The 121,896-nt window shown below is 38.1% G+C and overlaps 2 protein-coding genes across 5 annotated transcripts in view; both read left to right on the forward strand.

The window, feature by feature from the left end:
- ZNF285 (zinc finger protein 285) overlaps positions 1–6,122 on the forward strand; it is a 10,948-nt gene extending 4,826 nt beyond the window's left edge. For all 4 annotated transcript variants that reach the window (XM_037819783.1, XM_037819781.1, XM_037819784.1 and 1 more), the window contains 2 exons: positions 3,094–3,218; positions 5,272–6,122. In XM_037819783.1, the coding sequence (XP_037675711.1) occupies positions 3,185–3,218; positions 5,272–6,023 (786 nt within the window). In that variant the 5' untranslated portion in view covers positions 3,094–3,184 and the 3' untranslated portion in view covers positions 6,024–6,122. The remainder of the gene's footprint in view (positions 1–3,093; positions 3,219–5,271) is intronic.
- Positions 6,123–56,261: 50,139 nt separating this feature from the next.
- On the forward strand, positions 56,262–121,083 carry ZNF112 (zinc finger protein 112). The gene is made up of 5 exons (XM_037819372.1): positions 56,262–56,309; positions 80,953–81,000; positions 84,192–84,318; positions 94,748–94,843; positions 118,123–121,083. The coding sequence occupies exons 2-5, from the start codon at positions 80,986–80,988 to the stop codon at positions 120,603–120,605; spliced, it is 2,721 nt and encodes a 906-aa protein (XP_037675300.1). The 5' UTR covers positions 56,262–56,309; positions 80,953–80,985; the 3' UTR covers positions 120,606–121,083.
- Positions 121,084–121,896: the final 813 nt, after the last annotated feature.

Genomic DNA, 121,896 nt, shown 5'->3' on the forward strand with positions numbered 1-121,896 from the left:
TATCCCTGAAGATTGAGAGAATGATCAAATGAGAGGGAGAACGTGTAACTGAGAAATTAGGATTTAACAAATGACCATGACTACTGATTCATTATATATATATATATATATATATATATATATATATATATATATATTTCTTTTTAGTGTCTAGTATATTAGAATAGCCAGAAGAAAATACAGGAAATTGTTGAACTGTAATCCAATAGCCCTGATCTTTGATAATGAGTGTATATATATATAAAAAAAAAGTCAATTGCCCATGTTTGTATGGATCTACTTCTGAATGTTTTGTTCTGTTCCACTGATCTCTGACAATACTACACTGTCTGTGCTGGTTTGAATCTATTATGTCCCCCCACAAAAGACATGTTCTTTTAATCCAGTTTTGTGGGTGCAGACTTATTAGGGGTGGGAATCTTTTGATTAGGTTGTTTCCATGAAGATGTGACCCACCCAACTGTGAGTCTAGATTAGTTTACTGATGTCCTTAAGGGATCTCAGGAACCAACACAGATCCAGACACAGACAGAAAGACTTTTGGAGATGCCAAGCTAAGAAATGTAAGCAATATAAGAAATGAAGCCCAGAGTTTGCCCTGGAGAAGCTAAGAGAGGCCCCCAGATGCTTATAGAGAAACACCCTGGGAGAACAAGCAAGGGTACATAGGAGCTGAGAGAGAGAAACTAAGAGAGGCAGAAGCCCAGAGATATTTGGGAGAAAGCCATTTTGAAACCAGAACCTGGGAGCAAAGGACCAGCAGAAGCCAACCATGAGCCTTCCCAGCTGACAGAGGTGTTCCGGATGCCACTGGCCTTTCTTTAGTGAAGGTATCCTCTTGTTGATGCTTTAGCTGGGCACTGTTATGGCCTTAGAACTGTAAACTTGTAACCTAATAAATCACCTTTATAAAACTCAATCCATTTCTGGTATTTTGCTAACAGAAGTTTAAAAAAAACCCAGAACACTGTCTTAGTTAACCGACTTCCATTGTAAGTCTTAAAATTGGGTAGAGTGCAATACTAGTGGTCAATGGTGGGGCTGGGGGGTAAAGGGTATGAATGTTTTGCGTTTTCTTTTTTCTGAAAAACTTAACTTACTAAGAAAAACTTTTATAGAATCTTAGATAGAGCCAAGGGCACTCCCTAGGGTTTTCAGTAATATTGTTGGTTTGGACTTGGCATACTGTGGCAATTTGCAATATCTGGCTGAAGCTCGCATAAGAGTAAGTTCCAGAATGACCTCTCGACTCTATTTGAAATCTCTTAGCCACTGAAACTTTTTTGTGTTCCATCTCATAGTCTCTTTTAATCGAGAACAGTTCTTGTTCTACTTTATTCTTCCCTACCATTGACTTGTTGCAGAAACCAGGTTAGTTGTCCTGCTTACCTTCTTACATTTGGAATGTGTCTGTTTGCTTCTCTTTTGGTGTTATTTAATGTGTTCCTCTGTCCATAATATTTCCTGTTAAGGAAGCTCTAAATGCTCAAGGTTTTACAGGAACACTTCATAGATGGTGCTGTGTGCCAAGGAAAAGATTTTAAGATTTTTGCATATGTGTATCTAAGTGATAATGGTTTATATGTTTTTTTGACTGTCCTTATCCCAGTGCCCCATGGCAATCTGTGCATCATTTCCCTGCTTCAGGGATGGCCAGGAAATGGGTATTTTGTTTTCCCAGATTCTATGGTACAGGCGGAGAAGGGGAAAGGGGATTGAGTGGGCCTCCATTCCCAACCCCCTTTCCCTACAGTGTCTGCCCCGAATGGGCTGTGGGGTATCTGTATTTCCTCACTCGCCAGCTCCATCCCCACCTTGTTGCCTCTCACTGTGGAACGCATACAGCCATGCTAGTGAGAGTGGCATTGTTATGAAAACAGTGCTGCCTCCCCTAGTTTTGTTTTTAATAATTGTCAGGCTTTGGTAATTGGACAGTTGTTAGTAAAAAAAAAAAATACCCTTTGTGAAATACCTTGTAGTAGCTCACAAGTTTGGTTTAGAAGCACTGCTTTAGAGTTGCTGAGTCTACAAGGAGGACATATCTGTAAATACAAAGCTCTGAGCAATGTGAAAAGTGCAAGAATATAAGTATTTTATTTAAAAATTTTTTTCTTGGTTAGGGGATGGCTCTTAAAACTGGATTATTTTTCCTTCAGCTTTTTATTTAGAAAAATTTCAACTTTCAAGCTTCTTAGTTTGCTGGAGCTGCTATGAGAAGTACCACAGATGGTTGGCTTAAACAGCAGTAACTTATTGGATTACAGTTTGGAGGCTAGATGTCCAAAATCAAGTTCTTGGCTGGCCATGTCCTCTCCAAAGCCTGTAGTGTTCTGATAGTGGCTTGCCAGCAGTCAGTCTCTGCCTCTGTCACATGGTGATCTGTCTGTTTCTGTCTCCTCCTGTGGCTTCTATTTCCATGATCATGTTGGATTAAAGGCCCACCCTGATTCAATTTGGCCTCATCTAAATAGGATCTTCAAAAATCCTACTTACAAATTGGTTCACACCCGTGGGTCCGGAAGTTAAGACTTGAACATGTCTTTGTAAGGGACATGATTCAGTCTACCATACCTAGATTCATCAGTTGTTAACAGTCACACAAAAACGTATACAAAATAGGCATACCCACACACACACGTACATATCTTTATGTCACATTGCTGAGCCAGCTGGTAGTAAATTGTAGGCATCATTATAATTTATCCCTAAGTACTTCAGCAAGTCTCTCCTAAGAATAAGGCCATTTTCCTAATTTCCGCATTACCATTACCACACCCGGGAAATTTCACATTAATGCTATACTATTTTTTATGCTTAGTTCATATGCAAATGTTCCTAATTGTCCCAATCATTTCCCTTTCCCCCTCTTTTTATTTTTTTAAATCCAGGAACGAATGCTTTTAGTTGCCTTGTTTGCTTAGTTTCTTTTAATCTAATAGAAGTAGATAGTAAATTAATCTGCCACTAAAGAGAAGTGAAATTACCAAGTCTTGGTATGTGTTGGGAAGTGGAACGCCCAAACACTGCTGGGCCTGGCTGTCAGCCCAACCTTACTTATGTGGGTGATTGATGTGGCGTGTGCTTGATGTTTAGGAAACTGACATGCAAAGATGTGGCTGTGGTCTTTACTGAAGAAGAGCTGGCACTACTGGACAAGGCCCAGATAAATCTGTACCAAGACTTTATGCTGGAGAACTTTAGGAACCTTGTCTCAGTGGGTACGTACAGTGACTCTCTGCAACTAAACATCGAGCCACTGAACTTGTTTTCTCAAATCATCCGTTTCAAACCAGGCATGAGAATCCCAGTTGGAGCACAAAGAGGAACTTCGATCGAGGAGAGAAAACTCCTAAGAGATGCATATGCATGAGTAGTTATGAGTTTCTGCAGATAAATGTGGGCAGATGGTCCCTTGTAAAGTATTGGTGAGGGAGCCTCTCCTCAGACACTGCACTCCCTGACCTATGGGCTTGGCTGATGTGGTTAGTGAGCCCTTCCTTGCTTCCTCTCACCTTTAGGCTCCCATTCTTCCCTCATTTCTCAAAGTAAGGTATGAAAGGTCACACACCATCAAGGACCTTAGACTCTCGGTTGCTTCCGGAAAAGAAACCAATGTTTTGGACAAACTAGAATTAAAGGAACAAAACCAGAACTATGGTTTGATTGAAACTTACAAGAGCACTTGGTACATAATAAGTGCAACATAAGTGTTAATTTATTTATATATATATTTTGATAAATATCTAGCCTAATTTCAACCTCTCAGAGGCCCATCTACAGAAATGTAACACCTCAGTTTGTAAGATAGTTACTATTACTATCCGTCTTATGCAGATGAAACTTCTGAGGCACAGAGTAGATAAGTTCACTTGGCTGTAGTCACATAACTTGTAAGGAAAAGCGCTAGGATTTGAACGTTCCCAGTGTGGCTCTAGACCCTGTGTTTTCATTTGCAAGATCACCTATTGACGTTCATTGCTATAGACTGTAGGCATAGGACTCCTTTGCCTAAATCTGCACATCCCTGTAGTTGTTTCTTAAACTTCATGATGCAAGCCCAACAGTGGGCCTGGAATCAAATTAATGTGTTGTGACCAGCAGTTTTTAAAAGCAAAATATATTAGTAGAATGGAACACAAAAACAATTATCAGAGTGCATTACATATAGTAAGGTATGATGAAACTTGTGTTTCATTTAATGGTCTGTGTGTACTGGGTCACATTGTAAAGTTGTTTCCAACTATAGGTTACAGTCAAAACAATTGGAAAGCCACTGCTTTGAGCCTGTTCTGAGTAACTCAAAAGTCCCCTTTTCCCTGACACCACATTATGAACTAAAAGTCACTTTCAGTAACATGACCTAGAAACTACCTTGACCCAGAAGCAGTGTGGTCTTGACCATTCATGCCATTTTGAAGCCCTAGTCTGCCTCAGCCCCCTATTTGCTATGGCCCTGTTTCTTGCTTCTCTGTATGCCATACTATTGACACAGTTCCCATTCTCATGATCACAGCTGTTTGAGATTCCACAGTAATCTAAAAGGGGAGAAATTAAGAAATGGATTGCAGGACATTGGTAGACTTTATCTCTTTACAAAGCCAGAGAACTTCAAGGAAAATAAAGAGAGTGTCTCCTTAAGTCTGACTCAAAGGTGTACATGTGCCTCCCCTCCCTAACCCCAGGACCATTTTTCACAATATTATCCCCATTTTGGTACCCACTGCTCCTTTTGGTCCACCATGTACAGTTGTACAGATTGTACACAAACATATATAATAGCCCTATACCATACAAAATTGATGTGAAGGAAGTGACATTATCAGGAGATAGGTTGTGTTGCTTGTTTCTGTGACCTTTATTCCGTGTTTTGGGAGTTCTTGTGATCCTTTGTGTCTCTCACCATGTCTAGCATATAGCACCCCATTATAATGTTATATATTTTACATATATGTATATATATATATTCTATATAAATCCTATGGAAATCTTCATACCTTCTATAGCAAAATGGTTAAAAGCTTTTTATTGCCTACTTTTGTAGCTGGTGGGTGAATTCATTCCTTTAGAATTCTCTCCAAGAGGTGTTTTGATTTCCCTGCAACACTTGCTTTCTACTTGGAAACTCAAAGGTTAGAATTACTATGATTCTAATTGTGTCATATGTGATTAGAAGCTAGTGATAACTTCCCATACCATCCTACTTCATTTTCTCAAAACCTTTGGACAAATGATTTCCTTGTTCTCTTAGCTGAATTATCTTTCTCCTCATAGGAGATGGGATTAAAAACATTTCGAATCTTCAGGAAAAAGGATTGAGTTACCTCTCCCAAGAAGTGTTCTACTGCTGGCAGATTTGGAAACAAAGGATCAGTGAATTAACAGAGAGTCGGGATTGTGTCATGAATCATCAAGGAGATTGTCCCCCTTATTTGGAAAAAGATGTTTCCCTCTGTGAAGAGTGGGCAGGAGTGTCTCTTCAGGTTTCTGGAAATGAAAACTATATAATAAATGCCATTAATTTAGAAAATCAAGATGTCACAGCTTGGAAAGGCCTGACACAGGTCCTTACCTCAGAATCTTGGAGAAAAGCCAACAAAATGACTGAGCCCTGGAAATCTCAAGGAAAAGCTAAGAGAATTCATGATGATTCCAAGGAAAATAAAGGAGAGGAACCTTGTAGATGTAATGTTTATGGGGAAAACTTGGTTATGAAATCAACAGTCGAACAACATAATGTGGTCCAGGCAGTAACAAAATCTTTCAAATATAAAAACTGTGTACTGGTCTTCTTAGATGTTTCAGATGCTCACATTCACTACAGTGCTCACATTGGAGAAAAATCTTGTAAATGTCACCGTTGTGGAAAGGATTTTAGTCAGAGCTCAGATCTTGTTGTTCATTATAAAACGCATTTGGGTGAGAAACCTTATGAATGTCACGAGTGGGGTAAGGGCTGCAAACAGAACTCATACCTTTCCAGATATCAGAAAAGCCCCTCAGTCTCAGGCAAGATGGCGGCATAGAGAGGAGTGGAAGCCAAGCAGTCCCCCTGGAACAACTACAAAAAACCAGAAACAACTAGTCAATAATCCAGAATAACTGCGGGGGGACAAACGAGACCATCCATTCATCATACACCAACCTGAATTGCGAGGAATGCCTGAGAACACAGCATAAAATCTGTAAGTAAAACCTGCGGAACCAGGTCGGGAGACCCTTCCCCCATAGCCTGAGCTGCAGAGCCGTGTGGTGCCAGAGAGAAGCTCTCTCCCAGCAAGTGAATACAGCTCAGCTGAGCTCCAACTGGGGTTTTAAGTAGCGAGCGTGAACTGCTCACTACAGGTATGCAGCCCCCAAAAACAGACAGAGGCTTTGGGTAACGACTGACCTGGGAGAGCCGGAGGGTCGCCTTGGACTGGGTCTGAAGGGGACTATCTGTTTCTTTTTTGGCTCAGTGGAGAAAGCCCCAGTCATATTCAGTTTCCAGGGCTGTGACTCTGGGAAGGGTGGAGACAGCACAAGCAGAGAGCGAGACCATTGAAATGCTAATGACCTCCACCTGAGGGGTCTGTCTTCTCTAGGAGGAAAGGGGTGGGGCCCTTTCCATTCAGAACCAGACCCCAGAGCCTGGGGGAAAACGGCCATACCTCCTCACACCAGTCAAGAATTATAGGCTAACAGGCGTCACCTGCTGGGCACAAAAGCACAGTGACCCGAGGCTTCAAAGGGTGGAGCAATTTTCTAAGACACACCCATAGGGAAACCAGATACTGAATATTTCTTCCCTCTGGGACCTGAGCCTGTTCTGGTCTGGGAAAACCTGATTTGGATAACCAAGGAAACCATGCCTAGACAACAGAAAATTACAACCTACACTAAGAAAAACAAAGTTATGGCCCAGTCAAAGGAACAAACGTACACTTCAACTGAGATACAGGAATTTAAACAACTAATGCTAAATCAATTCAAAAAGTTTAGAGAAGATATTGCAAAAGAGATAGAGGCTGTAAAGGAAGCATTGGACATGTATGCGGCAGAAATCAAAAGTTCAAAAAACCTACTAGCAGAATCTATGGAAATGAAAGGCACAACACAAGAGATGAAAGACACAATGGAAACATACAACGGCAGATCTCAAGAGGCAGAAGAAAACACTCAGGAACTGGAGAACAAAACACCTGAAAGCCTGCACGCAAAGGAGCAGATGGAGAAAAGAATGAAAAAATATGAGCAACGTCTCCGGGAACTCAAGGATGAAACAAAGTACAATAATGTACGTATCATTGGTGTCCCAGAAGGAGAAGAGAAGGGAAAGGGGGCAGAAGCAATAATAGAGGAAATAATTAATGAAAATTTCCCATCTCTTATGAAAGACATAAAATTACAGATCCAAGAAGGGCAGCATACTCCAAACAGAAGAGATATGAATAGGCCTACGCCAAGACACTTAATAATCAGATTATCAAATGTCAAAGACAAAGAGAGAATCCTGAAAGCAGCAAGAGAAAAGCGATCCATTACATACAAAGGAAGCTTAATAAGACTATGTGCGGATCTCTCGGCAGAAACCATGGAGGCAAGAAGGAAGTGGTGTGATATATTTAAGATACTGAAAGAGAAAAACCATCAACCAAGAATCCTGTATCCAGCAAAGCTGTCCTTCAAATATGAGGGAGAGCTCAAAATATTTTCTGACAGACAGACAAGGAGAGACTTTGTGAACAAGACACCTGCCCTACAGGAAATACTAAAGGGAGCACTACAGGGTGATAGAAGACAGGAGTGTGTGGTTTGGAACACAATTTTGGGAGATGGTAGCACAGCAATGTAAGTACACTGAACAAAGGTAACTATGAATATGGTTGAGAGAGGAAGATGGGGAGCATGTGAGACACCACAAGAAAGGAGGAAAGATAACGACTGGGACTGTGTAACTTGGTGTAATCTCGAGTATTCAACAATTGTGATAAAATGTACAAATATGTTCTTTTACGAGGGAGAGCAAGCAAATGTCAACCTTGCAAGGTGCTAAAAATGGGGAGGCATTGGGGGAGGGATGCAATCAGCATAAACTAGAGACTGTAACTAATAGAATCATTGTATTATGCTTCCTTTAATGTAACAAAGGTGATATACCAAGGTGAATGCAGATAAGAGGGGGGGGATAGGGGAGGCATGTTAGACACTTGACATTGGTGGTATTGTCTGATTCTTTATTCTACTTTGATATAAGGTTATTTTTCCTTTTGCTGCTTCTTAGCTGTCATTTTTTTGTTTCCTCTTTCTTTTGCCTCTCTACCTGCTTTGACTCTCCCTCCTGCCTTGTGGAAGAAATGTAGATGCTCTTATATAGATAGTGGTGAAGGTGGTGAACACATAAGTGTATGACCATGCAGAAAACCATCAATTATTTACTTGGGATGGAATGTATGGTGAGTGAACAAAACCATATTAAAAAAAAATGGGTTGATGACAAAACCTCGAGGGCAATGTACTGAGTGAAATAAGCCAGACACATTAGGACAATTATTACAGGGTCTCACTGATAGGAACTAATTATATTATGTAAACTCATAGACATGAAATATAAGGTACCAAGATATAGGACAAGGCTTAAGAATGGGGAGTGGTTGCTTAGTATGAGCAGAATGTTCAATTAGGATGAACTTAAATGTTTGGAAATGAACAGGGGTGTTGGTAGCAAGATGTGAGAATAACTAACAGCGCCGAATGGTGTGTGAATGGGGTGGAAAGGGGAAGCTCAGAGTCATATATGTCACCAGAAGGAAAGTTGGAGGTCAAAAGATGGGAATGTATAAAACTGAATCCTATGGTGGGCAATGTCCAGGATCAACTGTATAAATACTAGAAATCACTTCCATGAACCAGAACAAATGTATGACAATACAATTAGAAGTTAATAATAGAGGGGCATATAGGGAAGAACTATATACTTATTACAAACTATATACTACAGTTAGTAGCATTTCAACATTTTTTCATAAACAGTAAGAAATGTACTATATCAATACTACGAGTCAACAATTGAGGGGGTTTGGTTAGGGATGGGGAGGATTAGAGTTTCCTTTTCTTTTTTTCTTTTTTCATCTTTCGCTTTATTTCTTGTCTGGAGTAATGAAAAGTTTCTAAAAATTGAACAAAAATTAAGTGTGATGGATGCACAGCTGTATGAGGGTACCCAGGGGCAAGTGATTATACACTTTGGATCTTTGGATAATTGTATGGTATCTGAACAATCTCATAAAAAAAAAAAAAGTCAGTTCAAATTGGATATGATATTCCACTGCATATATGCTTTCTTCACCCATCCAAAACATTGATATCAGATTTGTCTTACACACCTTTTACCTGGATCTTCCCTTAAGTTCTGCATCCAATTCATTATCTTGGACACTGTAATGGTTAGGTTCAATGTGTCAACTTATCCAGGCAATGGTACCCAGTTGTGTGGTCAAGTAAGCACTGGCCTAACTGTTACTGCAAGGATATTTTGTGGACTTAAATCATCAGTAAATTGATTGCATTTATGGCTGATTACATCTACAGTCAACTAAGGAGAGTTTCTTCAGCAATGAGAGATGTTTCATCCAATCAGTTGAAGGTTTTAAAAGGAGAAGGTTTTAAAAGGAGGATATACAATGAGGCTAAAAAATGGGGAGCAGTTGCTTAATATGTGCAGAATTTTTAACTAGATTGAACTTAAATGTTTGAAAATGGATAGAGGTGACAGTAGCACGTTATTGTGAGAATAATTAACAGTACTGAATGCTATGTGAATGTGGTAGAAAGGTGAAGTTCAGAGTCATGTATATCTCGGAAGGAAAGTTGGACGTTAAAATATGGGAATGTATAACACATTGAATCTTGGGCTAGACAATGTCTGATTTACTGTGCAAATATACAAAAGTTCTTTCATGAACTAGGACAAATGAATGACACTGTTACAAGGAGTTAATTATAGAGGGGTATATGGGAAAATAGTACCTATTGCAAACTATTTACCATAGTTAACATTAATATTTTAATATTCTTTCATCAACAGTAACAAATATACCACACCAATACTATTGGTCAATAATGGAGTGGGGGGAATGTATGCATTACTATGTGATGAAACTGTGAGCTAGTCAGTCACTGTATACTTTGGATGTTTTGTATGGTGTATGAATACATCTCAATAAAACTGTATTAAAAAAAAAAGTCAGTTCAAGACTTTTTAATCCTTAAGATTCTATGTGGCAGTGAAACCATCTAAAATGATGCGAATAGGACTTCAGTGAGAATCATTTCATTCATCGGTGTATGCATGACAGGAAACTTCAGATGGTAAGCATGTAGTAAGACTTTATCAGAAGTGTAATTTATAGATGTAAGAAACCTCATGTGGTAGAGAAATTCTTTAATTTGTGATGGCAGGAAAGTTTGTCAGTTTACACCTCAAATGCAATTAAAAAATAACTCAAATAGATGTCCTATAAATAGTCTTAATAAAATTGAATAAAAGTAACATTTGCTGAAGTGAGTAACAACTTGTAGAAAACCAACAGTGTTCATTATCAAAAGCAGATCCTTCTCAGAAGTCTTGTATAATAGTGGTTTCTTAAAGAGCACTTATTTTTATCAAGTTCCTTCCAAAATTGTGGTTTTGTTTGGGATTGCATTATCTTCATATTGTTGGTTGATTTAGGAAGAGGAGATATCTTCAAATTATCTTTCTTCCTCTTTGATAACAGTTTTGGTTTTGTATCTTAGTTTATTTATAAGTTTCTTCTTCATTTGGCTTATCTTTCATTTCTTGCTTTTGTTGCATTACATTTCCCCACTAGTTCTGGTCTGTATCTGGAATAAGCAATACAAATACACACACCTTGAAGTGGCATTTTCTTACTGATCAGAGGGGCAATAATGAAAGATTAATAAAATTCAGTGTCAGTAAGGGAGTGGAAAAGTGAGCATTCTTACATAATTTGGTGGTAAAGAAAACGGGTACAGTATTTTTGTAGAGGATTTTATCTGTTTGTATTAAAATGTATAATGGGATCCTACTTTGAGCTAGTGATCCTACTTTTAGAATTTATCTGTAGGAGATAATTGCACAAATGGGAAAAGATAGTTTCAGAAGGAAGCATATTCAGATATTTGCAATAATAAAAATTGTAAATAACCTAAAAGTCCATGAATAAGCAAAGGAATAAATTTTGGTAACATCATATAATGCAATAACATGGCATCATAAAAAATGATCTAGTACTATAAAAATTGCCACCATATTGTTTAGAGAAAAAACCAAGCTGTATAAGGTCATTATGCTATGATCTCTAATACACAAGATTTTTAGAGTTTGGAGCAGTACTGAAACCAATCCCCACAACACTACCCTTTCAGGGTTTGTTTGCTTGGAGGATTTAACCCAGGTGGTATATGCCTAAAGTAAGAAAAAATTTCCCTAAATTATTTTCTCTGAGTTTTACCCTTCTTTGTCTTCTAGATGCTCTGGATACTTGGGGTAACAATTCTGTCATTAAACATTCAGCAACTCTTACACAACATTTGTTCATTATACATTGCCGGTGTAGCTCATGATGGATGGGTGGGTTGTTTGGAGAGAGTAAGTAATGATAGAAGGTTGTGAGGTTCTGCTTTGGAAAGAGGCTGCTGAAGATGGAAGGTCACAGGTTTGCCCTATTTCCAGATGACTACCGTTTTCTAGCTCCTTGCATGGATAACTAGTGCAAATGGACCAGTTGAAGCTTCAGCTATCCTCTCATTGGATAGCTTTCTCTGTATCTCTGTGCTGATGGTATTTCTTGGGTCAGCCCTTGGCCTACTAATCTTTATCCTCTATGTCTTCCAAGGTGACCTAAAGTTTACTGAGGTAGTGACCAGCAGCTGAGATTTCAACAGAGGCAGTGATTGCACTTAAATCTAGGGGTGATGTGCCATTTGCCAATTTATTGTCTGTCAGGTCCAAATTCACCCTTCAACACATTCCCTATGATAATTAATGGAATTCCTTTGACTGTTTCCCCTTGACAGTGAGCACAATGTAAAGCCTTCTCTGTAGTGGGTGCTAGGGGAGCATTGCAAGTGGAAGGGGCTCTCCTGCTGTTACTGGTGGCTATGGGTCAGTCAGCAGTGTGAATGTGAGGACATCTGGTAGCACTCTACACAAGCCACATGCCCAGAATACTCAGTTCTGCAGTGAGCTGACAGTACCAGCCTGGTGATCTCTTTCTCGTTGCCCTCGCAACATGGACACTGCACACTCAAGGCCTCCTAACCACACGGGCACACCCATTCTCTCTGCACAACCATCTACCTAGCCACTGGCTATGACTCATCTGTGCCTGCAAAGGGTGCCACCAGCAACTGTACTCTTGCACGCCCATGCATTCAGCATGTTGCCTCCCTTTTTCCACAACTGGATATCAGCTCTGACTCACACAAAACAGAGAACTTTTCTGCTATCTAGTGGACCACAACTATACCTTCTCCAGTGAGGTCAGAACCCCAGCCTTGGGGAGAAGGTTCTCCTTTCAAGTTTGTCTTTCCTAGGTCAGTCCTAGGGTAATAGATAGAGATTTTAAAAAAATACCTTATAGTTACTTTTATAAGTATATTCTTTATTTTAAACTTCCCCTGTTTATATCCCTGTATGGCTTTTTTCTCCTAATTGATTGGACCCAGACTGATCAAATGACTACCGTAATTGTTGCTTAAATGGGAGTTGGTGGGTCAAAGAGTATAGTAGTTGCAAGTAAATTGAAAAGTGGTGAAGTAGAAAATATAGGAAACACATTCTTTGTCTGTCTTTTGCATGATATTTGGGAGATATCAGGGGCTTGGAAGAGTGACCTCAGCACCTATCAGCAAACTAGGAGATACGGTCAGAATTCTGGTGTAGGAGATCTTGACAAACGGGTTTCTTACAGCTGATGTGAACCAAGAGCTGTTCTGGGTTTTGCCATCTTCATGGGATTATCTACCATCAAAAAGACAATATGAATGTGGTAAAAGGTAGGTCAGAAATGAAATCCAAAGTAAACATTATCCCAGGAGCCTTTTTGGGTTCAGAATGGGTGCAGCATTCCCCTGTGACAGAGATCAGCCTTGCCTTATTGGAGGTGCCACAAGCAATATGATATTATTCACATTTGGCTGGAAGAAGCCCTTGCCTATCACATTTAGCTTTTTTTAAATGATTAAATAAAAATTTAAAAATTGATTAAATGTGTAATGTTAGTAAGAACTTTCCACCCCATAAAATATCTTGCCTTCCTCATGTAGCAGTATAACGTGGAAAAAGCAGAAATAGTCTCACTCACAGACAGTTGAAACTGTTGACAAGCCAAACTCATATATAAACATGGATGCAAAGATCCTAAATAAATATCAAAGTATCAAATCCAATGGTTTTAATAACAGTTGACCCTGCCCATGTATAATTCATCCTAAGTTTGTATATTAGCTTTTGCCTTATAACAAACACCCTAAAACCTAGTGCCTCTAAGCACAAATTTATTTAGCTCATGAACTGCAGGTTGGCAATTTTGGATGGGCTTAGCTAGGCAGTTCTGGTGTTGGGCGTGCTATCTGATCTCACCTGGGCTCGCGTGTTCATCTGCAATCAGCTGATGGGTCAGCTGGGCCTAGCTGGGTTGTGATGGTCACAGGTGGAGCAACTGAGTTCTTTCTCTCTTCATTGTCTCTTATCCTCCAGCAGATCAGTCCAGGCTTGTTCACACAGTGCCTGGATTTCAAAGGCAAAAAGCAGAAGTTGAGATACCTCTTAAGGCCTAGACTTGGAATAGTGCCAATGTCACTTCCACCACCTTCTTTTAAAGCAAGTCACAAGATCGGCCCGAATTCGAGGGGTGCAATTAAGACAAGGTAACAATTTTTGAGATGATAATATTGGAAAGAAAGGGAAAAAATTATGTTAGACAATAATATTGTCTAACTTATTAAATTCAATCTACCTATGAAATAAAATAAACTGAAAAATGGTTAGAAAAAAATAATGGATCTACAAACAAAATCCACACTGAAAAGTTAATAGCATCACTATTTAACAGCAAGAGTCAGTTATAAAATGTAACAATTTTTTTTCATTCACAATAACAATTTTGTGCAATGACCAAAATCATCCAAAAAGTTATTCTGGGAACTCATTCTGGGAGTGTAGTGTGGTGGTTTGGAACTATATGTGCCCCAGAAAAACATGTCATTAAATTTAATCGATTCCTGTGGGTGTGAAACCATTGTAAGTAGGACATTTTGGTGAAGTTGCTTCAGTTAAGGTGTGGCCCACCTCAGTTAGGATGGGCCCTAATCCTACTGCTGGAGTCCTTTATAAGCAGAATGAAATTCAGACACATTCAGAGAAGAAGCCCTGGGAAGCAAGAAGCTGAAGGTCAGTGGAACCTGGAAGAGAAGGGAGAGGCCTCCGTGTGCCTTGCCATGTGACAGAGGCACCCAGGACCAATGATCACCAGCAGCCAGCCCCAGAAAGCCGGTCTTCAGAAAGAAAGCATCACCTTGATGACATCTCGATTTGGATTTTTTCCTAGCCTCAAATCCATGAGTTAATAAATTCTCATTGTTTAAGCTATTCCTGTGCATGGTCTTTGCTTGAGCAGCCTAGGAAACTAAAATAGGGCACTAGCTTGTGCCTTGGACTTCCACATTCTTCTGTGGCAGGGGCTACACATGGGTTCATCTTCCCAGTGGCTTCCTCCTTCCCCGGTGGAAGGAGTTTTCCCATGGAACTCCTGTGAAGATCTGACAATTAAAGCCAGACTGCTTTTGGCCCATGTGGTAATTTGTCCCCTAATAACATGGATGCCCTCAGACTTAACCCTTTAAGAAGGGGGAAAAACTTGGGAGTGGGGTGTGTCCCCTCCCTGAAACAAGCTTCACCCAGGCCCTTGTGCTTCTCCAAGGACTACAGAAAAATTGGGATCCAGTGCCTTTTCTTGCTGTCCATTGGCTTATATATTTTCCTGGTAAACCTTATTACCTAATCCATTATGTGTGATGATGACCAAAGTTGTGATGAAGAACATTGGTGGACTTACATCACCAGATATCAACATTTATTGTAAATTTTCAATAATTAATACAGTGTAGTGTTGGCTCAGGATGGAAAAACAGACCAATGGAAGAGAATATAAAGTCCAAAAACAGATCCACACATATACAGTTAATTTATGAGCCTTGAAATGTGCTGGAGGAATAATTGTCTTTTTAATAAATGTCGCTGCGTCCATTTTTACTCAACTCTAGTTCTTTATACAACTGAAGGCAAATGATACAAATTGCACATAAACAGTAGACTGGAGCCAGTGGTCATGCCTCCAAGAAAGCATGGTGACAGCTACCAAACACTTTTACTATGTTATTTTTTCTTTTTTCCAACTCATTTTATTGAGGCATAATTTATACCCAATAAGATGCACAGATTTTAAGTGTACAGTTAAGTTTTGACAAGAATATATACCTTTTTAACAAATGTCCATTCAAGATGTTGAACATTCTCTTTTCCCCGAAATTTCCCTCATGTGCCTTTCTACTGATTTTCTTTCCCAAAAGGTTAACAGCTGTTGTTTTGATTATTATCATCACAGATTAATTTTGCCTATTTTTGAACTTCGTATAAATGAAATCATATTGTGTATACTCTTTTGTGTCTGGCTTTCTTTCACACAATGTTTTTAAGTTCACTTGTGTTATATATTTATCAGTAGTTCTTTTTTATTTAAAAGTAATTATGAAATCACCAAAATTTGTTTATCCATTCTCTTGGAGAACATTTGGGTTGTTTCCAGGTTTTGGCCATGTTGAATAAAGCTGCTAAGAACATTCTTGTATAAGTCTTTTAACAAACATATGCTTTGATTTCTCTTGGGTAATATCTAGGAGTGGAATTGGTGTCATAGCATAGGTGTGTGTTAAACTTTATAAATATTTGCCTGTCCCTTGTATTTTAACAAACTCTGGAGTATTTTATCATATACCTAGAAGTTTGTTTGTGGTTAAAATTTCAATATTTTCTGGAAATTTTTGTGTTTTGGGCTTTTTAAAAGAAAACTTTTTAATACTTCTACTCATAAAATATTTTTCTATGTTTTCTTCTAATACTGCTATAGATTTTAAATCATTATTTTAAAACCACATGGAATGTAATTTAAATGGTGTCAGGTAATGGATCTAATTTTATTTTTTTCCAAATGGATAGCCAGGTCTTCCAACAAAATTTATTGACCAGTCCATCTTTTCTCCACATACCTCAAATATCATATTTATAATATATTATGTATATCTGTTCCTCTACTCTCTGATTGGTATTTATTTATTTATTTATTTATTTATTTATTTATTTAAGGAAATTCAATTTTATTGAGATTGTTCACATACCATACAATCATCCAAAGTGTACAATCAGTTGTTCACAATACCATTATGTAGTTGGGCATTCATCACCACATTATTTTTTTTTCAATTTTTAGAAAATTTTCATTACTCCAGGAAAGAAATAAAAGTAGAAAAGAAAACTCAAATCCTCCCATACTCGTAACCCCCCCACCTCAATTATTGACTCATAGTATTGGTTTAGTACATTTGTTACTGCTGATAAAAGTGTTAAAATACTATTAACTGTGGTACAAAGTTTAAAATAACTATATTTTACCTATATACCCCTCTATTATTAATCTCTAGTTATAGTGTCATACATTTGTTTTAGTTCATGAGAGAAATTTCTGATATTTGTACAATTAATCACGGACATTGTCCACCACAAGATTCACTGTTTTATACATTCCCATATTTTAACCTCCAACTTTCTTTCTGGTGACATACGTGTCTCTAAACTTCTCCTTTCCACCACATTCACATACCATTCAGCACTGTTAGTTATTCTCACAATAATGTGCTACCATCACCTCTATCCATTTCCAAACACTTAAGTTCAACCTGATTAAACATTCTGCCCACAATAAGCAACCACTCCCCATTCTTTAGCCTCATTCTATATCCTGGTAACCTATATTGCTTGTCTATGAGTTTACATATTATAGTTAGTTCATATCAGTGAGACCATACAATATTTGTCCTTTTGTGTCTGACTTATTTCACTCAATATAATGTCCTCAAGGTTTCTTTATCAACCCATTTTTTAAGATGGTTTTGTTCACACACCATACATACCATCCTAAGTAAACAGTTGATGGTTCCCTGTATAATCATGTATTTATACATTCACCACCATCACCCCTATCTATATCTGTTCCATTTCTTCCACAAAGAAAGAGGAAGACTCAAAGAAGGTAGAGAGACAAAAGAAAAAGAAAAAAATAACAGCTAAAAAGCAACAAAAGAAAAGATAGAATTAAACTAAAGTACAATAAAACAGTCAGACAATATCACCAATGCCAAGAGTCCCATACCCCTCCCTTATATCCCCCTCTTGTAGGCATTTAGCTTTAGTATATTGCCTTTGTTACATTAAAGGAAGAATTATACAATGTTTCTGTTAACTATAGTTTCTAGTTTGCATTGATTGTATTTTTTCCCCAGTACTACCCCATTTTTAACACTATGCAAGGCTGACATTCATTTGTTCTCCCTCATGTAAAAACATATTTGTACATTTTATCACGATTGTTGAACACTCTAGGTTTCACTAAGTTATACAGTCCCAGTCTTTATTTTACCTCTTTCCTTCTGGTGTCCCACATGCCCCTAACCTTCCTCTTTCAATCATACTCAGTCATCTTTGTTCAGTGTACTTACATTGTTGTGCTACCATCACCCAAAATTGTGTTCCAAACCTCTCATTCCTGTTTTTCCCTATCTGTCTTTAGTGCTCTCTTCAGCATTTCCTGTAGAGCAGGTATCTTTTCACAAACTCTGTCATTGTCTGTTTGTCAGAGAATATTTTAAACTCTGCCTCATATTTGAAGGGCAGTTTTGCCGGATGTAGGATTCTTGGTTGGTGGTTTTTCTCTTTCAGTGTCTTCAATATATCACACCACTTCTTGCTTCCCTGGATTCTACTGAGAAATCCACACTTAATCTTATTAGGCTTCTCTTGTTAATATCATGGATTGCTTTTCTCTTGCTGCTTTTCTCTTTATCTTTGACATGTGATAATCTGATTATTAAGTGTCTTGGCATAGGTCTATTCAGATCTGTTCTGCGTAGGGTATGCTGTGTTTCTCAGATCTATAATTTTATGTCTTTCAAAAGAGATGGGAAATTTTCATTGATTATTTCCTCTATTATTGCTTCTGCTCCCTTTCCCTTCTCTTCTCCTTCTGGGACACCCATGACACATACATTCACATTCATGTGTTTCATGTTGTCATTCAATTCCCTGAGACATTGCTCTTATTTTTCCATTCTTTTCCCTATCTGTTCTTTTGTGTGTAGGATTTCAGTTGTCTTGTTCTCCAGTTTCTGCATGTTTTCTTTTGCTTCTTGAAATCTGCTGTTGTATGTCTCCATTGTGTTTTTCATCTCTTGTGTTTTGCCTTTCATTTCCATAGATTCTGCCAGTTGTTTTTTCAAATTTTCAATTTCTACTTTATGTTCACCCAGTGTTTTCTTTATATCCTTCCTCTCTTTTTCCATATCTTTCCTAAACTCATTGACTAGGTTTTTGAATTGATTTAGCATATTTATTTGAAAATCTTGAATTGATTATTTCATTAAAGTGAAACAATATCTCAGCTATATCTCAGTTGAGGTGTAAGTTTTTTCCTTTGACTGGGCCATATCTTCATTTTTCCTAGTGTGATTTGTAGTTTTCTGTTATCTAGGCATCTGGTTTCCTTGTTTACCCCAATCAGATTTTCCCAAACCAGAACTGGCTGGGGTCTCAGAATGGGGCTATATTCAGTGTCAGGTTTCCTTGAGGGTGTGTCTTAGAAGATTGCCAGACTTTCCTGTGAGGCCTCTAGCCACTGTGCTTTTCCTAACCTGCCCAGCAGGTGGCACCTGTCAGCCTGTCACTCCCCACTGATGTAAAGAGGTGTGGCCCCTTTAATTCATAGTTTAAGTTGTTTCTGTTTTGACTGTTTTCCCCCAGGCCCTGGGGTCTGAGTTCTGAAGAGAGGGCCGGCACTTGAGCTGGGCCCCACCTCCCTCCTCTTAGGGAAGATACACCTCCTAGGGAGCTATCTTCTGCACTTGAACTACTTTGTCTCTCTGACTCTGTTAATGCCACCCCTGTCTGGGTCAGAGTGCTGTGAACTGAAAATGGCTGAGGCTTTCTCCATTGAGCCACTTAGGTTGAGAGATAGACAGAAAAAGGGAAAAAAAGCCATTTCAGAGCCAGTCCATGGCCCCCCAGTTTCACCCATTGGTCAGAGACAGCACCCAGTCTTCTGGGCTCCCTTTCCCAGGAACTAGGCTCCTTCTGGCTATCTCAGTTCAGCCATGTCTAAAAGCCTCTGTATTTTTTTCTCTGTTTTTTTTTTCCACCTGGCCCCCCCCACCTCTCCACTAGGAGTGACCTCAGGATACTTTGCCACTTGCCAGAGGTTTGTCTATGTTTGTAGATTGCATTCAGCCATCCACATTTGTTAAATAAAACCCCAGTTGGAGCTGGGCTGAACTATATTCACTTGCTTCAAGAATGCTGTTTTCTCCCACAGCAAGGTCTTGCAGCTCAGCCTGCCATAGGGGTAGGGGACTTCTGGCATGGTTCTGCAGTTTTTTACTTACAGATTTTATGCTGTGCTCTCAGCCATTCAACCCCTTCCAGGTTGGCATACAATGTGTGGACAGTCACGGTTGTCCCCCAGCAGTTGTTCCAGATTATTTACTTGTCGTTCCTGGTTGTTTATTAGTTGCTCTAGGGGACTGACTAAATTTCACACCTCTCTATGCTGCCATCTTGCCCCTCCTCCTCTCTGATTGTTTTTTTTTTTTTGTCTGTTTCTGAAACTGAAAATTTTTGTCTATTCCTAAACCAATAACTCGGAGTTTTAAGTGTTATAACCTTTCGGTGCAAGGCAGGTAAGAGTGAGTATATTAAGCATATGTTTACCTTGATGAAGACACTACATGGCTATTTTTTAAAATGGCTATGTCATTTTATACTTCCATCAGGAATGTATGAGGGATCCAGTTGTACCACATCCTTATCAACACTTAGAATTGTTAGTCATTGGGACTGTTGGCTTGTGGTGTTATTTTATTGTGGTTTAATTTGCATTTCCCTGATAACAACTGATGTAGAGCATCCTTTCATGTGCTAATTGGTCATTTTATATGTTCTTTGGGGAGAGATCTGCTCAAATCTGTTGATTTTTTCTCTTTATTGTTTGTTTCCTTATTATTGAATTGTAAGAGTTATGGTCTAGATACCAGTACTTTCTGAGAATAAATGTATTGTGAATATTTTCTCCTAGTCTTGGCTTGCCCTTTTATTTGTTAATAATGACTTGAAAAGTTCAAGTTTTTAATCTTGATGAAGTCTGATTCATCATCTTTTGTTATATTTTATGCTCTTTTTAACTCATCTATGAAATTTTTTCCCACCCCAAAGGTTGCAAAATTTTTCTCCTTTGTTTTCTTCCACAACTTCTGCAGTTTAAACTTTTATCTGTTGGTCTATGATCTATTTTGTTACTTTCTGGGTATAATGTGAGTTAAGGGTTGAGGTTCATAATTTTCAAATAGATATCCAGTTATTCTAGTGCCATTTTTCAAAAGACTAGCCTTTTCCCCATTGAATTATGTTGGTGCCTAAATTGAAAATAAACTGATCATATATGTGTGGGTCTCTTTCTGGAATATCTTCTGTTTCATTGATTTAGATTTATGTAAATATCTTTAAGCCAGTACTAAGCTGTCTTGACTACTGTAGCTTTAGAGTAATTTTTGAAATCTGACAGTGTAAATATTCTGGCTTTGTTCTTCTTTTTAAAAATAATTTTGGCTATTTTAGGATTTTTGCATTGTCATGTAAATTTTAATATCAGCTTATCAGTTTCTACAAAAATCCTGTAAATTTTATTGACACTATGTTGAACTTATAGATCAGTTTGGAGTTCTGGTTCTGGGTAAGAGTGGGTAAGCCTCTGGTCGGCAAAGCATAGAACCAGCCCACTGTCTGTTTTGGTATGGCCCATGAACTAAAAAATTTTTTTTTTACATTTTTAAAATGATTGAAAAAATCAAAAGAAGAGAACACTTCATGACATATGATAATTATATGAAATTCAAATTTGTGTCCATAAATGCAAGTTTTGTTGGAACACAGCCATGATTATTTGTTTTTTCTATGATTGTTTTTATGCTGTAACAACAGAGTTGAGTGGTTCTGACAGAGACCGTATGTGATGCTCTTATCACTTCCCACTGATGCTCAGTGCACTACAAATTGCAATGACTCAGTTATAATTCAACAGATTTTGAGTCCCATGTGTATTGCTGTATCTATCAATCAATCATTTTATTACCAGTGCATATCCATCATTTCAAAACAAGAAATAAGAGAAAAAACAGATTTTAAAAGTCATGCTTTTAAGATGTAGCGGGAGCTACAGTTATTCCTTCCACATTCTGGGGGTTAGGGGCTTGGAGTTCCTGCTGTCTGGAAAATCCACATAAATTTTTTTTCAGGGTTTCAGGAAATTCCCTAGCTGACTCTTGATTATTAGACACTGTCTGTCCTGTTACTTTTTTTTTCTTTTTATTAGAAATGGGAAACAGATTTATTAGGGAAAATATGAAGAAAAAACTAAAAATCACCATAACTCACTTTTCTCAACATTTTGGTTAGCCCTTTCCAATCTTTTTTTTCTATGTACATATATTTTTAATACCCATACATCAGTTAGTTACTGCTGTGTAACAAAATTTGACCCAAAACTTAGTGACTTGAAACAACAGCCATTGGTTATTTCTCCCAGTCAAGGGGTCAACTGGACAATTCTGCTGATCTGGGCCAGGTTTGGCTTCTCCTGACTGGGCTTACTCATGTGTTAGTGGTCAGCTGACAGGTCAGCCAAGGGCTGGCTTGTCTAGGATGGCCTCAGCTGGGACAATGTAGCTCTCCTCCATGTTTTGATCACATATCTCCAGCAGTTTAACCTGAGCATGTCTGGGGCATGCTCTTGTGGTGATCACAGAGAAACAAGACAAGAAGCAGATATATGTTATATTTCACAATAAGGAAATAACTGAAACTGTGGAACTGTAACCCATAACATTCTTTGAAATTTGCTCTAACCACTTGTTAAATCACACTTTGAAAGTTGTCACTTTTATGTATATATATTATATTCCACAATAAAAATAATGGAAAAAAAACTAAAAAAAAAAAAGTTATGTAAAGGAGGAAAAAAAAAAGAAAAACAAGATAAGAAACAGAAACTCATAGGTACTTTTTCAAACCTCCACTTGTGTCAAGTTTGGAAGCATCTTAAAGACCAAAGCAAGTCACATGGCCAAGCCTGGACTCAAAAGGGTGGGGAAGCACACTCTGTTATGAAATAAATTGCAAATTCACAAGGCAAAGAGTGTGGATACAGGGAGGGATGAAAATTGGAGTCATCAATGCAACCAGTCTTCCAGAGTCCTTCCTCTGGTAGCAATTCTTTATGTTTTCCCCACATGCTCTCCCTTATTCCAGGACCCCCAAAACTAACCCAATCATGACCGTAGGCTCAAAGTCCAGGATTTTGTGATTTACATCAGCTCTGGATGTGGCTCTTGATTGGAACACTATGAACTAAAAAGACAAATTATCTAACTCCCACACACCCAAAATACGATGTGAGTCAGGGAGAGGATAATCACAACAGACTTTAAGGAGTATACAGAAGAATGGTAAGCACTTGGCAGTCACTGGTCCAGAACAATTCTGAAATCAGCTGGGCAAATCCAGCCAACAACTTCTACTCTGGGATGGGCTGTATTTCTTTGCATTCTTTTTTTTTTTTTTTCATTTTTATTGAGATTGTTCAGATACCATACAATTATCCAAAGATCCAAAGTGTACAATCACTTGCCCCTGGGTACCCTCATACAGCTGTGCATCCATCACACTTAATTTTTGTTCAATTTTTAGAAACTTTTCATTACTCCAGACAAGAAATAAGGTTAAATATGAAAAAAAAAAAAAAAAAAAAAAACAAAGAAAAGGAAACTCTAATCCTCCCCTATCCCTAACCAAACCCCCTCAATTGTTGACTCATAGTATTGATACAGTACATTTGTTACTGTTTATGAAAAAATGTTGAAATACTACTAACTGTAGTATATAGTTTGTAATAGGTATATAGTTCTACCCTATATGTCCCTCTATTATTAACTTCTAATTGTATTGTCATACATTTGTTCTGGTTCATGGAAGTGATTTCTAGTATTTGTACAGTTGATCATGGACATTGCCCACCATAGGATTCAGTTTTATACATTCCCATCTTTTGACCTCCAACTTTCCTTCTGGTGACATATATGACTCTGAGCTTCCCCTTTCCACCTCATTCACACACCATTCGGCGCTGTTAGTTATTCTCACATCTTGCTACCAACACCCCTGTTCATTTCCAAACATTTAAGTTCATCCTAATTGAACATTCTGCTCATACTAAGCAACCACTCCCCATTCTTAAGCCTCATCCTATATCTCGGTACCTTATATTTCATGTCTATGAGTTTACATATTATAATTAGTTCCTATCAGTGAGACCCTGCAATAATTGTCCTAATGTGTCTGGTTTATTTCACTCAGTATATTGCCCTTGAGGTTTTGTCATCAATCCATTTTTTTTTAATATGGTTTTGTTCACTCACCATACATTCCATCCCAAGTAAATATCGATGGTTTTCTGCATGGTCATACATTTATGTATTCACCATCTTCACCCGTATCTATATAAGAGCATCTACATTTCTTCCACAAGGCAGGAGGGAGAGTCAAAGAAGGTAGAGAGGAAAAAGAAAGAGGAAAAAAAAAAGACAGCTAGGAAGCAGCAAAAGGAAAAATAACCTTAAATCAAAGTAAAATAAAGAATCAGACAATACCACCAATGTCAAGTGTCTAACATGCCTCCCCTATCCCCCCCTCTTATCTGCATTCACCTTGGTATATCACCTTTGTTACATTAAAGGAAGCATAATACAATGATTCTATTAGTTACAGTCTCTAGTTTATGCTGATTGCATCCCTCCCCCAATGCCTCCCCATTTTTAACACCTTGCAAGGTTGACATTTGCTTGCTCTCCCTCGTAAAAGAACATATTTGTACATTTTATCATAATTGTTGAATACTTGAGACTTCACCAAGTTACACAGTCCCAGTCTTTATCTTTCCTCCTTTCTTGTGGTGTCTCACATGCTCCCCACCTTCCTCTCTCAACCATATTCATAGTTACCTTTGTTCAGTGTACTTACATTGTTGTGCTACCATCTCCCCAAACTGTGTTCCAAACCACGCACTCCTGTCTACTATCACCCTGTAGTGCTCCCTTTAGTATTTCCTGTAGGACAGGTGTCTTGTTCACAAAGTCTCTCCTTGTCTGTTTGTTAGAAAATATTTTGAGCTCTCCCTCATATTTGAAGGACAGCTTTGCTGGATACAGGATTCTTGGTTGGCGGTTTTTCTCTTTCAGTATCTTAAATATATCACACCACTTCCTTCTTGCCTCCATGGTTTCTGCTGACAGATCCGCACATAGTCTTATTAAGCTTCCTTTGTATGTAATGGATCGCTTTTCTCTTGCTGCTTTCAGGATTCTCTCTTTGTTTTTGACATTTGATAATCTGATTATTAAGTGTCTTGGCGTAGGCCTATTCATATCTCTTCTGTTTGGAGTACGCTGTGCTTCTTGGATCTGTAATTTTATGTCTTTCATAAGAGATGGGAAATTTTCATTAATTATTTCCTCTATTATTGCTTCTGCCCCCTTTCCCTTCTCTTCTCCTTCTGGGACACCAATGATACGCACATTATTGTACTTTGTTTCATCCTTGAGTTTCCGGAGACGTTGCTCATATTTTTTCATTCTTTTCTCCATCTGCTCCTTTGCGTGTAGGCTTTCAGGTGTTTTGTTCTCCAGTTCCTGAGTGTTTTCTTCTGCCTCTTGAGATCTGCTGTTGTATGTTTCCATTGTGTCTTTCATCTCTTGTGTTGTGCCTTTCATTTCCATAGATTCTACTAGTTGTTTTTTTGAACTTTTGATTTCTGTCGTATACATGTCCAGTGCTTCCTTTACAGCCTCTATCTCTTTTGCAATATCTTCTCTAAACTTTTTCAATTGATTTAGCATTAGTTGTTTAAATTCCTGTATCTCAGTTGAGGTGTACGTTTGTTCCTTTGACTGGGCCATAACTGTTTTTCTTAGTGTAGGTTGTAATTTTCTGTTGTGTAGGCATGGTTTCCTTGGTTATCCAAATCAGGTTTTCCCAGACCAGAACAGGCTCAGGCCCCAGAGGGAAGAAATATTCAGTAGCTGGTTTCCTGTGGGTGTGTTAGAAAATTGCTCCACCCTTTGATGCCTCGGGTCACTGTGCTTTTCTGCCCAGCAGGTGACGCCTGTTAGCCTATAATTCTTGACTGGTGTGAGGAGGTATGGCTGTGTTCCCCCAGGCTCTGGGGTCTGGTTCTGAATGGAAAGGGCCCCACCCCTTTCCTCCTAGAGAAGACAGAGCCCCCAGGTGGAGGTCATTAGCATTTCAATGGTCTCGCTCTCTGCTTGTGCTGTCTCCACCCTTCTCCGCTTCACAGCCCTGGAAACTGAAAATGACTGGGGCTTTCTCCACTGAGCCGAAAAAGAAACAGATAGTCCCCTTCAGACCCAGTCCAAGGCGACCCTCCGGCTCTCCCAGGTCAGTCGTCACCCAAAGCCTCTGTCTGTTTTTTGGGGATGCGTACCTGTAGTGAGCAGTTCACACTCGCTACTTAAAACCCCAGCTGGAGCTCAGCTGAGCTATATTTGCTTGCTGGGAGAGAGCTTCTCTCTGGCACCATGAGGCTTTGCAGCTCGGACTATGGGGGAGGGGGTCTCCTGACTTGGATCCGCAGATTTTACTTACAGATTTTATGCTGTGTTCTCAGGCATTCCTCCCAATTCAGGTTGGTGTATGATGAGTGGATGGTCTCGTTTGTCCCCCCGCAGTTATTCTGGATTATTTACTAGTTGTTTCTGGTTTTTTGTAGTTGTTCCAGGGGGACTACTTAGCTTCCACTCCTCTCTATGCCGCCATCTTGCCCCTCCTCCTCTGTCCTGTTACTTTTACATTGCTTAGGCTAAACATTTTTAAAATTTTTCAAGCCAGACTTTGCTTGCCTAAAAATCCACAGGAGTAGACCCTTTACATTCATTTTTCTTTAGGGAATCATATAAGGACTTAGCTTTTTCTCATATGATGTCAGAGTCTACAGGAATGTTTCTTATAACAACCCCACAGCCAAAAGAATGTTGTACTTTCTAGAGGGATGCTGATCTCATGGTTTATGCAGATGCTTTGCAACTGTTGGTGTAGCTGCAGCAATGACTTTGTGGATCTCCTTCTCTTTTTTTCTTTTTCTTTTTTTTATAAATGCAGTTTTTTTCTTTGAACATGCTATTTTTTTAATTGAGATTGTTCACATACCATACAATTATCCAAAGATCCAAAGTGTACAGTCAGTTGCCCCTGGTATCATCATACAGCTGTGCATCCATCACCACAATTTTTTTTTCAATTTTTAGAATATTATCATTATTCCAGAAAAGAAATAAAGACAAAAAAGGAATCTCAAGTCCTCCCATACCCCTAACCACTCCCCCTCCATTATTGATTCATAGTTTTGGTACAGTACATTAGTTACTGTTGATGAAAGAACATTAAAATACTACTAACTGTAGCACATAGTTTGCAATAGGTATATATATTTTTCCCTATATGCCCCTCTATTACTACCTTCTAGTTATGGTGTCATACATTTGTTCCAGTTCATGAAAGAGATTTCTAATATTTGTACAGTTAATCATGGACATTGCCCACCACAAGGTTCACTGTGTTATACATTCCCATCTTTTAACCTCCAACTTTCCTTCTGGTGACATACTTGACTCTGAACTTCCCCTTTCCACCACATTCATGCACCATTCAGCATTGTTAGTTATTCTCACAGTGTGCTGCCATCATCTCTGTCCATTTCCAAACATTAAAGTTCAACCTAGTTGAACATTCTGCTCATAACAAGCAACTGCTCCCCATTCTTTAGCGTCATTCTATATCCTGGTAACTTATATTTCATGTCTATGAGTTTACATATTATAATTAGTTCCTATCAGTGAGACCCTGCAATATTTGTCCTTATGTGTCTGACTTATTTCACTCAATATAGTGCCCTCGAGTTTTCTTCCTCAACCCATTTTTTTAAGATGGTTTTGTTCACACACAGTACATTCCATCCTAAGTAAACAATCGATGGTTCCCTGTATGGTCACGTATTTATGGATTCACCACCATCACCACTATCTATATGAGGACATCTCCATTTGTCCCACAAAGCAGGAAGAAGGGTCAAAGAAGGTAGAGAGACAAAAGAAAAAGAAAAAGAAAAACAGCAACCAACTAAATATGACAGCTAGGAAGCAACATAAGGAAAGATAGTGTTAAACTAAAGTAGAATAGAATCAGACAACATTACCAATGCCAAGAGTCCCATACCCCTCCCTTATGTCCCCTTCTGATATGCATTTAGCTTTGGTATATTGCCTTTGTTACATTCAACTCAATCTATTCTCACCCCTGAATAATTATGACCTCACCTGGTTTAAACTGAATTGTACAAAAAAAAATTCACATTAAATAAATGATGTTAAAGAGTAAGACAGGAATTGGTGATGTAAAGCCTGAGTTTGAACTGAAAATCTCTCAAGTAAGGAGCCCTTTTCCCTACTGCAGTATTTTCTTCAATTCCCTGCTAGTACAGCTTCTTTTATTTACCAAAAACAACATACATTTCAATACTGTTTCTGTTTTATGGTCTGATCAGCGCTTGGAACTTTTTTTTTTGGTGGATTCTTAGCATCTTCAAGTTAATAGTTTGCAGACGAAGAAAGCAAGAACATATAAAGAGGCAGTCGAGTCAAACCAAGTCTGAGAATCCTATTCCTTAACGTCGATGGCCTGTGCAGCAAAACCTAAGTCCATTTTAGAATTTTGTTTCTTACCACATACATGGCTTTTCCGCTTAAATATATAAATTTGTTTTTCATAATAAAAGCTTCACTTTCCCAATAGTCACATTTGCACACGTATTAGTTTTATCTTCAGAGGGGGAAAAAAAAGACAAAAAGAGAAAAAGGCCAAGAGCTAATCGCGTTAAAAAGGTTTTTCAGATTGAACCTATTTAGCTAAAAGAACTAGCGGCGGAGACCCGGTAGAGGATTCTGGGAAGCTAGTTGGGAAGGTCCGTGTAATCAGAAGCACTTCCGCCCCCAGGCCGACCCGGGTGGAGCCCGCCGCTTTTGCATTCTGGGAAATGTAGTCAAGAAATTTTGAGGCGTCCGCAATTGCTCTTCAGAAGTGCGGGGTGTGGCTTTTGCATCGCTCGGGTTTCTGGGAAGTGAGTCAGCGGAACTTCCGCTCCAGGTGTGGTTGTGGCCGTCATTTCCGGTTTGGAGGTGAGACTTGCGTTCCTCCAATTCCTCCGCGTCTCCTCAGCTTAGGGGAGGGACCAGCGATGGGATGTCTCTTGTGCTTGAGGAGAGAAAGTGGCGTATGCTGGAGAAGTAGGGGTGGAGGCAGTTTGTCTTTCTGTCGGCTCGGCAGTCTCCTCGCTTTTGGGGCGGTTTATGCGTGCCCAGATTGGGGGCAGGCACGGGATGTGCATCCTCTACTTGAAGAGCTTTTCCTGCTGGCGAATCTGGGCAAGCGAAGTATGTATTTGTCACAAGTGGGCGATAATATCTATTCAGGTTTGTTAGATGAGAACTATACATTTAATTATGAGGGGGTTCATTCCAGTAATGTTCAAATTCAAGAATTTCTAACTTTGGGAACCCAAGATTATTGGAGGAAAATCATTTCTGACCGAGTCACAGAATTATCAGCGTTGATGTCAATAAATCCCCATGTAGAATAACGTATGAAGGGTAATCAATATTTTGGTAGCCTTAAGTTGGCTCTCACATCACCATAATGATCATGGAGTATACATATAGTCCTAAGATGGTGGAAAAAGCATCTTGAAACTATCACCACTTGATAGCGTAGACTAATGTAGACTAATTCAGACAAGACAGAAAACCTGCAAGTAATATAAATGAAAAAATGCTTCAGTGATGTCTTCAACTATGAACTTCATGAGCAGTTAAACTTAGGAGAGCAGCCTCAAATGTGTAGTGGGTGTGGAAAGGTCTTTAATTTTATAGCTCAGTTCTTCATATTTGTCGGGATGTTTACAAAGGAGAGAACTGCTGTTGGTTTGACGAGTGTGTTAAGAACTTAAGTCGAGTTCATGTATGCAGACTTATTAGAAATAAAGTCATCGCAGAAGAGAAAACTTAAATATGGTAAGAACTTCTTTCTTCATGTTAATGAGCTTAATAACATCAGAGAGAAGCCCTGTAAGTTAGAAAGGTGTAAAAAGAACTTCAGTCATATCTCACACTTAAACATTCATTGTAGAGGCTACACTGGAGAGAAATTTTATAAATGTGATCTATGTGGTAATGGCATACCTTATAGTTACCATCATCAAGCCTACCAGCTTTGCCAAACTGGGGAGAAACCCTATACATGTAAGGTGTGTTGGAAGGGCTTCATTTAGAGTTCACATCTTCAAACTCATTATTGTGCTCACATTAGAGAGAAACTATATGTATGATGAGGAGTGTGGGAAGGATTTCATTTTTATCTCAAATTTTAACATTCACTGTAGAAGCCATACTGAAAAGAACCCTTTAAATGTGGAGAGTGTAGTAAGGACTTCGGTTAGGGCTTAGAACTTCAGGCCCATCAGAGAAACATTGGAGAGAAACCACAGAAATGTGAGGAGTCTAGGAAGGGCATCAGTCACAGTTCAGCTGTTTATACTCATTGTTGAGTCCAGAAGGGAGAGATGTCTCATAAATGGGATTTATGTGGAAAGGGCTTCATTCAGAGTTCATACCCTCAAGACCATCAGAGATTTCACACTAGAAAGAAAACAAACCTGTAAAGAGTATGGGAAGGGCTTCAATTGTAGCTCTGATTTTTACATTCATTGTAGATTTCAAGCAGGAGAGAAGTCCTACAGTATGTACAGTAAGGCCACACTGGAGAGAGAAGCCATACAGCTGTGCTACGTGTAATAAGGGTTTCAGTCAGAGGTCACACCTTCAAGACCATCAGATCATTCACACTGGAGAAAAATACAATGTGTATGTTCAGAGCTTCAGGTGTGAGTTCACACCTTTAAGGTCATCATAGTGTCTATACAGGAGAGAAACCCCTTAAATGTAAGAATTGTGATAAGGAATACAGTTATTCTTCACGTCTTCCAGCCCATTACAAAGTTTGCGTGGGATAGAAACCGTGCAAATGTGATGTGTGTAGTGAGGATTTCAGTCATAATTCACTTCTTCAATATCAGTCTGCACTAGGGAGAAACTTTATAAATGTGAGACATTTCATAAAGTCTTCATCAGAGTTCCTAATCAGACTCCCCACTGGAGAGAAGCCCTATCAAATGTGAGGCATGTAGTAAGGACTAGTTGGAGCTCAGGTCTAATTCATCAGAGAATCCATATGGGTGATAAATACAATAAAGTGATGAGGGTGATGATAATGACTTCTTTAGAATTCAGAATGCCCATTTTCATCAAAGAATCCATAAAAATAAGCTTTCCGAAATGGGCTGTTCTAAGGACTAGAGTGAGAGATGCATTTTCACAATTATCAAAGTCTACAAAGGACAGAGAATCTATTTGTTAAAATGGTCGGCATTTCAGCCAGAATTCAAAATGTCATAATGCTCAAGTGTAACAGCATGCATTATGGCAGTCCCAGGAAGAGAAGAGAGAAAGGATAAGAAAAATATTTGAAGAAATAATGGCCAAAACTTCCCCAAATCTGATGAAAGACGTGAATCTACACATCCAGGAAGTTCAATGAATCCAAGCAGATAAACTTGAAGAGATCCTCACTGAGATATATTATAGTCAATTTGTTGAAATCCAAAGACAGAGAATTTTGAAAGCTGTGAGAGAGAAATGACATCATAAGCAAGGTATCTTCAATAAGATTAACACATGATTTCTCCTCAGTTCAGTGGGATGACATATTTAAAGTCCTGAAAGAAGAAAAAAAACAATCTGTCAATCAAAAATTACATATCTGGCAAAACTATCCTTGAAGAAAGAAAGAAAAATCAAGACATTCTCAAGTAAACAAAAACTAAGGGAATTCATTACCAGTAGAACTGCTACATAAGAAATGCTAAAGAGAGTTTTCAGGACACTAGGCAGTAACTCAAGCCAGAAGAGGAAATAAAGAATGCTAGTAAAGATAACCACATAGGTAAATATAAAAGTGAGTATTATTATGTTTTGGGTTTGGCTTATAATTTTTCTATTTTCCTGTGTGATTTAAAGGGCAATTACAGAAAACAATAATTATAAGTCTGTGTTAATTGGCATAAAATGCATAAAGATGTAGTCTGGACAACAATAAAAAGGGGGAGGGACAGAGAAGTATAGGAGCAGAGGGCTTGTATACTTTGGAATCTAAGATGGTATTATTCAGACTAGATTGCTCTAAATTCAAGATGTTATTTGCAATCCCCTAGGTAACCACTAAGAAAGTAACTAAGAAATATATATGAAAGAAAATCTGCAAGAGAATCACTTTAGATATAAGGACACAAAGGGGTTGAAAGTAAAAGAGTGGAAAAAGATTCCATGAAAATTGTAACCAAAATAGACTGAGGGTGTCTATATTATTATCAGACAAGATAGACTTTAAATAAAAAAGGTTAGAAGAAACAAAGAAGAGCATTATATATATATGTGTGTGTATATATATGTAAATCATTAGAGAAGTTGTGGGTTTACAGAACAATAGAATAATCATGCATAAAATACAGGATTCCCATACACCAAAACAACTTGCATTGGTATGGAACATTTTAATAATTGTTATATTGGTTAAACTCCATTGTTTAACTTAGGGCTCACTGTGTAGTGTGGTCCCATGGATTTAAAAAAAATTTTTTTATTCTGTTAACATATACACAATCTAACATTTCCCCTTTTATCATATTCAGATATATATTTCAGTGCTATTATTGTATTCACAATGTTGTACTACCATCACCATACCAAAACATTTCCATCATTCCAAATTGGAGCCCTGTATATTTTAAGCCTCAACTTCCCATTCGCTATCCCTACCCCATTCCCTGGTAACGTATATTCTAGATTCTTACTCTGTGAGTTTGCTTATTCTAATTGTTCCAAAACAGTGAGATCATAAAATATTTGTCCTTTTGTGTTAGGCTTATTGCATGCCACATGATACTTTCAGTGATGGTTCATCCATGTTGTCGCATGTATTGGGACTTCATTGCTTTTTATGCTGAATAATATTCCAGTGTTGATATATGCCACATTTTGTCTATCCATTCATTGGTTGATGGATTCATTGGTGATTCCATCTTTTGGCAATTGTGAAAAATGTTGCTATGAACATTGGTGTGCAAATATCTGCTCAAATTCCTGTTTTCAATTATGTTGGATATATACCTAGTAGCAGGATTGCCAGGTCATATGCTAGTTGTATATTTAGCTTTCTGAGGAACTGCCAAACTGCCTTCCACAGCAGTTGCACCATTTTAAATTGCCACCAGCAATACATTTTCTATTTCTCTGTATCCTGTCCAACATTTGTTATTTTCCATTTTTAAAAAAATAACTGCCACTCTAATGGATGAGAAATGGTAGCTCATTGTGGTTTTGATTTGCATTTCCCTATTGGCTGATGATATTGAGCATCTTTTCTTGTGCTTTCTGGCCATTTGTTTATCTTCTTTGGAGAGAAATATACAAGTTTTTTGCTCATTTATTTTAAGCAGGAAGAAAAATTTTTAAGTATGCATGCAGAGAAAGAGCCTGAGGGCAGTCTCACAAAGAAGAAGTGAGAGGCAAGAGGCCCTGAAAATATGGGACAACCTGCTTTTATAGATTTTGTTCCTTTTGTAATTTCTATTAACTATTTTTACTACCCTCCACTTCTTTCTTTGTGGATGTTTGATCATAGGTGACTCACGCAACTGGAGTCAGTTGGCCCCACCCTTCTCCCATCTTTGTTGATGCTGGATTCTGAGGTGGGGTCATTTGTCCCTAGGTGCTGTTTACTGCTGTTCTTCTCAGAGATATCTTTTTTTTTTATTAAATTCAGTTTTATTGAAATACATTCACATACCATACAATCATCCATGGTATACAATCCACTGTCCACAGTATGATAACATAGTTATGCATTCATCACCACAGTCTATCTCAGAGATATCTTTTTGCTTGCAGCCTGACCACTTCTTGGAATTTTCCTTTTGCTCATCAGCCAACCACCACTCTAATTCTAACCCTACCTCAATTTCCCCTTTAGAGATTTCTAGCTCCTTTAATCTTAAGAGAATTTGGGCTGGCGGTTCATCTTCTGTAGCTGCTTCAAGCTGTCAGTGGGTTGCAGGCCCTACTTGTGGGAGCATAGAAGTCTTTGGTTATGCTGTTGAGTGTGGCTGGTTGAGTGTGGGGCCTTTGGCGAGGAGAAGTTCATTGTGAAAGGCTTCTAATCTGTAAGAAACCAGCTGGGTGAGAAGTTGTGTACAGGGTCTGAACAGAAGCAGGTACAAGGTGGAGCTCAGATATTCTTTAGAGTTTTTAGGAGCACTGTTGGTTTGGGCTTGGCATATTGTGGCAATTTGCAATATTTGGCTGAAATTTGCATACGAATAACTTCTATAATGACTTCTCCACTCTATTTGAGCCACTGGAATATTATTTCCTTTTTTTTGGTCAACTAATCCTATGATGCAAAGGCCAGGCTTTGGGAGTTATGTCTTACTTAACCACTGGAAGTCATGTCCTACATGGGGTGGGGGGCGAGGAGGTAGTGAGTTTATTTGTATAGTTTGGTGGCAAAAGTGGTTCTCTGGGGATGACTGTTAGGCATTAATTATCAGTAGACTTAGCTTTGCCATTTCAGAGATAAGTTTCATAATGCCAAGCCTCAAGATCAAGAGCTTAGCTTCTTAAATTGGGAGCCCCTATTGCTTAAGAGAATAGCAAGGATTCCCCAGGTGGGAAAGTTTAATAGTTTTACATTTTTATTTAGTCTCTTAAAAGACTTTGCAAATATTTTTGTTTTCTGATAAAGATTTTATTTTATTTTTCTAGGTTCCATGTCAAATAAAGCTGAATTAGATAAACTTTCATTAAGAGCAGACTAACAATCTATATTATTTTAACAGAGAGAGAACATTCACTCAAGTCTTGTGTAGCAATTTTATTTTCAGACAAAACTATATTCTCTTAGACAAGCTTATTGAATGTTAGCATTTATTACAATAAACAAAAGTAACTTTTATAAACCTTCTATAGCTTTCTATATCCATCTAGGGCTTGTAGTCAGCAATGACAACAAACAAAATTCACTTTCTTAAACCCTTCACAACTTTTTGTATCCATTCAGAGCTTGTAGTCAGCAATGACTACAAACAAAATTCACTTCCATACTAGGAATGTGTTAGTTTACAAAATTAACATATTGTAAGACTGTGCTCTGAGGCAGTTGGAGATCAGTAAGATCTGCTGCTAAGGCATTCCCAAAGATATGGGGACTAATTTGAAACCTTTAGGGTAGCACTGTCTAAGTGGGGTGGACAGGAATCTTATTGTTAAGTCCCTGCCATTTGAAAGCAAATAGGTATTCAGAGTCAGGGTGAAGAGGAATACAAGAAAATGTGTTTTTAAGATCTAGAACTGAGAATTTGAATGCAGACAGGGGCTACTTGGTGGCCTCTTCCTGGGATGCCTTCATCCCACAGGGATGGGTTTATTTGCTCAAGGATCTCCTTCAGGATGCTGAGAGGCCTTGACCTAGTAAGGATCTTGGGGCAAACAAAGGGGTAAACACGAGCTGGGTTTACTAGTTCTTCAGATGGCCTTCAGGGAATGAATAAGATCCCCCCCTAGAAGTGGGGTGGGGCATTCAGGGGCAATGAGAAACTTATGGGACACTACAATATTTCCAAGCTTATGAAGGAGAAGGGTAGTGAAGGTTTTGTTTTGACTTTACTGTCAAATCCCATAACTAGGCAAGTCCAAGTGGAGGTAGGTCCAGAGTGACAGTTCAGAATAGAGTGGGTGGCTCTGGTGTTAATTAAGAAATTAATAGTCTTACTTGTCACATGGAGTGTCACCCGAGGCTCCCCTAGGTTGATGGTCAGATGTGAAGTTAGCAGAGCCATAAGCAGCCCCAGGGCCCCTCAGTCTTCTTTACTTGCCACGAGCAGGGCCGAAGGGGCTGTCCTGCACCCCCTTCAGGAGACAGTGCAGTTCCTAGCCCAGTGCCCATGTTGGAGGCACTTGGGGCAAGGCCCTGGTGGGTTCTGAGGTCAAGGGTGGTCTCAAGTTTTCTGGCATTCTCTCTGCCAGTGGTCCTCTGACGCACAATTGAAGCAAGGCCCTTGAGGCTCGGAACCATGATTCAGGTGACATTGAGGGGACAAGGCACTTCTAAAAGTGACTGCAGTAAGCTCAGCCTGTTTTCTGGTGTTCTGCTTACCTCTCATTGCCTTGTCCTCCTCCTCAGCCTTGTCCTGATTGTTAAAGACAGAAAGGGCAGTTTTGAATAGGTCATTATGGGAGTTTGCAGGCTCATGGAGAGCCTTTGCAGCTTCCTATGAATATCAGGGGCAGACTGGCTGATGAAATGGGTGCCTAGCAAAATTTGACCTTCCCAGGAATCCAGACTTACATTAGTATACTTTTTAAGAGCCTCCGCCAGCCTCCCCTGCAACAGGCTTCTCTTTCTCTTGAGTGATCTCCTTTGGCTTATAATAATGAACTGGCTTGGTGGTACATTCTTCATGCGTTTTGGCAAGCAGGTGACTATATATGGTCCTTATTGGCTTAAAAGGGCATCATCAAGAGGATTTTCTCCTCTAATGGAAATTGTGACATGGGCATAACACAAGTGACAAGTCCCTCTCAGGTCCTTGTCTTTATAGAGAGCTATAAACATCTGGGCATAGGAAATTTCTGACTACTTTCCCTGTCTTTTACAGAATGGAAGATGGTATTGTAATCAAAAGTCTCATTAGAGGGCTATGCTTCCCCATATTTTAGCTAATGTTGACTGACGACATTTCCCATTTTCTCTGGAAAAGGAAATAGAGGAGCTTACAGACACAGGCCAGGGACCTGAATCCCGTACAGCCTCTCTGCTGGCCCAGTGCCTTGGGATCATGGGGAGTAAAGTCACAGGGTGTCCCTGGGATATGTCTAGACCTATGCCCCTGAGGTGGGAGCCCTCAGAGGAGAAGTCTAGGAGAGTTCTCCCAGGAATACCTTTGTCCTCTGATTTCCTGTTTCCTGAGGGTTAAAACACAAGCATGATTTAGAAGGGAAGTTTATATTTGGCCACAGTGGTTCTCAATAGAGTCTAAATAATGAAGCCCTGAAAGGGAGACATGCCTGTTGGAAAGTACCCAGTTCCCATGGGCATAAACCAGAGGTGAATCTTTAGAGTATCAAAGACAACACTTTGTTTGGTAAAAGAATCCTTAGCCCAGAAGCCTGTGTTACAAAAGATGGAATATCTCAGAAGGCATTGTAAGTCAGACAGAGGAGTAAGAAGGAGACTCTCATGGAGTCAGGGGAGAGGACCTCTACTGAAGAGGTGAAAAGAGGAACAGATTCAGCAGGAGGAAGGGTCTGAGGGGCAAGGAAATGCTATTAGGCAAGTGAGGATCAAGAGGTGGTCCCCGGTGGGGAGGAAAGGAAAAGTCTTGGAGAACTAAGGAGAGGGAGAGGGAGAGGGAGAAGCAGGGGAGTTGATTTGGCTTCCATTGGACTCCTGCATGACACAAGGAAAGTCCCCTGTCATGTCTCAAGGGCAGCATCACCTGCCACTCTGAGTCTCCTCTGTCTCCTTGGATTTGTATAGTGTGGAGACAAGCTCCTGCCACCTCTGAGGAGGGAGCAAGAGAACTCAGAGTAGATTGAGATTATGTCCTGGAGGAGCCAGATCAGAGTCACTAGATTCCTTGAGTCCCAGAAGCCAAGGGAGTGGGGAAGTCTTGGAGAGCTGAGGAGAGAGAGAGATTGGGTGGGGGGACTTGATATGACTCCCACTGGACTCCTGCTTGAGGTGGGAAAAGTCCCCATTCAGGTCTCAAGGGCAACATCACCCACTGCTCTAAGTCTCTTTGGATCTGTGTGGCATGGAGACAGGATCCTGCCACCTCCAAGGAGGGAGCCAGAGAACTAAGAGTAGACCTAGATTATGTTCTGAGTGAGCCAGATCAGAGTCCTAAAGACACAGAGTTACATGAGGACATAGGAAAGGAGCCAAGTGAGAAGAAAAAGTGAATGCATACAGCCAAGCCTCCTGGTCAGTTGCCATGACTTAACCAGTATAGATAGTTGGAAAGGAGAAGTGTCTCCTGGCTGGCTCACCAAAGTATGTTGCCAGATTCAGGTTTCTAGGTTCTTGGCCATGCTGTGAGAAAGAATTCAAGGGCACAGAATAGAGTAAGCAGGTAGAAAATGTATTAAATATGCATGCAGAGAAGAAACATGCAGGCACTCTCATAAAGAAAGGGAAGTGAGAGGTGAGAGGCCTTTTGCCCATTTTTAAATTGGGTTGTTTGTCTTTTTGTTGTTAAATTGAAAGATTTCTTTATATATTCTGGATATTAATCCTTTATAGGATATTTGGTTTCCAAATGTTTTCTCCCATTGTGTAGATTGTCGTTTTAGTTTGATGATAAAGTCCTTTGAGGAACAAAAGTTGTTAATTTTTATGCGGTCCCATTTTTCTATTTTTTCTTTTGTTGCCTGTGCTTTGGGTTCCAAGTCTAAGAAACCACACCTAAAACAAGGTCCTGAAGATGCTTCCCTACATTTTCCTCTAGGAGGTTGATAGTTTGAGCTCTTATATTGAGATCCTTGATCCATTTTGAGTTTATTTTTGTATATATTGTGAAGTAGGTATCCTCTTTGTTTTCCTTGCAAACAGAAATCCAGTTTTCCCTGCACCATTTGTTGAAGAGTCTATTCTTTCCCAATTGAGTGGTCTTTGCCAGCTTGTAAAAAGTCAGTTGGCCATAAATATGAGGGTTACTTTCTGAGTTCTCAATTCTATTCCATTCATCTATATCTCTATCTTTGTGCCCATACCATGCTGTTTTGAATACTGTGGCTTTGTAATAAGTTTTAAGATCAGGAAGTATGAGTCCTCCAACTTCATTCTTCTTTTTCAAGGTGAATTTAACTATTTGGATCCCCTTATCCTTCCATCTAAATTTGATGATTGGCTACTCCATTTCTGCAAAGAAGGTTGCTGGAATTTTGATTGGGATTACATTGAATCTATAAATTGCTTTGGGCAGTATTGACATATTAATGATATTTAGTCTTCCAATCCATGAACATGGAAAATCCTTCCATTTTCTTAGGTCTACTTTGATTTCTATTAACAATGTTTTGTAGTTCTATATGTACAAGCCCTTTACATCCTTGGTTAGATTTATTCCTAGGTATTTGATACTTTTAGTTGCTATTGTGAATGGAAATTTTTTTTCATTTGTTCTTCTAATTGTTCATTGCTTATGTATAGAAATAGTACTAATTTTTGGGTGTTGATGTTGCACCACATCACTTTGCTGAATTAATTTATTAGCTCTAGGAGCTTTGATTTGGATTTTTCAGGGTTTTCTGAATATGGGATTTTATCATCTGCAAATAGGGAAAGTTTCACTTCTTCCTTTCCAATCTGGATGCCTTTCATTTCTTTCTCTTGCCTAATTGCTCTGGGAAGAACTTCCAGTACAATGTTGAATAACAGTGGTGACAGTGGGCATCCTTGTCTTGTTTCTGATCTGAGAGAGAAAGCTTTTAGTGTCTCACCATTAAGCAGGATTTTGAGCTGTGGGCTTTTCTTATATGCCCTTAATCATATTGCAGAAGTTTCCTTCTATTTCTAGTGTTCTAAGTGTTTTTATCAAGAAAAGGTGCTGTATTTTGTCAAATGTCTTTTCTGCATCATGTTTTTTCCTTAGTTCTGTTAATGTGGTATATTACATTAATTGATTTGCTTATGTTGAACCTTGCATACTGGAGATAAATCCTGCTTTATCATGGTATATAATTATTTTAATATGCTGTTGGATTTGGTTTGCTTGTATTTTGTTGAGGATTTTTGCATCTGTATTCATAAGAGCTATTGGTCTACAGTTCTCCTGCAGGTGTCTTTATTCGGCTCTGGTGTGATGGTGATGTTGGCCTTATAGAATGAGTTAGGGAGTGTTCCCTCCTCTCCAATTTTTTGGTAAAGTTTGAGGAGACTTGGAGTAAAGTCTTCTAGGAATATCTGGTAGAATTCCTCTGTGAAGCCAACTGGTCATGTCCTCTTCTTTGGTGGGAGGTTTTTGATGATGGATTCAATCTCTGTACTAATAATTGGTTTATTGAAATCTTCTGTTTCCTCTTGAGTCAATGTAGGTAGTTTGTGTTTTTTTTTTTTTTTAAGAATTTTTCCATTTCATCTAGGTTATCTAATTTATTGGCATTCAGTTTTTCATAGTATCCTCATAGTCCTTTTTATTTTAGCAGGGTCAGTAGTAGTGTCCCCCTTTTCATTTCCGATGTTCATTATTTGTATCCTCTCTTTTTCCTTTGTCAGTCTAGCAAAAGGTTTGTTATTTTTTTTTTTATCTTTTCAAAGAACCAACTTTTGGTTTTGTTGATGTTCTTTATTGTCTTTTTTTAATCCATTTATCTCCAATCTAATGTTTGTTATTTCCTTCCTTCTGCTCACTTGGTGTGTAGTTTGCTCTTCTTTTTCTAGTTCTTCCAGTTTTGAGGTTAAGTCTCTGATTTGAAATCTTTCTTCTTTTTTTAATGTAAGCATTTAGAGCTCTAAATTTCTTTCTCAGCACTGCCTTCACTGCATTTCATAAGTTTTGTTATGTTGTGTTTTCATTTTCATTCACCTCAAGATATTTCCTAATTTTGCTACTGATTTACTCTTTAACTCATTGGTGTTTAAGAGTATGTTGTTTAATTTCCACATACTTGTGAATTTTACCTTTATCCCTCTATTATTGATTTTTTTGATGTCTTTAAGGATAAAAACTTTAAATAGATTAATTTCTACAAAAAATAATTTCGGAAGTGATTTCCACTGAACCTTGAAGATGACATGGTTCCAATTTCTTTGCTTCACAATGTGTTCCAAAGCATTGAAAAAGATGTAATTTTTCCTAATTTCTTTAAAAATCAAGTATAACACTGATACATACAACTGACGAAAGAGATTATGGAAAGAGGAAAATGACAGACCAATATGGCCAGCTTGATGGTAAGTGTGTAATAAATTATTAACAAATAGAATCTAACAGCTCATTGAGAAATTGATACAACATGACTGAAGTGGGATTTATTCCAGAATGCAAGGTTGTTTCATTATTGGGACACCCTTTAATATAATACACCATATTAATATGTCAAAATAAAAAAATAATATTTGCCCCATCAATTTCTAACTAATCCACTTAATAAAATACAAGTGGGTAGAAACTTTTAACTTTTATGGGATACACACTCATATGCACATATACTTATTCCTAAAACTAACATCTTATATAATGTGGATGATTTTCACTAAGATCAGGAAAAGGCAAAGAAGTCCACTCTGTCCGATATTTTTCACACTGTCCTGCAAAAATGAGACAATGCAATTAAATGGGAGAAATCAATGTTTATTGCTAAGCCTGGAAGAGAACAGAGAAGACCTTCTTAAAGACACAAATGCATGGAATGGACTCAGCTCCTCATGTGCTGGTGGCAGAGACAGAGCAGGAATCTCCCCCTGAGCTGGTGCTTGTCTCAGGTGGTGACAGGAGAGGAAGGGGCTGGGTAAGAGGAGCAGGAGTTGAGTGATCATTATGGCTTGAAGAGCAGCCCACCACCTTCCTATACTAGGGTGTGTCTAGACTTTCCCCCGTTGACATGACATTGGGCTGTTTTCCTCATTTGACTGTTATAAATAAAGCTGCTATGCATAATTTTGTGCATGTATTTGTACCTGTATTTACATGAAGTTGGAATTTCTGGATCAAAAAGAAAGTGCATGGTTTGTTTCAGAAGAAGCTGAGAAGATGTTGTTCGAAGTGGTTGTAACATTTTGTAGTTCACCCAGCAAACTTGAGAGTTCTCCTTGGATCATATCCTACCAACATTTGATGTTAGACTTTATATTTTAGCAATTTTGAGGGCTGTAAATTGGCATTTCATTATACTTTTTATATATATATATATATATGGAGAGAGAGAGATTGTTCACATGCCATACAACTATCCAAAGATCCAAAGTGTACACTCCATTGCCCATGTTCCATCATACAGCTGTGCATCCATCAATACAGTTAATTTTTTTTCAATTTTTAGAACATTTTCATTACTCCAGAAAAGAAATAAAGACACAAAAATGGAAACTCAAATCCTCCCATACCCCTAACCACACCCCCCTCCATTATTGATTCATAGTTTTGGTATAGTACATTTGTTACTGCTGATGAAAGAATGTTAAAATACTACTAACTGTAGTATATAGTTCACAATAGGTTTTTATTGTTTCCTATATCCCTCTCTATTCTTAACTTCTAGTTATAGTGTCATACATTTGTTCTAGTTCATGAGAGAGATTTCTAATATTTGTATAATCATGAACATTGTCCACCACAAGAGTCACTGTTTTATACATTCCCATCTTTTAACCTCCAGCTTTCTTTCTGGTGACATATGTAACTCTGAGCTTACCCTTTCCACTACCTTCACACACCTTTCAGCACTGTTAGTTATTCTCACAACATGCTACCATCACCTCTGTCCATTTTCAAATGTTGAAGTTCACCCTAGTTGAACATTCTGCTCATAATAAGCAACGACTCCCCATTCTTCAGCCTCATTCTATATTCTGGTAACTTATATTTCACATCTGTGAGTTTACATATTATAACTAGTTCATATCAGTGAGACCCTGCAATATTTGCCTTTCTGTGTCTATCTTATTTCACTCAATATAGTGCCCTCAAGGTTTCTTTATCAACTATTTTTTTAAAGACAATTTTGCTCACACACCGTACATTCCATCCTAAGTAAACAGTCGTTGGTTCCCTGTATAGTTAGGTATTTATGTATTTAGCACCATTGCCACAATCTATATGAGGACATCTCCATTTCTTCCACAAAGAAGGAGGAAGAGTCAAAGAAGGCAGAGAGACAAAAGAAAAAGAAAAGAGAGAGAGAGAGAAAAAAAAAAACAAACACAAAACTTGACAGCTAGAAAGCAACAAAAGGAAGGATAGCATTAACCTCAAGTAGAATACAGAGTCAGACAGCATTACCAATGCCAGGAGTCCTATACCCTCCCCCTATTCCCCACCCCCCATGTGCATTTAGCTTTGGTATATTGCCTTTGTTACATTAAAGGAAGCGTAATACAATGTTTCTGTTAATTATAGTGTCTAGTTTGCATTAATTATATTTTCCCCCAATCCCACCCTATTTTTAACACCTTGCAATGTTGACATTCATTTGTTCTATCTTATGTAAAACATATTTGTACCTTTTATTACAATTGTTGAGCACCCTAGGTTTCCCTGAGTTACACAGTTCCTGTCTTTATCCTTCATCTTTTGTTCTGGTGTCCCATATGGTCCCAACCTTCCTCTTTCAACCATACTCACAGTCATCTTTGTTCAGTGTACTTACATTGCTGTGCTGCTATCTCCCAAAATTGTTTTCCAAACCTCTCACTCCTATCTTTTCCTTTCTGTCTACAATGCTTCCTTTAGTGTTTCCTGTAGAGCAGGTATCTTGTTCACAAACGCTGTCATTGTCTGTTTGTCAGAGAGTATTTTAAGCTCTCCCTCATATTTGAAGGATAGTTTTGCCAGATATAGGATTCTTGGTTGGTGGTTTTTTTCTTTCAGTATCTTAAATATATCACCCCACTTCCTTCTTGCCTCCATGGTTTCTATTGATAAATCGACACATAGTCTTATCAAGCTTCCTTTGTATATGATGGATTGCTTCTCTCTTGCTGCTTCAGGATTCTCTCTTTATCTTTGATGTTTGATAATCTGATTATTAAGTGTCTTGCTGTAGGCCTATTCAGATCTATTCTGTTTGGGGTACACTGCACTTCTTGGATCCATAGTTTTATGTCTTTCATAAGACATGGGAAATTTTCATTGATTATTTCCTCTATTATTACTTCTGCCCCTTTTCCCTTCTCTTCTGCTTCTGGGACACAAAAGACATGTACATTCTTGCTTTTCATTTTGTCCTCAAGTTCCCAGAGACATTGCTCTTATTTTTCCATTCTTTTCTCTATCTGTTCATTTGTGTGTAGGCTTTTGGGTGTCTTGTTCTCCAGTTCTTGAGTGTTTTCTTCTGCCTCTTGAGATCTGTTGTTGTATGTTTCCATTGTGTCTTTCATCTCTTGTGTTGTGCCTTTCATTTCCATAGATTCTGCCAGTTGGTGTTTCAAACTTTTATTTTCTACCTTATGTACACCCAGTGTTTTCATTATATGGTTCATCTCTTTTGCCATATCTTCCCTAAACTTTTTGAATTGACTTATTATTAGTTGTTTCAATTCCTGTATCTCAGTTGAAGTGTAAGTTTATTCCTTTGACTGGGCCATAACTTCGTTTTTCTTAGTGTAGATTGTAGTTTCCTGTTGTCTAGGCATGGTTTCCTTGGTTGCCTCAATCAGGTTTTCCGAGACCAGAATGGGCTCAGGCCCCAGAAGGAAGAAATATTAGTATCCAGTTTCCCTAAGGGTGTGTCTTAGAAAATTGGTACACCCTCTGATGCCTCAGGTCACTGTGCTTTTCTGCCCAGCAAGTGGTGCCTGTCAGCCTGTAGTTCCAGACTGGTTTAAGGAAGTGTGTTCCATGGCTGTTTTCCCCCATGCTCTGGGGTCTGATTCTGAATGGAAGGCAAGTAGTAGAGCTGGGCCCCACCCCTTTCCTCTTAGGGAAGATAACCCCCCTAGGGAGAAGTCGTTAGCATTTGAATAGAGTCTGCCTGTGCTATCCCCACCCTTGTCTGGGTCAGAGTTCTAGGAACTGAAAATGGCTGAGGCTTTCTCCACTGAGCTGAAACAAGGTCAGTCATCACCCAAAGCCTCTGTCTGCTTGTTGGGGATTCGTAGCTCATAGTGAGCAGTCATGGCTTGTTAATTAAAACCCCAGTTGGAGCTCAGCTGAGCTATATTTGCTTGCTGGGAGAGAGCTTCTCTCTAGCACCATGAGGTTTTGCAGCTCGGGCCATGGGGGGAGGGGGCTCCCAGCTTGGATCTGCAGTTTTTACTTACAGATTTTATGCTGCAATCTTGGGCATTCCTCCCAATTCAGGCTGGTGTATGATGAGTAGATGGTTACGGTTGTCTCCCCACAGTATTCTGGATTATTTACTAGTTGTTCCTGGTTGTTTATTAATTGTTCCAGGGGGACTAACTAGCTTCCACTCCTCTCTATGCCACCATCTTAGATCCTGTTATTGATTTCTAACTTCATTCCATTGTGGTTGGAGAATATACATTGAATGGTTTCAATAATTTTGAATTTATTGAGACTTGTTTTGCGACCCAACATATGGTCTATCCTGGAGAATGATCCATGTGCATTCAAGAAGAATGTGTATTCTGTTTTTGTTAGGTGCAGTGTTCTATATATGTCTGTTAGGTCTAGTTGGTTTAGAGTATCATTTAAGTCTTGTACTTCCTTATTGATCTTCTGACTGGATGTTCTATCCATTAGAGAGTGGAGTGTTAAAGTCTCCTAGTATTGATAAAGGACTGTCAATTTCTCCCTTCAAATCTGTCAATATTTGCTTCATATATTTTGAATGTCTTCTATTAATAGAATATATATTTATAACTGCACATCTTCCTGTTGAATTGCCCCCTTTATCAGTATAGAGTGACAATTTTTGTCCTTCACGACTGTTTTTGACTTAAAGTCTATTTTGTCAGACATTAGTATAGACACTCCAGATCTCTTTTGGTTATTACTTGCATGGTATATATTTTTTCCATCCTTTCACTCTCAACCTACTTGTATCTTTGAAATGAAAATGAATCTTTTGCAGGACTTTATTTTGCCATTTTGCTATTGAGCCTTTGTGAGTCTTATACCATTTTGTATCTCATCTCCTTTGATGCCTACTTTTATATTTATTTGTTTTTTGTGTGTGTTGTACCATATTAAGTGCCTTCTCATTTATATCTGGAAATATATTTTCATCTATTTTTTTGTGGTTACCACTGGGTTAAAATTTAACATCTTACATATATAGCAATTATGTATTGTTTGATATGGTATCAGCTTAACTTCAATAGCATGCACAGATACTCTTCCTATACTCCTCTGTCTGTCCACCATTTCTTGTACATGCTAACTGTTCTAGTTTGCTAATGCTCCTGGAACGCAAAACACCAGAAATGGATTGGCTCTTATGAAAGCGGGTTTATTTGGTTACACGGTTACAGTCTTAAGGCCATAAAGTGTCCGAGGTAACACATCAGCAATCGGGTACCTTCACTGGAGGATGGCCAATGGTGTCCGGAAAACCTCTGTTAGCAGGGAATGCATGTGGCTGGCATCTGCTCCAAAGTTCTGATTTCAAAATGGCTTTCTTCCAGGACGTTCCTCTCTAGGCTGCAGTTCCTCAAAAATGTCACTCTTAGTTGTTCTTGGGGTATTTGTCCTCTCTTAGCTTCTCCAGAGCAAGAGTCTTCTTTCAACGGCTGTCTTCAAACTGTCCCTCATCTGCAACTCTTGTGCTTTCTTCAAAGTGTCCCTCTTGGCTGTAGCAAGCTCACTCCTTCTGTCTGATCTTATATAGTGCTCCAGTAATTCAATTCAGACCCACCCAATGGGCGGGCCAGCACCTCTGTGGAAATTATCCAGTCAGAGTCGTCACCCACAGTTGGGTGTGGCACATCTCCATGGAAACACTCAAAGAATTACAATCTAATTAACACTGATAGGTCTGCCCACACAAGATTACATCAAAGATAATGGCATTTGGGGGTCATAATACATTCAAACTGGCACACTAACATATATGTTTGTGCGTTGTATATCCAAAAACATAGATTTATCATTACTTTCTATGCATGTGCATTTTAATACCTGTAAGATGTAAGATGTAAGAAGTGGAGTTCCATAAGAAAACAATACAATATCATACTTTTGGCATTTATAATTACCCAAATGGTTACCTGTTTTCTTTTTTTCTCTTTTTTTCTTTTCTTTAATTAAATTCTGTTTTATTGAAATATATTCACATACCATACAGTCATCCATGGTGTACAATCAACTGTTCACAGTATGATCATAGTTATGCATTCATCACCACAATCTATTTCTGCACATTTTCCTTACATCAGAAAGAATCAGAGTAAGAATAAAAAATAAAAGTAAAAAAGAACACCCAAACCATCCCCCCATCCCACCCTAGTTTTCATTGAGCTTTTGTCCCCATTTTTCTACTCATCCATCCATACACTAGATAAAGGGACAGTAATCCACAAGGTTTTCACAATTACACTATCACTCCTTGTAATCTACATTGTTATACAATCATCTTCAGGAGTCCAGACTACTGGGTTGGAGTTTGGTAGTTTCAGGTATTTACTTCTAGCTATTCCAATACATTAAAACCTAAGAGGTGTTATCTATATAGTGCATAAGAATGTCCACCAGAGTGACCTCTCAACTCCATTTGACATCTCTCAGCCACTGAAACTATTTCATCTCATTTTGCATCCCTTTTGGTCAAGAAGATACTCTCAATCCCATGATGCCGGGTCCAGATTCATCCCTGGGAATCATATCCTGCGTTGCCAGGGAGATTTACACCCCTGGGAGTAGGGTCCCACATAGGGGGGAGGGCAGTGAGTTCACCTGCCAGGGTGGCTCAGTTAGAGAAAGAGAGGGCCACATCTGAGCAACAAAGAGGTACTCAGGGGGAGACTCTTAGGCACAATTATACACAAATTTAGCCTCTCCTTTGCAGTAACAAGCTTCATAAGGGCAAGTCCCATGATAGAGGGCTCCATACATAAAACTGCCAGTCCTATGGTTTGTGACAGTATCAACATCAGTCCAGGTGAGGAAGTCCAATACTTCCACACTTCTCCCAGCTCCTCTGCGGGGGGTGGGGGGGACTGTAAATATATTTTTTATTCTCTGCCCAAATTACTTTGGGATGTGTCACTATTTCACTCTAACCTATACTAACCTACCATATCTCACTTCCTATTCAAAGTTCCATGTAATTGTGGTGTTTGAACAAACCGACTATAGAGTTATACTGTTTAGAAAATATAGATCCTGCACCAAATAGACATCTCTTCCCTTGGTCTCACATGGAAGTTGAAGTTTTAAAACAGAGTCAGTTTCGACCTTTACCCTTTGGCCCAGTTTGCCCTAGTCTTAACCAGATCTGCTTCATTCATATCACTAATTAAAGTCTGGGCTCTTTTTCAGCTTTTTTTTTTTTTTTAACAGTTGCTGTATGCACAAATACTGATATTCATATCTGCTGAGCTCTAGCTCTGAGTGTGAAGTGTAACACAGATACCCATTGTTCCAGAGACCAATCAGGTTATACAGTAAGGGATCAGCATCTCAAAGTTTGGAGATAGGTATTACAATTCAGGAATAGAGTTGACTGCTGTAAGAGCTTACAATCTAGGGACCATTGCAATACTCATTTCCACGTTAGGCTGTGTTCTAAGATTCAATTCTGAGTTTACACATTGTAGTTAGTCCATATTGGTGAGGCATTATAGTGTTTCCCTTTATTTCTGGTATACTTCTTTCAAATACTGTGTACAGGATCCATTCACCCTGTTGCATGTCTCACAGCTTCACTCCTCATAGTTGCTCAATATGCCATTGTATGCATACGCCACAGTTCACCATTCTGTTCCTCAGTCTAGGTACCCTTAGGTCACCTCCACCCATGGCAAATTGCCGAGGGCCAGCCTCAGCAACGGTCAGGGTCCTGATGGGGGGCTGGAGTCGGCGAAGGAAGGAGACACCTTGTTGTGTCCGGGTACGAAGATGGAATCTTTGACCAAGCAGAGCATCAGAGCTTTATGTTTATAATTTTCTGTAACATACGCATTAGCATTCAGGCATGCAATACTAAAATAGTTTGGCTAAATTTCAGACAATATTTATTCTTACACAGTGATCAATGGGCTAGCAGGGACAGACTCCCTGGAGCACAGCAAGGCACAGTGTTCCGGCACAGGCATAAGAGTTCCTATTATTCAGTACCAAGCAATTTATAACTCTTTTTTGTGTTCATGTTTTTGAATCTGTTAATCATTACCTTTTTGTTTCTTCTAGCTAACTCTTTCAAAGCTTGGGAAGGGGGATTTTTGCCTAGTTGACAGGTGGCCAGTGGGAGTGAGCAGAAAGGGTGACCTAATGTTTTCTAAGAAAGGAGCAGGCATTGTCACTTATGCTGAAGCTAATGCAGGGTAAGCCGTTGGCTCATTAATGTAGCTAGGTGTGGGAGCATTCCACCACCACAGAGCCCAAATGAGAAAAAGAGGCAGTATGAATATAAGAAACAACATAAGAAACATATAAGAAACAGCAGCAAGAAACAAATTCCTTTTAGGCAGGAGTCATAGGCGCTACTCGATGCTCCGCCTTGCGGAACAGTCACTGCGACATGTACTGAAGGCCCAGGGACTGTGCCACTAGGCCGACTGCCGGGTGCTGAATTGGCTGCCCACAGCAAATCATGAATACTGCCTCTGTGAACACAAGTGTGCAAATGTCCATTCATGTCTCTGCTCTCAGATCTTCCAATGACACACCCTATAATGAGGTTGCAGGACTTCATGGCCCCCACATACTTAGCTTTTTGTGGAACCACCACACTGACCTTCAGAAAGGCTACACCATTCTACCTGCTCATCAACAGTGGATAGGTACATCCCTCTCACCCCAAATGGTTACCTTTTCCACAGGTCTTTATTTCTTTATGCTGCTTTGAACTACTATGTAGTGTTCTTTCCTTTCAGTTTGAAGAACTCCTTTTAGCATTTATTGTAGGGCAGGTCCAGTGGTGATGAACTCCCTCAACTTGTGTTTATCTGAGAATGTCTTACTCCCCCCCCCCCCCCATTTTTGAAAAAGAATCTCACTGGATATAAAATTCTTGGTTGGCAGTTATTTTGTTTCAGCATTTGAAGTATTTCAGATGCCTTCTTGCCTTCTTGCCTCTGTAGTTTCTGATGAGAAATCAGCACTCAATTTATTTGGGGCTCCCTTGTATGTAACATGTTGCTTTTACTCTTGCAGCTTTCAGAACCCTCTCCTTGTCTTTTACATTTGATAGTGAAATCAGTATACAACAGGGTATATTTTTCTTCATGTTTATCCTGTTTGGTATTTTCTGAGCTCCTTGAATATGCATATTCTTGTATTTTGCTAAGTTTGGGAAGTTCTCTGTCATTATTTGTTTGAATATTTCTTCTTCCCTTTTATCTCTTTCTTCTCCTTCCAGGACTCCCATAATGCATATATTGGTGTGCTTGATGGTGTCTCAGAGGTGTCTTGGGCTATTTTCATTTTTAATATTTCTTTTTTCCTTCTGCTACTCAGCCTGACTCATTTCAAGTGTCTTGTTTTCAAGTTCACTAATTCTTTCTTCTGCCAGCTCCAGTTGTCTCTTGAAACCCTTCTGGACAGTGTTCATTTTAGCTGTTGTGTTCTTCAACTCCACTAGTTTTGTTTGGTTCCTTTTTAAAATTTCTACCTCTTTACTTGGAGTCTCATATGGCTCATTCTTTCCCCCCTGATATCCTTTACTTCTTTTTCTGTACACTCCTTTATCTCCTTGAGCATTTTTAAGATCATTTTTAAAAGGCTGTTTTCAGTATGTTCATGTTCTCATGTTCTTTGTTGGTGTTTTCTGTATTTTTATCCTTTTCCTTTCGATGGGCCATCATTTCCTGTTTCTTTGTCTTGTACTCTTTTGTTACACACTGTAGATTTTAATATTTTAAAATGTTAACTCTGGGATTTATTCCCTGAGATGTCTGTTTCTTGGTTTTGTAACCAGTTGGGGATGAGACAGAGATATTCCTGGGCTTCAGCCCTCCAATCTGGAAGGTCTGCGCAATGCAAATGCAGCTTTTCTGTCTTTCAGGGGCTCTGTCTTGTCCTGGTCTTTTGCTTGTTAGTTTTTTTGGAGTTCCCGTTTACAGGAGTTTGGGTTTCCCCTCTTTATTTCTGAGGAGACAAACCTTGCTCTCCGGAGTGTTTGAAGCTGGCTGGCTTTTGTTGCACTCTGTCCACCTCTATAGTTTTTACACTTCTTTCATTGGCTTGAGCTGCTTTTGCCTGGAAGGACAATTCTTGGAAATGCCTCACTCTGGAGAGAACTTTCCCAGTCAGTTGTTTGCAGTCAAAACAGGGCCAGAGACCCAAAAGCAGGCACAGACTGGCTCCAGAGTGCCCCAGAGAGGGGATCAGGAAGGGCTCCGAAAGCTTCTCCAATGGCTCCCCAAAGCTGAGCTTTCCTAGCCTGTACAGCAAATGCAGCCCTTCAATTAACTGTCCCCAAAGCCCTGGGGAAGCGCTGCATCTTTAAATGTCCACAGCCTCCACTCCTGCCCAGGGAGGGTTGATAGAATAGTTGCCCTCAGAGCCAGGCCCCCAGTGATCCCAATCAAAAGCCATGATCAGTGATTGGCCATGCCCTGTTCTTGGTGAAGAGTATTTTCACGTCCCTTTCTGTCACCTATAAGCTAGCCACGAACTGTACCTCATGGCTGCTTGCTGCCATTACAAGAGAATGCTATGAACAATGGTAAGTAAATCTTTATAACCTCGGATTTGGCAGTGGATTCCTAATCCTGGATATGACACCAAAACATGAGCAAGAAAAGAAAAAGTATATTAATTAACTTCATCAAAATTAAAACCTTTTGTTCATCAAAGGACATTAAAAGAAAATTAAAAGACAATCTACAGAATAGGAGAAAGTAGTTGCAAATAATGTAAGTGTTTAATAGCTATAATATATAAAGAACCCCTACAACTCAACAACAAAAAGACAAACAACCCAATTTAAAAATGGGGAAAAGAGCAAACATTTCTCCAAAGAATATATGCAAATGGCTAATAAGCACATGAAAAGGGACACAATGTCGTGAGTCATTGGGGAAATGCAAACCAACACCACAATGATACCACACTAATGCAAGATATTAATAATATGGTGGTATATTGGAGCACTATATTTTATGAATGATTTTTCTGTAAACTTTATGTCTTCTCTAATAAAAAAATGATCTTACCAATGATGAGCATTCTCTGAATCCCTTAAATGGCATTTGGTTTCTCAGAGCTTTACATTTGCAACTCAAATCAATGTCCAGTCACTGCAAAGCAGCAGGGTAAGAAGTGTTTTTCTTCCTTCACTTTTTGATTACAGAGTATATCAAACATATACAGAAGTAGACAAAGTATTATAATGAACCCCCATATAATCATCACCCAGCCTAACAACTACAAACTCATTGCTAATCTTATTTCATCTATTTCTTCATCCACTGCCCTGCTCCTTTATTATTGTGAAGCAAATGACATAGTTTTGTCCATAAGTATTTCAAATGTCTTCCTAAAAGATAAATACTTTTTAAACGGTTTGAATTTCTTAGGATTTTTATTAGGAAAATATTTTTAAAGCTGAATTTGTTTATGGTGGCATCACATATTCATCTGTAACTTTGTCATGTAATTTGGTGGAAATCATTTCATTAATAAATTTTAAATTGAAAAATAACCACACTGAGATAATCACTTCACATCCACTAGGTTGGCTAAAATTACGAAACAAAATGGAAGATAAGTGTTGACAAGGATATGGAGAAAGTGAAACTCTCATTCATTGTTGGCGGGAATGTAAAATAGTGTAGCTACTGTAGCCAAACCATTGGTGGTTCCTCAGACATAGAACTTAAACATATTACCCACCAATCCCACTTCTAGGTATATACTCAAAAGAATTGAAATCAAGGACTCCAACAGATACTTGTAAACCAGTGTTCATGATGGCATTATTCACAATAGCCAAAAGGTAAAAACCACCCAAGTGTCCATGAAAAGATGAATGGATAAACAAAATGTGGTATGTATGTATATACATATATACACACACATATATATATTCTATTATATATATATACAACAGAATATTATTTAGCTATAAAAAGAAATGAAGTTCTGATACATGCTACAACATAAATGAACCTTAAAAACATTTTGCTAAGAGAAATAAGCCAGACACAGAATGTTAAATTTTGTATGATTTCATTTACATAAAAGATATAGAATAGACAAATTCATAGAGACAGTAGAATAGTGGTTACCAGGGAGTAAAGGGAGAGGGAATACATTTGCAACTAAAATCAGTGTCCAGTCTGGTTACAGTTCCTGTTTGGGATAATGAAAATTTCCTGGAAGTCAATAGTGGTGATGATTGCACAACATTATGAATGTACTTAATGCCACTGAATTGTGCACTTAAAATGGTAAATTTTATGTTAGGTATATTTTACAATGAAAATGCCAAAAAATAGTAACGCATTCCGGAATGGTAAAAGCCCTGCTGTCACCCAAAGCATCATGATGTTACCCCTCCCCATCAAATGTCAGAGTCCTTGCTTTTATTTAAATTTTTACTACTTAAGTGTGTACCCTAAATACTAAAGTTTAATTTTGCCAGTCCTATATACTTTGTATAAATGTAATCATACTGTATTTGCTGGGTTTTTTGTCAAGCTGTTTTGCGCAGCATCATGTTTGTGAGATTTAACAATGGTGTTCCGTATAGCTGGTTTGTTCAATGTCCTTAATGTGTATTGTTCTGTTGTATGAATATGCCCCCAAACTTTATTCATTCTATCATTGATAGACACTTGGAGTATTTCCAGCATATTGTTACTATGAATGATACTGCTCAGATCATTCTTAAACATGTTTCTTGGTACATGTGTGCACACATTGCTTCTGTTTGTATATGTTGAAAATATTTCAAGTGTCATAAGAAATGCTTTTCAAATTTGGCTTTACAATCCACCAACACTGGATTTTTAACTTATATCATGAGGTAGAGATCAATTTCAGGTTTTTTCTTCAGTACCTAATTTAACTCAGCACCAGATATGGAATATCTGTCATATTTCCACGAATCTGCAGTGACACATTTGTTGCAAATATAAAGTCAAGATAAAAGCGTACATAGAAAATTAGAAGGATCTACATGTAAATTATTTAAATTAATCAGTCAAATTAGGAAGATTAAAGTATAAAAGGGGAAGTGCAATGTTTCGTAGTAGTAATGGTTAGATTGTGCATTATTGTCATGTTCCCAATCTCAGAGGAAGTGTTTTTCAATAATTCACTATGGCTTTAGATGTTGGTTGTAATTTTGTAGACCTTTTCTATTGCTAGCTTCCTAAATTTTCTTATCATGTGATGGATGAGGAATTTGCCAAACTTTTTTTTTTTTTTTTTGCATTCCTGATAAAACTCAATTGTCATAATGTATTATCCTTTTATATGTTGTTGGACATACTATGGCAACACTTTTTTTTAGGATTTTCCCATGCATATTTATGAGGAGATGAGCCTATCATTTTCCTTTCTAATAAAGCCTCTGTCAGATTTTGGTAAAAACATTATGGTGACCTTGAAATATTAGTTTGAAATGTTTCCTATTTTGTTACCTGCAGAAAAAATTTTTTCAGACAGGGCATGGTTTCTTTAAATATTTGGTAGAAGTCACTGGTGACACACTCTGAGATTAGAAAATTTCTTTAGTGAAGTTTTAAATAACAAATTCAACTTTTCAGTACTTCTAGATCTATTCTGATTTTCTATTACTTCTTGTGTGAATTTTTGGTAAATGTTATGTTTGCTAAATTCTCTAAAAATTTATTCATTTCATAAAAATTTTTAATTTCATTGGCATTAAGTTCCACATACTATCCCCTTAGTCCAGAAAATGTATAGTGATGTTTCCATTTTCATCTTTCCTTGATTTCTAACCATTTAAATAAATCGATCTTAACCTGGCTTTCTCAATTTTATTGTTCTCATTTCAAAAATAACCTCTTAAATCCTCTTGTATTATGTTTCTTTCCTATTTAGTTTATCTCTTCTCATCTTTATTTACATTTGGAGGAGAGGGAATTTTCTGTAATTTTTCTAACTTTTTGAGATGGATGCTTCGCTTCTTAATTTCCAGCCTTTATTTTTTATTCTCATGTATGTGTTTAAGGTTTTTAATTTCCCTTGAAACATTGGTGCATCCTATGACTTGGTAGGAGATATCTTAATTATCGTTTAGCTAAAAATATATTCCGGATTCTAATGCAGTATTTCTTTGAACCATGGGTTGAGAGTGGTTTGATTAATTTCCAAACAATGTATAACGTGGGGTCCAGTTAGGAGATAAAAACTACATCAGTTATTTGAAATGAGAGAATTAATATATCTACAGAGTTGGTAACTTGATCACTCAAAGGACCAAAAGGGAACTCTATGGTATCATGGGGGTAGTAACTACCCAGAGAGCAACTACCCAGAGAAGCAGCAACTACCCAGAGAGCTGGAGAAACATAGGGAATAAGTGGGATCATTAAATCTTAGAAGCTTGGAAAAAGGTCCTTCTGTCCTGAAACGCAGACCTCTGAGGAGGGACATTGTTCAGCTAGTTCCAGTATCTCTGAGCTCAGGCAGGATCCTGCAGTTCTATGACAGACATCTGAGGAGTAGCCTCTGGGATGTTGTTTGATGATATCTCTGAGGAGCCATGATGAAATGGATTCTTTGAGTGTTGAAAAAAACTGCAAACTAGATTCAGTGGCTGCTCCAAGAAGTAAATGTTACCACCTGGAAGTGCATAGGAAGTAGAGCAAGTCTTTTCTTCCTCCTCCAGCTTTGCATTCTCCCTCTAATGCCACCTATTGGCAGAGACTAACATAAAACCAGATGAAGAAACAAAGATTTCAGCCTCACAAAGCAGAGTTCAGAAGGGTGGATTTGGAGCTAAGAGACAATCATTTATTGACTGCACATGTGGGAATTATTTAGCTATCTTTTTGTTATTGGTTTCTGGTGAATTTCATTTTATTCAGAACACATACTCAGTATTAAGTCAATGTTTTGAAATTTATTGTTATTGCTTTATGGTCCACCATATGGTCCATTTTTGTTAATGTTTTACGTGTGCTTGAAAAGATGTGCACATTGTTTCCCTTTATAATGTTTTTCTCTTTTTACTCCCTTCTCTTGTCTCATCTTTGCAGTATAGATTTTGAAATTCTCTTTTCTTCTTTCTTACACACACACACACACACACACACACACACACACACGCATGCATGCATATATGTTGTTGGTTTGGTTGAGTTTTTTTCTGGTCATGTTTGAAAGAAAAAAAGACCGGGGAGGAGGCGGCCGAGCTTGACTATATAGCTTGCATTATAGAATTAATTCATACTGCTAATGATTTCCCAAATAATAAAGGGCAGCCTCGCTGGAAGCGGTACCTTGCAAGGGATTCGGGGGATTGTAGTCCAGTAGGTCAGAGACTTGGGCTCCGGTAAATGCGCCTTTAATGCACGGTATGCTGTCGAAAACAGAGAAGTATATGTTTGAGCTCTGTGTGTTTGGAAGCATTCCTGCCTCCAGGAAATCGGAGTTACGGAATTTGTTTCAGTCCTGAACGCTGTGAAATAGAATTCAGGAAGTCGACGATGTGGTCTGGGAATTCTGGGAAGTGTAGTTCAGGAGCCTTGTGTAGGGGGAGAACTTCCGCTACGGGGTGGGGCGAGGCTGGGTCCCTGTTCCCGTCGGGAATTCTGGGAAGCGTAGTCCAGGAGCCCTGGGAAGGCAGAGTGACTTCCGCTCCAGATACGTGAGGCCGCGGCCTTTATTCCTCTCAGCAAGGTGAGCTCTCCGCTCCCCTGGTCCCTCTCCCAGCGCCCCACTGACATTCTTCTCTTTGTTGTGGGCCAGTAGCAACCAGACCCTTGACTTTGCAGAAGAGAATCCGCAGCCAAGGACGAAGGGCGGGGTTTGTGTTCCCTTTGAATGAGTTTCCTCGAGTGTGGGACCGTTCGCTCATCCCTGGTTTAGGGCGGGAGCCGGGGGTGTACATCGCCGGGTTGAGTTCTCCTGGGTTCTCTGCTTCCCTAACCTTTTTCCCGACCGCCAGCCTGCTCTGCCGCTTCCTAGCAGTATAATATTCGGCGAATACCTCCATCTCTCTGTCTCTGTTTTTTCTTCTTTAAAAAGGGTCTAGTACTACCTAATAGTATTTTGGGAGTTAAGTAAGAAATGTACAAGTAAAAGGCTTAGAACAGAGCCTGGCATGGAGTACAAAATAGGTCTCTTGTTAAAAGTACTTTTTAATTTCCTGAGAAGCGCCCAATTTCCTGAAATCTGTTGTGAACCCGGTATGGGGTCCGACTTCCAGCTCCAGTGTCCCTGGCCCTTCTCCCCTTCTCTGATCCCTAAGGGAAGCGGGGCTGTACCCAGATTCCTAATTTTTTTTTTATTTTTTATTTTTTATTTTTATTTTTTTAAGGAGCGTATCACTCCAGGCTGTTTTCTGGGGATGTTCACTGTAATTTATGTGGGAGTTTTGATGAAGTTGAGATGATTTCTCTCAGCCTCCTTTCCTTCCCCCGCCTTTGACTACGTGTAAAAGGCTGCAGGGAAGAGGAGGAGGAAGTGCTCCTTGATTCTCACCTGAAGGAGACTCAGCATCCTTCTTCCTCCTAGGTCATCCCTCTTCTCAGGGGAGAAGATATTTCTTTCATTCCTTGGCAAATTCTTCCGCTGAGGAGATGCACCTATACTTGTTGAATAAATGCAGGAATGCATGGCAGAAGTCCTTGGGCATGAGTAACAAGGATAATGTTTAAGCATTTACTGCTAAATACTATTCTAACGGTTTTGTATGAGTTAAAATATTTAACCTCACAAGTTCCTATTGGGGGGGAGGTCCTGTTATTATTCTCATTTTAAAGATGAGGAACCAGATGTGTCCAATGTCATATAACTGACGTTTAGCTTGGATTTGAATTTAGGTGGTCTCAATCCATTGCCGTAGTTCTTAAAGTGTTTGGTATCAGGTTGGGAAGGCAGGTTTGGATTTTTGTAGAGGACTATGGAAGCTATTTAATGAGCTTTGAGTTTTTGATAAGACTTTTTTAATCATCTGCAATTATTTAATTGTATTTATTTGAAATAATATTTATAGTTCATATTCTGATTATAAAAAGAATTATTGCATATGTAGAGAATTAAGAAAATATAGAATGTATAAAGAAAAACAATTTATCCATAACCCCAGGATGTGGATATTTTAATGTTTTTCTCCTCAATAGTTTTTTTGTTTTTTTGTTTTTTTTACCTATGGTTTACAAAATAGGTATTACAGGTTTTATTTTCCTCAAAGTTTTTACTCTGGAAATTTATAAACATAGCCAAGTATAAGAAGAATAGAATAATGAACCCCAACTTCAGCCCTTGTCAATATTTGCCAGGGGTTATATCAACTCCCCCTATTTTTTTTTGTTTCAGTACTTTATAGCAAATCCCTGTCATTGAGTCAGTATGATATAAAAACTGATTATCATGAATTGTTTATATCCAAGAGCAAGAAAGGGAGATGGTAACAGCTACTCTGTGGTTTTCATTCTTTGCAACTTGGAGGAGGTACTTACTGGAGGAAGCTAGGGGACACAAGAGAGCTTCAATTTGGAGAGGGAAGATGATGACTCCTGTTTTCCCATATAGAGTTGGACTTGTCTATGTCTTGTAGCTTTTTGTATCTATCTCTTTCCAATAGGTTCTTCTTTTGCAGGGACATGCCATATTTTTCTCCATGGGTCCAACATACAATACAAGATCCACAGAAGAGTTATTACTGTTTGTGGCAGCTAGAATTAAGGGTCTGCAGCACAGGATTTCTGAAATTGGAATTAGGGAGCAAAACAAAATGAAATAACCCATGGAGATATTCCTTAAACTTATTTAATATTGGTGGATTATAGAATCCATCATCTTTCAGGGTATTGAAAAGTTGATGAGAAATTATTGGTTTTACTTTGATCATTTAAAACATTATATTAAAAAAAAACAGTGGTGGTGATAATAGCTAACATTTATAGACTGTGCTTTATGACTGAGGCAGTGTTTCTATGATTTACATATTTTAACTTACTTCTCATAACAAACATACTAATACCTTCATTTTACAGATGAGGAAATAAGGGTTTTTAATTATACAGTAAAATTGACTATTTTTTCCTTTTAAGGGATAATTCTATTTTATCAGTGTAGATTCATAAAATCACCATAATCAAGATACAGAACAGTCCCATCACCTAGAAAAACCCCCTTGTATTCTCTTTATAATTATCCTTCTCCACAACTATAACAGCCATCAGCAACCACTATAACCCTACAATTTTGTCTTTTTGAGATTGTCATATAACTGGACTCATGCCATATGTATCCTTTTTAGTCAGGATTCTTTCACTCAGCATAATGCCTTTGACATTTATCTAAGTTGTTGCATGTATCAATATGTTGTTTCTTTTGATTGCTGGTTAATATTCCATTTTATGGATATTCTATGGTTCATCCATTCACCCTCTGAAGTATATATGGGTTGTTTTCATTTTGGGGCAATTACGAATAGAGCTGCTTTAAATATTTAGGTACAGGTTTTAGTGTTTATTTCTCTAGGGTACATATCCAGGATCCTGGGATTGAAGGATCATATAGAAAGCGTATGCTTAACTTAATAAGAAACTGTCAAACTATTTTCCAGAGTGACTATACCATTTTGGATCCCATCAATGATGTATGAAAATGGGTTGCTCCACATCTTCACCAGTGCTTGTTATTATCCATGTATATATACATGTATATATTTTTTATTTTAGCCCTTCTAGTAGGTGTGTATTGGTATCTCACTGTGGTTTTAATTTACATTTCCCTAATGACTAATGACATTCAGCAGCTATCTTTTCATCTGCTCATTTGTCTTCCTTATATACTCTTTGCTAAAGTGTTTGTTTATACGTTTCGCCCAGTATTAAATGGGGTTGTTTTTTCCTTATTGTTTTTTTTAAAGAATTCTTTACATATTCTGGATTCAAGATTTTTATCAGATAATGTTCATATTTTGCAAATATTTCTCCTCAGTCTGTAGCTTGTCTTTTCATTCTCTTAACAGTGTCTTAGGCAGAGCAAAAGTTTTTAATTTTGATAAAGTTTGATTTATCAATGTTTTCCTTTTTGATTGTGCTTTTGTTATGTCTAAGAACTCTTTGCTTAATCCAGGTCACAAGATTTTCTAGTATGTTTTCTTCTAGAAATTTCATTGTTTTACATTTTACATTTAGATCTTTGATCCATTTTGAGTTAATTTTTTGTCATGCATAAGCATTAGGTAGAGGTTCATTTCTTTACATATGGATGGCCAGAATCAGTTGTGTGGGTCTATTTCTGTACTCTCTCTATTAAATTGATTTATGTATATATCCCTTCACCAATACCACAATATTTTAATTACTGTAGCTTGATAGTAAATCTTAAAAGAAGATAGTATGATCCCTCTATACTTTTTCAAAATTGTTTTAACTATTCTAATTCCTTTGCCTTTCCACTTCAGAATCAGCTTGTCTAAAGCTGCAAAAAAATGCAGCTGGGATTTTGACTGGGGTTGTGTTAAATCTGTAGACCTATCTTTAATATGTTGACTCTCCCAATCCATGAGAACAGCATGTCTCTCCATTTATTTAAACTTTTTTATATCAATGGCTTATGTTCCATATATAGGTCCTGTATGTGTTTTGTTAGACTTATTCCTAAATATATCATTTATTCTTTTGGAGCTGTTGTAAATTGTATTTTAATTTTGGTTTCTAAGTATACATTGCTAGTATATTACAAATATGACTGATTTGTGTGTGTTGACTTGGTAGTTTGTGATTTTGCTAAAAAACTAGAAATTTTGTTTGATTTTTGGCAGATTCCTTGGTAATTTCCACATAGACAGTCATATCCGTGAATAGGGACAATTTTATGTCTTCCTTTCCAATCTGTGTGTCTTTTATTTCTTTTTCTTGCCTCATTGTTAAATAGAAATAATGAGAGTGGACATCCTTGCCTTGTTCCCAATCATAGGAAGACATTTCACCATTAGGTAGGATGTTATTTAACAGTTTTTATTATAGATGCCCTCTATCAGTTTGAGAAAGTTCCCTTATATTTCTAGTTTGTGAGATTTTTTTTTTCATTAGTGGATGTTGTATTTTGTCAAATGCTTTTTCTACATCAATTTATATGATTATGTGTTTTTTCTCCATCATGCTGTTAATATGGTGGGTTAGAATGATTAATTTCCAAATATTGAACCAGCCTTCCATTCCCAGGATAAATCCCACTTGTTTGTGGTATACCGTATTTTTAAATATATTATTGGTTTCAATTTGCTAATACTATGTCAAGGATTTTTGCAACTATGTTCATGAGGGATATTGGTCTGTAGTTTTGTTTTGTTTTGTATTGTCTTTGTCTGGTTTTGGTAACAGGGTAATTCTGGCCTGATCAAATGAGTTGAGAAGTGTTCCCTTCTTTTCTATTTTCAGTAAGAGATTGTGTGGAAATTAGTATTATCTATTCTTTAAGTGTTTTGTAGAATTCACAGTGAAACTATCTGGGCTTGGATATTATGTGTTTGGATGGTTTTAAACTACAGATTCAATTTCTTTAGTAGATGCAGGAATATTCATGTTATCTAGTTCATCTATTTCATATTGATAGTTTGTAATTTTCAAAGGATTGGTCCATTCCATCTGAGTTTTTGTATTTATTTGCATAGAATTGTTCATAGTATTTTCTTAATTCCCTTATTATTTCTTTACTATCTGCCGAGTCTATAGTGATATTTACTTTCATTCCTGGTACTGATAATTTTTTTAATCTTCTCTCTTTTGTTCTTTGCCGGTCTTTCTAGAGGTTTATCAATGTTTTTGATCTTAAAAAAAAACCAGCTTTTTGTTTCATTGATTTTCTCTATTATATTTCTCTTTTCAATTTCATTGATTTCCACTCCCATCCTTTATTATTTCATTCCTTTTGCTTGATATAGGTTTAAATTTTATTCCTCTTGTCTAGTTTCTTCAGGTAGACCTTATAGGTTTCTTTTAAAAAGTCAAGCAAATCCCAAACAAGATAAACTCAGAGCATTGTACACCCAGACACATCATAATCAAATTGCTGAAAACCAAAGACAAAGAAAGAAACTTGAAAGAGCTAGAGAAAAATGATGCATTACCCTTATGCTTTGGTTGTCATATTACATGTATATACATTGAAAACTCCATCAAATAATGTTAAAAATTTTGCTTCCAACAGTCAAACATATTTTAAAGAATTCAAGAGAAGAACAATTACCATATTTTCCCACATATTTATACCATTCTGTTGCTCCTCCTTTCTGATGTTCCAAGTTTGTTTCTTCTATTATTTCCCTTCTGGATGAAGAATTTCCCCTTGTAGTTCTTTTGGAGAACCTCTGCTGTCTGTGACTTCTCTTAGTTCATCTGAGAATATTTTAAATTCACCTTCATTTCTGAATGATATTTTTGCTGAATATAGAATTCTAAATTGACATTTCTTTAATTTCAGCACTTAAAAAGTGCCATGCCACTTCCGTCTGGCCTCCATGGTTTCTGATGAGAAATCTTCAGTCATTCAAATTATTATAACTATGTAGGTAATCTGTCATTTTTCTCTGGCTGCTTTCAAGTAGCATTATCACCTGAACACTTAATACAAAGTCAGATCTTTGGGTCCAGTTCCAAACTTAGTTATTTAGAATTTTGGAGAGTGGGACCAAGAATCTTTATTTTAACAAGAACCCCAGGTGATTATTATGTACTTTAAAGTTTGACAAGCACTTGCAGAACAGCCTCATCTACTTTTTTTTAAACATTTATTGTATAACTCACAGATAGAATAATTGATTTTTTGGTGTACAGTTCTATGAGTTTTAACAAATACATCATCATGTAATCATCACCACCATAGTCAAGATACAGAACAGTTCCATCACCCCCCAGAAAATTCCCTTGAGGTATGCTTTTATAGTTAAGCTTCTTCCCCCCTTAAAAAGTTTTGCTTTTTGACCCCAGGAAGCTACTCATCTATTTCCTATCCCTCTTGCCTTTTCCGTAATGTCTTATAAATGAAATCAATGCAGTATGTAGCATTTTGAGTATGGTTTTAAAATTTAATGAAGGCTAGTTTTTCAATTCTTCTCTTCTATGCATTGCATTTTTTGGTGTTGTATATAAGAACAGTTTGCATAACCCAAGGTCACATAGATTTTCTCCTGTTTCCTTCTATAAGGTTTCTAGTTATAGGTTGTAAATTTAGGTCTATCCATTTTGAGTTAATTTTTTATAAGGTGTGAAGTATGGGTCAAGTTTCATCATTTCCTTCCTTCCTTCCTTATTGTGGATATTCATTTGTTCCAGTGTTATTTATCCAAAAGACGTCCTTTATCATTTGGATTGCCTTTGCATCTTTGTTATAAATTAACTGACCATGGTCTATTTCTGGGCCCTCTGTTCTGTTTCATTGACCTATATGTCTATCCTTTTGCAGATGCCACATGATCTTGATTACTATTGCCTTATATTAAGTCTTGAAGTCAGTGTTCATCCATCAAATTTGTCCTTCCCTTCCAAAATTGTTTTGACTATTCTACTTTCTTTGCTTTTCCATATAAATTTTGGAATTAGCTTATCTATAACTACAAGAAAATTCTGCTGAGATTTTAATTGTGATCACACTGAATCTATAAATTTAGTTCAGGGAGAATTGATAATTTAACAATATTGAGTCTTCAAATCTGAGAATACATTGTGTCTTCCATTTATTTAGGTTCCCATTGATTTTTTTCATCAGTATTTTGTAGTTTGTGTCATTCAAGGAAGTAAACCATTTCATCCAGTATATTGAATTATGAATGTAAGATTTCTTATCTTCACTTATTATTCTTTTAATATCTGTTGAGTCTATAGTGATGTTCCTTTTTCATTGTTGATTTTGGTCATTAGCCTCTTCTCTCTTTTGTTCATCCCCAGTCTAGCTAGAGGTTTACCAATTTTATTGATTTTTTTTCAAAGAACCCACTTTTGTCTGAGGGTTGGCACACTTTTTAAATAAAGAGCCAGATTGTAAATATTTTCAGTGTTGCTAACCAAGTGGCAAAATCAAGAATATTATTTAGGTGCTTATATAATAAAAAACAAATGTTCACTATTTTTTTGTCAACAAAATTCTAAATATGATGAATACAATTTTTTCTAATACAGATATAGTACTGAAAAGAATGGATTCTTCTTTTGGGGGAATAACATTTTGCTTAATTAAAGTTCAAGGTTAGTATTCCTCATCATTACAATTTATTGCAATTGTTCATCTATTAATGCTGATCGTTAATGAGATTTTACATATTTTATTTTGAAAATGTCTTTTTACCCAATAGGTACTTCCAAATACTGATATCGATCTACAAGATTATGATTTTAATTGAATTTATTAATCTCTTGGAAGGTATGGTAGGCTGAATATTGGACTTTTGAATAAGGACTTTGCAAATATGATTAAGTTATGATTCTGGAATGGGGAGATTATCCTAGATTATCCAAGTGGGCTCAATGTAATCACACAGGTCCATATAAGAGGAACATGAGAGGATCAAAGTTAGGAGAAGGTGATGTGACAACAGAAGTAGAGATTTTAGTGATGTGGCCATGATTCAAGGAACTCAGGCAGCCTCTAGAAGGTGGAAAAGGCAAGGAAATGGATTCTTTCCTAGAAGGAACCAGCCCTATTGACACTTTAACTTGAGCCCAGTAAAACTGATTTTGGACTTCTGACCTCCGTAACTGTAAGGTGATAAATTGTGTTTTAAGCCACTAGGTTGGTAATTGGTAACAGCAGCAATAGGAAACTAATACAGAAGGCTTTTATAGAATTCTCTTAGCTTCCTCTCTTGATATTTGCTTTGTGCGTGTCATTACATGCAGATTAACCACTTCCAGTTGAAGGTTAATTGGAAGGTCCTCAATTATACTGTTAAATGGATTATGAAATATGGAAGTTTCCTTTGTACTTGCTTGAAGTCCAGAAACACTTCTGGAACTATGTAGTTTACACTCAGAAAATATATTAACTGCAGGTTTGTTTGGGAATGGAGATCATGCTTGTTTTAACTGCCAGCAACACTGGAAATGTAGAAAGTAGATTGACATTGCCTGTTAGACAAACAATGCTAATGGTCATTGAAATCACTTTACCACAGTGTAAGTTTCACAAATAAGTGCTGATTTGTCTTGTAATTTTAGGCTGGATTCATTAAGAAATGTGACAAGTATTTAGCAAAAGCTAATTTCCAGCACCGCTCAGTATTTGATATTAGTGATTGAGGGTGGTTCTCATTCAGGAACATTTCAGTCTTGGCTCTGAACTCAAAAAATTGCAATAAATCTTTACCACCACTAAGCCATTGAACTGCTGTGTGGTGGGACAAGTCAGGATATTCAGCTTCTGTTTCTGACAGAAATTCATGAAACAGATGATGGTGAAGTCCAATGAGTGAATAAAGTTCACTATTGACACTACGGGTTCAATAACACGATTGATTTAAATATTTTCTGCAAAGTTCCTGCTTTGCCTAATAATAAAATGAATAATACGATGAGTAATAATAATAATGCAATGAAAAATCTTAGGCTTTAAACACTTTATATTTCACCAGCTTAATAAATTTGTTCACCTAAGTCTATTTTTTTCCTCCACACATATTTTTACCACCATCAACTGTAACACATCTTAGCAGATTCCAATTCAGGTTGTCCTGAATTAGTGTTTTTTAAACTTTTTTAAAAACATTTTCTCCTGTAGTTGTTCCACAAAGACTGCTTAGAGGCTAATTCTTAACTAAATTCAAACTTGGCATTGACTGCTTGAATAAACAACTGAGCAATATCATTAACATCTGTGAAATTTACAAGAACCAAACAAAATTTATGGGACTCATTTCCCTTTTATTTTAATAGACAGTAATGTTACTCCCATTGGCCTCAACTTTTCAAATGACTGTTCTTAACCAAATGCTAATAATTTTAAACAAGGTTACTTTCTCTGTATGTATTTCTTTGCTACAAACACAATTTTATTAACTCATTATTGGTAAATAAAGTGGCTTGCTTTGTTTAGGTCAGATATAGAAGCTGAATATTTGAATTCCTGAAACTTATTTTGATTGCCGCCTCACTTTCATTATTTATATTTTGAAGAATTTCTGCTCTGCTGAGACATTTCATTTTAACTTTACTGAATGTTCTGACCATTGTTTTACTGTTGTGATGAGAGTATCTGTGTGATTAGTGCAATATGTTGATGTATATTGTATTATTTTAGCACAGCTATGCTGTCATTGCATAAAAAGCAAAATCCTTTGCTCTTCTAATTCAAGAGCAAAATATTTCACACTCCACTGTGTTTTCAAAATGTGACATTTAAAGTCTATTTTCCTCCTCTTTTCTTGTTTTGACTGGTAATAAAAAAAAGTTACAATTTCATGGTACAGCTTTATGTTTGGAATTTGAAATGCTGTTGAGTTATATCTGGATCACTATGATTTGAATTGTGCTTAGCAACAATGCAAGGAAATGAGAGCACCTCATACAGTGTCTGCTGCAAGTACTGTAGTGCAAAAACAGCCATGGAAAATACATAAACAAATGAGTGTAACTGTGTTCCAATAAAGCTTTATGGACACCAGAATTTGGATTTCATGTAATTTTCATGTGTCATAAAATATTCTTTTGATTTTTTTTCAACCATTTAAAAATGTGAAAACCATTCTCAAATTGCAACCTATATAAAAACAAGCAGTGGGCTGGGTTTGGCCAGAGGCCATGGTTTAAAGTCTAGTGTTCTCCTGTTTTCAATTTTATTTGTTACTTTCTTATGTTAATTTTCAATTTCATTGATTTCCATCTTGTGTTTATTATTTCCTTTTTTTCCATTTACTTTTGATTTATTTTGACCTTTTTCTGGTTCTTGAGTTGGAAGCTTAGATTATTGACTTAAGACCTCTCTTCTTTTCTAATGTATATACCATTGCTGTACATTTCTTTATAATATCTGCTTTTACTGGATTACATGACACATTTTGCCATGTTGCATCTTTGTTTTGATTCCATTCAAGATGTTTTCTAATTTCCATTGTGACTTCCTCTTTGACCTGTTAGTTGCTTATATGTATGTTGTTTAATTTTCAAATGTTTGGATATTGTCAAAATATCTTTCTGTTATTGATTTCTGCTTTAATTCTGTTATGTTCAGAGAAAATATTTTGTATGACTATTTTTAAGTTGTTAAAGTTTTACGAAAAATGCATTATTGAAATAAAAAAATCATTTGATGAGTTAGCAGATTGGAGATGACAAAGGGAAGAATAATGAAATTGAAGATAGATGAATATAAATTGTGCAGTCTGTGTCATAGAGAGAAAAACATTCAGAACATGTGCAACACCTCAGGGGCCTATCGTGTCATTGGAGTCTCAGGAGGGGGAAAAGTAAGATTCGTGTGGAAGTCATGGTTGAAAAACTCCCCAGATTTGGTGAGAGACATAAATTTACAGAATCAAGAAACCCAGTGAGCCTCAAATACAGTAAATTTGGGAAAAAAAAATCACTCCTGGATACGTCATCAACTCCTCAAAATCAAAAATCAACAAAAATTCTTGAATACAACTAGAAAAAAGGTAACACATTATGTGTCTGGTAGCTTAATAATGCAAAATCTGTGGATTTCTTGTGGTAAACCATGGAAGCCAGGAAACATTGGAACAACTTTAAGATGGTTAAAGAAAGGAATTGTCAACCCCAGATTCTATATCTAGTGAAAATTTCCTTCAGGAATGTAGGCAAAATAAATAAATAATCATACATACACACACACACACACATAGTTGAACCTGTGCTAAAGCGAGTTCTTTAGGCTGAGGCGAAATGGTACCAGATGGGAATTAGGAAAATCAGAAAAAAAAAAAGCAAAAGAAGTAGTCTTTCAGTTAATATAAAAATTTTTTCTTTGTTTAAAATTTATAACTTTATTTTTGGCTGAAGTTTTCTTTATATGTTGAACAAAACATGTAATAAAATAGCATACTTTGTCCAGTGGATAAGTAGAAAAACGGGGCAAAAAATAAATAAAGAAAGAAAGAAAGAAAGAAAGAAAGAATAAAAAAGAAAGAAAAAGCATAAAGGGGGTTGGTAAAGGGAATTATTTGGTGCTAAGACTTCTGCATTTTACTGGAAGTGGTAAAATAATAACTCTAAGTAGACTGTGAAAGATTACTTATGTATATTGCAATCCCTAGAGCAACAACTAAAAAAAAAATTAACCAACAAGCTGATAGATAAATTAAAATAGGATACTAAAATAAATCTGAATAATCCAAAGGAAGGCAGAAAACAGGTAACAGAGGAACAAAGAACAGAGGGGACAAATAAAGAATAATAAAATTGTAGACATAAATCCAAACCTATCCATAATTACATTAAATGCAAATGATCTGAACATATCCATTAAAAGAGATTGGATAAAAAAGCAAGAACCAAGTGTATGCTGTCTATTACAAACCCACTTTAGATATAAGGATGGATAGGTTAAAAGTAAAGGATAGAAAAAGATACACCATGCAAACAGCAACCAGAAGAAAGCTGGAGTAGCTATATTGATATCAGGCAAAGTAGACTTCAGCCCAAGGACTATTACCACCAGTAAACCAAGTGTCAGTTCACCAAATAGATATAACAATCCTGAATGTGTGCTCACAAAACAACAGAGCTTCAAAATACAAAAAAGAAGAAATAGAGAAGTCCACGATAACATGGAGATTTCAGCACTTTTCTCAGTAATCAGGTGAACAAGTTGATTGAATATCAGCAAGGATGCAAAAGATCTGAACGGTGCTGTTAACCAATTTGATCTCATTGACATTTCTAGAATACTGCATCAAAAAACAACAGAATTCACATACTTTTAATGGGCTGCAATTTTGATAATTTTTGTTGACCAGTCTTGAGTTCACTGATGCTTCTGCTTGTTCTTTGTTTCCATTTGGTCTCTCCCACTCAGCTTCAGGTTTCTATGTTGTAGGGACTATGTCAAGTTCTTAGTGTGCTTACTGCTAAGCACAGGAGTTGGCAGAGAGGAGTTACTCAGTATCTGTTTGTGGTTGGTGTAGCTTTCCAACAGGCAGCAGGAAATAGGGACCTTCAGCTCAGTGAGGTTATATTCAAATGTTCTGAAAATGGATGTAGGCGAAATAAAAAATATAAATCTCTCCTGTCCTTCATCTCAATCAGTTTTAGTGGGATACTGAAGCCACCAGTTTTTCTAGAGTTTTCAAAGGGTTATGTATGCCCACTGATAATTATTGATCTAAAATAAATTTACTTAAAAACATACCAGGGCTAATATGTGGCTTCTGTATTTATTTCATGGTGGCAATGATAAGGATGGTAGTAATGATAGCTAACATTTATTGGGTGCTTATGGACCATGCAGGCTTTCTAATGTTTTTTATGCATTAGAACCAAGTGTATGCTGGTTCATAACATTCCTTTAATCTCCATTTTACAGATGAAGAAACAGAAGCAAAGAGAGGTTAATTGGCTTGCAGAAGTTCACTCTGCCAGTAAGTGGCAGTGTCAGGATTGTGGCTTGGCGTCCTCGTTCCATTGTCTGGGCTCTTTCTACAGCACTCTGTTTTCATTAGTCCGATAAAGTGGGGGTTTGCAGTTAATAATGCCGAGGTAAAATGCAGTAAAAGGCATCCTGAAGCAGGGAACATTTACACTTACAAACTGAGTGTTCAAAGTTAAGAAGAGCTAGGCCAGAGGTGGGCAGACTACTCACAGCCTGTTTGTTTGTTTGTTTTATGTATTTTTTACAGCCTGTTTTTGTATGTCTCCTCTCCCTCCCCAGCTAAGACATGTACTGTTTTTATATGTAAAGGGTTATAAAAAGAGACAAAGAATAACATACAACAGAGACAATATGTGACCCAGAAAGCCTAAAATATTTACTATCTATCCCTTTACAAGAAAAAGTTTGTTGAGTTCCAATCTAGGTGGAAAGAAAAAGAGAGATAAAACAGCACATGCAAAGGCTTGGAGGCTTTTGTGTCACGTCAAGTGGTTTATTTGGCTGGAGATTTCCGGGGAGAGGGATTTGGAGAAGAAATGAGCAACCAGACATGCATGTGTCTTGTGTTTTGCTAAGAATTTAGACTTTATCCTAAAGGTATTGTGCAGCCATGCATTTGTTTTAACTAAGAAAAGAACCGCGTCTGAGTTCATCTTGAACATGTTTCTCTGACTGGATAAAGGAAAATTGTTTGGAGAGAAATAATCTATTTGTGTTAATGATATTAAAGTCTGTTAGTGAAGAAGTTGAGATTCAAGTTCTGTAAATGGACTGCCTAGTTTGACACCAGGCTCTAGTACTTTCTAGCTCGGGAACTTTGGGTCAGTTATATGACCTCTCTGTGCCTCAGTTTCCTAATCCATGATATTCTTATATTAATTCATATTTCATAAAATTTTATTGAGGATTCAAAGAGCAAATACATGTAAAGTCCTTGGAATGGTGCCTGGCACATACTATGTTTTCAATGTGTGTTGAGCTCCTATTACAGAACAGAGTATATTCATTGCACAAGAAAAATAAAACTGGTTATTATTGGATGTTTACAGGTGTTTTAAGATGTTTCTCTCTTCTCAACTTCCAGGGTTTTTTCTTTGAAACTTTAACTCCATCAAACATATGAAGAAAATGAATATTCTATATAGTGACCACTGTTATATGCATATTTAACACGTATTACCTTGTCTTCCAAATTCTCAACGTCCCTTGGATAATTAGAGCGATTCCTGTTGCTCAATGAAGCTTATCACCCAGCTCTAAACTGGAAGCCTGTCTTCACGCAGAGTGTGTGCCTGCAGGGTCACCCACAACTCACTTGGCTGCTCTCTCCTCATAGAAACAGCTCCAGGAGCACATTGTAATGGAGAGAAGTGGGGAGTTCGGAATCAGGAGGTCTGGGTTCCAGGCTTTGCTCTGCTCCTGGCTTGCGTGTGTCTCAGGCAATCCCTTTACTCTTTGAGAGGTCGAATGGCCTAGTAGTTAATTGCCTGGGCTCAGCTTGCAAAATGCCTGTACTCTCTCATAGTCTGTGGTATTTATCCCTTTCTGAAAAATATTACCACCTGGGGACCTTCTGTAAAAACTCTTCCTCCTCAGATCCTGATTTGTAGATCCTTGACTAGAGACTGAGCACTGTCCTGCCTGTTTTGCTGGATAACGATGAGCAAGGAACTTAAAATCTCTGTGCTTCAGTATTCTCAGTTATAAATAAAAAGGGGTTACAAATTGTCCCAACTCCTCATGTTGTTAGGATGAAATGAGGTAATAGCACTAAAGCATGTGATTTGGCTTTTTTTTTTATTTCCATTTTATTGAGGTATATTCACATACCATATAGTCATCCACGGTGTACAATCAACTGTTCACAGAACCATCATATTGTTGTGCCTTTATCACCTCAATCCAGTTTTGAACGTTTTCTTTACACCAGAAAGAATAAAAATAAGAATTAAAAACAAAAGTAAAAAAGAACACCCAAATCATCCCCCCATCCCACCCCAATCTTCATTTAGTCCCTGTCCCCATTTTTCTACTTATCCATCCTTACACTGGGTAAAGGGAGCGTGATCCACAAGGTTTTCACCATCACACTGTCACTCCTTGTAAGCTACATAGTTATACAATCGTCTTCAAGAGTCAAGGCCACTGGGTTGGAGTTAGATAGTTTCAGGTATTTACTTCTAGCTATTCCAATACACTAAAACCTTGAAAGGGATATCTGTATAGTGCATAAGAATGTCACCAGAGTGACCTCTCGGCTCCATTTGAAATCTCTCAGCCATTAAAACTTTGTTTTGTTTCATTCTGTTTCCCCCTTTTGGTCAGTAAGATGTTCTCAATCCCTTTTGTCTTGTCTTTACCTTCTCTGCTTCCCTTCTTGCCCCAGGTACCCTCTGACCCTCATTCTGTTCCAGTACTTTGATAACTCTATTTTCTCATCAAGACCAGCATCTCTCACACCAATCCAGTATGGGTTTGGGGGCTCCTTCCATGTTCTCCCAAAGGACCTGTGCAAACTGTACTGTGGCATTTATCAGTGTATAGCATAATTGCTCTTTTTTTTTTTTTTTAATCATCATTTTATTGCGATATATTCACATACCACGCAGTCATACAAAACAAATTGTACTTTAGATTGTTTACAGTACCATTACATAGTTGTACATTCATTACCCAAATCAATCTCTGACACCTTCATTAGCACACACACAAAAATAACAAGAATAATAATTAGAGTGAAAAAGAGCAATTGAAGTAAAAAAGAACACTGGGTACCTTTGTCTGTTTGTTTCCTTCCCCTACTTTTCTACACATCCATCCATAAACTAGACAAAGTGGAGTTTGGTCCTTATGGCATTCCCAATCCCACTGTCACCCCTCATAAGCTACATTTTTATACAACTGTCTTCGAGATTCATGGGTTCTGGGTTGTAGTTTAATAGTTTCAGGTATCCACCACCAGCTACCCCAATTCTTTAGAACCTAAAAAAGGTTGTCTAAAGTGTGCGTAAGAGTGCCCACCAGAGTAATCTCTCGGCTCGTTTTGGAATCTCTCTGCCACTGAAGCTTATTTCATTTCCTTTCACATCCCCCTTTTGGTCAAGAAGATGTTCTCCATCCCACGATGCCGGGTCTGCATTCCTCCCCGGGAGTCATATTCCACGTTGCCAGGGAGATTCACTTCTCTGGGTGTCTGATCCCACGTAGGGGGGAGGGCAGTGATTTCACCTTTCAAGTTGGCTTAGCCAGAGAGAGAGGGCCACATCTGAGCAACAAAGAGGCATTCAGGAGGAGACTCTTAGGCACAAATACAGGGAGGCCTAGCCTCTCCTTTGCAGCAACCGTCTTCCCAAGGGTAAAACTTATGGTAGAGGGCTCAACCCATCAAACCACCAGTCCCCTATGTCTGTGGTCATGTTAGCAACCATGGAGGTGGGGTAGGCGAATACCCCTGCATTCTCCACAGGCTCCTCAAGGGGGCACTACATCTTTTTTTTTTTTTTTCCTTGTTTGTCTTTTTTCTTTTTTTTTTTTTTTTTAACTTTCCCTTCTTTTTTAAATCAACTGTATGAAAAAAAAAGTTAAAAAGAAAACAAACATACAGTAAAAGAACATTTCAAAGAGACCATAACAAGGGAGTAAGAAAAAGACAACTAACCTAAGATAACTGCTTAACTTCCAACATGTTCCTACTTTACCCCAAGAAAGTTACATAATATATCAACATTTCAGTGAACTTGTTCCTACTACATCCATCAGAAATTAACAGACCATAGTCATTTCTGGGCATCCCCAGAACGTTAAATAGCTTATCTGTTCTTCTTGGATTATTGTTCCCCCTTCCTTAATTGCTCTCTACTGCTAGTTCCCCTACATTCTACATTATAAACCATTTGTTTTACATTTTTCAAAGTTCACATTAGTGGTAGCATATAATATTTCTCTTTTTGTGCCTGGCTTATTTCGCTCAGCATTATGTCTTCAAGGTTCATCCATGTTGTCATATGTTTCACCAGATCGTTCCTTCTTACTGCCGTGTAGTATTCCATCGTGTGTATATACCACATTTTATTTATCCACTCATCTGTTGAAGGACATTTGGGTTGTTTCCATCTCTTGGCAATTGTGAATAATGCTGCTATGAACATTGGCGTGCAGATATCTGTTCGTGTCACTGCTTTCCGATCTTCCGGGTATATACCGAGAAGTGCAATCGCTGGATCGAATGGTAGCTCTATATCTAGTTTTCTAAGGAACTGCCAGACTGACTTCCAGAGTGGCTGAACCATTATACAGTCCCACCAACAATGAATAAGAGTTCCAATTTCTCCACATCCCCTCCAGCATTTGTAGTTTCCTGTTTGTTTAATGGCAACCATTCTAACCGGTGTTAGATGGTATCTCATTGTGGTCTTAATTTGCATCTCTCTAATAGCTAGTGAAGCTGAACATTTTTTCATGTGTTTCTTGGCCATTTGTATTTCCTCTTCAGAGAACTGTCTTTTCATATCTTTTGCCCATTTTATAATTGGGCTGTCTGTACTATTGTCATTGAGTTGTAGGATTTCTTTGTATATGCAAGATATCAGTCTTTTGTCAGATACATGGTTTCCAAAAATTTTTTCCCATTGAGTTGGCTGCCTCTTTACCTTTTTGAGAAATTCCTTTGAGGTGCAGAAACTTCTAAGCTTGAGGAGCTCCCATTTATCTATTTTCTCTTTTGTTGCTTGTGCTTTGGGTGTAAAGTCTAGGAAGTGGCCTCCTAATACAAGGTCTTGAAGATGTTTTCCTACATTATCTTCTAGGAGTTTTATGGTACTTTCTTTTATATTGAGATCTTTGGTCCATTTTGAGTTAATTTTTGTGTAGGGGGTGAGGTAGGGGTCCTCTTTCATTCTTTTGGATATGGATATCCAACTCTCCCAGCCCCATTTGTTGAAAAGACCATTATGGCTCAGTTCGGTGACTTTGGGGGCCTTATCAAAGATCAGTCGGCCATAGATCTGAGGGTCTATCTATGAATTCTCAATTCGATTCCATTGATCTATATGTCTATCTTTGTGCCAGTACCATGCTGTTTTGGCAACTGTGGCTTTATAATAAGCTTCAAAGTCAGGGAGTGTAAGTCCTCCCACTTCGTTTTTCTTTTTTAGAGTGTCTTTGGCAATTCGAGGCATCTTCCCTTTCCAAATAAATTTGATAACTAGCTTTTCCAAGTCTGCAAAGTAGGTTGTTGGAATTTTGATTGGGATTGCATTGAATCTGTAGATGAGTTTGGGTAGAATTGACATCTTAATGACATTTAGCCTTCCTATCCATGAACATGGAATATTTTTCCATCTTTTAAGGTCCCCTTCTATTTCTTTTAGTAGAGTTATGTAGTTTTCTTTGTATAGGTCTTTTACATCTTTGGTTAAGTTTATTCCTAGGTACTTGATTTTTTTAGTTGCTATTGAAAATGGTATCTTTTTCTTGAGTGTCTCTTCAGTTTGTTCATTTCTAGCATATAGAAACATTACTGACTTATGTGCATTAATCTTGTATCCCGCTACTTTGCTAAATTTGTTTATTAGCTCTAGTAGGTGTATCGTTGATTTCTCAGGGTTTTCTAGATATAAGATCATATCATCTGCAAACAATGACAGTTTTACTTCTTCTTTTCCAATTTGGATGCCTTTTATTTCTTTGTCTTGCCGGATTGCCCTGGCTAGCACTTCCAGCACAATGTTGAATAACAGTGGTGACAGCGGGCATCCTTGTCTTGTTCCTGATCTTAGAGGGAAGGCTTTCAGTCTCTCACCATTGAGTACTATGCTGGCTGTGGGTTTTTCATATATGCTCTTTATCATGTTGAGGAAGTTTCCTTCAATTCCTACCTTTTGAAGTGTTTTTATCAAAAAGGGATGTTGGATTTTGTCAAATGCTTTTTCAGCATCTATTGAGATGATCAATTGATTTTTCCCTTTCGAGTTTTTAATGTGTTGTAATACATTGATTGTTTTTCTTATGTTGAACCATCCTTGCATGCCTGGAATGAACCCCACTTGGTCATGGTGTATGATTTTTTTAATGTGTCTTTGGATTCGATTTGCAAGTATTTTGTTGAGGATTTTTGCATCTATATTCATTAGGGAGATTGGCCGGTAGTTTTCCTTTTTTGTAGCATCTTTGCCTGGTTTTGGTATTAGATTGATGTTAGCTTCATAAAATGAGTTAGGTAGTGTTCCATTTTTTTCAATGTTTTGAAAGAGTTTGAGTAAGATTGGTGTCAGTTCTTTCTGGAAAGTTTGGTAGAATTCCCCTGTGAAGCCATCTGGCCCTGGGCATTTATTTGTGGGAAGATTTTTGATGACTGATTGGATCTCTTTGCTTGTGATGGGTTGGTTGAGGTCTTCTATTTCTTCTCTGGTCAGTCTAGGTTGTTCATATGTTTCCAGGAAATTGTCCATTTCTTCTACATTATCCAGTTTGTTGCCATACAGTTGTTCATAATATCCTCTTATAATTTTTTTAATTTCTTCAGGATCTGCAGTTATGTCACCTTTTTCATTCATTATTTTGTTTATATGGGTCTTCTCTCTTTTTGATTTTGTCAGTCTAGCTAGGGGCTTGTCAATCTTGTTGATCTTCTCAAAGAACCAACTTTTGGTGATATTTATCCTCTCTATTGTTTTTTTGTTCTCTATGTCATTTATTTCTGCTTTAATCCTTGTTATTTCTTTTCTTGTACTTGGTTTAGGATTGGTTTGCTGTTCATTTTCTAGCTTCTTCAGTTGATCCATTAGTTCTTTGATTTTGGCTCTTTCTTCCTTTTTAATATATGCGTTTAGTGCTATAAATTTCCCCCTTAGCACTGCTTTTGCTGCATCCCATAGGTTTTGGTATGTTGTGTTCTCATTTTCATTCGTCTCTATATATTTAGCAATTTCTCTTGCTATTTCTTCTTTAACCCACTGATTGTTTAGGAGTGTGTTGTTTAACCTCCAGGTATTTGTGAATTTTCTAAGTCTCTGATGGTTATTGACTTCTAATTGTATTCCATTGTGGTCAGAGAATGTGCTTTGAATAATTTCAATCTTTTTAAATTTCTTGAGGCTTGTTTTATGTCCCAGCATATGATCTATTCTGGAGAAAGTTCCGTGAGCACTAGAAAAGTATGTGTATCCTGGTGATTTGGGATGTAATGTCCTGTAGATGTCTGTTAAATCTAATTCATTTATCAGATTGTTTAGGTTTTCAATTTCCTTATTGGTCTTCTGTCTGGTTGATCTATCTATAGGAGAGAGTGATGTGTTGAAGTCTCCCACAATTATTGTGGAAACATCAATTGCTTCCTTTAGTTTTGCCAGTGTTTCTCTCATGTATTTTGTGGCACCTTGATTGGGTGCATAGACATTTACGATTGTTATTTCTTCTTGCTGAATTGCCCCTTTTATTAGTATGTAGTGGCCTTCTTTGTCTCTCAAAACATCCCTGCATTTGAAGTCTATTTTATCTGAGATTAATATTGCTACACCTGCTTTCTTTTGGCTGTAGCTTGCATGAAATATTTTTTTCCATCCTTTCACTTTCAGTTTCTTTGTGTCCCTGTGTCTAAGATGAGTCTCTTGTATGCAACATATTGATGGTTCATTTTTTTTTGATCCATTCTGCGAATCTATATCTTTTAATTGGGGAGTTTAATCCATTTACATTCAACGTTAAAACCGTGAAGGCATTTCTTGAATCGGCCATCTTATCCTTTGGTTTATGTTTGCCATATTTTTCCCTCTCTCTATTAATATCCTTTATTGTACCCATACCGAATCTCTTTAGTACTGAACCTTTCTCCAAGTCTCTCTGTCCTGTCTTTGTTTCTCTGTCTGTAGGGCTCCCTTTAGTATCTCCAATAGGGCAGGTCTCTTGTTAGCAAATTCTCTCAGCATTTGTTTGTCTGTGAAAAATTTAAGCTCTCCCTCAAATTTGAAGGAGAGCTTTGCTGGATAAAGTATTCTTGGCTGGAAATTCCTCTCACTCAGAATTTTAAATATATCGTGCCACTGCCTTCTTGCCTCCATGGTGGCTGCTGAGTAGTCACCACTTAGTCTTATGCTGTTTCCTTTGTATGTGGTGAATTGCTTTTCTCTTGCTGCTTTCAGAACTTGCTCCTTCTCTTCTATGTTTGACAGTGTGATCAGTATATGTCTCGGAGTGGGTTTATTTGGATTTATTCTATTTGGAGTTCGCTGAGCATTTATGATTTCTGTATTTATGTTGTTTAGAAGATTTGGGAAGTTTTCCCCAACAATTTCTTTGAATACTCTTCCTAGACCTTTACCCTTTTCTTCCCCTTCTGGGACACCAATGAGTCTTATATTCGGACGTTTCATATTATCTATCATATCCCTGAGGTCCATTTCGATTTTTTCAATTTTTTTCCCCATTCTTTCTTTTATGCTTTCATTTTCCCTTCTGTCATCTTCGAGGTCACTGATTCGTTGTTCAACTTCCTCTAGTCTTGTACTATGAGTGTCCAGAATCTTTTTAATTTGGTCAACAGTTTCTTTAATTTCCATAAGATCATCCATTTTTTTATTTAGTCTTGCAATGTCTTCTTTATGCTCTTCTAGGGTCTTCTTGATTTCCTTCATATCCCGTACTATGGTCTCATTGTTCATCTTTAGTTCTTTGAGTAGCTGCTCTAGGTGCTGTGTCTCTTCTGGTCTTTTGATTTGGGTGCTTGGGCTTGGGTTATCCATATCGTCTGGTTTTTTCATATGCTTTATAATTTTCTGTTGTTTTTGGCCTCGTGGCATTTGCTGAACTTGATAGGGTTCTTTTAGGGTTTGTAGACCTATTGAAGTCCTTATCTCTAATTTATCAGATCTACAGTTTCGTGGAGTACACTTTCTCTAACTAACCAGCAGGTGGTGTCCACGAGCCACCTGTTCTCCACAAGCCAGTTCTCTCCTGCTTAGCCTTTTTGGTGAGTGGGGGAGTGAGTCTTGTGGGGCCCAATTGGTGTACCAAGCTTGCGTGTGTAGTTGGTGTTGCCTGCCCTGTATGTGGGGCGTGTTTCTGGGCAGTCGGGGAGGGGTGGTGGCCCTAACAATCAAATCTCCCTGATGATCCTAGAGTTTTAAAGCTGCTGCAATAGTCTAATCCTTCAGTTCAGTCCTGCCACAGTTTGTCTCTGCCACTGACCCACAAGTCTTTGGTATTGGCGTATGGCTGCTGAGACTTGCAAGTGGGCCCCTCTTCCAGGCTGTGCACCCCGGGTCCTCTGTTGAGGGATGACTGTGCTATGTCACAGGTGAGTGCCGTCCCCCCAGGGCAGTTCTGGGCTGCTGGGCTGTGTAGGGAGGCTCCCAGTCTGCTCAAATGATGGCTGAATGGGGCTTTGTTAATTCACACTGCTCCACCTTCCCAGCTCTGGGACATTCAGCTGAGGTTGCAGGGAAGGCTAATGTCCACGCCCAGTTTTGTGGTGTGTGCCTGTTATTTGAAGCACTTCCGTCACACTGGGTTGTCTGGGGCAGCTCTGGGCTATGGGGCTGGTGATGGGCAGGAGTGTTTCCTGTCCACCAGGATGGTGGCTGTGAGCGGACACCCCCCTTTTCTTGGGAAGTTGTGTTGTTTAGTGAATTTTCTCAGCCACTGGATTATTGCCTTTTGTCTCAGAGCTCTCTTAGTTCTGCTCTTGACTTGACGTGCCCAAATTGCAATTCTTTGAAGCTTTCTGTATTGGGCTTCTTAGAGTAATTGTTTTAGAAAAAAAAAAAAGGATTTAAAAAAAAAAAAAAAAAAAAACAAAAAAAAAAAAAAACGGCCCTCCTCAGAGATCTAATGGGTTATTGAAATGCTAATAGACAAAGCAACCAGGGCCATTAAGGAAAGGTCCACAGGGCAGAGAGATCAGCTTTGCTTCGGGATTTGCATATGCGTCTCAAGGCCTGAGCTCCGCCCTTCCCCTTTCTGTGTTCACCAGAACTCCAAAAATCCTCTGCTTTTATTTTGGAGTTTTTCGTGTTGTTTTTTTTTCTATGCCTGTCTCCTCTCTGCTGGGCTGGCTGCTCTCAGAGTCTCTGGTGTCTGGTCTCAGTCTCTCTATGGTTGGAGTTTGGTTCAGTAGAATGAGTTTCCGATAAGGGCTGCCACTGCAGTTCTCCCTTCTCCTTCCCGGAGCTGACAGCCCCTCCTCCCCCGGGACTGAGCCTGGCAGGGAGGGGCGCGGGTCCCCTGGCCGCAAAAACTTACAGATTTCGCTGATCTCAGCAGTTCCACGTTTTCATGAGTGTTGTATGAAGTATGCCCAAAGACAGATTGCTCTGTGGTGTCCAGTCCACGCAGTTCCTGGCTTTTTACCTACTTTCCTGGAGGAGTAACTAAAACTTACAGCTCACCAGTCTGCCATCTTGCCCCGCCTCTCAGCATAATTGCTCTTTTACTTCTTGTTTTCCTACGTCAGGCTATGAACAACTAGATATCTGGGAACTGTATCTCTTTTAGAAAGTGATCCCCCAAATATTGAGTAAATGAAAGAAAACTTAACTCTTTTCACTGCTAGTTATGCAGCCACATTAATACTTGTTCTTGGTAGTTGTGCATGCATTCTGTAGATTCTACAGCAGCAGCCCTTGTGGGCAAGGACTCGGGAGGGATGGGTGTCTGTCAGAGTAGCAGAAAGCCTCTCCCTAAGATGATGCTGAAAGGCTTTGCCTTATCCACAGCCCATGATTAGCCTTTTTTTGAGTTCTTTCTCTTCTGTGGATGACCCGAAGTTGCTTGAGAACAGTAAATAAGGTAACAAACCTTGGGGAAGAATCCAAGAAATGAAACCCATGATCTCCAAATCCTCCCAAGGGTTTGAGCCAACATCTTAGGTAGAAAAGCACACTTAGTCCTCCAAACAACCCTGTGAATTCTTATAACCAATGCAATTTTGTTAACTTAAGTGAGACAGAAGGTCACATTTTTTTTTTTGTTTAACATGGGAACTATAGTAGCATCACAGGTTTCATTAGTCTTGTGTCCATGTGGAAAGAGGGATGTACCAGTGAGCTTTTGTTGGTTTAGGAAGAGTATTCACTGCCATTGTAATTTCTGGAGGGTGGTCTTGATGTTTACACAACTTTTATTTCTGGGGCAACAAATTAGGTAAGAAGCCAGGGTTATAGACATTTTAGAATGTCAGGGTGACTTTCCAGGGCAGAGCAATAATCTGTGCCATCCAGATGTCTTATGAGGACATTTGCAAGGACAGCTTTTTGATGCAGAATACCATTGCTTCTCTGTAGCCTCAGGGAAATAGTTACAACAGCTTTCTCCTACTCATATATGTAATCCTAACAACAGCGCTATAATGTTAGTACTATTAGGGTCCTGATTTTGTAGATGACAGAATTGAAGCATAAAGGTTATTTAACTTTTACCCAGGCTACTTAGCAAGCTTACAGCAGTACCAGGTTTTGAACACACGCAGTTTGTCCCTAGAGTCAATGCCTAAGAAGCCCATTCCACTCTTTTCCCACATTTCCCGTGGTCAGAATGAGTACTCTGGGAACTGCTAGGTGTAAGGGCTGCTGGGAACAGCTGGGCATGTTGTTCCATGCCCTGGGGCATCCGGCCATGTTAGCCTAGTGATAGCTAGAACCCAGCCTGCACTCTGCCCACTGAAGAGTATGTGGTGGTGTCTGCTTGGGGGAAGGGGTGCCTTTTTCTAGTTTGTACAAATACACATTTACCTTTCTCTCAAGCTTCTTTCTTATTACCCTGTTCTCCTTTTCAGGTGTCTGTCTTTCCCCAGAAGAAGGAGGAGAAAATGACCAAGTTCCAGGTGAGTGGAGTTTTTATTTCTGTCACATAACGTGCCATCTCGTTTCTTAGTGAGTAGACTCATCTTTATTCTCTTCCTTGCCAGGAGTAAAGAATGACAACAGGTGCTTAATACCCTTTAGGTGCCAGCTCTTGCTTTTTGTTTTTTATTTCCTTTATAGTTTGTTTTTTTATTATCTTACTTCACAAGAGTTTAAAAGAGAATAGAAATTTTAAAAATGAAAAAAAAAATCTCACAGTATTAGCCTGCCTACAAACCATCTACTTCTTTCCATAGTTGCTTTTTTATGAGCCTTCATAACTATACTTGTAATAATAGGTACAATTGAGGTGAGGTTTTTTTTTCACTTAATATTATAGCACTCGATTTTTTTTATCACTTAATTTTTTCTTCAGTGAACTCTTGCACCCTGTTTTCCTTTATAAATAATCCTCATTCACAGGCTTTTATCTTATTGAGGATTATTGCAATTTATACTTCAGTATCAATTTTCCTACATTTAATCTTTACTTGAAAAGTAATTCAGAAGGAATTCTGTTATTATTTGTTCTTCATGTTCTAGGGACTCAAAACTGAAAATATTTTTTTTTGGTAAGTGGTGCCAAAGCTACTTTCTAAAGAACATGTAAAATATGGCTCAGGATCATACTGAAGCTAAACTCAGAAAAAAAAAAAAAACAGCATAAGATATTTTCTTACAGGAGGAGCTAGATTCTTTCTTCCCAGTGCTTGAAGCTGTCTGTGTGTCTGTTTGTGTGTCTTTGTGTGTGTTTCACTATGTATTAATTTATTCATTAGAGTAATACAGGTAATTAATTTAAAATGTTGAATTGTATTATAGAACGTTGTTCTAGTTTGCTAATGCTGCCAGGATGCAAAACACCAGAAATGGATTGGCTTTTATAAAAGGGGGTTTATTTAGTTACACAGTTACAGTCTTAAGGCCATAAAGTGTCCAAGGTGATGCATCAACAAGCAGGTACCTTCACTGGAGGTTGGCCATTGGCATCCGGAAAACCTCTCTTTAGCTGGGAAGGCACATGGCTGGCGTCTGCTCCGTAGTTCTGGTTTCAAAACGGTTTCTCCTAGGACGTTCCTCTCTAGGCTGCAGTTCCTTTTCAAAATGTCACTCTTAGTTGCTCTTGGGGCGTTTGTCCTCTGAGCTTCTCCGGAGTAAAAGTCTGCTTTCAAAGGCTGTCTCCAAAATGTCTCTGTAAACTGCAGCTTCCCTCTCAGCTCCTGTGCGTTCTTCAAACTGTCCTCTTGCTTGTAGCTGCTCTTCAAAATATCACTCTCAGTTGCTCTTCACAATGTCACTCACAGCTGCACTGAGTTCCTTCTGTTTGTCAGCTCATTTATATGGCTCCAGTGATTGAATTTAGACCCACCTTGAATGGGCAGGGTAACACCTCTATGGAAATTATCCAACCAAAGTGATCACCCACAGTTGGATGGGTAATATCTCCATGGAAACATCCAATCAAAAGGTCACACCCTAATCAAAAAGATTAATCAGTCTGCCCCACAAGACTGCATCAAAGATAATGGCATTTTGGAGGACATAATGCATCCAAACCAGCACAGATGTCTAGGCACTTTCCAGCTGATACTGTATTAATGCCATACAGCTGTCTGAGGGGGCACTGGGAACCATCTGTATTGTTAACACAAAGATAAGAGTCTCATGTAGGTGCAAGCCCTGCTCAAGTTCCTGCGGGAAGAGAAGTGTCTAGTCAACTCCAAAGTCTTTGCCTTCTGAGTCAGGAGTATCAGAACTACCATTTGGGGAGGCAGAGAGCTAAAAACAAACAAACAAACTAACAAAAAACCCAGAGTTCTCCATTCAGAGACCTGAGGTGGTCATATTAGGAGCTCCAGCCAGAACAAATGCAGTGTTGAATAGGTCTTCATATAAAATTTTTTAATTTCCCTACAGCAAAAGTTACAAGACAAATAATAAAGTGAAATGAAAAATATTTACAACATACATGGAAGAAAAAGCCTTATTATCCCCAAAATGAACACTATTACAAAACAAGAAATAGAGATGAACAGCAAATATATAATAAGAGAATGGTCTTCATTACTAATCAATTTTGTGAAAAAAATTTTCAAATAACTGGGTTTCACTTCTCAAATTTACTTCTGAGATTATCAAAGTTTGATGTGTTGGCCATGGTATAGAGGTGTAGGGATTTATACCTTCTTGGAAGAAGAAGAAGTTAAAAAAGTCATTTTGGAGTAAAAGTCTTGCCATTTTGATTTAAAAACTTTGAAGTTTAATAATCTTCAACATTGCCATTTCTACTTTTAGGACCTTATTTTAAAGAGATAATCAGACAGAAGGACTGATTGTATGAAAGTGATTGACTATGTGACAAGATATTTAGAATCTAAAGCCAAGTAAGCATGCAATATGAATATTATTTTCATATTATGAACATTACAATATTCATTGTTTACAAATCACCAGCTCCTTGGATTACTGTGCAGCCCTGAAATGGAATGAAAGAGATAATGATAATTAAAATTGCTGACATTTATTGGGTACTTACTATGTGCCAGACTTGACATATGGTCACTCATTTTGTTACCCGTACCCTCAGATAAAGGTATAAGCATACAGATAAGGAGATGATAAGGAACTTACTTGTCCAAGATTACACAGATATTGGAACTTGGCCAAGATCACACAGATTTGGGACAGAACATTGGGATGTGAACACAGGCAGTCATACCCTAGAGCTGTGGCTATAACCATGACCCCATAAATGCTGCAACCCACGGGTGTGGCGCAGAGAATGAACTACAGCCTCGAGCTGGCCAATTAAATAAGTGATGTGCATAAAAGATGGAAACAGACACTATCAGGCACTGTTGGTACCAAATTGATAAAGCTTCCCTGGGCAAGTGACATTATGAATAAAATTTACAATATTAGTAGCCCAGGAAGCAACAGAGTTCCAGGAGTTGCCCACAGGAGTGCTGACAAAGGCAGCAATTTAAATTGCAAGGATTTCTCTTTTGCAGCCATTTTGGTGAATGGAATTGGCAGTATGGAAGGCAAACAGCGGGCAGCTGCTTAAATGTGACTCAGGTCTCTCAAAATCCAGAATTGCTTCCCATCTTTTATACTTTCTCGGTGCTGCCCCTCTTCCATAGTCTTAGTTTGTGTGTACTCAATGTTGCAGGAAGCAGTGACATTCAAGGACGTGGCTGTGGTCTTCAACGAGGAGGAGCTGGGGTTGCTGGACCTTGCCCAGAGGGAGCTGTACCGAGATGTGATGCTGGAGAACTTCAGGAACCTGGTGTCAATGGGTGAGGACAGGTGCCCTCTATAACTCAACATTGGCCAGCTGGGGTGTCTTTGTAAGCTCAGTTGCTTGAATCTCTGAGACTCCTGAAAAGGTGTTTTGAGATTAGGCACTTGAGCATTCTAATGATCCCTATGCAAATAGACCTTTTTCTCCAGGTAGAAGTCTGACCTTTGAACTGTAAATGGGCAAATTGTGGTCCTGCCCCATTGGTTTGTCATGAAATCGGTTTACTGAGTTGTTCTAGCCTTTTTATTTTTGGGGGTATCAGTCATTATTTATTAACTTGTTTCCGGGAGTACTTTTTTTTTTTTTTTAATTCAGTTTTATTGAGAAATATTCACATAGCATATATTCGTCCATGGTGTACAATCAGCTGTTCACAGTACCATCTTATAGTTCTGCATTCATCACCCCAATCTATTTTTGAACATTTTCCTTACACCAGAAAGAATCACAATCAGAATAAAAAATAAAAATTAAAAACAAAAAAAAGGATCCCCTCCCCCATCCCACCCTATTTTTCATTTAGGTTTTATCCCCATTATTCTACTCATCCATCCATACCCTGGATAAAGGGAGTGTGATCCAAAAGGTTTTCATGATCACTCAGTTACCCTTGTAAGCTACATTCTTACACAATCATCTTCAAGAGTCAAGGCTACTGGGTTGGAGTTTGGTAGTTTCAGATATTTACTTCTAGCTATTCCAATATATTAAAACCTAAAAAGTATTATCAGTATAGTGCGTAAGAATGTCCACCAGAGTGACCTCTCGACTCCATTTGAAATCTCTCAGCCACTGAAGCTTTATTTTGTTTCATTTCGTATCCCCCTTTTGGTCAAGAAGATGTTCTCAATCCCACGATGCTGGGTCCAGATTCATCCCTGAGAGTTATATCCTGCGTTGCCAGGGGGATTTATACCCCTGGGAGTCAGGTCCCACGTAGTGGGGAGGGCAGTGAGGTTATCTGCCAAGGTGGCTTAGAGAGAGAGGGCCACATCTGAGCAACAAAGAGGCACTCGGGGAGACTCTTAGGCACAATTATAAACAGGGTTAGCCTCTCCTTGCAGCAACAAGCTTCATAGGGGCCAGCCCCAAGACAGAGGGCTCAGCACATCAAGCCGTCAGTCCCCAATGTTTGTGAGAACATCAGCAACAATCCAGGTGAGGAAGTCCAACACCTCTGCATCCTCCCCCTGCTCTTCAGAGGGGCCCCAAATATATATTTTTATTCTCCACCCAAATTACTTTAGGATGTGTTGCTATTTTATTCTAATCTATACAGACCTACCATAGCTCACTTCCTATTCAAAGTTCCATGTAATTGTAGTATTTGAACAAACTGACTGTAAAAGTTATATTGTTTAGAAAATATAGATCCTACACCAAATAAACATCTCTTCCCTTGGTCTCACATGGAAGTTGAAGTTTGAACACAGTCAGTTTCAACCTTTACCCTTTGGCCCAATTTGCGCTAGTCTTAACCAGATCTGCTTTATTCATATCTCTAATTGAAGTCTGGGCTCTGTTTCAGCTTTTTTTTTTTAACAGTTGCTGTATGTGTAAATACTGATATTCATATCTCCCGAGCTCTAGCTCTGAGTTTCAGGTGTCACACAGATACCCAATGTTCTAGAGACCAGTCAGGTTATACATTAAGGGATCAACATCTCAGAGTTTGGAGATAGCCATTACAAATCAGGAATAGATTTGACTGCTGTAAGAGCTTGCAATCCAGGGACCATTACAATAATCATTTTCCTGTTAGGCTGTGCTCTAAGATTTAATTCTGAGGTTACACATTGTAGTTAGTCCATATTGGTGAGGCATTATAGTGTTTGCCTTGGTTTCTGGCATACTTCACTCAACATGCTGTCTACAGGATCCATTCACCTCGTTGTGTGTCTCACAGCTTCACTCCTTCTTGTAGTTGCTCAATATTCCGTTGTATGCATACACCACAGTTCACCATTCTGCTCCTCAGTCAGTGTACCCTTAAGCGAGCTCCACCCATTGCAAATTATGAATGTTGCTGCACGAGCACCAGTGTGCAAATGTCCATTCATGTCTCTGCTCCCAGATCCTCCAAATACACACCCCACAATGAGGTCGCAGGACCCCATGGCCCCACATACTCAGCTTCTTGTGGAGCCACCACAGTGAGCTCCAGAAAGGCTATACCATTCTGCTTCCTTACCAACATTAAGTAGGTACTTCCCTCTCTCCATGTTTTCTCCAGTACTTTTACCTCTATTTATGTTTTTTCCTACAATCTTATAGAGATATGTTCACATAACATATATCCATCCACAGTGTACAATCAGCTGTTCATGGCATCATCACATGGTTGTACATTTATCACCACATTCAGCACTTGAACATATTTATTATTATGAAAAAGTGTTTTGTTTTTTTTTTTGGTGAATAATAAAAAAGATAATAGAAAGAAAAATTAAAATGTCGTACAATACAATATAATAGTAAGGACAAAAAACAATACCACTGGCAAGAATCCCATTTCCCTCCCTTATATCCCCCTCTCATACACATTTAACTTTGGTTTATTGCCTTTGTTACATTTAACGGAAGCATACTGGAATGTTACTGTTGACCATAGACTCCAGTTTGCTTTGATTGTGTTTTTTCCCAAATACCATCCCTTTTTTTCAACAGTCTGGATGGTTGACATTCATTTGTTCTCCCACATATGAGAACATTTTTATATTTGTACATTTAGCAAGTCATTGGCCACTCCAGTTTTTGCCAAGTTATACAGTCCCAGTCTTCATTATCTATCTTTACCTCTGGTGTCATACATTCCCCTATCCCACCTCTTTCAGCTTTACTCACAGACATCTTTGTTCCATGTACTTACAATATTGTGCTACCATCACACAGTATTATGCTATCCATTTCAGGATCTATACAATCATTCCTGCTGAACATTTCTGTAGTCCTTCAGCATCAAATGCCTGATCTCTGCCCTCTTTCTATCTCCTGGTAACCTGTGTTATCAGCTTTTAACTCTCAAAGTTTGCTTATTAGTGTTATTTCATATTAGTGAGACCATACAGTATTTGACCTTTTGTTTCTGGCTAGCTTCACTCAACATAATGTCCTCAAGTTTCATCCACATTATTATATGTTCCATGTCTTTGTTTTGTCTTACAGCTGCATAATATTCCATCATGTGTATATACCACAGTTTGTTTATCCGCTCGTCCGTTGATGGACATTGGGCTGCTTCCATCTTTTGGCAATTGTGAATAATGCTGCAATAAACATCGGTTTAAAAATGTCCATATCTTCCCAGAGTAAGTTGGGCAGATAAAAAATATATTTACAGCCTCCCCCTCCCCAGCCCCGAGGATCTGGGGGAAGGTGTGGATGTGTTGGACATCCTCACATGGACTGGTGTTGATGTTGTCACAAACATTGGGACTGGCGGTTTGATGTGCTGAGCCCTCGAGCATGGGACTTGCCCTTAGGAAGCGCGTTACTGCAAAGGAGAGGCTAAACTTGCATATAATTGTGCCTAAGAGTCTCCCCCTGAGTACCTCTTTGTTGCTCAGATGTGGCCCTCTCTCTCGCTAACTGAGCCATCTTGACAGGTGAACTCGCTGCCCTCCCCTCTACGTGGGACCCGACTCCCAGGGTTGCAAGTCTTCCTGGCAATGCAGAATATGACTCCCAGGGATGAATGTGGACCCGGCATCTTGAGACTGAGAGTATCTTCTTGACCAAAAGGGGGATGCAAAATGAGACGAAATAGTTTTAGTGGCTGAGAGATTTCAAATGGAGTCGAGAGGTCACTCTGGCGGACATTCTTATGCATTATATAGATAACACCTCTTAGGTTTTAATGTATTGGAATAGCTAGAAGTAAATACCTGAAACTACCAAACTCCAACCCAGCAGTCTGGACTTCTGAAGACAATTATATAATAATGTAGATTACAAGGGGTGACCGTGTGATTCTGAAGACCTTGTGGATCACACCCCCTTTATCTAGTGTATGGATGAGTAGAAAAATGGGGATAAAAACTAAAGGACAAATGGGGTGGGATGGGGGGATGATTTGGGTGTTCTTTTTTCACTTTTATTTTTTATTCTTGTTCTGGTTCTTTCTGATGTAAGGAAAATGTTCAGAGATAGATTGTGGTGATGAACGCATAACTATGTTATCATACTGTGGACAGTGGATTGTATACCATGGATGATTGTGTGGTGTGTGAATGTATTTCAATAAAAGTGAATTTAATAAAAAAAAAAAATTTAAAAATGTCCATTTGTGTCTTCGCTTTCAGTTCCTTTGAGTATATACCTAGCAATGGAATAGCTGGGTCATATGGCAGATCTATACTTAGCTTCCTGAGGAACCTCCACACCGTCTTCCAGAGCGATTGCACCATTCTGCATTCCCACCAGCAATGAATAAGTGTGCCTCTTTCTCCACATCCTCTCCAGCACTTGTCATTTTCTGTTTTTTGGATAATCACTATTCTTGTAGGTGTGAGATGGTATCTCATTGTGGTTTTGATTTGCATTTCCTTAATAGCCAGTGAAATTGAGCATTTTTTCATATGTTTTTGAGGCATTTGTATTTCCTCTTCAGAAAAGTATCTGTCCATGTCTTTTGCCCATTTTTTAATTGAGTTGTTTGTCTTTTTGTTGTTGAGTTGTAGGATTGCTTTATATATTCGGGATATTAAACCTTTATCTGATATATGGTTTCCGAATATCGTCTCCCATTGTGTAGGCTGCCTTTTTTACCTTTCTAACAAAGTCCTTTGATGTGCAAAAGTGTTTGATTTTGAGGCGATCCCATTTGTCTGTTTGTTCTTTGTTTGCTCGCGCTTTGGGTGTAAGGTCTAGGAAACCACCTCCTATCACAAGATCCTTAAGATATTGCCCTACATTTTCTTCTAAGAGTCTTATGGTCTTAGTGCTTATGTTTAGGTCTTTGATCCAATTAGAGTTAATTTTTGTATAGGGTGTGAGGTAGGAGTCCTCTTTCATTCTTTTGGAAATGGATATCCAGTTCTCCAGACACCATTTATTGAAGAGGCTGCTCTGTCCCAGTTGATTTGGCTTGACTGCCTTATCAAAGATCAATTTTCCATAGATGCAAGAGTCTATTTCTGAACACTCAGTTTGATTCCATTGGTCAGTATCTCTGTCCTTATGCCAGTATCATGCTGTTTTGAGCACTGTAGCTTTGTAATATGCTTCAAAGTCAGGTAGTGTGAGACCTACCACTTCATTCCTCTTTCTCAAGATATTTTTGGCTATTCGGGGCACCTTGCGCTTCCAAATAAATTTGGTTATTGGTTTTTCTGTTTCTGCGAAGTAAGTTGCTGGTATTTTAATTGGTATTGCATTGAATCTATAAATCAGTTTAGGTAGAGTTGACATCTTAATTACATTTAGTCTTCCAATCCATGAACATGGTATATTCTTCCATTTTTGTAGGTCCTGTTTGATTTCTTTTAGCAGTTTCTTGTAATTTTCTTTGTATAGGTCTTTTGTGGCCTTTGTTAAGTTTATTCCTAAATGCCTGATTCTTTTGGTTGCTATTGTACATGGAATTTTTTAAAAAATTTCTTCCTCTTGTTGCACATTACTTGTGTATAAGAACACTACAGATTTTTGTGTGTTGATCTTGTAGCCTGCCACTTTGCTGTATTCTTTGATTAGCTCTAATAGCTTTGTTGTAGATTCTTCTGGATTTTCTATGTACAGAATCATGTCATCTGCAAACAGTGAAAGTTTTACTTCTTCCTCTCCAATTTGGATGCCTTTTATTTCTTTTTCTTGCCTGATTGCTCTAGCTTGAACTTCCAGCACAATGTTGAATAACAATAGGGACAGTGAGCATCCCTGTCTTGTTCCAGATCTTAGAGGGAAAGCTTTCAGTCTCTCCCCATTCAGTATGATGTTAGCTGTGGGTTTTTCATATATTGCCTTTATCATACTGAGAAAATTCCCTTCTATTCCCATCCTTTGAAGTGTTTTCATCAAGAAAGGATGTTGAATTTTGTCAGATGCCTTTTCTGCATTGATCGAGATTATCATGTGGTTCTTTTGCTTTGATTTATTGATGTGGTGTATTACATTAATTGATTTTCTTATGTTGAACCAGCCTTGTGTACCTGGAATAAACCCCACTTGGTCGTGGTGTATAATTCTTTTAACGTGCTGCTGGATTTGATTTGCAAGTATTTTGTTGAGGATTTTTGCATCTATATTCATTAAAGAGATTGGTCTATAATTTTCTTTTTTTGTAGTATCTTTGTCTGATTTTGGTATTAGGGTGATGTTGGCTTCATAGAATGAGTTGGGTAGTTTTCCCTCCTCTTCAATTTTTTTGAAGAGTTTGAGCAGGATTGGTAAAATTAATTCGTTCTTGAATGCTTTGTAGAATTCACATGTGAAACCATCTGGTCCTGGGCTTTTCTCTTTTGGGAGCTTTTTGATGACTGACTCAATTTCTTTACTTGTGATTTGTTTGTTGAGGTCCTCTGTTTATTCTCTGGTCAATGTTTGTTGTTTATGCTTTTCTAGGAAGTTGTCCATTTTGTGTAAGTTGTCCAGTTTATTAGCATATAGTTGCTCATAGTATTGTCTTATTATCTCCTTTATTTCTGCAGGGTCAGTAGTTATGTTTCCTTTCCCATTTCTGATTGCATTTATTTGCATTTGCTCTGTCTTTTTTTTTTTTTTAGCCTAGCTAGGGGTCCATCAATTTTGTTCATTTTCTCAAAGAACCAGCTTCTGGTTTTGTTGATTCTCTCTATTGTTTTCCTGTTATCAGTTTCATTTATTTCTGCTCTGATCTTTGTTATTACTTTCCTTCTATTTGCTTTGGGGTTTATTTGCTGTTCTTTCTCTAGTTCTTCCAGGTGGACAGTTAATTTCTCAATTTTTGCTCTCTCTTTTTTAATATAGGCATTTAAGGCAATATATTTCCCTGTCAGCACCGCCTTTGCTGCATCCCATAAGTTTTGATATGTTGTGTTTTCATTGTCATTTGCCTCGAGGTATTTACTCGTTTCTCTTGTAATTTCTTCCTTTACCCACTGGTTTTCTAAGAGTGTGTCGTTTAGTTTCCATATATTTGTGAATTTTTCAATCTTCTGCCTGTTGTTTATTTCCAACTTCACTCCATTATTATCTGAGACAGTGTTTTTTATAATATCAATATTTTTAAATTTGTTGAGGCTTGCTTTGTGACCCAGCTTGTGGTCTACCTTAGAAAATGTTCCATGAGCACTTAAGAAAAATGTGTATCCTGCTGTTGGGAGTACTTTGTTAACAATGTATTTGTAAATAACTTCAAACTTACAGAAAATTTGTGAAAGGAAAAGTATAGTACAAGAATACCAATATACCTTTTACCTGGATTCACCTATAGTAACATTCTAGCCCATTTGCTTTATCATTTATGCTCATGTGCTTTCTCTTTTCATATTTATTTATGTATATATATATGAAAAAATATATATTTATAATATTACATGTATCATAGAGGTTTACCTTTAATACTTTTATATATATACAGACTGCACTTACTTCAGACACCAACTGCAAGATTAGGTATTCCCAAGACCACGCTCAGGTTTGACAATTTGCTAGAAGGACTTGCAGAATTCATTGAAAGTTGTTATACTCATGGCTACAGTGAAAAGATACAAATTAAAATCAGCCAGTAGAAGGGGTGCACAGGGGCAAAGTCCTGGAAAGTTCCAAGCACAAAGCTTCTGGTTGTCCTCTCCCCTTGGAGTCATGGACTGCTCCAACTCCTCAGCAGTGGTGTGTGGGAAGACTCATGGAGAATTGCCCACCAGGGAAGCTCACCTGAGCCTTGGTGTCTGGAGATTTGGTTAGGGCTTGGTCACATAGAGTTGGTTGACTGCCCACATGACTGACCTTTGTTTCTGTCAAGCTAATACTGTGTGGCCCAAAACCCTGACCATAAATCACATTGTTAGGGTATCTGTCTGGTGTGGCCCAAGGCTCCCAGGTAATCAGAGACACATTTATTAGGCAGGACTTGCCACAGGCTTAGAAATCACCTCCCAGCAGCCGAGGCCAAAGGCCAGCCTCTCTTTGGGCAAGGTTAATCCTTTACTGTACAGTATATTTTGTAGAAATAGGAATATTCTCTCACATATCCCTGGTACAGATATAATGCTTTTATCTGATGTTTTGTTTATACTCCAACTTTATCAATTGAGCCAAAATATCCTTATAGCATATTTTTCTCCCTTGAGAACAGAACCACTAGGTCTAGTCTGGTTGTCGTGTGTCTTTAGCCTCCTTTAATTTGGAACGTCTCTACAGCTGTTCTTTGTCTTTTATGACCATGACATTGTTGAAAAATGCAGTTAATTCACCTCTCTCCCCCCCAGTCCTTAATAGAACATTCCTGGTGTTTCTTCATAATTAGATTCAGATTATCCATTCTGGCCAGAACACTACAGAAGTGTGGTGTGTTCTTTTGAGGATATCACATCTGCAGGCACATGATGGCCTTCTGCCCCTTGGTAGTGATGTTAATTTTTTTTCCATTAACTATAGTCCATGGTTTACATTAGAGTTTCCCGTTTGTATTGTACAGTCCTAGGGTGTGTTTGTTTTTTCTTTTAAATTTTTGTCCCTCAGTCAATATGTTGTCCAGTTTCTCTACTATATAATTACTGCTATTTTCCCCCTTGCATTCCCAGGGCTTCACTTTAAGACCATGCAGATATCTTGTGCAGCAAAATTTCCCTATAGATTAGTGTCCAGTGATGAGTCTTCTAGTCTTTACCACGATAATTACAAAATGATGATTTTCCAGCTTAGTACTTCCTCACATTTAAGAGCCAGTGCTTGGTATTCTGTGATAAGAAAGAGCCCTCCCTACTCAACCATTTATTTACTTTACTTTTTTTTTATTTGAAAGGCATTGTGAATTATTTTAAAAATGGTTTATAATTTATTACTGTAATTATTTTGGTGCTAAGGATGTCCCAGATTTCACCAGGAGGCACACCTTCAAGCTGACTCCTGTGTTCTTGTAACATAACCCCCAACATTGTTTGAGCACTCACTTCCTTTGCACAATGTGATATTCAGTGTTCATTTTTAACTTACTTTGTCCCAGCTCTGAAATCATCCATTTCTCCAAGGAACCCTTATTCCTTTCATTGGGGAATAGTACACATTATCAAAGTCTGGTTGCAAGGTATTGTCATTGTCATTGTGGTGTCTTTCTTTTTTGCAGGGACAGACTTACGAGATATATGTATGTATGTATGTATATATATATTGTATATGTGTGCATATGTGTGCACACATAAACTGATATATAAATAAGTATACATATGAATAGATGTCCAATTTCACTCAAAATAGAAATGTAAATTTAAGTTATATTAATATACTATTTTTCACCCATGAGATTGGCAAAAATTAAAAAATTTGTCACTACATTTTTGATGAAGCTGTGGGGAGGAAGTACTTTCATATATTGAAAGTAGAAATGCAAAGTGATACAGCCCCTATGGAGGGGAATTTGGCAATATGTAACAAAACTATCTATTACCCTTCCCTAGCAATCCACTTCTAGACATTTTTTCTTAAAATAGAGAAGTGCAAAAGAGCATTAATAAGAAAGAAGGGAAAATAAGAAATATACATGTTTCTGCTTATCTTTATAAGAGTAATCACAGGAAAGATTAATCAGAAAATCATGAAAGTGGGTAGAAGATAATAGGGTAGAAGGGATGTAGGAGAGACTTATCTGAGTATATCTTTTTATCTAGTTTTGGCTTTTGAAAATGTTATTTCAACACATAAAAATTAGATAAGAATACAAAGGGGTGATAAACTGAAAGAAAAATGAAACAAATGAATTTAATTGTATTTGAAATTAATACCATAACTACATTGAAGAGAAAAAGAAAGAACTCAAGGAAATAACTAAGGAACACAGCATGTAACTGTATACTCTCAGTTTTGAGTATGGTAGAAGGGGGATGGGAGAATGAATTGTAATCCTGAGCAACTTTTAGTAGGTTTGTTTATTGTAGTGGTATGGAAGGAGCAATTCTGAAACTATTTTAGATGTATTATAGGTACAAAGTAATTCAGTGGAGAATGTGTAGTTTGACAGATGGTGCTGAAACATTTGGGCAGCTATATGCAAAATGATGTACCCAGACTCATGCCTCCACCTCATTAAAAAAATTAATTCAAAATGGATCACAGACCTAATATAAAATGTAAAACATATTTTTCAAGAGAAAACATAGAAAATCGTCATGACTGTGGGTTAGGCAAAAAGTTCTTATTTATGACACCAAAGCATGATCCACAAAAGAAAACAACTGATAAATTGGATTTCACCAAAATTAAAAACTTTTGCTCGCTTTGCCTTTTTAAAGGTCATCAGCCTTTCAAACCAGACCTGATAACCCAGTTGGAGAGAGAAGAAAAGCTTTTCATGATGGAGAAAGAAACCCAAAGAGGTGGAAGTTCAGGTGAGTACTGTGTAGCAGTGACACAGTAGCCAGAGAGCCCCTTCTGAAATACAAGTCAGACCATGTCACTTCTCTGTTTAAAATGCTCCAGTGGCTTCCCATTTCACAAAACAGTAAACTTTAAAGTACTAAAAGTTGCTTATTAGGCCCTAAGGCATCTGTTCCTTCAACTTCCTCTAGCTTTCCTTATTCATCTACTTGTGTTTATCTTTCCTGCCTTGGTATGTTCTAGCTGGACTGCCCTATTGCTGTCATTAAGACCTGTCAATTATGCTTCTACTTCAGCTTCCTTGGCTTGCTCTTCTCTCTGCCTTGAATGAATGAATTGGTTCATAGCTGCATGGAGTTCCTTGTCTTCAGTCCTCCTCGAGTAGCTAATAGGTATAGAATAGAAAAGGGTAACCAAGGGACATTCCATAAAGTTGTTTGTTGTCTCATGAATGCCTATCCTTACTCTAATTCCTTAGGTGTCCTTGGCTGTTCATAGGTAGGTAGGCATTATTCCTAAAAGATGAGTACAGCCCCTCATCTAAATTAACCAGCAAACATCATCACAATTCCTGTTTGTCAACATTGTAATTAACCCTTCTCATGCAGCAGTTTGATGTGAGGCAGTCTTACATTGGTGACAGTTTCCTCATTCATGTTCTCAGCTCCTCATCATCCCATTCTGTCCTCTCCTTTCACTTTCCCATCCTCTAATACCTAAACAGTCTCTTGACCTAGATGTATTTTTTAACACAAATTTCTGTAATTCTTGATAAACTTTCAAAACAACCTTTTGTATTACTCAGAATGGAGAAAATGGGTGAATTGCAAAAGTAACAAATAATGAGTAGTAGGAGCTTGATAAATTCAGTCTCATTCTGTCATTATTAGAAAGTCCATTTTGATCCATAAGTCCATTTTACCACAGGGTGAAGAGCACTATATCTTCACTTTTAGACCATCAAGGAAGAGGCCTATAATCATAGAACAGTCTACATTAGAGGGAGAACATTTCTTAGAGATCAGTTAGTCTGATTCTTCCTAACCTTTGCCAGCAAGGAACCCACATCTGCAGAGGAGAGTAAACTGGCCACTCTGATGACCTGGGAACTCCCCATACATAATATTTCATTTTAGTATTAGGCTTTCACTGTTGGAAAAAAAAACCAAACCAACCAACCAAACAAACAAAAAAGGACAGTTTGCATTCTACTCCTCAAATGTTTTTTACCCATCAAGAAAGGCAAAAAACAATTATTTTGTGCCATATCATTTTGTGCAATTAGAATCTGCTGAAGTCCTTGTATTATTTACTGCTAAATACACAGATTTAGCCTGACATTTGAGTGCCTCCAGGATCTGAGCCCAACCTGGCTATCACCTTTTTCTTTAATGCAATTTTATTGAGATATATTCACACACCAAATAATCCATCTGAAGTATACAATCACAGTATCATCATATAGTTGTGCATTCATCATCACAATCAATTTTAGAACATTTTTATTATTCCAAGAGAAAAATAAAAACACCCAAAATATCCCATACCCCTTATCCACCCCCCCATTATTTATTTATTTTTTGTCTTTATTACTCATCTGCGCATACACTGGATAAAGGGAGTGTCAGTCATGAGGTTTTCACAGTCACACTGTCACAGGATATAAGCTATATAGTTATATAATCATCGTCAAAGAATCCAGTCTACACTTCCAGGTATTTTGTTCTAGCTGTTCAGTACACTAGAAACTAAAAAGGAATATCTATGTAATGCATAAGAATAATCTCCAGAATGACCTCTCAACTCTATTTGAAATCATTTAGCCATTGAAACTTTATTTTGTTTCATTTCTTTTCCTCCTTTTGGTAAAGAAGACATTCTCAATCCCACAATGCCAGGGCCAGGCTCATCCCTGGGAGTCAATGTCCCACATTGTCAGAGAGACTTACACTCCTGGGAGTCATGTCCCATGTAGGGGGTTTGGGTAGTGCGTTTATTTGCAGAGTTGGCAGGGAGGGAGAGGCCACATCTGCACAACAAAAGAGGTTCTCTGGGGGTGACTCTTAGGCATATAAGAGGGCTTAGCTTCTCTTTTGCAGGGATAAGTTTCATAAGGGCAAGCCCCAAGATTGAGGGCTTGATTTATTAAATTGGGAGTCCCTAATGCTTGTGAGAATATCAGGACTTCCTGAGGTGGAGAAGTTTAATAGTTCCACATTTTTCCCCAGTCCCTCAAGAGGACTTTGCAAACACTTTTTTATTTTCTGCCCCAAATACTCTGCAATGTTTCAGGGTATTACATTGACATATTTCTTCTTGAGTCAGTGTTGGTTGTTTATGCTTTTCTAGGAAGCTGTCCATTTTGTCTAAGTTGTCTAGTTTGTTAGCATATAGTTGCCAGCCTGGCTAAGGGTCCATTGGTTTTGTTGAATTTCTCAAAGAACCAACTCCTGGTCTTGTTGATTCTCTCTTATTGTTTTCATGTTCTCAGTTTCATTTATTTCTGCTCTAATCTTTGTTGTTTCTTTCCTTCTGTTCACCTTGGGGTTAGTTTGCTGTTCTTTCTTTAGTTCCTCCAGGTGAGCAATTAATTCCTCGATTTTTGCTCTTCTTTTTTAATATAGGCGTTTAGGGCAGTAAATTTCCTATAAGTTTTGATATGTTGTGTTCTCATTTTCATTTGCCTTGAGATATCTACTGATTTCTCTTGTAATTTCTTTCTTGACCTACTGGTTATTTAAGAGTGTGTTGCTTAGCCTCCATATATTGGTGAATTTTCCAGACTTTCACCTGTTATTGATTTCCAACTTCATACCATTATAATCTGAGAAAGTGTTTTGTATAATTTCAATCTTTTAAAATTTATTAAGCCTTGTTTTCTGACCCAGCATGTGGTCTATCCTGGAGAATGATCCATGAGCATTTGAAAAAAATGTATATCCTGCTGTTGTGGGGTGCAATGTTCTGTAAATATCTGGTAAGTCTAGTTCATTTATCATACTATTCAAAATCTCTCTTTCATTATTGATCCTCTGTCTAGATGTTCTATCCATTGATGAAAGTGGTATGCTGAAGTCACCAACTATTATTGTAGAGGTGTCTACTTCTCCCTTCATTGTTGTCAGTGTTTGCCTCATGTATTTTGGGGCACTCTGGCTTGGTGCATAATTATTTAAGATTGTTATGTCTTCTTGATGAATTGTCCCTTTTATTAATATGTAGTGTCCTTCTTTTAATTGTTTTACATTTGAAGTCTAATTTGTCTGATATTAGAATAACTACCCCTGCTCTTTTCTGGTTGTTGTTTGCATGAAATATCTTTTTCCAACCTTTTACTTTCAACTTATTTTTGTCCTTGGGTCTAAATTGAGTCTCTTGCAGACAGCATATAGATGTGTTCTGTTTTTTAATCCATTCTGCTAGTCTGTGTCTTTTGATTGGAGAGTTTAATCCATTAACATTTAATGTTATTACTGTAAAGGCACTACTTTCTTCCATCATTTTGTCTTTTGGACTTTATTATCATATATAATTTTTTTCTCTGTTTTTACCCTTACTGATAATCTTCATTTCTACTCTTCATTTCTTCATTTCTTCTGCATTTCTACTCTTCTCCAAACTTCTCTCTCCTGTTTTTTCCCAACTGCCTATAGCATTCCATACAGTATTTCTTGTAGAGCAGGTTTCTTGTTCATAAACTCGGTGTCTGTTTGTCTGAAAATATTTCAAACTCTCCCTCATTTTGATGGATGGTTTTGCCGAATATAGAATTCCTGGTTGGCAATTTTTCTCTTTCAGTATCTAAAATATATCATGCTGCTGCCTTCTCGCCTCCATAGTTTTTACTGAGAAATCCGCACATAGTCTTATTGAGCTTCCCTTGCATTTGATGGATGCTTTTCTCTTGCTCCTTTCAAAATTCTCTGTCTTCGACATTTGACAATCTGATTAGTAAGTGTCTTGGAGTAGGTCTATTCAGATCTATTCTGTTTGGGGTATGTTGCGCTTCTTGGATCTGTAATTTTATGTCTTTCATAAGAGGTGGGAAATGTTCTGTGATTATTTCCTCCATTATTCTTTCTGCCCCCTTTCCCTTCTCTTTTCCTTTGGGACACCCATAACACATATATTCATGTACTTCATGTTATTCAGTTCCCTGAGACCCTGCTCATATTTTTCCATTCTTTTCCCTATCTGTTCTTTTGTTTGTAGGATTTCAGATATTCTTATCTTCTAGTTCCCTAATCCTTTCTTCTGCCTCTTCACATCTGCTGTAGTATGTCTCCATTGTGTTTTTTTTAATTCCATTTTATTGAGATATGTTCACATACCATGCAGTCATACAAAGTGTACATTCAGTTGTTCACAGTACCATGATATAGTTGTGCGTTCATCACCAAAATTAATTTTTGAACATTTTCATTACCACACACACACGAATAATAAGAATAAAAATTAAAGTGAAAAAGAACAATTAAAGTAAAAAAGAACACTGGGTGCTCCCCCCCCCCCATTTTTCTACTCAGCCATCCATGCACTGGACAAAGGAGAGTGTGGTTCATGTGGCTTTCCCAATCACATTGTCACCCCTCATAAGCTACATTTTTATACAGTTGTCTTCAAGATTCAAGGCTTCTGGGTTGTAGTTTGATAGTTTCAGGTATTTACTGCTAGCTATTCCAGTTCATTAGAACCTAAAAAAAGTTGTCTATATTGTGTGTAAGAGCGCCCGCCAGAGTGACCTCTCGGCTCCTTTTGGAATCTCTCTGCCACTGAAGCTTATTTCATTTCCTTTCACATCCCCCTTTTGGTCAAGAAGATGTTCTCCATCCCACGATGCTAGCTCTACATTCCTCCCCAGGAGTCATATTCCACTTTGCCAGGGAGACTCACTCCCCTGGGTGTCTGATCCCACGTAGGGGGGAGGGCAGTGATTTCACCTGCCAAGTTGGCTTAGCTAGAGAGAGAGGGCTACATCTGAGCAACAAAGAGGCATTTGGGAGGAGGCTCTTAGGCACAATTATAGGGAGGCCTAGCCTCTCCGTTGCAGCAATAGTCTTGCCAAGGGCAAGTCCCGTGGTAGAGGACTCAGTCCATCAAACCACCAGTCCCCTATGTCTGTGAGCACATCAGCAACCATTGAGGTGGGGAAGCCCAACACCCCTACATTCTCCCCCAGCTCCTCAGGGGGGTGCTGCATATTTTTTTCATTGTTTTTTTTTAATTAAATCTTTTTTTTTAAAATTAACTATATCAAAAAAGAAATTTTAAAAAAACATACAATAAAAAAACATTTCAAACAAACCATAACAAGGGAGTAAGAAAAAGACAACTAATCTAAAACTGCTGTACTTCCAACATGTTCCTACTCTAACCCAAGGAAATAACCTAATATAGCAACATTTCTGTGAACTTGTTCCTACCAAACCCATCAGAAATTAAAAAACCATAGTCATTCCTGGACATTCCCAGAACATTAAATTTACCCACTATAGCTTGTCTGTTCTTATTGGGTTATCATTCCCCCTTCCTTAAATGCTCTTTATCACTAGTTCTCCTATATTCTATGTTATAAACCATTTATTTTATTTTTTTTTATTTTTTTTGTCCGTTTTATAATGCAATTTTATTGAGATAGATTCACATATCATACAGTCCATCCGAAGTATACAATCATCAATGGCTCACAGTGTCATCACCACATAGTTGTGCATACATCCCCATGATCAAATTTGGAACATTTTCATTACTCCAGAAAAGAAATAAAAATAAAAAAGAAAACCCTAATCCTCCCATACTCCTTATCCCCCCTATTACTGACCCATAGTATTGGTGTGGTACATTTGTTGCTGTTGATGAAAGTATGTTAAGTTATTACTATTAACTATAGCCCACAGTTTGCAATAGGTGCATTTTCACATATACCCCTCTATTATTAACTCTTTGTAATAGTGTTATACATTTGTTCTAGTTCATGAAAGAACTTTTTTATATTTGTACAGTTAATCGCAGACAGTCGATGGCTTCTTGCATCCATTTTTCTGCCCAAGAGGATGCACTGACTTCTTCAGAATGCTTGATCTGTGCCTTGGTAGGATTAGTTGTGGCAGAGATTTAAAACCCACAAGAGTAGCCCTCAGTCAATGAGAAACAAGAGTTGGTGAATAAACATCCAGATCCCTTGCTGCTGCATTATGTTCATAATTATTAGCCAACAGACAAGTGTTAAGTATGTTCTACTCAGTCTCCAGAGGTTCCCAACCCTCTCTCTCTCTCTTTATTGGATTTTCTTTCTTCCCACTTTACTTTTTTTTTTTTTTTTTTTGCAATTCTTCTTTTTTTATTGTAATGAAAGTAGCAATGAAAACAATACAAAAGATTGCCAATGAAAAATGGATCTCCCCCCGACCCCCAACCTCAAATTCTGGTCCCATTCAGAAGTAACCACCCTCAGCAGTTTTATTTCTGAAATTTTATATGCATATAGTATAAACAGAGAGTCTCTTCCCCCACATTCCCTCTTTTAAACATAAATGTGGATGGTAACACACGATGCTTTCTGTTTGGATACTTATTTTGTATTTTTGTTCTATTACCAATATATCTTGGAGAACTTTCCATGTGAGCACACCCAGATCTACCTTACTTTTTTCAGTGGCTGCAGAGAATTACATTATGTCGCTATACCATGATGCATTTAAATAGCTTTCCCTTGATGGATATTTATGTTGCTTCTAGATATTTGCTATTACAATTGGTTCATTTAACCACCTAGTACAAATATTTTTTGGGACTCCTGTGAGTGTTTCAGCAAGATAAATTTCTACAAGTAATTAAAAAAAAATAGGTGGTATCAAATTGCCCACCAAACTGCAGCTTTTCACCTGAGGCTGAACAAATAACTTAGGCTTGATAGTTAAATCATTTAAAATAACCAGGATTCTATTTTATATGCAAGAACATCTTTATGGCTTCAAGGCACGAAAACAGAAACCCTAAAGGAAAAGAATGATACATTATACTACATTAGAATTTACAGCTTCTGTACCACAGAAGACGTCATAAAAAGGTTAAAAAACCAGCCACACACTGAGAGAGGATATTTGCAATGCAGTCAACTGAGCTAATATTAGTACAACATCTACACATTATTAACAAAATGGCAAGCCCCCCCCTGCCCTCCCCAAATGGGCAAAGCCTAAGAACAAGCAATCCAGAGATGAAACAGGAATGACCAGTGAAAACAAGCAATAACGCTCATTCTCACAAATGAGCAGGAAAATACAAATAAAAACAAGACAGCATTTCACATCCCTCAGATTGGCAAAAAAATTTAAAATCTGGTAATACCAAGAGAAGTGCAGCAATTAGATCTATTGTAAATTATCAAGGGGAGTGTAAATTGGCACAACCACTCTGGAAGGCAATTTGGCAGCCTCTAGTAAAATCGAAGACATGCCCCACTGTGACCTGAGGAATCCTGGTACAAGGCGAAGGGAGATATATAGAAAGGGTGCATTGTTGGTGATATAGAGAGACACTGGAAACAACCAAACATCCAGCAGTAGAATGATAAATACATTGTTGTTCCCTTGGTCACATAATGGGTTCCCAAAAAGCAGTAAAACAGAAAAGACCAGAACTACCTATCATAGCACTGAGTAAAAAAGGCAAACTGCAGAATAAATGCAACATGTTTATGTGAACATTTAAAAATACTTATTAAATGATACTATAGATTGTTTATAAAACATATTCATGTAACAGAAGTTTAAAAATATGGAAAAGAAAGATTCTCACCAATCTGGGACATGGTTTTCCTGGGGATTAGGAAAGAGCTCAAAGGGAGGCTTCACCTGTAACTGTGATATTTCATTTCTTTATAAGCAAAGAAATAGTTGACCAAGATGTGGTGAAATGTTAAGATTTTTTAAATTTGACTGGTGGGTACGTGGATGTTTTTGGTTATTTTTCTATATGTTTGAGCTATTTCATAATGAAAAAAAAGATGCTGTTTAGGCTGCATGAATGATCTCAAGGTCATAAAAAGGACATGATGGGATGTCAGCAAGCTCTGCCCCATCTCTACTGTTTCAGACCCTTTTTCTCTTTGAGTCGTATTTTTTTTTTTAATTTCTGACTTTTTCAAAAAGGTTTAAACACTTGCCCTGTACAGACAATATCCCTATATGTTGATCAAGTTTTCAGAAGTTAAGGCACACACCTCAAAGGGCAAGTGCTGTATTGGAATGCTGCTCAATCAATTAGCAGAAACCTATCTACATTTTTTTTTTTTATCTTCATTTTATTGAGATATATTCACATACCACGCAGTCATACAAAACAAATCATACATTCGATTGTTCACAGTACCATTACATAGTTGTACATTCATCACCTAAATCAATCCCTGATACCTTCATTAGCACACACCCAAAAATAACAAGAATAATAATTAAAGTGAAAAAGAGCAATTGAAGTAAAAAGAACACTGGGTACCTTTGTCTGTTTGTTTCCTTCCCCTATTTTTCTACTCATCCATCCATAAACTAGACAAAGTGGAGTGTGGTCCTTATGGCTTTCCCAATCCCATTGTCACCCCTCATAAGCTACATTTTTATACAACTGTCTTCGAGATTCATGGGTTCTGGGTTGTAGTTTGATAGTTTCAGGTATCCACCACCAGCTACCCCAATTCTTTAGAACCTAAAAAGGGTTGTCTAAAGTGTGCGTAAGAGTGCCCACCAGAGTGACCTCTCGGCTCCTTTTGGAATCTCTCTGCCGCTGAAGCTTATTTCATTTCCTTTCACATCCCCCTTTTGGTCAAGAAGATGTTCTCCGTCCCACGATGCCAGGTCTGCATTCATCCCCGGGAGTCATATTCCACGTTGCCAGGGAGATTCACTCCCCTGGGTGTCAGATCCTGTAGGGGGGAGGGCAGTGATTTCACCTTTCAAGTTGGCTTAGGTAGAGAGAGAGGGCCACATCTGAGCAACAAAGAGGCATTCGGGAGGGGGCTCTTAGGCACAATTATAGGGAGGACTAGCCTCTCCTTTGCAGCAACCGTCTTCCCAAGGGTAAAACCTATGGTAGAGGGCTCAACCCATCAAACCACCAGTCCCCTATGTCTGTGAGCACATCAGCAACCATCGAGGAGGGGTAGGCCAATACCCCTGCATTCTCCACAGGCTCCTCAAGGGGGCACTACGTATTTTTTTCCTTGTTTTTTTTTTTTTTTTTTTTTTTTTTACTTTCCCTTCTTTCTTAAATCAACTGTATGAAAAAAAAATTTAAAAAAAAACAAAAAAACACACACAAAAAAAAACGTACAATAAAAGAACATTTCAAAGAGACCATAACAAGGGAGTAAGAAAAAGACAACCAACCTAAGATAACTGCTTAACTTCCAACCTGTTCCTACTTTACCCCAAGAAAGTTACCTAATATAGCAACATTTCTGTGAACTTGTTCCTACTATATCCATCAGAAATTAACAGACCATACTCATTCCTGGGCATACACAGAACGTTAAATAGCTTATCTATTCTTCTTGGATTATTGTTTCCCCTTCCTTAATTGCTCTCTATTGCTAGTTCCCCTACATTCTACATTATAAACCATTTGTTTTACATTTTTCAAAGTTCACGTTAGTGGTAGCATATAATATTTCTCTTTTTGTGCCTGGCTTATTTCACTCAGCATTATGTCTTCAAGGTTCATCCATGTTGTCATATGTTTCACGACATCGTTCCTTCTTACTGCCATGTAGTATTCCATCGTGTGTATATACCACATTTTATTTATCCACTCATCTGTTGAAGGACATTTGGGTTGTTTCCATCTCTTGGCAATTGTGAATAATGCTGCTATGAACATTGGCGTGCAGATATCTGTTTGTGTCACTGCTTTCCGATCTTCCGGGTATATACCGAGAAGTGCAATCACTGGATCGAATGGTAACTCTGTATCTAGTTTTCTAAGGAACTGCCAGACTGACTTCCAGAGTGGCTGAACCATTATACAGTCCCACCAACAGTGAATAAGAGTTCCAATTTCTCCACATCCCCTCCAGCATTTGTAGTTTCCTGTTTGTTTAATGGCAGCCATTCTAATCGGTGTTAGATGGTATCTCATTGTGGTCTTAATTTGCGTCTCTCTAATAGCTAGTGAAGCTGAACATTTTTTCATGTGTTTCTTGGCCATTTGTATTTCCTCTTCAGAGAACTGTCTTTTCATATCTTTTGCCCATTTTATAATTGGGCTGTCTGTACTACTGTCATTGAGTTGTAGGATTTCTTTATATATGCAAGATATCAGTCTTTTGTCAGATAGATGGTTTCCAAAAATTTTTTCCCATTGAGTTGGCTACCTCTTTACCTTTTTGAGAAATTCCTTTGAGGTGCAGAAACTTCTAAGCTTGAGGAGTTCCCATTTATCTATTTTCTCTTTTGTTGCTTGTGCTTTGGGTGTAAAGTCTAGGAAGTGGCCGCCTAATACAAGGTCTTGAAGATGTTTTCCTACATTATCTTCTAGGAGTTTTATGGTACTTTCTTTTATATTGAGATCTTTGGTCCATTTTGAGTTAATTTTTGTGTAGGGGGTGAGGTAGGGGTCCTCTTTCATTCTTTTGGATATGGATATCCAACTCTCCCAGCCCCATTTGTTGAAAAGACCATTATGACTCAGTTCAGTGACTTTGGGGGCCTTATCAAAGATCAGTCGGCCATAGATCTGAGGGTCTATCTCCGAATTCTCAATTCGATTCCATTGATCTATATGTCTATCTTTGTGCCAGTACCATGCTGTTTTGGCAACTGTGGCTTTATAATAAGCTTCAAAGTCAGGGAGTGTAAGTCCTCCCACTTCATTTTTCTTTTTTAGAGTGTCTTTAGCAATTCGAGGCATCTTCCCTTTCCAAATAAATTTGATAACTAGCTTTTCCAAGTCTGCAAAGTAGGTTGTTGGAATTTTGATTGGGATTGCATTGAATCTGTAGATGAGTTTGGGTAGAATTGACATCTTAATGACATTTAGCCTTCCTATCCATGAACATGGAATATTTTTCCATCTTTTAAGGTCCCCTTCTATTTCTTTTAGTAGAGTTATGGTCTTTTACATCTTTGGTTAAGTTTATTCCTAGGTACTTGATTTTTTTAGTTGCTATTGAAAATGGTATCTTTTTCTTGAGTGTCTCTTCAGTTTGTTCATTTCTAGCAAATAGAAACATTACTGACTTATGTGCATTAATCTTGTATCCCGCTACTTTGCTAAATTTGTTTATTAGCTCTGGTAGCTGTATCGTCGATTTCTCAGGGTTTTCTAGATATAAGATCATATCATCTGCAAACAATGACAGTTTTACTTCTTCTTTTCCAATTTGGATGCCTTTTATTTCTTTGTCTTGCCGGATTGCCCTGGCTAGCACTTCCAGCACAATGTTGAATAACAGTGGTGACAGCGGGCATCCTTGTCTTGTTCCTGATCTTAGAGGGAAGGCTTTCAGTCTCTCATCATTGAGTACTATGCTGGCTGTGGGTTTTTCATATATGCTCTTTATCATATTGAGGAAGTTTCCTTCAATTCCTACCTTTTGAAGTGTTTTTATCAAAAACGGATGGTGGATTTTGTCAAATGCTTTTTCAGCATCTATTGAGATGATCATTTGATTTTTCTCTTTTGATTTGTTAATGTGTTGCAATACATTGATGGATTTTCTTATGTTGAACCATCCTTGCATGCCTGGAACAAATCCCACTTGGTCATGGTGTATGATTTTCTTAATGTGTCTTTGGATTTGATTTGCAAATATTTTGTTGAGAATTTTTGCATCTATATTCATTAGGGAGATTAGCCTGTAGTTTTCCTTTTTTTTTTGTAGCATCTTTGCCTGGTTTTGGTATTAGATTGATGTTAGCTTCATAAAATGAGTTGGGTAGTGTTCCATTTTCTTCAATGTTTTGAAAGAATTTAAGTAAGATTGGTGTCAGTTCTTTTTGGAAAGTTTGGTAAAATTCCCCTGTGAAGCCATCTGGCCCTGGGCATTTATTTGTGAGAAGTTTTTAGACGACTGATTGGATCTCTTTGCTTGTGATTGGTTGGTTGAGGTCTTCTGCTTCTTCTCTGGTCAGTCTAGGTTGTTCATATGTTTCCAGGAAATTGTCCATTTCCTCTACATTATCCAGTTTGTTGGCATACAGTTGTTCATAGTATCCTCTTACAATTTTTTTTATTTCTTTGGAATCTGCAGTAATGTCACCTTTCTCATTCATTATTTTGTTTATATGGGTCTTTCCTCCTTTAGATTTTGTCAGTCTAGCTAGGGGCTTGTCGATCTTGTTGATCTTCTCAAAGAACCAACTTTTGGTGTTATTTATTCTCTCTATTTTTTTGTTCTCTATGTTATTCATTTCTGCTTTAATCCATGTTATTTCTTTTCTTCTACTTGGTTTAGGATTGGTTTGCTGTTCATTTTCTAGCTTCTTCAGTTGCTCCATTAGTTCTTCTATTTTAGCTCTGTCTTCCTGTTTAATGTATGTGCTTAGAGCTATAAATTTCCCCCTCAGTACCACTTTTGCTGCATCCCATAGGTTTTGATATGTTGTGTTCTCATTTTCATTCGTCTCTATATATTTAGCAATTTTTGTTGCTGTTTCTTCTTTAACCCACTGATTGTTTAGAAGTGTGTTGCTTAACCTCCAGGTATTTGTGAATTTTCGAAGTCTCTGATGGTTATTGACTTCTAATTGTATTCCACTGTGGTCAGAGAATGTGCTTTGAATAATTTCATTTTTTAAAAAATTCATTGAGGCTTGTTTTATGTCCCAGCATATGATCTACTGTGGAGAAAGTTCCATGAACACTAGAGAAGAATGTGTATCTTGGTGATTTGGGATGTAATGTTCTATATATGTCTGTTAAATCCAATTCATTTATCCAATTGTTTCGGTTTTCAGTTTCCTCACTGGTCTTCTGTCTGGTTGATCTCTCTATAGGAGAGAGTGCTGTGTTGAAGTCTCCCACAGTTATTCTGGAAACATCCATTGCTTCCTTTAGTTTTGCCAGTGTTTGTCTCATGTATTTTGTGGCACCTTGATTAGGTGCATAAACATTTTTGATTGTTATTTCTTCTTTTGAATTGCCCCTTTTATTAGTATGTAGTGGCCTGCTTTGTCTCTCATAGCATTCTTGCATTTAAAGTCTATTTCATCTGAGATTAATATTGCTACTCCTGCTTTCTTTTGGCTGTAGCTTGCATGAAATATTTTTTTCCATCCTTTCACTTTCAATTTCTTTGTGTCCCTGTGTCTAAGATGAGTCTCTTGTATGCAACATATTGATGGTTCATGTTTTTGATCCATCCTGCCAATCTATATCTTTTGATTGGGGAGTTTAATCCATTTAAATCCAATGTTATTACTGTGAAGGCATTTCTTGAATCAGCCATCTTATCCTTTGGTTTATGTTTGTCATATATATTTTTTCCCTCTCTCTCTTAATGTCCTTTAACATACCCATACTGAATCTCTTTAGTACTGAATCTTTCTCCATATCTTTCTCTCCTTTCTTTGTTTCTCTGTTGGTAGGGCTCCCTTTAGTATCTCAAGTAGGGCAGGTCTCTTGTTAGCAAATTCTCTCAGCATTTGTTTGTCTGTGAAAAATTTAAGCTCTCCCTCAAAATTGAAGGATAGCTTTGCTGGGTAAAGAATTTTTGGTTGGTAATTTTTCTGTTTTAGAATTTTAAATGTGTCATGCCACTGCCTTCTCGCCTCCATGGTGGTTGCTGAGTAGTCACTACTTAGTCTTATGCTGTTTCCTTTGTAAACAGCTTGCTTTTCTCTTGCTGCTTTCAGAACTTACTCCTTCTCTTCAGTATTAGACAATCTGATCAAAATTTGTCTTGGAGTGGGTTTATTTGGATTTATTCTATTTGGAGTTCACTGGGCATTTATGATTTGTGTATTTATGGTGTTTAGAAGATTTGGGAAGTTTTCCCCAACAATTTCTTTGAATACTCTTCCTAGACCTTTACCCTTCTCTTCCCCTTCTGGAACACTAATGAATCTTATATTTGGACGTTTCATATTATCTATCATATCCCTGCCATCCATTTTGATTTTTTCAATTTTTTTCCCCATTCTTTCTTTTGTTCTTTCATTTTCCATTCTGTTGTCCTCTAGGTCACTGATTCACTGTTCATCTTCCTCTAGTCTTCTACTATGAGTATCCAGAATCTTTTTAATTTGGTCAACAGTTTCTTTTATTTCCATAAGATCATCTGTTTTTTTTATTTAGTCTTCCAATTTCTTCTTTATGCTCTTCTAGGGTCTTCTTCATGTCCTTTATATCCTGTGCCATGCTCTCATTGTTTGTCTTTAGTTCTTTGATTAATTGCTTCAAGTTCTGTGTCTCCTCTGATCTTTTGATTTAGGTGTTTGAGTTTGGGTTATCCATATTGTCTGGTTTTTTCATATGCTTTAAATTTTTCTGTTGTTTTTGGCCTCTTGGCATTTGCTTACCTTGATAGGGTTCTTTTAGGATATGCAGACTGATGCAAATACTTATCTCTAATTTGTCAAATCTATGGCTTGGTGACGTACACTTTCTCTAACCAGCAGGTGGTATCCGCGAGCCACCTGTTCCGTTCAAGCCAGTTCTCCCCAACTTTATCTTTGTGGTGAGTCGGGGTGTGAGTCTTGTGGGGTCCAGTTAGTGCACGAAGTTTGCGTGTGTAATTAGAGTTGCCCGCCCCGAATGTGGGGCGTGTGTCTGAGTGGTTAGGAAGGGGTGCAGCTTTAATAATCAGATCTCCCAGGTGTTCCTGGAGATTTAAAGCTGTTGCAATAATCTAATCCTTCAGTTTAGTCTTGCCACAGTTTGTCTCTGCCACTGACCCAGAAGTCCTTGGTATTGGCGTATGGTCCCTGGGACTTGCAAGTGGGTCCCTCTTTCAGGCCATGCCCTCCTAGGTCCTCTGCTGAGGGAAGAGAGTGCTACATCACAGGTGAGCGCCATCCCCCAAGGCAAGTTCTGGGCCGCAGGGCTGTGTAGGGGCGTTCCCAGCCTGCTGAAAGGATGGCTGAATGGGGCGTGTTAATATCCGCCTTTACACACAGCTCCACCTTCCCAGCTTTGGGACAATTAGCTGCCGGTGCAGAAAAGTCCATGCCTGATATGGTGTTGTGTGCATATGTTGTTGGAAACACTTCCCATCAGACTGGGTTGTTTGTGGCACCTCTGGGCTATGTCACTGGCGCTGGGCAGGAGCATTCCCAGACCACCAGGAAGAAGGCTGTAAGGGGATGCCCCCCTTTTCTTGGGAAGTTGTGGTGGTTAGCAAATTTTCACATCCACTGGACTTATTGCTTTGTCTCTCAGAGCTATCTTAGCTCTGCTCTTGCCTGGGCCCAAATTGCAAGTCTATGAGGCTTTCTGTAATAGGCTTCTTAGAGTAATTGTTTTAGAAAAAGATTTAAAAAAAAGAAGAAAAAGGAAAAGAAGGGCCCTTGATTCAGATCTAATGGGCTATTGACATGCTAAGAGACAAGGAGATTAGGGCCATTAAGGAACAATCAAGGGAGCAGAGAAACCGGCTCTTCAGACAAGGAACCTCGCCCTCAGATTTGCATATGAGCCTGATTCTGTTTGAGCTGTGCCCTTCTCCATTTTATGTTCACCAGAACTCCAAAAAGTCTCTGTTTTTATTTTGGGGTGTTTTTGTTTTGTTTTGTTTTGTTTGCTGTTTTTGCTAGCCCTATCTCTTCTCTGCTGGGCTGACTGCTCCCAGATTCTCCAGTGTCTGGTCTCAGTCTATCTATTTTTGGAGTTTGGATCAGCAGTCTGAGTTTCACTAAGAGCTGCAGCTGCAGTTCTCCCTCCTCGTTCCCAGCACCGACAGCCCCTCCTCCTATGGGACTGAGCCTGGCAGGGAGGGGCACGGGTCCCCTGGCCGTGAGAACTTACAGATTTTGTTGATCTCAGCTGTTCCCTGTGTTTGTGAGTGTTGTATGAAGTACGCCCAAAGTCAGATTGCTCTGTGGTGTCTGGTCCATGCAGTTCCTGGCTTTCTACCTACTGCCCTGGAGGAGTAACTAAAACCTACACCTCACCTCTCTGCCATCTTGCCCAGGATCTCCATTGTGTTTTTCATCTCTTCTATTGTGCCTTTCATTCCCATAAGTTCTGCCATCTGTGTTTTCAAGCTTTCAAGTTCTTCTGTATGACCACCCAGTGTCTTCTTTATATCCTTCTTCTCTTCTGCCATATTTTCCTTCACCTCATTGATTTGATTTAGAAGATTTGTTTTAACATCTTTAATTAGTTGTTTCGACTCCGGTATCTCATTTGAAGTGTTAATTTCTTCTTTTGACTGGTCCATATTTTCGTACTTCTTACTATGACTCATGATTTTTTTAAATTCAATTTTATTGAGATTTATTCACATACCATACAGTCATCCAAAGTGTACAATCAGTTGTTCACAGTACCATCATATAGTTGTGCATTCATCACCCCAATCTATTTTTTGAACCTCTTCCTTGTACCAGAAAAAGTGAAAATAAAAAAAAAAGTAAAAAAGAACACCCAAATCATCCCCCTCACCCTATTTTTCATTTAGTTTTTTTGTCCTCTATTTTCTACTCATTCATCCATACACTGGCTAAAGGGAATGTGATCCACAAGGTTTCACAATCACACTGTCACCCCTTGTAAGCTACATTGCTGTACAATTGTCTTTAAGAGTCAAGACTACTGGGTTGCATTTTGATAGTTTAATGCTATTCTAGAGCATTAAAACCTAAAAAGTGTTATCTATATAGTGCATAAGAATGACCACCAGGGTGACCTCTCGACTCCATTTGGAATCTCTCAGCCAGTGAAACTTTATTTCATTTCATTTTGCCCCCTTTTGTTCAAGAAAATGTTCTCAGTCCCACAATGTTGGGTCCAGATTCATCCCTGGGAGTCATATCCCTTGTTGCCAGGGAGATTTACACCCCTGGGAGTATGACTCATGATTTTTTGCTGTTGTCTAGGCATCTGATTTCCTTGATTAGTTTATTCTGGAGGTTGTTTTCTCTCTTTTGCCTAGGGTTTTCTTGTTGGTTGGCTTTGTTCTCTATCTGTTCTTTGACATTCGGGTTCAACATATTCTAGACCTCTAGCATAACTTCTGTTGAACTGATCAGGATTTCTCAGTTCTTGTTTTTCTGGTTCTTGCCCTTCCTATATGGAAATTATTTTGAGGAGAGTCTTCTCAGATAGGATTGTCCCCAGTCAGATTTTCCCAGACAAGATAGGCTCAGGACCCAGGAAGGGAGTGTAATCAGTATCAAGATTCCCTGGGGATGAGACCCAACAGGGTGCTAGTCTTCCTGTGAAGTCTCTTAATTCTATGCTTTTCCTTACCTTCCTAGCAGATGGTGCTTGTCAATCCGCTGATCCCCACCTGCATAAAGGGGTGTGGTGCCTTTAATTCTCAGGAGACCCTGTTCCTGCCAGGGGCAGGTTGAGACAGAAGCTGAGGCAAAAGGCAGGCCCAGACTGTTTCTGTTTTCCAGCCCCTGGGGTCTGAATTCTCTGAATAAGAGCCACTACTTGTGCTAGGCCCTTCCCCCCCTTTTCTTGTGGAAGGTAAACTCTTTAGGGAATTATCTCCTTCATCCTTGTAGTTACTTTATCTCTCAGATGTACCTTAACTCTGCCCTTGCCTGGGACAGTGCTGAAACCTGAGACTGCCTACAGCTTTCTTTAATGGCTGCTAAAATGTTAGGGAAAAAAAAAAAAGAAATGGAGAAAAAAGTCCTTTTCAGAGCCAATCCCCAGGGTTTGCCAATCAGGAGCCAGAGTTGGTACCTGGCTTTATGTGCCCCTTTTCTTGGGGCACAGCCCTTTTTCAATATTCTGAGCTCGGCCAACTCCAAAAACTTTTGTTTTTTTTTCTGTTGTTGTTGTTGTTTTGTTTGTTTGTGTTTTGTCCACTCCACCTCTTCTCTGCTGGGGAGAGACCTCTCGGTTCCTTTCATGCTTGCTCCAGGTTTATCTGTGCTCAGAGCTTGTATTCAGCAGTCTGAATTTGTTAATTAATTCCGCAGTTGGAGCTTGGTTGAGCTACCTTCCCTTGCTCCTAGTAGAGACTGCTTCTTTTTCCCACTGGAGAGAAACTCTGAGACAGACAGCCATGCCAGTAGGGAAGGGGCGCCAATCTCCACAGATTGGGAGACTGAGTTACAGTTCTGCCCTATAGTCTTGGCCCTTTCACCCGTGGTGTACGATGTGTGTCTGGTCACAGAAGTCCCACAAACAGTTGTTCCAGACAGTTCCTGGCTATTTACTAGCTTCCCTAGAGGATGAACTAAATTCCACACCCCCCTACACTGCCATCTTGCCCCGCCTACTAGATATAGTTTTGAAGTAGAATTTTCTAATTGGACATTTCCGTGAATCCATACATTTTGGTGATGTTTCTTGAATCCCGAAGACTGACATCAAAATCCATTGTCACAACTGGGTAGATAAGGATGGTTTTTTTTGGGGGGGATAAAAAAGGAAATAGAAAGTTTAAAAGCGAATTATTCATTTCTGTAATTTTTAATGCATTTTTTATTGTGAACTTTAATTTGTATACGTAACAATGATAACTTTCAAAGTATGATTTAACAAGTAGTTAGAGAGCAAATTTCAAAAAATGTTATGTGTTACATTTCTACAGTTTCAGTTCTTTCCTTATTGTGAAATACAGGATATATAAAGAAAGGTGCTGACTTTCAAAGTACAATTCAACGAATAGCTATAGAGCAAATTTCAAACAATGTTATAGGTTACTCTTCTACCATTTCAGTTATTTCCTTCTAGCTATTCTAATAACCTAGCATTATATATATATATTTATATAAAGTTTATATTTAAATATATACATAAAGTTTCAGTATTCGTAATCTTTTATTAAATCCTGTCTTGTCTGTTTCTACCCCTTCGTCTCGTCTAATCACTTTCTTGATCTTTAGGAGTGTCTAGGCTCACTTCTATAACTTTTTTGTTTCTCAGTGAATACTGAGTCATACAGGCTGCAGTACAACCTTTAGAGCAGGGGTTGGCAAACATTTTCTCTAAAGGTCCAGATAATAAATATTTTAGGTTTTGTGGGATATATATATATATATATATATATATGTCACATATTCTCCTTTGTTTTGTCTTGTGCCATTTTAAATATTTAAAAACCATCCTTAGCTTCTGGGATGTATAAAAACAAGCCAAGGTCCGTGATATGCTAATACCTGCCTGATAGCAATAGGAACATAATGTCGTCTAAGATATCTTTTTACTTAATATTTTTACGTATACTAATATGTTTATATACTTTATATTATATTAAAGCAAAAGTGTGACAATATACATATATATTTGCAAATCTCTTTAATGTCTGGCTTAATAGAAGATAGCTGGGTGCTCATATATGCTTCCACATTCAATCTGTTGCCATATCATGTGGCCTCTGGGAAACTCCACTCTGGGAAGCCTGATAGTGTTTTCAGAGATTTTTCATTAAAATGTTGAAATACTACTTCACATTTTTCAGAAGACTCCATTCTGGCAAAACCTACACCTCTGCTGACTCCATTAGCGTCTCTTAGTATTCTTGTGGAAATGATATGTCCAAAGGGTTTCAAAAAATTCACAGAAATAGGGAGATTTGAGATGTGTAGTTTGTCGGGTCTTGCTCTTGTTGCTGGGAATGTTAGAAATGCCTCTTATTTTTAATAGACTAATTTTTCTCCTTCAGTGTTACCTTGGGGAAATCTCTCCCAGTGTAAGATTATAATAATGTTTTGACATGGGTGCATACTATTCCAGTGTGTGGATATAGCCATGCATCATTTTGCCATTTCCCAACTGATGAGCATTAGCTTGTTTTTTCCCTTGTGCTTATTGATATAGACAGTACTGTAATAAGAACCCCAATCCAATTGTCCTTAGGTACTGGTGATTGTATTTCTGTGGAATAACTTATCTGGTGACTCAGATTCAGAGAAATAAAACACACCTGATTAAGCTTTAACTTTGGCGTTGTGACCAAAATATAAACATCGTTATTTCCCATTGATTTCCTGCCTGCAGCCTATGGGAGCTGCCTTGATTCACTCAGGCAAGGAAACATTTTTAAAATGAGGATTCTTTAAACTACTCTCTTGGCAAGTCTTCTGTAGAAGAAACCTCTCCCGTTTCCTTTCCCTTGACACTAGGAAAGAGATGTCAAAAAATAATGGCTTCCGAGTTATCCATTCCCTTTCAAGATTTTCCAAATTGCAGCCCATCCATCTCTTCCAAAGTCAGCATCCACATCACAGGTCCCCTCCCCCCATTCCCATGCCAGGCAAGGAAGATTCAGCGTGAGAGAAGCAAAAATTATAAGGAGTGGTGCCTTTCTTTCTTCTCAGCCCCTAATCAAAAATAGGGTATGTATTTCTTCATTTTCATTCCCTACAAGTTAGCTATTAAATAAACAACTATTATTTTAGTTTTAGACAATTTTCAAACCTTCATTCTATTTAACTGTATAATTTTCACCTAGTGAACATGATAGCCTGAAAAATGAGGATGTTGTACTCTCATGGTTCATAACATTCTGAGAGAGAGAGAGAATGTATTTCAAGTGGTAATTTGTTCCTTATATTTTGAACCTAGAGTTCATGGAGGCATGAAACCATGAGGTACACACGTACTTGTTAACATTTTCCTGCATTTCCACATTTGAGTTTTCCATTTGAGCCTTTTCATTGTTTGATTAAGGACTTTACACCTTCCTTAATTATGAAGACCAGTGGTTTTCACACTTTTCTATCCATGACCTTCAGTATGTAATAAAACCCAGAAAAGATCTATATATATGTGTACATATGAACTAGCATTTCATGTAGCAATACCCCTAAATGCAATGCACCTCTGATATTTTCTATCTTATTTTTTTTAATTGTATGTCACAATGTGCTAAATTGATTTCAGGCCTCATTAATGGTTCTGCACCATTAGTGTTCTCCAGCTGTTACAGGCCATAAGTTCCAGTTTTTCTACATCTGACAATATCCTGAAATATTTTTTTTCAAAAGTACAACATTCTCTGCCAGCCAGTGAATTTTGTCTCCTATTTGGAACATGATAGGAAAAGTCACTTTACTCGGAGTAAAAGTAAAACACATGATTTGGAATCCATGTTTACATAAATTCAGCTAGTTAATCCACAAAAGCAAAGAAAGGTCTGTTTCATGGAATTGATTAGTTAATTCTATCGTAAGTACAGACTCAGCAATCTGTTAGAGCCATCGGCAGCCATTTTTATGATGAGGCATGACAGCCCCCAATAGCTCTCAAAGATGATCCTTCACCAACATCCCTTCTTAACCCTTCATCCCCTGAAACTGTTGGTTGCTGCTGATGGAAAGAGAAGTTTCTGGTCCATAAGGCCATGCTGGCGTCTCTACCCTGAGGAAAACATTATATCATCTCTACTTATACCAAAATCGTCCCCTTCATTAACCAGGAGAGCCTTTCTTTTAGTAATCTCAATCTTTCACATAATAAGGTGCCCCCTGCAAATTATCTTGCTTTCTCTTGTTTCCTTTTGGTAATTTGCTGGTTCCAGCTAGATATCTGAATCCACATAAATTTTTCAAGAAAGTATTTGGCAATTTCTATTTTCACCAGAGGAAGAGACTAGATAGCAGCAGCTCTCTACCTCAGAGAGCAATATCCTGCATGAATTCACGGAGAGGAAATACTACCTCTCCCCAGGGATGCACACTCATGTTCGTATTAGAAAATCCTTGTAGCCCAAGTTTTCTTTTTGAAGGAGCTCTAGCCATATCTAAGTTCCCCTTTTCAGGTTGTATTCCTTTCTGCTGTCCAAACACTTAGAAAGACTGGAGACAGAATAACAAACTCTGAGGCAGATGACAGGGTCATGGCCAGAAATTCAGATCCACCAGGAGAGATTTTTACATTTGCAAGTACTGGGGAGAAACTTCCACAGGTCATTTTTGGGAGTATCTTGGATGGAAAACACGCGCGTGCGCGCGCGCGCACACACACACACACGCCTACACCCCTGAAGTGGCACGGCTCACCTGATTCGGATTATCCTTCTGGTGTTCTGAGGGACCCCAAGGCTGGTTCTACTCATTGAGCACATTATCTGAACACTATACAGAGACTTGATGTACTCTACCGAGTGTTAGAAGACTATATATTATTACTCCAACCCTGTTTAGCCACTTGTCTTCATGGAGGATACTTTTCACCAGGCTATGAAGATGTGCTGTCTGCTTGTAATCTGAGCTTTAATAACTAGGCGATAAGCCATTTATATCCAAATATGATCATCTTCAGCTCTTCTAGCTGAATGCTTTATTCAGGAGTTTCAAAACTTTACACTTCTCTAAACATTTGAGTAATTTTCCTCAGATTCTCTAAACATTCGAGTAATTTTCCATTAAAATGATCTAAATTAACTTCAGTGCCCATTGAGTTTTGCTCAGAGCTTATGAATTACCTCAAAGGCCATGTTAGGTGCCATGAAACTTGGCCGTTCTTACCTCCCTCAGCTGCCATTTTTTCTGTTCTCTTTTGTCCCAGTGATTAATATTCTGACCTGTGTCATCATCCTGTTGATTGTGAAATAACTTTTGAAAGGAGTTAAAACTGGTAGCAGCTCAAAGTGACTTTGGAGAGCTTATTATCCTCATGAAAATATATATAGCTCATTAGAAACAAGCTACATGATGCCTCAGACATGATTAAAGGCCTGTGTTTATGTTCTTCAGCACAGCATTTGATACACAGTCTCCTTACAAACAAGTAAAGAAACAAAAACATTACTGTGCCTATGTGCCAGAGAGAAAAGAAAAGGTTATTATCAGGACAAAAAGCTGTTATCCACATGCAACTGTATTCTTTCCTCTATTTTCTCCTTGGGATCTCTAAGCAACCCCTGGTAAATCCATGATATTACATGTACAGTTTTACTAGGCCTTTTGAACAGTGCAAACATGTCTTATGTCCAGGTTGTATAGCAAAGCCTTGATTTTGAGGCATACAGGTAGCCTGACTTATGTAGATACTACTTATATACCTGGTTCAACCAAAGAACATAATTTTTCTATGTATTCATAGAGGAACTGACATGAATTTTCCTCTGGTTCTTTCAAGTTTCATATTATGACCTAAGAGTAAAGTTTTGAAACTGCTGAATAAAGCATTCACTTGTCCACATCTCTAATTCTCTTTATCCTTATAGGAAGCAAGAATCAACATAAGATGGAGAGTATTCAAGAAGTGGGATCAAGCTACCTTTCCCCCAAAGAGCTTTCCTCTGGACAGACCTTGCAAAAAAGTGCAAGTGAAATAACCAGGTGTCAGGATTCCATGAAAAATGATTCTCAGTTGCAAAAGCAAGGTGATTCCCTCTGCCAGGTTTGGGCAGGAATGCCAATTCAGATTTCTGAAGATGAGAACTACATATTGACTCATAAAGGGGATGGTTCCAATTATATAAAAAATCAAGAGTTTCCATCTTGGAGAGACCAGCATTCTTGGAGGAAATTATATTTGATGGAGTCACAAAATTCTCAGTGTAAATGTCGGCACGTTCCCATTAAAAATAATTTCTTTAAGTGTGACTGCAGCAGTTGGATCACACATCACAACAATCTGGGAGTACACAAAACAGGAAAAAATTATAGCTGCCATGATTGTGGAAAAGACATCATGGATGTATCATTACTTAATCAGGACTTAGTTCAAACAGGACACAAGCCCTACCTGTGTAATAGGTATAGAAAAGCCTTCAGTGACATTTCCAGCTCTGAAGTTCATCGGCAGTTACACTTCGAAGGGATGCCCCATACATGCAGTCAGTATGGAAAGGGCTTCAGTAATGGCTCAGTTCTTCATAGTCATCAAAGTGTTCATAGAGATGATTGTGTGATTGAGAGTTCAGAGCTGCAGTCTCATCAGCAAGTACAAACAGAGGAGAAACGTTACAAATGTGGTGGGTATAGTAAGAACTTGAATCAGTTCTCCTCTCTTAACACTTATGAGCTTATTCACACAGGAGAGATGTCCTTTAGATGCAACATTTGTGAGAAAGCCTTTAGTAATGGTTTAGACCTTAATAGTACGTTAAGGGCCCATTCTGCAGAGGAACACCATGACTATGAGGCGAATGGGAATGTCTTTGATCAGAGGTCATGTCTTCAAGTCCATGAGAAAATACACACTGAAGAGAAACTATACACTGGTATGGAGTATGGGAAGGGCTTCATTTGTTGTTCACATCTTAACATTCAGCATAGAGTTCATGTAGAAGAGAATCTCTGTAATTCTCAGGAGTGTGGTAATGGCTTCAGTCTGGTTTCACATTTTCAGGACCTTCAAATAGACCACAGTAGGGAACAACCATACAAACATTATTCATATAGCAACAGCTTCAGTCGAAATTCATACCTTCAAAGCCATCAGAAAATCCACATTGGACAGAAAACTTACATGGAGTGTGGGAATGGCTTCAATTGGAGTGCAAAACTTAAAGATCATCAGAAAGTCCACGCAGGAGAGAAGCCACACAAATGCAATGCATGTGGTAAAGGCTTCAATCATAGATCAGTTCTTAATGTTCATCAGAGAGTTCACACAGGAGAGAAACCTTATAAATGTGAAGAGTGTGGTAAGGAATTCAGTCGGAGTTCATACCTTCAAGCCCATCATAGAGTCCACACTGGAGAAAAACCATACAAATGTGAGGAGTGTGGGAAGGGATTCAGTCGCAATGCATACCTTCAAGGCCATCAGAGAGTCCACACAGGAGAAAAACCATACAAATGTGAGGCATGTGGGAAGGGCTTCAGTCGTAGTTCACACCTTCAAGGCCATCAGAGAGTCCACACAGGAGAAAAACCATACAAATGTGAGGCGTGTGGGAAAGGCTTCAGCTGGAGCTTTAATCTTCAAATTCATCAGAGGGTTCACACAGGAGAGAAACCCTATAAATGTGGAGAATGTGGTAAGGGCTTCAGTAAGGCCTCAACTCTTCTGGCCCATCAGAGAGTCCATACAGGAGAGAAGCCATACCAATGTGATGAATGTGGTAAGAGCTTCAGTCAGAGGTCATACCTTCAAAGTCATCAGAGTGTCCACACCGGAGAGAGACCATATATATGTGAAGTATGTGGGAAGGGCTTTAGTCAGAGAGCATATCTTCAAGGCCATCAAAGAGTCCACACTAGAGTGAAACCATATCAGTGTGAGATGTGTGGAAAGGGCTTTAGTCAGAGTTTACGCCTTGAAGCGCACCAGAGGGTCCACACAGGAGGGAAACCATACAAATGTGAGGTGTGTGCAAAGGGCTTCAGTGAGAGTTCACGTCTTCAAGCACATCAGAGGGTCCACACAGAAGGGAGACCCTATAAATGTGAACAGTGTGGTAAAGGTTTCAGTGGGTATTCAAGTCTTCAAGCCCATCACAGAGTCCACACTGGGGAGAAACCATACAAATGTGAAGTATGTGGAAAGGGCTTCAGTCAGAGATCAAACCTTCAAGCTCATCAGAGAGTCCACACAGGAGAGAAACCATACAAATGTGAAGCATGTGGTAAGGGTTTCCGTTGGAGCTCAGGTCTTCTAATTCATCAAAGAGTCCATAGTGGTGATACATTTTATAAAATTGAGTTTGGTAAAGATTATCCTTCATCAGAGAATCCACAGGGAAATGAAGTTCTGTAAAATGGTTTTCTGTTTTGTTTTTAAGTCCTCAAATGGAAACTGAAATTTTCCATTTCCTTGAGTTCTTATAGTAGAAAAATTTTTTTCTTTTTAGTGAACAATATAATGTTTCTGCCCGTCCTCAACATTCACAATGGTTAGGAGACCACATAGCAGAGATGCCTAATGAGAGGAGTTCCATGAGGAGTTTGGTCAGAACCTTATCAGTGATTGCACAGGAGCTAGGACTTATAAAAGACAAGAGAATGGTCAGGAATTTAAAAAAAACATAATGAGCATGCCTAAATCCATGTCTGCTAGAATGTAAGCTCCGTGAAAGAAGGGACTTTGTTCATTGCTAAGTCAATGAACAAAACCATGATGTTGTATGTCAGTGTAGGTACTCGGTACTTTTTGTTGAATAGTATAAAGGTAATAATGTTTGAAAATATGTTCATTTCCAAAAAAAGTCATTTAAAATTTATTTGGAAGAGGAATATTACAGCTATTTTAATATAAGTAAAAAAGTATTTTTACTTATATTAAAAGTAAAAATATTTTTAAGTAAATTTTTTTCAAGAAAATAAAGTTTTTTCAAATAAATTTTTTCAAGTAAATAAAACATTTTTTGAAAGGTAGAACATCAACTATATTGCAATTTGAAATAACATGAATTTGGCTGTAACCATGTTGTGATTGGCTTCTATCCTTTGTCTTTTTTTTTTTCCTAAGCAGAGACATGCTGGATTTCTGAATATTTGGTCTCTTTCTATATAATCAACCATTAGGTTAAGCTTGGCTCTGTGCATGTGTGTGTGTGTATGTGTGTGTGTCTCTGCACACACACACAGGCAATTGCTTTGTGACAATACAAAACAGAACTCTGCATTTTATATGATTGAATTTTTACTCCTGTCCTGTGTGTTACTACAGTTTTACTGTAATTTTTGAGAAGTGTCAGAAATGGTTATTAATGACAATTACTGTCTTAATAAATATTGACATTATAATGCTTGGTTTTTTAGTCTCCATATTTCCATCAAAGTCTATTTGATCTGATTGACTTCTAAGTGCTGTAGCTTTTGTACATTCCAAATGTCATTGGGCTCTAGCAAGTTTGAAGGACTTTAATTTTGTCAAGTTCCACATCTGCATGCTTCTCCCTCCCACACAAAAAAAGGAAAAATCTTGAATTTCTATAAAATATTTATCAAAAATATTGATTCATAGGACTGGATTGCCATTTACTTGCTAGTCTCTGTCTTCAAGAACAATGCCCTTTGTTGGTGGGAGGGAGAAATACAAGCTTGTT

Source organism: Choloepus didactylus, chromosome 27, assembly GCF_015220235.1.
Source record: "Choloepus didactylus isolate mChoDid1 chromosome 27, mChoDid1.pri, whole genome shotgun sequence".
Lineage (NCBI taxonomy): Eukaryota > Metazoa > Chordata > Mammalia > Pilosa > Megalonychidae > Choloepus > Choloepus didactylus.

Coding starts and splice junctions, on each gene's coding strand:
- ZNF112 (XM_037819372.1), top strand. Junction 84,319..94,747: donor CAGGAACCTGGTGTCAATGG/GTGAGGACAGGT, acceptor GCCTTTTTAAAG/GTCATCAGCCTTTCAAACCA. Junction 94,844..118,122: donor CCAAAGAGGTGGAAGTTCAG/GTGAGTACTGTG, acceptor TTATCCTTATAG/GAAGCAAGAATCAACATAAG.